Source organism: Mytilus trossulus, chromosome 1 (genome assembly GCF_036588685.1).
Source record: "Mytilus trossulus isolate FHL-02 chromosome 1, PNRI_Mtr1.1.1.hap1, whole genome shotgun sequence".
NCBI lineage: Eukaryota > Metazoa > Mollusca > Bivalvia > Mytilida > Mytilidae > Mytilus > Mytilus trossulus.
The window spans coordinates 5,189,209-5,331,341 of NC_086373.1; the positions used below are offsets into that span (position 1 = coordinate 5,189,209).

A 142,133-nucleotide genomic window follows, 5' to 3' on the forward strand; every position below is an offset into this window, starting at 1 on the left:
GGTCACCCATCCAAGTACTAACCGGGCTCGACGTTGCTTAACTTCGGTGATCGGACGAGAACCGGTGTTTTCAACGTGATATGGTCGTAGACACAGAAGTGTTAAAATTTTTGATATATAAAGTTAGGAAGTAGCAATTTTGAACAGATCAAGAATTTGTATAAAAAAGATTTTTTTCAGGTTTAAGATAGAAGCAAAACTAAATATTTACTGCACGATCCAGAGGGGAAGATAGTAAAACTTAGCAAGTTCACATGGACTTTATAATAGAAATAAATTGCAGAGAAGAAAGAGAGATTTAGAAAATGGGACAAGCTTTATATTTTATTTGTGACTAATACCATGCAACAATTTCAGATTCTTTTTGAAAAATTTTGGTAGCCCTTAAAAGGGCTGTTTAAGCTTTAAAAGCATCATGCTTCCTTCATTTACTTCTTCTTTGGTGTCTTTGCCTTCTTTGGTTTAGCTGCAGCCTTTGTCTTCTTGGGAGATTTTGTGGCTTTCTTTGCAGATTTGGCAGCAGGTTTTGCAGCAGGTTTCTTTGCAGCTGGCTTCTTTGCTTTTGGTTTAGCTGCTTTCTTTTCACCTGCTGGTTTCTTTGCTGCAGGTTTCTTTGCGGCAGTCTTTTTGGTAGGTGTCTTTGCCTTCTTTGGCTTGGCTGCTTTAGGTTTAACTACTTTCTTTGCTGGTTTCTTAGCTGGTTTAGCTACTTCCCCAATCTTAAAGCTTCCAGAAGCGCCGGTACCCTTCGACTGTTTCAAGCTATTGCTCTTCACTCCTGATTTCAGAGCTAACTTCAAGTGAGTGTTGACTGTTTTTGCATCGCTACCAACGCTGAAGTTTGCTAAGATATACTTGAGGATGGCTTGACGGCTGGAGCCTCCACGCTCTTTCAAAGCAGATATAGCCTTTCCGACCATCTCGCTGTATTTTGGATGAGTAGCTACTTTCTTTGGTTTAGCTGCAGCTTTCTTCTTTGGTGACTTAGCTGGGGTCTTTACTACTGGTGCTGGTGCGTCAGACATTTTGCGGCTTTGGTTGTTGAACGATGTGTGCGAATGAACGACAGATTACAATGATATGCAAAAATCACTGACAGTGTGTAATTATCAAACTAACGCGGACCTCGACGAGAGCACCCTTAAACTTTCATGACAATCTAATTCAAACAGATCGACAAGAAAATCTGTGTGCTTGTTCGACAAGTTTTAATCATTTGTTTCAAATAAATTGTACTTTTTGTTATATAAATGATACACGAAAATTTTCAGCAGGAATTTATCTTTCAGAATATGTCATAAGAATTAAACAAGATACCACGAGTGAAGAAATATTTACGATTAATGTACAACTTGTCAATTTCACTCGTGCGATTCTTCATCAGAAAACGTGTTGTATTATTTCACAAAAACTAGATTGTGCCGTAAAAATGATATGAATTTGTAGTAAAATCATTTCTTTATATGTTTTTGCTTTCAGATATACACAGAAATAAAGAGACTTCCCAGAAATTTAGATTTTGCCTTCGATATGAAAGCACACAAAGATGGCAAACTTCGAAACCGGGACTTCCTTGACCGAGATGAAAGACGTTTCAAATATTCGAAGTTTTTACTGGAACTTTACAAACTATAATTATTATTTATTGTTTATTATTTGTTTTTGCTATAATGAATTTTTGCTAATTAGAATCCTTTTAGAAAAAAATGTGAATCATATAAGCCCTGGTCAAAAAGAAAGAGGCGATTTCAAATGACGACAAATGGCGGATACCATATGATCACAGACGACCTTTCAAAGACCTAATTTAAAAAAAAAATATATATATAGCCACATGCATGTGGAAGGAGTGGAATTCTCAAGTGTATATAACTTGACGTGCATGTATTTCACTTAAAAATATTTCAACATGCAGATGGGTATTGAAAACCAAATAAATTTATGAATGATTTATTTTCTGTTTTCTTCATTCGATAGCTAAATACATTGAATATTACATCCAAATAAATTAGTAAAAAAAATATTGAACCATTATGTTTGGTAGGAATACAAAATTATACGTAAAAAAAATGTCTACAACACCCGGTATTCCCAGGCGGTCACCCATCCAAGTACTAACCGGGCTCGACGTTGCTTAACTTCGGTGATCGGACGAGAACCGGTGTTTTCAACGTGATATGGTCGTAGACACAGAAGTGTTAAATTTTTTGATATATAAGGTTGGGTAGTAGCATTTTTGACAAACATTTATATATAATAATTTTTTTGAGAAGCAAAACTTTACATTAATTATATGTTTGATAGAAATGCAAAATTATAAGAACACAAAAAAATGTCTACAACACCCGGTATTCCCAGGCGGTCACCCATCCAAGTACTAACCGGGCTCGACGTTGCTTAACTTCGGTGATCGGACGAGAACCGGTGTTTTCAACGTGATATGGTCGTAGACACAGAAGTGTTAAAATTTTTGATATATAAAGTTAGGAAGTAGCAATTTTGAACAGATCAAGAATTTGTATAAAAAAGATTTTTTTCAGGTTTAAGATAGAAGCAAAACTAAATATTTACTGCACGATCCAGAGGGGAAGATAGTAAAACTTAGCAAGTTCACATGGACTTTATAATAGAAATAAATTGCAGAGAAGAAAGAGAGATTTAGAAAATGGGACAAGCTTTATATTTTATTTGTGACTAATACCATGCAACAATTTCAGATTCTTTTTGAAAAATTTTGGTAGCCCTTAAAAGGGCTGTTTAAGCTTTAAAAGCATCATGCTTCCTTCATTTACTTCTTCTTTGGTGTCTTTGCCTTCTTTGGTTTAGCTGCAGCCTTTGTCTTCTTGGGAGATTTTGTGGCTTTCTTTGCAGATTTGGCAGCAGGTTTTGCAGCAGGTTTCTTTGCAGCTGGCTTCTTTGCTTTTGGTTTAGCTGCTTTCTTTTCACCTGCTGGTTTCTTTGCTGCAGGTTTCTTTGCGGCAGTCTTTTTGGTAGGTGTCTTTGCCTTCTTTGGCTTGGCTGCTTTAGGTTTAACTACTTTCTTTGCTGGTTTCTTAGCTGGTTTAGCTACTTCCCCAATCTTAAAGCTTCCAGAAGCGCCGGTACCCTTCGACTGTTTCAAGCTATTGCTCTTCACTCCTGATTTCAGAGCTAACTTCAAGTGAGTGTTGACTGTTTTTGCATCGCTACCAACGCTGAAGTTTGCTAAGATATACTTGAGGATGGCTTGACGGCTGGAGCCTCCACGCTCTTTCAAAGCAGATATAGCCTTTCCGACCATCTCGCTGTATTTTGGATGAGTAGCTACTTTCTTTGGTTTAGCTGCAGCTTTCTTCTTTGGTGACTTAGCTGGGGTCTTTACTACTGGTGCTGGTGCGTCAGACATTTTGCGGCTTTGGTTGTTGAACGATGTGTGCGAATGAACGACAGATTACAATGATATGCAAAAATCACTGACAGTGTGTAATTATCAAACTAACGCGGACCTCGACGAGAGCACCCTTAAACTTTCATGACAATCTAATTCAAACAGATCGACAAGAAAATCTGTGTGCTTGTTCGACAAGTTTTAATCATTTGTTTCAAATAAATTGTACTTTTTGTTATATAAATGATACACGAAAATTTTCAGCAGGAATTTATCTTTCAGAATATGTCATAAGAATTAAACAAGATACCACGAGTGAAGAAATATTTACGATTAATGTACAACTTGTCAATTTCACTCGTGCGATTCTTCATCAGAAAACGTGTTGTATTATTTCACAAAAACTAGATTGTGCCGTAAAAATGATATGAATTTGTAGTAAAATCATTTCTTTATATGTTTTTGCTTTCAGATATACACAGAAATAAAGAGACTTCCCAGAAATTTAGATTTTGCCTTCGATATGAAAGCACACAAAGATGGCAAACTTCGAAACCGGGACTTCCTTGACCGAGATGAAAGACGTTTCAAATATTCGAAGTTTTTACTGGAACTTTACAAACTATAATTATTATTTATTGTTTATTATTTGTTTTTGCTATAATGAATTTTTGCTAATTAGAATCCTTTTAGAAAAAAATGTGAATCATATAAGCCCTGGTCAAAAAGAAAGAGGCGATTTCAAATGACGACAAATGGCGGATACCATATGATCACAGACGACCTTTCAAAGACCTAATTTAAAAAAAAAATATATATATAGCCACATGCATGTGGAAGGAGTGGAATTCTCAAGTGTATATAACTTGACGTGCATGTATTTCACTTAAAAATATTTCAACATGCAGATGGGTATTGAAAACCAAATAAATTTATGAATGATTTATTTTCTGTTTTCTTCATTCGATAGCTAAATACATTGAATATTACATCCAAATAAATTAGTAAAAAAAATATTGAACCATTATGTTTGGTAGGAATACAAAATTATACGTAAAAAAAATGTCTACAACACCCGGTATTCCCAGGCGGTCACCCATCCAAGTACTAACCGGGCTCGACGTTGCTTAACTTCGGTGATCGGACGAGAACCGGTGTTTTCAACGTGATATGGTCGTAGACACAGAAGTGTTAAATTTTTTGATATATAAGGTTGGGTAGTAGCATTTTTGACAAACATTTATATATAATAATTTTTTTGAGAAGCAAAACTTTACATTAATTATATGTTTGATAGAAATGCAAAATTATAAGAACACAAAAAAATGTCTACAACACCCGGTATTCCCAGGCGGTCACCCATCCAAGTACTAACCGGGCTCGACGTTGCTTAACTTCGGTGATCGGACGAGAACCGGTGTTTTCAACGTGATATGGTCGTAGACACAGAAGTGTTAAAATTTTTGATATATAAAGTTAGGAAGTAGCAATTTTGAACAGATCAAGAATTTGTATAAAAAAGATTTTTTTCAGGTTTAAGATAGAAGCAAAACTAAATATTTACTGCACGATCCAGAGGGGAAGATAGTAAAACTTAGCAAGTTCACATGGACTTTATAATAGAAATAAATTGCAGAGAAGAAAGAGAGATTTAGAAAATGGGACAAGCTTTATATTTTATTTGTGACTAATACCATGCAACAATTTCAGATTCTTTTTGAAAAATTTTGGTAGCCCTTAAAAGGGCTGTTTAAGCTTTAAAAGCATCATGCTTCCTTCATTTACTTCTTCTTTGGTGTCTTTGCCTTCTTTGGTTTAGCTGCAGCCTTTGTCTTCTTGGGAGATTTTGTGGCTTTCTTTGCAGATTTGGCAGCAGGTTTTGCAGCAGGTTTCTTTGCAGCTGGCTTCTTTGCTTTTGGTTTAGCTGCTTTCTTTTCACCTGCTGGTTTCTTTGCTGCAGGTTTCTTTGCGGCAGTCTTTTTGGTAGGTGTCTTTGCCTTCTTTGGCTTGGCTGCTTTAGGTTTAACTACTTTCTTTGCTGGTTTCTTAGCTGGTTTAGCTACTTCCCCAATCTTAAAGCTTCCAGAAGCGCCGGTACCCTTCGACTGTTTCAAGCTATTGCTCTTCACTCCTGATTTCAGAGCTAACTTCAAGTGAGTGTTGACTGTTTTTGCATCGCTACCAACGCTGAAGTTTGCTAAGATATACTTGAGGATGGCTTGACGGCTGGAGCCTCCACGCTCTTTCAAAGCAGATATAGCCTTTCCGACCATCTCGCTGTATTTTGGATGAGTAGCTACTTTCTTTGGTTTAGCTGCAGCTTTCTTCTTTGGTGACTTAGCTGGGGTCTTTACTACTGGTGCTGGTGCGTCAGACATTTTGCGGCTTTGGTTGTTGAACGATGTGTGCGAATGAACGACAGATTACAATGATATGCAAAAATCACTGACAGTGTGTAATTATCAAACTAACGCGGACCTCGACGAGAGCACCCTTAAACTTTCATGACAATCTAATTCAAACAGATCGACAAGAAAATCTGTGTGCTTGTTCGACAAGTTTTAATCATTTGTTTCAAATAAATTGTACTTTTTGTTATATAAATGATACACGAAAATTTTCAGCAGGAATTTATCTTTCAGAATATGTCATAAGAATTAAACAAGATACCACGAGTGAAGAAATATTTACGATTAATGTACAACTTGTCAATTTCACTCGTGCGATTCTTCATCAGAAAACGTGTTGTATTATTTCACAAAAACTAGATTGTGCCGTAAAAATGATATGAATTTGTAGTAAAATCATTTCTTTATATGTTTTTGCTTTCAGATATACACAGAAATAAAGAGACTTCCCAGAAATTTAGATTTTGCCTTCGATATGAAAGCACACAAAGATGGCAAACTTCGAAACCGGGACTTCCTTGACCGAGATGAAAGACGTTTCAAATATTCGAAGTTTTTACTGGAACTTTACAAACTATAATTATTATTTATTGTTTATTATTTGTTTTTGCTATAATGAATTTTTGCTAATTAGAATCCTTTTAGAAAAAAATGTGAATCATATAAGCCCTGGTCAAAAAGAAAGAGGCGATTTCAAATGACGACAAATGGCGGATACCATATGATCACAGACGACCTTTCAAAGACCTAATTTAAAAAAAAAATATATATATAGCCACATGCATGTGGAAGGAGTGGAATTCTCAAGTGTATATAACTTGACGTGCATGTATTTCACTTAAAAATATTTCAACATGCAGATGGGTATTGAAAACCAAATAAATTTATGAATGATTTATTTTCTGTTTTCTTCATTCGATAGCTAAATACATTGAATATTACATCCAAATAAATTAGTAAAAAAAATATTGAACCATTATGTTTGGTAGGAATACAAAATTATACGTAAAAAAAATGTCTACAACACCCGGTATTCCCAGGCGGTCACCCATCCAAGTACTAACCGGGCTCGACGTTGCTTAACTTCGGTGATCGGACGAGAACCGGTGTTTTCAACGTGATATGGTCGTAGACACAGAAGTGTTAAATTTTTTGATATATAAGGTTGGGTAGTAGCATTTTTGACAAACATTTATATATAATAATTTTTTTGAGAAGCAAAACTTTACATTAATTATATGTTTGATAGAAATGCAAAATTATAAGAACACAAAAAAATGTCTACAACACCCGGTATTCCCAGGCGGTCACCCATCCAAGTACTAACCGGGCTCGACGTTGCTTAACTTCGGTGATCGGACGAGAACCGGTGTTTTCAACGTGATATGGTCGTAGACACAGAAGTGTTAAAATTTTTGATATATAAAGTTAGGAAGTAGCAATTTTGAACAGATCAAGAATTTGTATAAAAAAGATTTTTTTCAGGTTTAAGATAGAAGCAAAACTAAATATTTACTGCACGATCCAGAGGGGAAGATAGTAAAACTTAGCAAGTTCACATGGACTTTATAATAGAAATAAATTGCAGAGAAGAAAGAGAGATTTAGAAAATGGGACAAGCTTTATATTTTATTTGTGACTAATACCATGCAACAATTTCAGATTCTTTTTGAAAAATTTTGGTAGCCCTTAAAAGGGCTGTTTAAGCTTTAAAAGCATCATGCTTCCTTCATTTACTTCTTCTTTGGTGTCTTTGCCTTCTTTGGTTTAGCTGCAGCCTTTGTCTTCTTGGGAGATTTTGTGGCTTTCTTTGCAGATTTGGCAGCAGGTTTTGCAGCAGGTTTCTTTGCAGCTGGCTTCTTTGCTTTTGGTTTAGCTGCTTTCTTTTCACCTGCTGGTTTCTTTGCTGCAGGTTTCTTTGCGGCAGTCTTTTTGGTAGGTGTCTTTGCCTTCTTTGGCTTGGCTGCTTTAGGTTTAACTACTTTCTTTGCTGGTTTCTTAGCTGGTTTAGCTACTTCCCCAATCTTAAAGCTTCCAGAAGCGCCGGTACCCTTCGACTGTTTCAAGCTATTGCTCTTCACTCCTGATTTCAGAGCTAACTTCAAGTGAGTGTTGACTGTTTTTGCATCGCTACCAACGCTGAAGTTTGCTAAGATATACTTGAGGATGGCTTGACGGCTGGAGCCTCCACGCTCTTTCAAAGCAGATATAGCCTTTCCGACCATCTCGCTGTATTTTGGATGAGTAGCTACTTTCTTTGGTTTAGCTGCAGCTTTCTTCTTTGGTGACTTAGCTGGGGTCTTTACTACTGGTGCTGGTGCGTCAGACATTTTGCGGCTTTGGTTGTTGAACGATGTGTGCGAATGAACGACAGATTACAATGATATGCAAAAATCACTGACAGTGTGTAATTATCAAACTAACGCGGACCTCGACGAGAGCACCCTTAAACTTTCATGACAATCTAATTCAAACAGATCGACAAGAAAATCTGTGTGCTTGTTCGACAAGTTTTAATCATTTGTTTCAAATAAATTGTACTTTTTGTTATAAAAATCATCCAGTATTCAACCCAAATCATCCAGTATTCAACCCATATCATCCATTATTCAACCCATATTGCTGAAATCAAGAGCACACAAAAAGAATCATATTCCTGCATTCTTGCGCGAAAAAAGAATTGTTACAAAAGCTGAGACGATCATGGGTTTGATCTGAAATCACATCTCCATATTATTAAGTGTTGGTGCACGGCATCCTCGTTTCCTCTTAGATATAACAACTTGTTCAATAAACAATGCTTAGGAGTTAAATTTAAGTTTAGCCGTATCGTTCAGGATGCCGAACCGGAAATAATCCCAAAAGGTTAAATGAAAAAAGTCCGTTTCATATAATCTCAACCAATCAAGGCCAGTCACGCCTCAGTCAGTACAGTTAAACGGATGTGCTTAGTCAGCTTATAATTATCTACAAACAACAATATGTCATTGCATAAAAAAGCATAATGAATTAGTTATGGACATCATGAACCTAGAGATATTACCCAACGCTGCACCGTCCAAGTCTGCTCCAAAAGGATGTGGGAGTGTTTGATGTCCTGGCAACGTCTGAGGTCACTGTATTCATATTCCTTTATGTAGCCATTAAATCGTTTGCTATCCAACTGATTGTCTTCTTCTTCTTAGATATAATAGTTTAACTCAATAATGAGTACTCGGTACTTACATGCGTTACGTAGGTCAGTATTGGTAATGTCTATTTCCAATAAAAGATCAAAGATCAAAAAGAAAATACGGTGCAAGCTGTACAGTTCATCATCTAGGTACCAGTGTCTTGAAAACTTCAATAGTGGGATCTTTCACTGTCGATTCCAGGGTGAGGCTAATACTGTTCTTGGTCTGAAAGAATGAGAAGTTGTAGTAGTCTTTCTTGGGCTGAACAGGGTATATGCTCAGGTAAGTATCTGTTGGAATTGCTACTAGTCCATTTACAATTTTGTAAAATAGGCATAATCTTATGTTCACCCTCGTTGGTATGGAGGTATCCTGTTAAACTTATCATGCTTGTGACACTCGATTTGTTACTGTAGTCGTTGAAAATATAGCGAGCTACTCTTGTTTGTACCCGCTCTATTTGTCTATATTTTCTTGTGTATAGGGATCCCATATGGCTGCGCCGTATTCAACTCTTGGTCTTATAAGTGCGTTGGCAGCATTTTTTTTTGTTTTTTTGTGGAGCTTTTTATGTGTTTCTGCTGAGCATCCCTTGTGCTTGGTTTTCACCGACTATTCACTGTTGTTTAGGTGTAAGTTCCAACTTAGGTAATCTTTGATAGAAATTCCCAGTATTTCGTGTCTGACTGCTTCTAGCTGTTTCCCATGCATGTATTCGGTTTTTTTTATGGGGGTTTAGATCTTGTTAGGTGCATCACGTTATATTTGCTGACATTAAATTTCATTTTCCGTTTCTGTTCCCATTTCGTCAGTGTTAATTATCAGATCTTTTGGTAGTTCTAATCGGCCGGCAGATGGTACAATCAGCAAACATGCGGATTGTTGACTGTATATATTATCAGTGATGTCATTGATGAAGATGAGGAAAATGACAGGTCCAAGTACACTGCCTTGTGGTACTCCAGATGTTACTACCACTTTGTCCGAATACTTATTTTCCAGTTCAACTGTCTGTGTTCTGTTGTCTAAAAATGATGTCATTCATTTGTGATTTCCCCCTCTCAACTCAAAGTGTCTAAGTTTGTGTAGCAGGCGTGGATGGCTGACTTTATCAAATGCCTTTGCAAAGTCCAGGACTATCATATCTGCTTGTGTTTTTAAAAAAGTCCATTGTACATGTCAGATCATGTATCAGGCCTATGAGTTGTGTCTCGCACGATGTCTTACTTCTAAAGCCGTGATGGAATTCGGATAGTATGTTATTAGTTTCTAGATGTTTCATGACGTTGAATACTACGATGTGCTCCATTAGCTAGCAAACGATGCAGGTTAGTGAGAGAGGCCTGTAGTTTGCTGGTCCATGGCGTGGTCCTTTCTTGAAGATTGGACACACAAATGCGTGTTTCCAATCTATTGTCAAATTGATTAAAGTTTTACCGCGATTCGTCAAAATATCCTTATAGTGGTTCGCCAGATGTCTCTTGGTAATAATTATCGTTACCGATATTTTTTGGGGAAAAATAACGTGATTCGTAAAAAAAAATCGATTTTTGTATCGTCTAAAAGAAAGTACTCATTTTATTGTCGTGCAACAAAAATTACCGTTAACGTCATATGGCAAAAATGTTTAACCGTTATTCGTCATGTAGGTACTCCCATTAACACCCTCTTTAATATGTTTGCTTTGTCAACTGTGTCATTTGATGTTTGTCCTTCATGTTTCAATGGTTGGACTTCAGCTGTGTTCTTAATTACATTGACATTCCGAACTCAAATGGTAAATGGCGAGATAGAATTTTAATGCACAGTAAACCGAATGGAGACAAACACATGGTTGCACCAGGAAGAAGAGAGATGCCGAACCGAACCAATTGTTGAAGAGAGCACAGAGACTGTTTGTGGTCTGATTTTAAATATGGACTGTTATTACTTTGTTATGTGTTCTTGTATAGATTTTTACGTTCCACATGTTATATTTGTTGTTTTGTAAATGCATAAGTTTATTGCAGTATCTGCATACAGATACAGAGACATGTCTCTAGAGATAACAGATGCGGATTTAGGGGGGCAGCAGTGGCGGATCTAGAAATTTTCATAAGTGGGGGGGGGGGGGGGGGGGGGGGGCACTGACTGACCTAAGAGGGGGACCGCTTCAGTCACGCTTCAGTGATTCCCTATATAAGCAACCTAAATCCGCCTATGGGCAGGAAGTGGGGGCAGGGGGCCCGGCCCCCCCTTTTGGGAAAAAAATTGGTTGCTTATATAGGGAATCACTAAAGTGTGACTGGAGCGGGACCCCTCTTAGGTTAGTCAGTGGGCCCCCACTTATGAAAACTTCTGGATTCGCCACTGGACAATATAGGTCGGCCTAGCATGGTCTTACGACTAGGGGTGATTGAACAACCGGATATTGTATTGTACGTTTCTTTCCCCAATACTATAGGGCTCTCTACGAATATTACCCTGGACTACTTATTATTATAAACTAAAATATCTAATATATCACAGGTAATTGTTTCTTGCGTATGTAAAACAACTATAATAAATACATTCTTTCTGAGATGTTAGACAATTTTTTCATAAGGTCATGAAGGAAGTGACAGAGACAGACATGACAGAGTAACCGGAATAATATTGGCATTCAGTCGGTGAGTTGTTATATTTATCTCATTGTAAGTAGGAGAGATCGATAAATTTACGATTTCAGACAGGGACTGAATTAGTCATTTGCTTAATAGGGGAAATAGTCATAGGTGTGTCCTAGTGGTCTTTGGGGAGGGGATTGGCTGCCCTCCTCTGGTTGTGTGATTATAAAGTTGGTTAATTATATAGGGAACCACTGAAGCATGATTGTATTGACCCCCATTTTTGGCAGTCAGTGGGCCCCTTAAAAAAAATCTGGATCCGCCACTGATGGAAGTGTGTATGTGTGTGTTTTGTTGTTGAACTATTAGGGAAGTCCAAATAATTATGACACCTTGATAGGCTATAATACTTTTTTTCTTTAACACATTTGGACTACATTAATGTTAATGGTAGGAGTAGTGTCATGATACTTATATGAAATTTACTAATCCAACACAGCATATTCAGATCCAATGGAGGTCCCTGTGTGTTGGGTTTCAACTAGTCCAAATAATTATGACATCTTGAAAGGCTATTATATTGTTTTTCTTTAACGCCTTACAGGAAGGCGTCAAAGCAAAAATTTAAAATAGCCTTCCAAGACTCATAATTATTTGGATAAGGTTTCAACCAGTCACAAAATTGCTCATTTACCTGAGGTGGATAATACATTTACTGGTATTTAATATAGAAACTTTTTTACACATTCCAAATTATTAATCAGTTAGAAACCAACATACTGGTCTCATTGTAGCTTACTTGGCTTGAATGCTCGAGGTTATGATTTTGATCCTCAGCCTGGTTGTACACAAATCCTTGGACACAAGAAGTTAAAAGTTATATTTGCTGCATATCTGCTTAGCACACTGCATTAATGAATAAGAGGAAAGCTTGGTTTGCTAGTTATCTGGCAAATTTATCAGGATTCCACATACATTTTGTAGAACAAATGTTGAAGGATGTACAATTGCTTTACAAGTGAAAAAAAGTTCCAGGAGAATCAAAATTGCAGTGTACTTGTGATGTCTGATAGGTACAACAACAAAAAGTTGTTATTAAGGAAATAACTGAAATTACCATCACTGACTTTGAGTAAAATACATATTTTCCTTTTCTAATTGCATGATGATTCCTGTCTGGATATTGCGGACTTAACAAAACCTATTTTACAGACCAGTGTCTGTTTGTCATTTGGCCTTCAATTTACTCCAACTGGGTTGTTGTTGCTGGTACGGAGTATCAGGTCTTGCTGCTAGCATGGCTGTTTGTATTGTGTCTTTCGATTCTGTGTTGATGATCAGCTATGTGTGTGGTGGTGTGCGGAGTAGGTCTGGGTCGTTGATGTCAATCCCTTCATCGAATTGATCCTACAGCGCTTGCCTCTGTCATTTGTGGAGGTGTAGAATACCAGGCGATGGCAGGCCTTTTTTGGGTTGTAGGGACTGGTGACAATATCCTTATTGACTACAACCCCAACTGGTTCCCCTTTGTACTTTTTTGGTGTAAGTACTTGACCATTTACGGTGTCTCTTGCCTCGGCATTCGTGATGTGGTCTACGCTGGTGGTTTGTTGATTTTGAGTAGCAGGTACAACGGCTGTTTTGTTGGCTATCCACTGGGCGTAACAGTTAGTGTTGCGTCTCCTGGTATATGGTGGCTTGTTCTTGCTCTTTAGGGCCGGCTCAGATGTAGTTTCTGGTTCTTTGACCTTGATTTAAGTGAGCTGAACAGATACTTGGTCAGAACTGGCGGTGAATTTACATTCCTCACTTTTCCATCCAACTTAATTGTTACCAATAAGGCTCTCAGTTCATTAGGTAATTCCATAATGTCTGTCAATGATGTTTACGATTCTAAGTTCAACTCACAAATCTATTTGCATGTGTACATATATATGATATATATACAGTCAATTCAATAATATTTGCCAATCAGTAATTCTGGATACAATTGAGTTAATTTCTGAACATGCTGAAGCATATTTTGACAGATGAGTCATAAGAAACCTATTTAGGAAACTATAAAAGATACAAGACACTAAATATAAAACCAAGATAATTGACAACCTTATATCATACATATTTTAAGTTTTAAAACAAATGTGAAAATAAGAAAAATAGAAAAATTATACACATGTATCATGCATGTATAAGCAATTGGAATATAGTCAAAAACCTTCAGGTATATATTGAAAAAAACTGCAGAGGTAGTTCACACCAATTGGAAGCCCAACTACGTCATCATAACAAACATTTTTCATTAAAAAAAAAATTGTCATAAAGTGTTATTGATTACACAGTAAATTATTTTACCAGCAAATTATAAAATCCGTAGGAATATATATATATATACTGCATGGTGAATGTATTATCTGGTACATGTACTGGAAAAAGTAGGGGACGACGCATCTATAATATATGTATAATTCAGGCTTCAGACAGGGTATATAATGTGACATTCCTGGCTTGGGGTTTATGTCCTTTGCATAGGGATCAGGGAATATAAACTCTAAGCTATGAATGTCACATTATATACCCTGTACGAGACCTGAATAAGGTTTAATATTTGCATTTATTCATTTATACTGTAAATAAGAAAATATGCTTTTTAGAATGACTTCTGTATTCACAAATTTCTATTTAAAGTGTCTTCTAATCCTTTATATTACAGGAAAACAGTGCTACCTCCTGCTAGGTATTCTCATTTTTGAAATGAATTCAGGTGTCAGGAAATGAATTTAAAAGACCTATTGAGGAATTGAGACCATGTTTACAGTATCAGTATTATTCACCTGTTTAACATGTTTAATGCAGTTTATCTCATATGGTAGTGGATGTGGTACTGTCACTCACATGTTAATCAGTAAGTCAAAATAAATACCTCTAAATTACTAGTAATTAGTTATCAGTAGGTCAAATCAAAATAAATACCTTTAAATTACTAGTAATTAGTAATCACTACTGACAGTAGGTCAAGTCAAAATGAATAGCTCTTACTAAATAATCAGATAAATTGATAAAAATGAGTATGGGAATAGGGAATATGTCAAAGAGATAGCAACCCGATCCAAAAGCAGACAACAGCTTAAGGCCACCAATGGTTCTTCAACACAGTGACAATCTAATTAAAATTAAATCCTTTGATTGCTCCTGTTCTGATATGTCGCACATCAAGGCTTGATGCGCGACATATCAGAACAGGAGCAATAAAAAGGATTTAATTTTAATTAGATTGACACAGTGAGAAAAACCCTCACCTGTGTGTGGTCCTCAGCTGGCCCCTAAATAAAAGTGTGTACTAGTTCATTGAAAATGGACGCACACAAAACTCCAAAACATATTAATAAACTAAAATTAATAAACATACAAGACTAACAAAGGCCAGACTCCGCCAGAGGCTCCTGACTTGGGTGACAGGCCCAAAAACATGGCGGGATTGAACATTTTTTTTGAGATCTCAACCCTCCTTTTTATCTCCAGCCAATGAAGAATTTGAAACTCATAGTAATACACACAATACAACTTAGTATCAAAGTCAGAGTCCAATGTCAGAAAAGGTAAAAAAAGAAACTGAGCAAAAGGACAATGATAAATAAATTAAAACAGGACTACTAGCCGTTACTGACATGCCAACTCCAGACATCAATTAAACTGATTGAAAGATTATGTCATCATTATATGAAAATCAAGTACAATCCCTCCAGTGTTGGGTTTAGTATTATACCATCAAAAAGAAGAAATATAGAAAAAGAACATAACCTGTATCATGCTATACTGTATTACAATCTGGGAAAATGTCAGGATACAGTTGTACACGAGACAATTATACCACTGTTTTATGGGTTACTTAAATTTGAACAAATAGAGTTAAACACAATCATCTTTTAAAGTGAAGAGGGTTGTAAGGGGTCAGGTCTGGGACAAATGTTGCTAAATGGTTCTGTGCTATGAAAGTTTGTTCTAATTGAATATATAAGCCATACATGCTCCTTGGGAGCCTCTAGTTAATTTCTATTTTTTTTTAATTAAAATTGAAGTTGTGTTATTAATTATAGGTGGGAGAGCTAGAGAATTTTATGATGCCAATGATAAATATAATAATTATAGACAGGTAAGTAAGATATATAATAATTATAGACAGGTAAGTAAGAAATATAATAATTATAGACAGGTAAGTAAGAAATATAATAATTATAGGCAGGTAAGTAAGAAATATAATAATTATAGACAGGTAAGTAAGAAATATAATAATTATAGGCAGGTATAAAGTAAGAAATATAATAATTATAGACAGGTAAGTAAGAAATATAATTATAGGCAGGTAAGTAAGAAATATAATAATTATAGACAGGTAAGTAAGAAATATAATAATTATAGGCAGGTAAGTAAGAAATATAATAATTATAGACAGGTAAGTAAGAAATATAATAATAATTATAGGCAGGTATGTAAGAAATATAATAATTATAGGCAGGTAAGTAAGAAATATAATAATTATAGACAGGTAAGTAAGAAATATAATAATTATAGGCAGGTAAGTAAGAATATAATAATTATAGACAGGTAAGTAAGAAATATAATAATAAGTATAGGCAGGTATGTAAGAAATATAATAATTATAGGCAGGTAAGTAAGAAATATAATAATTATAGACAGGTAAGTAAGAAATATAATAATTATAGGCAGGTAAGTAAGAAATATAATAATTATAGGCAGGTAAGAACACTTATTGTTTATACATCATGTACATTGGGGAAAATAGATGATTTAATTTGTCCTATATTTTAACTGGAAGAAATACAACTATAGGAAATGAAACAATCTTCAGTTGTCATCTTTATAGCAAAAAAAACTGATTAAAAACACTCAACATCTCAATGTGGTAAAAACATACTTTAAAATTAAGAAGAAAAATTAAACCAGAAGTGAACTCTTATTATGGTGTAATTAATGAGACTTTCTGATTATTTTGTTTTCAGTTATTGGACAAACATAGAGATGCATTACAAGCAGGAAGTGGTTACCCAGATTCATTTTATGGTCCCACTTGTTTTGGGGGTATGTATGTAACTGGAGTATGTCCCACTTGTTCATTTCAAGATTTGTTTTTGCTACATTAAATGTATTTTTGATGATTTGTTTTTAACAATATTTTAATTTCAACATGCTAAACAGTTACTGCTAAAAAGGTTAACATGAACATTTTTTTCCCAATTCATAAATGCAGTAAGCAAATGAAAATACATGTAATAGTTATAAATATTTTTGTAGATAAATTCCACAATGTGTCAGAAGATACACACTGGACTCCCTTTCTGAATGCATCTGTGAATTACATAAGACGGACGTATCCACAACCATGGGAAATGGTAAGCTTTCAGTCATTATCACAATACAGGTAGCTGTGTTTTACATAAGACAGACGTATCCACAACCATGGAACATGGTAAGCTTTCAGTCATTATCACCATACAGGTAGCTGTGTTTTACATAAGACAGACGTATCCACAACCATGGGACATGGTAAGCTTTCAGTCATTATCACAATACAGGTAGCTGTGTTTTACATAAGACAGACGTATCCACAACCATGGAACATGGTAAGCTTTCAGTCATTATCACAATACAGGTAGCTGTGTTTTACATAAGACAGACGTATCCACAACCATGGGACATGGTAAGCTTTCAGTCATTATCACAATACAGGTAGCTGTGTTTTACATAATACAGACATATCCACAACCATGGGACATGGTAAGCTTTCAGTCATTATCACAATACAGGTAGCTGTGTTTTACATAAGACAGACGTATCCACAACCATGGGACATGGTAAGCTTTCAGTCATTATCACAATACAGGTAGCTGTGTTTTACATAAGACGGACGTATCCACAACCATGGGACATGGTAAGCTTTCTGTCATTATCACAATACAGGTAGCTGTGTTTTACATAAGACGGATGTATCCACAACCATGGGACATGGTAAGCTTTCAGTCATTATCACAATACAGGTACCTGTGTTTTACATAAGACAGACATATCCACAACCATGGGACATGGTAAGCTTTCAGTCATTATCACAATACAGGTAGCTGTGTTTTACATAAGACAGACGTATCCACAACCATGGGACATGGTAAGCTTTCAGTCATTATCACAATACAGGAAGCTGTGTTGTACATAAGACGGACGTATCCACAACCATGGGACATGGTAAGCTTTCAGTCATTATCACAATACAGGAAGCTGTGTTGTACATAAGACGGACGTATCCACAACCATGGGACATGGTAAGCTTTCAGTCATTATCACAATACAGGAAGCTGTGTTGTACATAAGACGGACGTATCCACAACCATGGGACATGGTAAGCTTTCAGTCATTATCACAATACAGGTAGCTGTGTTTTACATAAGACAGACGTATCCACAACCATGGGACATGGTAAGCTTTCAGTCATTATCACAATACAGGTAGCTGTGTTTTACATAAGACAGACGTATCCACAACCATGGGACATGGTAAGCTTTCAGTCATTATCACAATACAGGTAGCTGTGTTTTACATAAGACGGACGTATCCACAACCATGGGACATGGAAAGCTTTCAGTCATTATCACAATACAGGTAGCTGTGTTTACATAAGACAGACGTATCCACAACCATGGGACATGGTAAGCTTTCAGTCATTATCACAATACAGGTAGCTGTGTTTTACATAAGACGGACGTATCCACAACCATGGGACATGGTAAGCTTTCAGTCATTATCACAATACAGGTAGCTGTGTTTTACATAAGACAGACGTATCCACAACCATGGGACATGGTAAGCTTTCAGTCATTATCACAATACAGGTAGCTGTGTTTTACATAAGACAGACGTATCCACAACCATGGGACATGGTAAGCTTTCAGTCATTATCACAATACAGGTAGCTGTGTTTTACATAATACAGATGTATCCACAACCATGGGACATGGTAAGCTTTCAGTCATTATCACAATACAGGTAGCTGTGTTTTACATAAGACGGACGTATCCACAACCATGGGACATGGTAAGCTTTCAGTCATTATCACAATACAGGTAGCTGTGTTTTACATAAGACGGATGTATCCACAACCATGGGACATGGTAAGCTTTCAGTCATTATCACAATACAGGTAGCTGTGTTTTACATAAGACAGATGTATCCACAACCATGGAACATGGTAAGCTTTCAGTCATTATCACAATACAGGTAGCTGTGTTTTACATAAGACGGACGTATCCACAACCATGGGACATGGTAAGCTTTCAGTCATTATCACAATACAGGTAGCTGTGTTTTACATAAGACAGACGTATCCACAACCATGGGACATGGTAAGCTTTCAGTCATTATCACAATACAGGTAGCTGTGTTTTACATAAGACAGACGTATCCACAACCATGGGACATGGTAAGCTTTCAGTCATTATCACCATACAGGTAGCTGTGTTTTACATAAGACAGACGTATCCACAACCATGGGACATGGGTAGCTTTCAGTCATTATCACAATACAGGTAGCTGTGTTTTACATAAGACGGACGTATCCAAAACCATGGGACATGGTAAGCTTTCAGTCATTATCACAATACAGGTAGCTGTGTTTTACATAAGACGGACGTATCCAAAACCATGGGACATGGTAAGCTTTCAGTCATTATCACAATACAGGTAGCTGTGTTTTACATAAGACGGACGTATCCAAAACCATGGGACATGGTAAGCTTTCAGTCATTATCACAATACAGGTAGCTGTGTTTTACATAAGACAGATGTATCCACAACCATGGGACATGGTAAGCTTTCAGTCATTATCACAATACAGGTAGCTGTGTTTTACATAAGACAGACGTATCCACAACCATGGGACATGGTAAGCTTTCAGTCATTATCACAATACAGGTAGCTGTGTTTTACATAAGACAGACGTATCCACAACCATGGGACATGGTAAGCTTTCAGTCATTATCACCATACAGGTAGCTGTGTTTTACATAAGACAGACGTATCCACAACCATGGGACATGGTAAGCTTTCAGTCATTATCACAATACAGGTACCTGTGTTTTACATAAGACAGACGTATCCACAACCATGGGACATGGTAAGCTTTCAGTCATTATCACAATACAGGTAGCTGTGTTTTACATAAGACAGACGTATCCACAACCATGGGACATGGTAAGCTTTCAGTCATTATCACAATACAGGTAGCTGTGTTTTACATAAGACGGATGTATCCACAACCATGGGACATGGTAAGCTTTCAGTCATTATCACAATACAGGTAGCTGTGTTTTACATAAGACAGATGTATCCACAACCATGGGACATGGTAAGCTTTCAGTCATTATCACAATACAGGTAGCTGTGTTTTACATAAGACAGACGTATCCACAACCATGGGACATGGTAAGCTTTCAGTCATTATCACAATACAGGTAACTGTGTTTTACATAAGACAGATGTATCCACAACCATGGGACATGGTAAGCTTTCAGTCATTATCACAATACAGGTAACTGTGTTTTACATAAGACAGATGTATCCACAACCATGGGACATGGTAAGCTTTCAGTCATTATCACAATAGCTGTGAATAAATTACTCTTTTGGTTAAGAAGCATTCTGTGCAAACAGGCCCTTTGATTTAATGTTTTTTTTATCTTATTTATTTTGTGTATTCTGTTTGTGAGACCATTTGGTCAGTGTTGACAGGTTTTGTAAATAATACAATAAAATATAAGGGATCAATGTGGAAACAATTGTTGTCTATAATAACAAAATCAAAATAATAAATGCACGCAATGATATCTGAATTTACAGTATTATGTTTGAATATTTGTTTAGTAATTAGTTATATATAAGGGGAAATATACCTTTTTCAACTTTTTGCAGGGATATAGGGCAACAAATTTTCAAAGTTATAATGGAAGTAATTTGTAAATAATTTTTTTATTTTTTTTACAGGAAACAGAGAAATTGGTTGTATTTTTGTTTGGAATTGTATCTCATCAGACAGCAGATATTTTATGGCATAGTCTTGGTATAGCTCAGGGATTTCTAACCACAATGGGAGATGTAGGTATATTTATGTCAGCAGGTCATATTAGGCAAGAGTGCATTGAAAAAAAAGTTCCAGAAACATGAGTTGATAACTATTACATACTTAGAAGAGGAAGACTTTGGTTTTCTAGTTATTCATGTTTTTAATTTTTCCTATTTTTTAGGGCCCATGCAACGAAGATGTTTGGGGCCATATTGTTTTACCCTTGTCCATCATTCTTTCATGCCAAAAAAAAACATTATACACATTTCATTTAAACACCATCAGATATTGGGCTGATTTTTGTTATGTGAGAATTATTGAAGTCTTTCCAACACATTTAGTTTTAATGTTAATTTTTGTATTTCATCTTACATGTACATATCTTCAATCTTACATAATAATAACTTTTAGCTCATCAGGCCCATGGGGTCTGATGTGAGCTTATTCCATCACATGACCTTCTGACAACTTTATCAGGTTGCTGTCACTATATTGGTAATTTTAAGGAATTTTTTCAGTTTTTGGCTATTATCTTGAATATTATTGAAGATAAAGATAAACTGTAAACAGCAAAAATAAATGTTCAGAAATGTAGTTCTACAAAAAAGTTTAATATGACCCAAATTGTCAATTAACCCCTGAATGAGTTATTGTTTTTTTCACAATTTGTTTATCTAGTTTGCTTGCCTTACTAAACTAGAGTATTTAGTATAAATTTTGTATCTTATTTCCATTTATGTAAAAAAAAGACATGGCCACTATGGCTGTAATGGAACAAATAGGGGTAACATGTTTTATTTTGGTTTTGATGAAAATATTACAGATACAAAGAATGTTTAAAAAGCATTATTAGCCATTCATTAATATATATTGAAACAATAATGTGTCCATAGTACACAGATGCCCCACTCACACTAGCATTTCCTATGTATAGTGGACTGTAAAATTGGGGTAAAAACTCTAATTTGGGGTTAAAATTAGAAAGATCGTATAAAAGGGAACATATAATCTAAGTTTCAAGTTCATTGGACTTCTACTTCTTCAAAAACTGCCTTGACCAAAAACTTTAACTAAAAACTTTAACCTGAAACTTGTACTATTATTTTCTGTGTTCAATTCACCATGAAATTGGGGTCAAAACTATAATTTGGCATTAAAATTAGAAAGATCATATCATAAGGAACATGTGTACTAAGTTTCAAGTTGATTGGACTTCAACTTCATCAAAAACTACCTTGACTAAAAACTTTAACTGGAGCGAGACAGACAAACGAATGGACAAATGAATGGATGAATAAACGAATGAATGAACAGACAAACGAACGAATGGACACCCAGACCAGAAGACATAATGACCCTCAACTAATGTAGGTGGGGCATAAAAAAAAATGATCATTGATGAATGATATAAGCCAAAAATACTGGTAAGTGATTCATGTGGTTGAGACCTTTTTGTTTTGTTTGCAGTAATAGGATGTTTATAGTAGATTTGGTAGAATGCATTGATTGAATTATTATTGATTGGGGGTTTGTGGGGAGGGGAATTGTTTTGGCAGTGCAGTGACAATTCAGTCTTCTGCTGGATTTGATTGTTTATTTGATCAAAGTTAAACTTTTACTGCTAAAATTAACAGTTCCAACGATGTAAAAAAAAATACCTTCATTATCAAAGATTTGAAGCCAGTTTGCAGATGCTTCTCTCTTCGTTGCTAATAATGATTCTCATATATGATTCTTATATATATATATATATATATACAACGCGTCTAAACATCAACCCAACAATGTTAGATTTGTAAATTTGCTTTCGCAAATTTTTGGTTCTTCCCTCGCCGGGATTCGAACCCATGCTACTGTGATATCGTGACACCAAATCGCCTGCACTGCAGCCGTCCCGCTAGACCACACGACCACCCAAAAAAAGAGCTTTCTCTGGCCATGTGTTACCTTTCCACGTCAGTTTTAATCTAGCGGCGTACTATATATATATAAATGCCTAAAAAGTGTACATAACAACACCAATAACACAAAAAGGAACTATAAATGTAATTATTTATAAATATTTCGGATAACAGATATCCTTCGTCAGTCAGATTCTGATGTTAAATGAATCATCTTTAAGTCTTCTTTGATTAAACTTTTACTAAATCTTGAAATTTATACAATAAAAAAGGCAAACCGAACATCAGTTAAGACGCTTGCACCATTTCAAAAATATGTTGAATATGAAATAGGTTATATGACTAACTACATCAGAGAGTTCAAATAAATGTTTTAAATAAAAATAATAATGTGCGATATGAACTAGCACAATTCTAAAGCTTTAACAGTGTCGATACTTATGATGTTACAAGAAAAATTGCGTCAATAAGAATTCCAAATAAACAGCATTGAACGGTCTTATTTCTAAATAAACAGCACTGAACGGTCTAAATTTCTAAATATTTCAGATTTGACAACTGTAGTGTAGTTACATTAGAGTCTGCGATGTTTAAAACAAACGGCCGTTTAAAAATAATAACAAATTTTGACTAAAGTAAAATAGTTGGACGTGGCTTGGTACTTATACATCCCTCAAAAAATTAAGCAATTTAGATTGTTATATTCAACAGATATATTTTAGAGATGAGTTAGGTAAACAAATAAAAACGTAGACTGTAATAATAAGTAATATAACCCAGATGTGAAGCACTGCATGGTGTCGAATTACATCTTTTCATTTATCCCATTTGGTGCCAAAGTTGTTTATTTTCTTATCCAAAATTTTTCCCGAGAAAGTCTATCCTCCCTAGACCAAGCAGAGTTGTGGTCAATGATAGTAATGGTCAGTCGATTGAGATCTGCCTTAGTGTGGCCCGGGGATCTCAAATGTCGGCTAAGAAGGAGGTCTGGCTTGCATTGGTAGTCGCTACGATGACCGTTCATTCGTTTGTGAAACGGCTGTTCTGACTCGCCAACATACTCTTTACCACATTTACACTGTAGGAGATACACAACATTTGAAGTCTTGCAATTAACATTGCAAAATAAGGTGTATTCTGTACCAGTGGAGTGACTGTTAAAAGTCTGGGTATCCAGTCAGACATCGTTTGTTTCCACAACCCTTACAAGAGCCCTCTGACGAAGAGCCTGCTTGAGAGCATAACTCAGCTCTCACCAGCAAGTCTTTAAGGCTTTTGGGCCTGCAGAAAGCCAGTACAGGTGGCTCGGGAAAGATCTTGGATAGTTTAGTATGTTTTTCGATAACTTTCCAACTTTCGCGGATAAGGTGAGACAGGTTGTCATATTTTGGATGGTAATTCAACACAAAAGGCACCCTCCTGTTGACCTTTTTGACTTTATATTGTAAAAGTTCATCTCGGCTGATGTTGCTAGCACGAGAAAAACCTTTATCAATGTCTTTCCTTTTGTAGCCCCGATGTTTTAGGTGACCGCAAAGTTCTTGTAGTCGTTTTTTGGCAACATAGTTGGTGGAGCAAATCCTTTTTATTCGTATGGCCTGGCTGTAGGGAATGCTCTTGGTGCAATGTTTAGGGTGACAACTTGAAGGAGACAGATATTGATGTTTGTCTGTGGGCTTGCAATACAGATCTGTAAATATGTTTCCATCCCTCAATTGCGTTGTAGTGTCAAGAAATGTGATCTTAGAGTCAGAGATTTCATATGTGAATTTTATTGAGGGATGCATCGTTGGCATGTTGAATAAACAAATCTAGTTCTTGTTTAGTATTATCCCACTTCATGTCAATATCGTCAATAAATCATAACCAAGAGAGGGGTTGATAAAGAAAAGAATTCAGAATTCTCTGTTCTAATTTCCCCATAAAAATATTGGCATAAGACGGGGCCATCTTTGTTCCCATTGCTGTTCCATTAACTTGGAGAAAGTGCTCACCATTGAATGTGAAGTTATTGCATTTTAATACCAAAGTTATTATGTACACTTTTTAGGCGTTTATATGATTTATTTTATTGTGTACATGTATCGTTACTTGTAACGATCCAGCGCCCTCGTGGGAAAAATTGTTGACTATTATTCAGACGTTTTATATATATATATATATAAACGAGCAAAGTTGTATCTAGGCATTTAACTGGATGAGGGCTTCCAACTACCGTTTAAATTCATAGACTCTAATTGTAAACATGTTTGGTTGCAAGTTTGTGAAATATCATTTGCATAATTTTATGAAAAAAACCCATAGAGAAACAATTGTAAGGTTTAAAAACTATCTCTAGCGTTTGTTTTCTAGATTCCAACATTTTAATATTTCCCTTTTTATATTTATTGTGTACAAATATTCAGGCATAAATGACCAAAAAAAATAAATTAGTTTTTACCGGTAATTTATATATATGAGGGTTTGGATGGGGTTAAATGATTAGAGAATAATGCCTCTAAAAAATGAAGATTAGAGAATAATGGGCAAACAAAATAAAGATTAGAGAAATGTGTGGTCTAAAAATATAATGAATATTGAAGGATTAATAAAAGAAAACGCTAAAAATTAACTGTTAACAGAATTTTCCCTTTTTAAAATTTAAAGAAAATTATCATTGTAAAAATATGATAAAAGTGAAAACAAACTTGGTAAATCTTTTTTGGTTTCCTGATTACAGACTATAGGATTCAGTCAATGTGAACTGGTTTCCGATACTTCTACTAGGACTTTTAATTCAGTGGCAGACCCAGAGGGAGGCGTAAAGGGCGTACGCCCCCCCCCCCCCCTTTTGCTCAGACTTTTTTTTTTAATGATTAATCACACTAGACTTCGTGAACATGGTGAACTTTGCCATTTCCCGTGTACTACTATTTAATTTTTATACGACACTTCTTGCCTTACTAGTATAAAGATATTTTTCGCTGGAATTTACAGATTATCAAAGTCATGTGATTCGATATGGTGGAGATGATCTGCAGTGCGTTGAATAAAACGTCTCTCAGTCATTTTGAAATTCTGAGGATGACAATCATGACACCTTCAAAGCGACACAGGATTTAGCAAGAACATATTGACTTCTATTTCACTATTTCACCAAACAGAAAGTAATGCTCTATAGACTATTATACTCTCAGGAAAAAAAAAGTTCCACAGCAATAGTATCTAACTACGGAAACATGTTTAACCCCAAAGGCCCCAGCCTATTTTAAAATAATATAGCTGAATAATGATCTTCAGTCAGTATAAGCTCTATATAGGTTTAAAGTCGTAAGTACGAACCATTTGATTTGAGGGGACAGTCTTAGATATTTGAGAGAAAAAAAATAACTTTGATTTTTGCCTTAAACAAAAATTCTAGACGCAAAACAAAAATCTTGTCCACTTTTTTGCTATTAGAAACGAAAATTCCCAACAGAATTATTTAGCATTAAATGAACATAATGAATACAGCGGGCATATTTTTTTGTGGCAGGGGTTTTCATGTCTGACCGGAATGTCTGTTTCGCCGAACTGATATATATGGAATACTTTTTTCAAGACCAGACTGCAACCTGCCTGCTGGGTGTGGCCTTTTTGTCTTCATTTGTAGGCCGGCATTCATAAATTCATTGTCATTTCGGACTCATTCTTAGCCTTTGATTGATTTGGAACCCTTTACTTCACTTAATGTTGTTGGGTGAATATAAAGAGACTTTAGATAAATGTTATATGTTGAAATTGTTGTTATGTACATTCCATGGAATAAGAAAGATTTTAATTTGATTTAAATTATCTTTTTTTTCAGATAAATTTCCATGGAGATTACACGTCTGCTCACCATTTTGGCGACCTTGGTAACACATTTTTACTTTCATTTTCTCGCTTGACAGAGTCAAAAAGCAAAACATAGGTATGCTGTTGTCAGCGTCTGTGGCGTCATTGTATTAGTTTCTGATTAGGTCTAGTTTATGGTGAACTTCTAGTACATGTAACAGGCTATTATTTGACCTTGGAATTATTTTTAATTATGGAATTTGCATAATTTCTTGGGTTTAAAATTTTTAATAAATTCCATGTTTATTTGGTATTATAATCTTTTGAGCGGTTATTAACTTTTTCCATACAATGTATTTTGGTTAGATAGTGTTGTGCGCGGCACAGTACATTCTATAGAAAATATACTATTTTCTTTGTAATAGAAAGTGTTGTGCGCAGCACAGAACATTTCAGTAAAGAATAAACATGGAATTTATTAAATATTTCAATAACAAGAAATCAAGCAAATTCCATAATTAAAAATAATTCCAAGTTCAAATAATAGCCTGTTAAGTGGTAAGTCAAAGATATTTAGTATGCAGTTGTATGATTATTGGCACATCTTTTTTTTACCCTGCCCCCTCAGATATGGTTTATTGACTTTGAAACTTTTGCTCAGTTTTCATGTATTAGTTTATGATTAGATCAGTTTATGGGGAACCGCTAGTCTTAGCTTAATGATAACTGTTATGCAGTTGTATAATCATTGGCAAACCTCATTTTCATGAGATTATTTGGACCCACTCCTCAATTATGGTCTATTGACTTTGAAACTTTTGCTTAGTTTTCATGTATTAGTTTGTGATTAGGTCAGTTTATGGGGAACCAGTAGTGGAAGGTCAATGATACTTGGTATGCAGTTGTATTAACATTGGCACATCTCATTACCATGGAAATTTGTTTACCCTCCCCCTCAGTTATGGTTTAATGACTTTGAAATTTTGCTTAGTTTACATGTTTTAGTTTGTGTTTATGTTTGTTTAAAGAGAACTACTTATGATTAGTCAATGGTATTTATACAGTTGTATTAGCATTGGCACATCTCATTTCCATGGAGATTGTTTAGCCATGTACCTTCAGTCATAGTTCATTGACTTTGAATATTTGCTAAACTTACATGTTGCTATTTTTTATTTCAACATTTGCATTATCGAAATTACAAAAAAGTGAGACATATCTCTGTGATAACAGTTTATTTTATTTTTTTCAAAAAAAGTTGATTTTAGAAACATTTAGATGAAATGAGTAAATTTTCTTCTAAACTTAAATTTATGTGAATGTTTTTAGTTTTAAACTTTGAAAATAATAGAAATATTTTAAACAAATTAAATGGTTAATATTTTTTTGCAGATGGTTGTCAATAAACATTATCTTTTTTAAAAATAAATGTATTCTGTTATTGACATTTCATACTGTCTGACTGATGAAAATTAGATTTTTTAAGGATTTTTTGTTATTACATCAATGCTTATGAAGTTATGAAGCTGATTAAAAACATTTACAATTATTATAAACCTATCTAAGAAGGCTTAATGATTATTACTATAAATATGAATATTTAATTGTTACAGGTGGTGAATTTGTGAGTCTTATAGACTTAGATGCTGATTTAGTAGTTGACCTTAAGCAGAAATGGTAAGTAGCATATCTTACGTAGTTATTTAAAAAAAAACTTATTTTTATGCCCCACCTATGATCCACCTACCATAGTAGAGGGGCATTATGTTTTCTGGTCTGTGTGTCCTCCATCTGTACGTTCGTCTGTCCGTCCGTCCGTCCCACTTCAGGTTAAAGTTTTTGATCAAGGTAGTTTTTGATGAAGTTGAAGTCCAATCAACTTGAAACTTAGTACACATGTTCCTTATGATGTGATCTTTCTTATTTTAAAACAAAATTAGACTTTTGACCCCATTTTCATGGTCCACTGAACATAGAAATTAAAAGTGTGAGTTTCAGGTTAAAGTTTTTGGTCAAGGTAGTTTTTGATGAAGCTGAAGTCCAATCAACTTGAAACTAGTACACATGTTCTTTATGATATGATCTTTCTTATTTTAAATCAAAATTAGACTTTTGATCCCATTTTCATGGTCCACTGAACTTAGAAATTAAAAGTGTGAGTTTTAGGTTAAAGTTTTTGGTCAAGGTAGTTTTTGATAAAGCTGAAGTCCAATCAACTTGAAACTTAGTACACATTCTTATGATATGATCTTTCTTATTTTAAAACAAAATTACACTTTTGACCCCATTATCCACTGAACATAGAAATTAGTTATCTTTGAAAATTTATGATACTTTTAATTGTTAATCTAGTACAAATTAGGTTCATATTCATGTCACTTGAACACATCATCCTGAAATACATTTAATGTTAAACACCAATGCATCATCATTATTACTTCATGGTGTTTATTTTTATGACTTCAGTTTACATATCTAATTTGTCTACAAACATGAATACAAATATAAACCATATTGTATAAGCATGTAGGATAAAATTTATGTGATGATTGAAAATAGATAGAAAGACGTTTATTTTGTACTATCCGCTATTATTTACAGGTACATACCATCAAAAGATCTATTCAATATTTATAGAGAATTTTATGGAACAACAAAGATAACTCTGTCAGATATAGAAACTTGTTCTTCTTGGATTCTACTAGAAGGGTATTTATATCTATATCAACTATATTTTAATCTTCATTATGTTCTAGTCTATTCTATGTGTCAAAAAATGTTTGAAACATAATAAATAGTTGTGCAAAATATCTTTATTAGAAGTTTATGTTTCTATCTTTGAATCAGTGTAATTATATTGACAGATTGATCTTTCATAATACTAAGTGAACAATTTAAGCATTATGCCCTACAGTTGTTAATTTCTGTGTCATTTGGTCTCTTTTGGAGAGTTGTCTCAATGGCAATCATACCACATCTTCTTATGTTTAAATTATCTATTTGTGAACTGTTTAAAGTAGATGCATGTATTATTTTAATGTTGGTACAATTTGTGTACTCATACATATCAAGTGGAGGGTATCTCATACAAAAAACAATTATTTTTGGGGTAAAGACCCTATGGTACTGATTTGATATCTAAGTCTTCCAAGGTTTATCACTATTTTGAATTAATAGTTCAAACAAAAAAGTTCAGTGAAGTGATAATTTTTTAGATCCTATCTAGTCAAATGCCATGTAATTTATTATTCATATGTTAAAATTAGATATATTCAAGTTTCAATATGATGTGTTTTTGAATTTCCAATTCTTAATTGAAAATTACATATCTGTTACTTATTATGAACAAAGGAAGATAACTCTAACTTATATTTAAAATTCAATGTTTAAATTCACAAAATTGCAAAATGAAAGCAATTATTACAACTTCATGCAGACACATATGATTCTTGTATCTTTAAATATGCTTTATTGCCAGTAGCTTATATGCTAGAACTTCTAGTCTTGACAGTATTTTGTATTATCTGGCAAAGAGAGGAATACTTGGGCAGTAAGCTGAGACACTAAGCTGAACTCCTTTTGGCTCTCCTATGTATGTAATGACAGTGTAACAATAGATAGGTATTACATCTCAGGAATAAATACTACACAAAATATATATTATTGAACTTCCTTTAAATTCTATTAAATAGATATAGGAAGATGTGGTGTGAGTGCCAATGAGACAACTCTCCATCCAAATAACAATTTAAAAATTAAACCATTATAGGTTTAAAGTACGGCCTTCAACACGGCCTTGGCTCACACCGAACAACAAGCTATAAAGGGCCCCAAAATTACTAGTGTAAAACCATTCAAACAGGAAAACCAACGGTCTAATCTATATAAACATTAAAGTCTACATGTAACAGGGTATTACAATTGTATGCTATTATAGATTTTATAAATTATATATTTTAGTGTAGGAGAAGCACTTGCCAAATCTGAGGTATGTTATATTTTAAAGCTGTCTATGTAAGAAGTAAATAATATAAAATATAACATTTGACATAGTGGTAAGGAATTTTAAGATCATGTTATGATTTCAAAAATATACAACAGGATGAGGAAAACCTATGATAGTAGAGGGGCATTATGTTTTCTGGTCTGTGTGTCCAATTATCTGTCCTGTTTAGGTTAAATTTTTTGTCAAGGTAGTTTTTAATGTAATTGAAGTCCTATCAACATCAAACTTAGTACACATGTTCCAGTCAGAGCTCCAGATAAGAATTCACAAATTGGGGTTTTAACCCACCATTTTCTTATATAATTGGGTGATAAAGTTTTTTAATTGCATTATCAATTCCAATTCACCCCTCAGGTTTATATCAAATTGGGTTTTTCACCACCAAGGTACTTAATGTATTGGGTTTTTTCATCAACACAATATTGAATATTTAGGCAATATCAACCCCAGATTTTTTTCCATTTTAAATATGTTTCTTTCTTTTTTTAGCTGTTTTATTTGGTTTAAGGTTAGGGTTAGGGTTATTTGCTAGCTGTTTTATTTGGTTTATTCACTGAGGAGCAATTGTAGATTTAATTTGTGTCCCGTTTCAAACCTTCTGCCAGTTTTGTATTTTCTCACAAAAACAGATATGTGTATTCACTGGCACTCGTCTTATACCTTTTTATAATAAATTCTGAGACCAGTGCCTGTGTGTGTATTTATTTATTAACCGTAAAATGAAAAACAAATAGTATTTAAACTCTAATTATACTTGAATGTTTTTGTTCTATTCAATTTACATAAATCTGGGTTTAGTTGTTTTTTTATTAGAACTTTTGGTTTTTATCATGACATGTCATAATTGATTTGGCCTTTCACTTTTTCCAACTGATTTCCTTTTTGACGAAACCCCGTGTTTATTAGCAATGTTCTCGTTAAGATACAAACACACGCCCGTGCATTCGATGACGCTTGACGTTGGCTGAGTCTTGTTATAGAAAGCAATGCGAAACAAACATGACACACACTAATTGGATAAACACAGAGAAGATCGAAATGTTTTCAAAAACACGTGTACCTATTAAGCAACGGAAAACTCCAACACGGACCCATTTCAGCTAATAGATGCAGGGAAATATTTTTAGAACGAAAGGAAATTTCCAATTATAAATATTATAAGAATAGTTTACGCGACGACTGTAAACAGATAAGGGTAACTGAAACAGTAGCCAATAAAAGTGTTGAAAACTCATGGTTTTGGCATATAATTGGGTTTTCCTTTGAATTAATTGGGTTATTGAACCCTGCATAGGGCAATTGCATTGGTTTTTTTATTATTTGTATTGCGTGATATGCAAATACGCAGCTTATCTGGAGCTCTGAGTTCCTTATAATATAATCTTTCTAATTTTAATGTCAAATTAGATTTTTGACTCCGATTTCAAGGTCCATTCAGTTCATATCAAAATTAGACAACACCCTACTGGCCATCCAGTACCAATTCAACTGGCTTTGCTCTGAGGGAGGTACTGCTTCCAATTGCATTGGTAATAGAGTGAAGTGTATGATTGCCACAATTTTGGGAATTGTAAAATCTTGGTTTTATTCATAAAAAATTACTTTGCTAATTAAGTGTTGTTTTCTTTATAAATATGTTTTGTGGTTTATTTGGTTCATCTTGTTTCTGGTTTCTTCCTTTTTTCTCTTAAGTAAAATGCCTGGTTGTCCGAATTATTTTGACTTTGTGTACTTATTTATGGTATGTTAATCATCAATGATGGACTGTTGTCCAATTTGGAAATGAACTGACATTTTATGATCTACTATATTGCCACTAGAAACCTCCATGAGAACAACTACACAGATGTGTAAGAATAGCAGCTAACCACATCATTAATAATTTTATTGACTAACTTTCACTTTTAACTATACTAAATTCTTATTTTACTTTCACTTACACTTTCTATTTATATCTATAACATCGTCATAACAACCTCTTTTGTTCAGCGAACCACACAACCTGAATATTTGTACTTCACTGTTTGATTTCATGTGTAATATTGTCTTGAAGACGCCACCCTTGTTGGGGAAACATGTCAACCAGAATAAACTCATGCCATGCAGTATTTGATGGGTGTTGTTGTCTTTATTGTTTTATTCTACTTATATAGTGAAAGACAACTGTTAATACCTTTCTGTATCCACCCACTATTACCCAACAGCATGATTACCACTTCAGGTGTTGGTTCACCTTGTTCAAATTCGGAAATTATATAGTATGATTTCATTTTTCTAACTACATAATTTTACAAATGATTATTCACAAATTCATATGCTAGAAAATTGTGATGTGTCTAGAATTAGGCTTCTTTTTTTAAATTTCAGAAGTCTGCTTTATATATATACTAGTATATATATGTTTTTTTTGTAGGGTTCTTGTCCCAGACTTTGACACATTCCCCATTGCCATTCTCAATTTTATGAGAAATAAGATAAGATATGTCATATTTGTAAAAACATAATAATCAGATGCCTGATAAATGAACAGATTTTTATAGTTCGTTCTTATGTTGTACTGTTATACCACTGTACCAGGTTAGGGGAGGGTTGGGATTCCACTAACATGTTTAACTCCGCCATATTATTTATGTATGTGCCTGTCCCAAGTCAGGAGCCTGTAAATTCAGTGGTTGTTGTTTGTTTATGTGTTACATATTTGTTTTTCTTTCATTTTTTTACTTTAATAAGGCTGTTAGTTTTCTCGTTTGAATTGTTTTACATTGTCTTATGGGGCCTTTTATATCTGACTATGCAGTATGGGCTTTGCTCATTGTTGAAGGCCATACGGTCATTACGGTGACCTATAGTTGTTAATGTCTGTGTCATTTTGGTCTTTTGTCGATAGTTGTCTCATTGGCAATCATACCACATCTTCTTTTCCATATCTTTATGGGCAAATGTGTTATATTATATTTGTATTGTCTTAACCATTCAATTGTGATATTTAATTTATTGTAATACATCATTTGACACAATAATATGGTTAATTCAACTCACTTACAATACCTTCTAATTAAGAATAGGCTTTAATTTTAAAAAGACCATAACACAATAGTTTAAGTTATAGATACAATGGATAAGCATCTATTCATGAAAAGCAAACCATTTCCCCTTGGGGCTCATGATTTCTTTTTCAAGAATCGACGCTTATCCATTGTATATCATGTACCATATGTTGAGTTTGAAATGAAGTCTTTTGTTTACAGATATATTCAGGTGTTGTTGATAGAAGTCCATTTCTGGTAGAGGAAATGGAGAATTATTTTGTTGGTGGAGTAAATGATATGGTTGGATGGACACAGAGAAGTTGGAACAATGTTGTCACAATGCTTAACAAGGGAACTGAGTAATTATGTGTTATGTAAAAATAAGTCACCTTTAATTGCTTCTATCTTTTATATCCTGAAACCTTACAGTTTGTATGTTTAGGTTTTATGTTTAAATAAGTCTGTTATTTTTTAAATTGATTTTTCAGTTAGGTTGTAATGATGTATTCTAATACAGCATTATGATCATTTTGATTGGATAATGTCACCAATTTTCATGGCATCAAGGCATCAATTCACAATTGATGCTATGAAAATGTTTGTGAAAGCACAGACAATGAATCACAAATTTCAACTGTATGATATGACTTTGTTTCCTGTCATTTTCAATAAAAAATCAAGATAATTATATTGCATTTTAAGCTCCTACAGCAACATTTGTAGATTTGATGGAAGCAATTAACCATTTACTGGCTCACCATTTAACTTAATTTGCGACCATCAAATCACTATTTGTTGTTGTCGGAGCGAAAAAATACAATACAGTTATCTCCTAAACAGACTGATGGGATTTTTTTTCCATTTACATAATAGCTTGAGGGACCCCCTTGGAGCAACATAGGCTTCAAAATGTTCTGTAACCAAAAGTTGCCACTGATGACATTAAATCCTCAAACACAAAACCTTTCTGGATCAGGGATGGTGCCCTAAAATAATTAGTCCAAAAACTAAAACATATTGAGAAATTTGACAAAAACTGACGTTCCATTACTTCATCATTTTTAAAGTGAATTATGTAAAAAATGAATAATTATGTATTGTAGTATGTTGGCCTGACTAAAAAAACATTCCAAACCATTGGACAATTGTAACCATCATGAACTGACTCTTATGTATTGCTATACCAGTTTTAGACAGATACTACACAACAGTGTATTATAAGAGCAAATGTCTTACCTTTTCATTCAGATAGATGTTTCTCAATTTGAGATGAAAAAGACAATCAGAATTCAAAGCTGCATGAATTGAATAAATATTTATAGAATATGAATTCATGTCAATTTCAGTATTTGGTTTCAAAGATTTGAAGATATTATAAATAGCCATAACAATACATTATACAATTATGGCCCGTTGAAAAGGTGAATATCCAAAATTGTCAATACGAGAAGGTTATTTCATTGAGGGTGCATCCCGAAGTGAAATAACTTTTAAGTGTTGACAATTTTGGATATTCATCAATTCTAAGGGGCAACAATTGCTTTGTTATACTCAACTAACAGTGGAAGGTCATTTCAAACACTTGTCTATATTTTTAACGTTACATACAGACTGACGTTTGAATATACATTTGTGGTCGAATTTCTTGAATTTACAACAAAAGTAGAATCTTTTTGTAAAATATAGATTGCCCTGAAAAGGACCGTTTATAAGAGATATCATCGGCTGCTGGCACCTCAGGCTGGCACTCACAGCTCTATTCATGTCAAATGCTTTATTTCCACATCTCTTGATGGGCTGCCAGTGTAACGTGAACGTTGCCATTTTGTTTATTTACGTCTGTGAGGTCATTTTCTTGGGAGGAAACTCAAGTACAAATCAACAAACTCAAAAGGTTATTCACTGGTGGTGTACATTTTTAGGGTTATTCGTCCTTCCTTGCAATTCAAAGAAAATTAACTGAATTATTCCATGTCACTTGATAACGTTTGATCCAATAGAATTGTTTGAAATATATGTAAGGTATAATACTAACTAATGTTATAACAAAATTGGTAGACCTTTTATATATTCAAATATATTTCAGCGTTTGCAACCTGCCGTACAATCCATTATTTGTAACTTGTAACAAAAGTTCAACATTTTTAAAGTATAACCATGAAGAGAAAATCAGAAATGGTTATTATGTGAACCGTGGTAAACATGGAATTACACAGGAAGATTTTAACATCACTAAAACAGCCAGAGGGATAATAATTGAGTTAGGACAGAAACTGAAGGTACAAATCATGATAATCAAACAATGCTTAATATGAGTAAAAAAATCAATATATAGCTTCAAATGGTTATTATATTCAGTTAACTCTCGTTGTCCTGAACTAGGTTGACTCGAAATGTCAGATGAGTCAAATTTTTCATGTGGTCCCAAACTTTGATCCATATAAATGTATGTATTACGACTCCTGATTAGTCCAAAATGGATGACTGGCGTTTCAGTTGAGTCGAACTAAATTATGGTCCCAAGGTTAACAGAAGCATTCAAAATTCATTATTTATCTCAAACTAATACACATATGTCAAAACATGACCTTGGGGATTAAAATGGCTTGAAGAGTTAATCTGACAATACACCTGTAATTAAATTATTGGTCACTGACTATTGTATTGATTTATGACATGCTATTTCCACGAGTGTTTTCTAAAGAATATCTTTTATAAAATTTGTAAAAATAATTCGTGATACAATGTTAAAGTCATATGAAACAAGTGAGAGGTGAAAAATAATGTTTGTCCAATTCTTGAATCAATGCATGTATACATCATAAACTTAGTCCTCTGTGCACGATTTTATCATTATTTTCGCAAATATATCATATAATCGTCAATTTTTTTTCTCTCTGATTGTTATGATTTAACAAATATGGCTGCTTATTAAATGCCGTGTTTTGAAGCCGAGTTTTACCGATTGTCACCTTATAGTAAACAAATCACAAAAAGCATTGGTATTGAGCATGTGTTTAACATGTATAATCAGATATTTGTTTATTTCAATGACAGATCCATGCATATTGTGGTCAATGGATTTTTACGAGGAGGGTTACGCTCGGGTCACTATGCATAGGGAAAATATGTTGGCGAATTGCTTCCTGGAAGCAAACAATTAAAAATAAGTAAACTTCTTCTAAATGTGGACAAATTAACAAATTTTCCTCAGAAAAAAGTATATGTACATAAGTTGTATAATGAAAACTATCCATTTAGTTATAAAAAACGTATGCATAGTTTTTTTTGTCAAGCCTGCAACTTTTGTTGCAGAAAGCTCGACATAGGGATAGTGATCCGGCGGCGGCGTCGGTGTTAGCTCACTTCTTAAAAGCTTTATATTTTAGAAGGTAGAAGACCTGGATGCTTCATACTTTTTATATAGATGCCTCATGTTACGATCTTTCCGTCAGTCACATGTCCAATGTCCTTGACCTCATTTTCATGGTTCAGTGACTACTTGAAAAAAAGTTAAGATTTTTTGTAATGTTAAATTCTCTCTTATTATAAGTAATAGGATAACTATGTTTGGTATGTGCTTAGCTTGCAAGGTCCTCTTGCCCGTCAGACAGTTTTCACTTGACCTCGACCTCATTTCATTGATCAGTGAACAATGTTAAGTTTTGGTGGTCAGGTCCATATTCCAGGAACTATAAGCAATAGGTCTAGTATATTCGGTGTATGGAAGGACTGTGTTATCTGACTTTGACCTCATTTTCATGGTTCAGTGGTTATAGTTAAGTTTTTTTGGTTTTTTGTCTGTTTTTAGCTCACCTGGCTCGAAGGGCCAAGTGAGCTTTTCTCATCACTTTGCGTCCGGCGTCTGTCGTCGTCCGTCGTCGTCCGTCGTGGTCGTCCTGCGTCCGGCGTTAACTTTTACAAAAATCTTCTCCTCTGAAACTACTGGGCCAAATTAAACCAAACTTGGCCACAATCATCATTAATGTATCTAGTTTAAAATTTGTGTTTTTTTACCCGGCCAACCAACCAAGATGGCCGCCATGGCTATAAATAGAACATAGGGGTAAAATGCAGTTTTTGGCTTATAACTCAAAAACCAAAGCATTTAGAGCAAATCTGACATGGGGTAAAATTGTTTATCAGGTGAAGATCTATCTGCCATGAAATTTTCAGATGAATCAGACAACCCGTTGTTGGGTTGCTGCCCCTGAATTGGTAATTTTAAGGAAATTTTACTGTTTTTGGTCATTATCTTGAATATTATTATAGATGGAGATAAACTGTAAACAGCAATAATGTTCAGCAAAGTAAGATTTACAAATAAGTCAACATGACCAAATTGGTCAGTTGACCCCTTTAGGAGTTATTGCCCTTTATAGTCGATTTTTAACCTTTTTTCGTAAATTTCCATATCTTTTACAAAAATCTTCTCCTCTGAAACTACTGGGCCAAATTAAACCAAAATTAGCAACAATCAACATTGATGTATCTAGTTTAAAATTTGTGTTTTTTTACCCGGCCAACCAACCAAGATGGCCGCCATGGCTAAAAATAGAACATAGGGGTAAAATGCAGTTTTTGGCTTATATCTCAAAAACCAAAGCATTTAGAGCAAATCTGACAAGGGGCAAAATTGTTTATCTGGTCAAAATCTATCTGCCCTGAAATTTTAAGATGAATGGGTCAACTGGTTGTAAGGTTGCTGCCCCTAAATTGGTAATTTTAAGGAAATTTTGCTGTTTTGGGTTATTATCTTGAATATTATTATAGATAGAGATAAACTGTAAACAGCAATAATATACAGCAATTTAAGACTAAAAAATAGGTCAAAATGACCAAAATGGTCAATTGACCCCCTATGAAGTTATCGTCCTTTATAATCAATTTTTAACAATTTTCATAAAATTTGTGAATTTTTACTAACATTTTCCACTGAAACTACACGGACAAGTTCATTATAGATAGAGATGATTGTAAGCAGCAAGAATGTTTAGAAAAGTAAGATGTACAAACGCATCAAAATCACCTAAACACAATTTTGTCATGAACTGTCTGCTTCCTTTGTTTAATTCACATATACCAAGGTGAGCGACACAGGCTCTTTAGAGCCTCTAGTTTTATACTATATGCAATAGGTCTACTTTATTTGGTGTATGGAATGATTGTAAGGTGTTCATGTCTAGCTGACAGAAGTCATCTGACCTTGACCTCATTTTCATGGTTCAATGGTCAAAGTTGAGTTTTATACGCCCGTCGTCTTTTAGACGGGGCGTATTATGGTATACCGTTGTCCGTCTGTCTGTCCGTCCGTCGTCCACACTTCGGACAATAACTCAAAAACGCTTTCACCAATTTCCATGAAACTTAAGTGAATTGTTTATATCTATTGATGTAAGCTCCCTTTCGTTTTTTTTTAATTTCAGATTTGAAGTTTTGGATTTATGGGGCTTTATTCATAAAAAAAGGGGGGATTTTCAACACTTCGGACAATAACTCAAAAACGCTTTTCACCAATTTCCATGAAACTTTGGTGAATTGTTTATATCTATTGATGTAAGCTCTGTTTCAATTTTTATAAATTTCAGATTTTAAGTTTTGGATTTATGGGGCTTTATTCATAAAAAAAAGGGGGATTTTTAACACTTCGGACAATAACTCAAAAAGGCTTTCACCAATGTCCATGAAACTTTTGTGAATTGTTTATATCTATTGGTGTAAGCTCTGTTTCCATTTTTTATAAATTTCAGATTTTAAGTTTTGGATTTATGGGGCTTTATTCATAAAAAAGGGGGATTTTTAACACTTCGGACAATAACTCAAAAAGGCTTTCACCAATGTCCATGAAACTTTGGTGAATTGTTTATATCTATTGATGTAAGCTCCCTTTCAATTTTTATAAATTTCAGATTTTAAGTTTTGGATTTATGGGGCTTTATTCATAAAAAAAAGGGGGATTTTTAACACTTCGGACAATAACTCAAAAAGGCTTTCACCTATGTCCATGAATCTTTGGTGAATTGTTTATATCTATTGATGTAAGCTCCCTTTCAATTTTCATAAATTTCAGATTTTACATTTCTGTGTTATGAATTTTTATGCTTAGAAAAGGGGGGATTTTCCAATTTTGGGACATTAACTAACACTTTCACAAAATTTTATGCCACTTTGATAAATTGTTTATATCTATTGACCTTAATAGTGCCAACTTTTTTGTGCATTTTTATTTATTATTTGGGGGGGTGGTATTTGACAGGGTTCACACTATTTCTAGTTGATCATATAAATTCATTTAAAGCATAAAAGACAAGTTAAAAGTGCAACAGGCGTATCATGTGCTAAAGCGCAGCCCTTTATTGAGTTTTGGTCTAATTTTTTTTAAATAGTATATGCAATAGGTCAACTATATATGGTGTATGAAAATATTTTATGATCTATATTTCAGTCGCGTAGGTTTTATTTGACCTTGACCTCATTTTCATGGTTCATTGCTAAGCGTTAAGTATTTGTGTTATAGTCTGGTATATATTGGTATCAAGTCGTCATTGTTATCTTTGTTGTCATCGTCTTTGTCGTCATTGTCCGAAGACATTTGGTTTTTGCACTCTAACGGTAGTATAAGTAAACAGAAATCTATGAAATTTCAACATAAGGTCTATGACCACAAAAGAAAGGTTGGGATTGATTTTTGGAGTTTAGGTCCCAACAGTTTAGGAATTAGGGGCCAAAAACAGTTCCCAAATAAGCATTTTTATTGGTTTTTGCACAATAACTTTAGAAATCTATGAAATTTTAACACAAGATTTATGACTACAAAAGGAAGGTTTGGATTGATTATCGGAGTTTTGGTCCCAACGAATGAGGGGCCTAAAGGGTCCAAAATTGATCTTTGTTTGATTTTATCAAAAAATGAATTATTGGGGTTCTTTGATATGCCATATCTAACCGTGTATTCAGATTCTTAATTTTTGGTCCTGTTTTCAAATTGGTCTACATTAAGGTCCAAAGGGTCCAAAATTAAACTTAGCTTGATTTTAACAAAATTGAATTCTTGGGTTTCTTTGATATGCTCAATCTAAACATGTAAATTTGTACTTAGATTTTTGATTATGGGCCCAGTTTTCAAGTTGGTCCAAATCGGGGTCCAAAATTATTATATTAAGTATTTGTGCAATAGCAAGAAATTTTCAATTGCACAGTATTCCGCAATAGCAAGAAATTTTCAATTGCACAGTATTGTGCAATAGCAAGAAATTTTCAATTGCACAGTATTGTGCAATAGCAAGGTATCCCCAATTGCACAGTATTAAGCAATAGCAAGCAATATCTAATTGCACAATATTGCGCAATAGTAAGAAATCCCCAATTGCACAGTATTGCGCAATAGTATACACCTATTGACTGGGTGTGAGGGTAATAGCAAGTTTGTTGTCCCTGAGGTACCAACTATTCCTCAAGGCAAAGCCGAGAGCAATAGTTGGTATGCAAAGGGACAACAAACTTGCTATTACCCGCACAACCAGTCATTAGGTGTTTTATTATACTGAATAACACAGACATTTTAAAGTGTTTTATATATGTTCCAGACCATATGAGTATTTGGACCGTACACGTACGGTCAAACCGTATACCTATACTCGTACGGTCCAACCATACGCGTACGGTCGGACCGTATGAGTATACGCGTACAGTCCAGCTGAGGTTTTGGGATCATATGGGTTAAATTTAAACAAATATTTATTAAAATCATTATTTTTAGTTATAAATACAATTTTTTTTTATTACATGTATATGGATAAAATGATTAAGCGAACAATTGAAATTAAATATATGTGCTTATTTGTATATCTGTGAATCCTATTTTGGTTCTTACGGTGACACTGACTTCCACATATATTTTTTACAGTAACATGATTTGTTCATGCACGTTGCTTTGCATTTATTTTTTTTGTAAAGTTCCTTACTATTCTAAAACGATTGTCCTCCAACTCTAATTAGATATAGGAAGGTGTGGTTAGAGTGCCAATGAGACAACTCTCCATCCAAATAACAATTAAAAAAAAAATGTTTACTTCCAATAACTTCAATTTCAATTAGCATACTTGGCTTTAATTTATGAATTACTGACATGCTAAATACAGGAGATTAACAGATTAAATAAACGTGATTTTTTTAAATAGTTATAACATTATTTTTTTTTATTTCAATAACTATTGAACTTTTTACACTAATTTGAGGTATAAGTTATGTTGATCTGTTATATACATTTGTATCTGATAAACGTGACCAACTTCTTAATAATAGTTAGACTGTACGAGTACGGTCCGACCGTATGCCTATTTTGAAAATATACGCATACGGTCCAGACCAGACCGTATGCGTACATGCAAATACGCATACGGTCTGGAACAAATATATACCAAAAAAGTAATTATCTGAAAGTGTATAATAACTATATCGTCTGAAAGAAAAGAAAAATGTCACATAACTTTATATAAACATGATGAACTATTCTTTTTTTTATAATTCGTTTTGTATTTATAAATATTTCATTAAATTCAATCAAGACTAGACATACTTGTGTTAAACTTGCCGTGCTTATAATAAATTCTAAAGTACACCAACCGCACTTTTAATATACGGAGAGCGAACCCATATTATGAATAAGGTACTATATTTTAGATCTTTCAAAAATTCCTGTGAAATTTTTTTTCTCTTTTATAATTGCTTCTTGTAAGTGAAATTACAATCAATGCAAACAACAGATTCCACCGTTTACAATATTAGAGTGAGTTTAATGTTGAAAAGCATACGTAACCAAGCAGAGTAGTCAATGACATCATTATTGTCCAATGAAAAATAAACATGAAAAAGTACGGGAAAGTTGATTATGAAACTATTCACCGTGGCAATAGTCTTTGAAACTATTGACTGGCAAATGGTTCTGTGGAATGAAATAGCAGAACTATCTCATTACTTTTTATATAGAAAAAACATACTGAGGTATAATAACAAGAAATATCTAATTGCACAATATTGCGCAATAGCAAGAAATATTCAATTGTCCAATTTTCAAATTGGTCTTCATTAAGGTCCAAAGGGTCAAAACTCAAACTTTGTTTGATTTCAACAAAAATTGAATATATATGGGGGTTCTTCAATATGCTTAATCTAACCATGTATTTAGATTTTTATACGACCGCAAAATTTGAAAAAAATTTCGTCATATATTGCTATCACGTTGGCATCGTTGTCTGCGTCGTCGTCGTCCGAATACTTTTAGTTTTCGCACTCTAAGTTAAGGAAAAGTGAATAGAAATCTATGAAATTTTAACACAAGGTTAATGACCACAAAAGGAAGGTTGGGATTGATTTTGGGAGTTTTGATTCCAACATTTTAGGAATTAGGGGCCAAAAAGGGCCCAAATAAGCATTTTCTTGTTTTTCACACAGTAACTTAAGTAAAAGTAAATAGAAATCTATGAAATGTTGACACAAGGTTTATGACCACAAAAGTAAGGTTGGTATTGATTTTAGGAGTTTTGGTTCTAACAGTTTAGGATTTAGGGGCCAAAAAGGGGTCAAAATAAGCATTTTTCTTGGTTTTCGCACCATAACTTTAGTATCAGTGAATAGAAATCTATGAAATTTAAACACAAGGTTTATGACCACATAAGAAAGGTTGGTATTGATTTTGGGAGTTTTGGTTCTAACAGTTTAGGAATTAGGGGCCAAAAAGGGGTCCAAATAAGCATTTTTCTTGGTTTTAGCACCATAACTTTAGTATAAGGAAAAACAAATCTATGAAATTTAAACACAAGGTTTATGACCATAAAAGGAAGGTTGGTATAGATTTTGGGAGTTTTGGTCCTAACAATTTGGGAATAAGGGGCCAAAAGGGTCCAAAATTAAACTTTGTTTGATTTCATTAAAAATTGAATAATTGGGGTTCTTTGATATGCCGAATCTAACTGTGTATGTAGATTCTTAATTTTTGGTCCCATTTTCAAATTGGTCTACATTAAGGTCCAAAGGGTCCAAAATTAAACTTAGTTTGATTTTGACAAAAATTGAATCCTTGGGGTTCTTTGATATGCTGAATCTAAAAATGAACTTAGATTTTTGATTATTGGCCCAGTTTTCAAGTTGGTCCAAATCGAGGTCAAAAACCAAACTTTGTTTGATTTCATCAAAAATTGAATAAATGGGGTTCTTTGATATGCCAAATCTAACTGTGTATGTCGATTCTTAATGTTGGTCCTATTTTCAAATTGGTCTACATTAAAGTCCAAAGGGTCCAAAATAAAACTAAGTTTGATTTTAACAAAAATTTAATTGTTGGGGGTCTTTGATATGCTAAATCCAAACATGTTCTTAGATTTTTGATTATGGGCCCAGTTTTCAAGTTGGTCCAAATCAGGATCTAAAATAGCAAGTCTTTTCAATTGCACAGTATTGCACAATAGCAAGAAATATCTAATTGCACAATATTGTGAAATAGCAAAATATTTTTTAATTAGAGTTATCTTTCTTTGTCCAGAATAGTAAGCAAGAAATATCTAATTGCACAATATTGTGCAATAGCAAGAAATATTTTAATTGGAGTTATCTTTCTTTGTCCAGAATCAAATTAAATCTTTGTTATATACAATATACAATGTATATTCACTTTTTACTACCAACTGATAAATTAAAACAATCTTTACCATTCAGTGATAACAAGCACTTTTTTACATTTTTATATTTTATGATGTAATTAAATAACATTGTGCAATTGCAAGGGTTTTCAATTGCACAGTATTGCGCAATAGCAAGAAATATTTAATTGCACAATATTGGAGTTATATTTCTTTGTCCAGAATAGGTAGTTGAATCAACTTAAATCATTATTTTATACAATATACAATGTATATTCACTTTTACTGCCAACTGATAAATTAAAACAATCTTTACCATTCAGTGATAACAAGCACTTTTTTTTACATTAAAATATTTTATGATGTATTTAAATGAGTAACTGTTGTTGCAAACTCCATTAGAAATTTGAATTGAGATTAGTTTTGGAATAAAGAATAGGGGAGAAAAAAAAAAATGAGTGGGGGGGTGGGGGTGGTTGGGGGGTCAATTTTTCATAAACAAAAAGAATTTCTTCAAACATTTTTTTGAGAGGATAAATATTCAACAGCATAATGAATTGCTCAAAGGCAAAACAAAAATTTTAAGTTCATTAGACCACATTCATTCTGTGTCAGAAACCTATGATGTGTCAACTATTTAATCACAATCCAAATGTAGAGCTGAATCCAGCTTGAATGTTGTGTCCATACTTGCCCCAACCGTTCAGGGTTCAACCTCTGCTGTCGTATTAAGCTGCGCCCTGCAGAGCATCTGGTTAATATTTGGGCCTGGTTATCAAATTGGTCCACATTGAGGTCAAAAGGGTCTAAAATTGAACATTATTTGATTTCATCAAAAATTGAATTCTTGGGGTTCTATAATATGCTGAATCTAACCATGTATTTAGACTTCAGATATTGGACCATAATGGGTAAATGTCCAATTTAAAATTTTTAAGTTTTTAAGTTTAAGTTCTTAGACCAAATTAATTCTGTGTCAGAAACCTATGGTGTGTCAACTATTTAATCACAATCCAAATTCAGAGCTGTATCAAGCTTAAATATTGTGTCCATACTTGTCCCAACTGTTTAGGGTTAGACTTGTGCGGTCATAGTAAGCTGCGCCCTGTGGAGCATCTGGTTCTTAATTTATAAGCAATATGTCAATTATATTTGATGTATGGAAGAATTGTTAGCTGTACATGTCTGCCTGGCATGGTTCGTCTTACCTTGACCTCATTTTCATGGTTCATTGATCAATGATTAGTTTTCTTGGTAAACGTTGAGTTTATTTGACAGCTGTAATAAAAGCTTTATATTTAGGACTATCAACATAATATCAATGAATAGTAAAGAAGGCGAGACATTTCAGCGTGTGCACTCTTGTTTTTAAAAGTGTTACCATACCAAGGCTTTGGGAAAAACTTTGGATGACATTTTCATATTTTGTAATTAACAGAATGAAATACAGTGGAAATATAAAGAAATCAGCAAACTTAAAAGAAAGCTTTTTAGGGAAAGAAAAATTGAATCAGAAAAAAAGAAACCGAATATACCAACTAGAAAATTGCTGGTAAATGGATCTTATGCCAGATTTGGATGGTATGTACTGTATTAACTACATGTAGTAACAAATTGATGGTAAATGGATCTTATGCCAGATTTGGATGGTATGTACTGTATTAACTACATGTAGTAACAAATTGATGGTAAATGGATCTTATGCCAGATTTGGATGGTATGTACTGTATTAACTACATGTAGTAACAAATTGATGGTAAATGGATCTAATGCCAGATTTGGATGGTATGTACTGTATTAACTACATGTAGTAACAAATTGATGGTAAATGGATCTAATGCCAGATTTGGATGGTATGTACTGTATTAACTACATGTAGTAACAAATTGATGGTAAATGGATCTTATGCCAGATTTGGATGGTATGTACTGTATTAACTACATGTAGTAACAAATTGATGGTAAATGGATCTAATGCCAGATTTGGATGGTATGTACTGTATTAACTACATGTAGTAACAAATTGATGGTAAATGGATCTTATGCCAGATTTGGATGGTATGTACTGTATTAACTACATGTAGTAACAAATTGATGGTAAATGGATCTTATGCCAGATTTGGATGGTATGTACTGTATTAACTACATGTAGTAACAAATTGATGGTAAATGGATCTAATGCCAGATTTGGATGGTATGTACTGTATTAACTACATGTAGTAACAAATTGATGGTAAATGGATCTTATGCCAGATTTGGATGGTATGTACTGTATTAACTACATGTAGTAACAAATTGATGGTAAATGGATCTAATGCCAGATTTGGATGGTATGTACTGTATTAACTACATGTAGTAACAAATTGATGGTAAATGGATCTTATGCCAGATTTGGATGGTATGTACTGTATTAACTACATGTAGTAACAAATTGATGGTAAATGGATCTTATGCCAGATTTGGATGGTATGTACTGTATTAACTACATGTAGTAACAAATTGATGGTAAATGGATCTAATGCCAGATTTGGATGGTATGTACTGTATTAACTACATGTAGTAACAAATTGATGGTAAATGGATCTAATGCCAGATTTGGATGGTATGTACTGTATTAACTACATGTAGTAACAAATTGATGGTAAATGGATCTTATGCCAGATTTGGATGGTATGTACTGTATTAACTACATGTAGTAACAAATTGATGGTAAATGGATCTTATGCCAGATTTGGATGGTATGTACTGTATTAACTACATGTAGTAACAAATTGATGGTAAATGGATCTTATGCCAGATTTGGATGGTATGTACTGTATTAACTACATGTAGTAACAAATTGATGGTAAATGGATCTAATGCCAGATTTGGATGGTATGTACTGTATTAACTACATGTAGTAACAAATTGATGGTAAATGGATCTTATGCCAGATTTGGATGGTATGTACTGTATTAACTACATGTAAATGGATCTTATGCCAGATTTGGATGGTATGTACTGTATTAACTACATGTAGTAACAAATTGATGGTAAATGGATCTTATGCCAGATTTGGATGGTATGTACTGTATTAACTACATGTAGTAACAAATTGATGGTAAATGGATCTTATGCCAGATTTGGATGGTATGTACTGTATTAACTACATGTAGTAACAAATTGATGGTAAATGGATCTTATGCCAGATTTGGATGGTATGTACTGTATTAACTACATGTAGTAACAAATTGATGGTAAATGGATCTTATGCCAGATTTGGATGGTATGTACTGTATTAACTACATGTAGTAACAAATTGATGGTAAATGGATCTAATGCCAGATTTGGATGGTATGTACTGTATTAACTACATGTAGTAACAAATTGATGGTAAATGGATCTTATGCCAGATTTGGATGGTATGTACTGTATTAACTACATGTAGTAACAAATTGATGGTAAATGGATCTTATGCCAGATTTGGATGGTATGTACTGTATTAACTACATGTAGTAACAAATTGATGGTAAATGGATCTAATGCCAGATTTGGATGGTATGTACTGTATTAACTACATGTAGTAACAAATTGATGGTAAATGGATCTTATGCCAGATTTGGATGGTATGTACTGTATTAACTACATGTAGTAACAAATTGATGGTAAATGGATCTAATGCCAGATTTGGATGGTATGTACTGTATTAACTACATGTAGTAACAAATTGATGGTAAATGGATCTTATGCCAGATTTGGATGGTATGTACTGTATTAACTACATGTAGTAACAAATTGATGGTAAATGGATCTTATGCCAGATTTGGATGGTATGTACTGTATTAACTACATGTAGTAACAAATTGATGGTAAATGGATCTAATGCCAGATTTGGATGGTATGTACTGTATTAACTACATGTAGTAACAAATTGATGGTAAATGGATCTAATGCCAGATTTGGATGGTATGTACTGTATTAACTACATGTAGTAACAAATTGATGGTAAATGGATCTAATGCCAGATTTGGATGGTATGTACTGTATTAACTACATGTAGTAACAAATTGATGGTAAATGGATCTAATGCCAGATTTGGATGGTATGTACTGTATTAACTACATGTAGTAACAAATTGATGGTAAATGGATCTAATGCCAGATTTGGATGGTATGTACTGTATTAACTACATGTAGTAACAAATTGATGGTAAATGGATCTAATGCCAGATTTGGATGGTATGTACTGTATTAACTACATGTAGTAACAAATTGATGGTAAATGGATCTAATGCCAGATTTGGATGGTATGTACTGTATTAACTACATGTAGTAACAAATTGATGGTAAATGGATCTAATGCCAGATTTGGATGGTATGTACTGTATTAACTACATGTAGTAACAAATTGATGGTAAATGGATCTTATGCCAGATTTGGATGGTATGTACTGTATTAATTGATGGTAAATGGATCTTATGCCAGATTTGGATGGTATGTACTGTATTAACTACATGTAGTAACAAATTGATGGTAAATGGATCTAATGCCAGATTTGGATGGTATGTACTGTATTAACTACATGTAGTAACAAATTGATGGTAAATGGATCTAATGCCAGATTTGGATGGTATGTACTGTATTAACTACATGTAGTAACAAATTGATGGTAAATGGATCTTATGCCAGATTTGGATGGTATGTACTGTATTAACTACATGTAGTAACAAATTGATGGTAAATGGATCTTATGCCAGATTTGGATGGTATGTACTGTATTAACTACATGTAGTAACAAATTGATGGTAAATGGATCTTATGCCAGATTTGGATGGTATGTACTGTATTAACTACATGTAGTAACAAATTGATGGTAAATGGATCTAATGCCAGATTTGGATGGTATGTACTGTATTAACTACATGTAGTAACAAATTGATGGTAAATGGATCTTATGCCAGATTTGGATGGTATGTACTGTATTAACTACATGTAGTAACAAATTGATGGTAAATGGATCTAATGCCATATTTGGATGGTATGTACTGTATTAACTACATGTAGTAACAAATTGATGGTAAATGGATCTTATGCCAGATTTGGATGGTATGTACTGTATTAACTACATGTAGTAACAAATTGATGGTAAATGGATCTTATGCCAGATTTGGATGGTATGTACTGTATTAACTACATGTAGTAACAAATTGATGGTAAATGGATCTTATGCCAGATTTGGATGGTATGTACTGTATTAACTACATGTAGTAACAAATTGATGGTAAATGGATCTTATGCCAGATTTGGATGGTATGTACTGTATTAACTACATGTAGTAACAAATTGATGGTAAATGGATCTAATGCCAGATTTGGATGGTATGTACTGTATTAACTACATGTAGTAACAAATTGATGGTAAATGGATCTTATGCCAGATTTGGATGGTATGTACTGTATTAACTACATGTAGTAACAAATTGATGGTAAATGGATCTAATGCCAGATTTGGATGGTATGTACTGTATTAACTACATGTAGTAACAAATTGATGGTAAATGGATCTTATGCCAGATTTGGATGGTATGTACTGTATTAACTACATGTAGTAACAAATTGATGGTAAATGGATCTTATGCCAGATTTGGATGGTATGTACTGTATTAACTACATGTAGTAACAAATTGATGGTAAATGGATCTTATGCCAGATTTGGATGGTATGTACTGTATTAACTACATGTAGTAACAAATTGATGGTAAATGGATCTTATGCCAGATTTGGATGGTATGTACTGTATTAACTACATGTAGTAACAAATTGATGGTAAATGGATCTAATGCCAGATTTGGATGGTATGTACTGTATTAACTACATGTAGTAACAAATTGATGGTAAATGGATCTTATGCCAGATTTGGATGGTATGTACTGTATTAACTACATGTAGTAACAAATTGATGGTAAATGGATCTAATGCCAGATTTGGATGGTATGTACTGTATTAACTACATGTAGTAACAAATTGATGGTAAATGGATCTAATGCCAGATTTGGATGGTATGTACTGTATTAACTACATGTAGTAACAAATTGATGGTAAATGGATCTAATGCCAGATTTGGATGGTATGTACTGTATTAACTACATGTAGTAACAAATTGATGGTAAATGGATCTTATGCCAGATTTGGATGGTATGTACTGTATTAACTACATGTAGTAACAAATTGATGGTAAATGGATCTTATGCCAGATTTGGATGGTATGTACTGTATTAACTACATGTAGTAACAAATTGATGGTAAATGGATCTAATGCCAGATTTGGATGGTATGTACTGTATTAACTACATGTAGTAACAAATTGATGGTAAATGGATCTTATGCCAGATTTGGATGGTATGTACTGTATTAACTACATGTAGTAACAAATTGATGGTAAATGGATCTAATGCCAGATTTGGATGGTATGTACTGTATTAACTACATGTAGTAACAAATTGATGGTAAATGGATCTTATGCCAGATTTGGATGGTATGTACTGTATTAACTACATGTAGTAACAAATTGATGGTAAATGGATCTTATGCCAGATTTGGATGGTATGTACTGTATTAACTACATGTAGTAACAAATTGATGGTAAATGGATCTTATGCCAGATTTGGATGGTATGTACTGTATTAACTACATGTAGTAACAAATTGATGGTAAATGGATCTTATGCCAGATTTGGATGGTATGTACTGTATTAACTACATGTAGTAACAAATTGATGGTAAATGGATCTTATGCCAGATTTGGATGGTATGTACTGTATTAACTACATGTAGTAACAAATTGATGGTAAATGGATCTTATGCCAGATTTGGATGGTATGTACTGTATTAATTGATGGTAAATGGATCTTATGCCAGATTTGGATGGTATGTACAGTATTAATTGATGGTAAATGGATCTTATGCCAGATTTGGATGGTATGTACTGTATTAACTACATGTAGTAACAAATTGATGGTAAATGGATCTTATGCCAGATTTGGATGGTATGTACTGTATTAATTGATGGTAAATGGATCTTATGCCAGATTTGGATGGTATGTACTGTATTAATTGATGGTAAATGGATCTTATGCCAGATTTGGATGGTATGTACTGTATTAATTGATGGTAAATGGATCTTATGCCAGATTTGGATGGTATGTACTGTATTAACTACATGTAGTAACAAATTGATGGTAAATGGATCTTATGCCAGATTTGGATGATATGTACTGTCTTAACTACATGTAGTAACAAATTGATGGTAAATGGATCTAATGCCAGATTTGGATGGTATGTACTGTATTAACTACATGTAGTAACAAATTGATGGTAAATGGATCTTATGCCAGATTTGGATGGTATGTACTGTATTAACTACATGTTGTAACAAATTGATGGTAAATGGATCTTATGCCAGATTTGGATGGTATGTACTGTATTAACTACTTGTAGTAACAAATTGATGGTAAATGGATCTTATGCCAGATTTGGATGGTATGTACTGTATTAACTACATGTAGTAACAAATTGATGGTAAATGGATCTTATGCCAGATTTGGATGGTATGTACTGTATTAACTACATGTAGTAACAAATTGATGGTAAATGGATCTTATGCCAGATTTGGATGGTATGTACTGTATTAACTACATGTAGTAACAAATTGATGGTAAATGGATCTTATGCCAGATTTGGATGGTATGTACTGTATTAACAACATGTAGTAACAAATTGATGGTAAATGGATCTTATGCCAGATTTGGATGGTATGTACTGTATTAACTACATGTAGTAACAAATTGATGGTAAATGGATCTTAAGCCAGATTTGGATGGTATGTACTGTATTATCTAACATGTATTAACAAATGGATCTTATGCCAGATTTGGATGGTATGTACTTTATTAACTACATGTAGTAACAAAGAGATTAAAAATGTCATAGGAACAATGCATAATATAAGTCAAAGAGAGACATACCAAACTAGGGCAAAAAATAAAAAATAATAAACAACTCAAACAACAGTTTATAAATCTAGGAACAGAAAGCTAAAGACTGAGAAACTCCAAAAACAGGAGTGATCCCATAGAAGGGTAACCTGATCCTGTTCCACATGTGGCACCTGTTGTGTTGTTAATGAAAAGACATTCAGTGATAAGTCTTGTTCAGTAATGTCATCATCATTGAAAAGAGGATCTGACTGTGGCTACTATGATTTTAACATAATTGTGGTTATATGAGACGTATGATTGGTGCACTTAATAATACTCCCGTTCACTGTTATGACCTGTTTAGATGAAAATAAATAATATATGTATATACGAACTAAGTGGTCAGCCAACCCATTATTCCATCTGGAAACATTTCAAAGGGATGCTTTGAACTTAATTGGACTTAACTTTGACTATAAGTTAACATAAAACATCTAAGGTCACCCTATCATATCACCATTTTTGTCGAGCCTTCGACTTAAGTCGAAAAAGCGAGACTAAGCAATCCTACTTTCCGTCGTCGTCGGTGTCGTCGGCGGCGTCAACAAATATTCACTCTGTGGTTAAAGTTTTTGAAATTTATATAACTTTCATAAACTACACTGGATTTCTACCAAACTTGGACAGAAGCTTGTTTATGATTATAAGATAGTATCTGGAAGTAAATTTTGTAAAAATAAAATTCCATTTTTTTCCGTATTTTACTTTTAAATGGACTTAGTTTTTCTGCGGGGAAACATTACATTCACTCTGTGGTTAAAGTTTTTAGAATTTTAATAACTTTCTTAAACTATCCTGGGTTTGCACCAAACTTGGACAGAAGCTTGTTTATGATCATAAGATAGTATCAAGAAGTAATTTTTGTAAAAAAATAAATCCATTTTTTCCGTATTTTACTTTTAAATGGACTTAGTTTTTATGCGGGGAAACATTACATTCACTCTGTGGTTAAAGTTTTTAAAATTTTAATAACTTTCTTAAACTATCCTGGGTTTGTATCAAACTTGGACAGAAACTTATTTATGATCATAAGATAGTATCCAGAAGTAAATTTTGTAAAACGATAACTCCATTTTTTCTGTATTTTACTTTTATTTTAGATTTTCTTCCAGTTTATAACATTACATACAGTCTGCAGTTAAATTTTTTAAAACATTTATTAGATTCATTAACTATCCTAGATTTTTACCAAACTTGGACAGAAGCTTCTTACAATCATAAGATAATATCAAGAGGAATATTTTTATTGTTTTTTTCCTCATTTTTGTTGAGTCTGCGATTTACAGCAAAAGTAGGCGAGACACTGGGTTCCGCGGAACCCTTACAAATTTTTCATTATAAGAGAGCGCTTTTTATCAAAACATGTAAATGTGAAGAAAATCTTTTAATAAGTACATGTTTCTTTTGGTTTCAATCATCTTGTACAGATATCAGATAGTTTGAAGAATGATTTGATCAAGATATTTATATTATGATATGTGATTTGTTTACAGGTCAATTTCTTCAGGAGACATAGACAAAGATGGCTACACTGATGTTGTTATAGGGTCTCCTGGTTACAGTCATGTAAACAACTGGCAGACAGGAAGAATATATATTGTTCATGGCAGTGGTAATGTTCTCTTCTCTTATCTTAAAGGCTTTATAATATATTGCCATCACTTGGCCTCCAACTTCCAGTTAAGGAATAACTACTGTTATTGAAGAGTTGCCAGTGTCAATTGGTCATTTGATGGTTGCAAATGCTGTTTTGTTTTACTCGTAGCGGAGACTGTATAATGTAAATTTGTGACCGTCAAATCAAAATAGTGGCAACTTATCAACTGCAGTACTTTTATTTTGATTCTAATGCATTACAAAAAGAAATAAGGCATAGCTTGTAAAAATGTATTAATTTGAAATAAAATAAAATTCCTGAAAACTTTATGAATGATTTTGGCACAAAGACTCTATGGCTAAATGTGACGTCATACACATGAAAACTTACAAACTGGAGGTTATTATATTACCTCTACAATTCAAATTTGGATGAAATCACATCAAAACAGTGATTTTGAGGTAGGTGTTGTTTTGTTTTCATTTGTTGATCCAATCAATTTGCAATAGTGGGTCCCTCTTTAGTGACAACTGGTCAACTGTGGATTCAATGGTAACTTTTAGCCAATGAAAAAAGTTGTTTCATAAAAATTGCATTACAATAGGCATTATCTGTTATCCAGAGCAATTTTTTTATTTCTTATAGGGCTATTGGTCTAAAATAAAATTGAGAATGGAAATGGGGAATGTGTCAAAGAGACAACAACCCGACCAAAATAAAAAAACACAACAGCAGAAGATCACCAACAGGTCTTCAATGTAGCGAGAAATTCCCGCACCCGGAGGCGTCCTTCAGCTGGCCCCTAAACAAATATATACTAGTTCAGTGATAATGAACGCCATACTAATTTCCAAATTGTACACAAGAAACTAAAATTTAAATAATACAAGACTAACAAAGGCCAGAGGCTCCTGACTTGGGACAGGCGCAAAAATGCGGCGGGGTTAAACATGTTTGTGAGATCTCAACCCTCCCCCTATACCTCTAACCAGTGTAGAAAAGTAAAAGCATAACAATACGCACATTAAAATTCAGTTCAAGAGAAGTCCGAGTCTGATGTCAGAAGATGTAACCAAAGAAAATAAACAAAATGACAATAATACATAAATAACAACAGACTACTAGCAGTTAACTGACATGCCAGCTCCAGACTTCAATTAAACTGACTGAAAGATTATCATTTCATCATATGAACATCAGGCACAATCCTTCCCGTAAGGGGTTTAGTATCATACCATCATAACATATATGAGAAGAACATAACCCGTGTCATGCCAACAACTGTTTTTAGAATAAATGTGTTTAGTTCCGACGCAAAGACCTTATCAGTGACTCAATATTAACGCCAAAATATGCAATCTTTAATGACTTGACAACAGTCTCGTAATTATATCCCTTCTTAATAAGCTATTGCTCTAAAATGTCTATTTCGTACCAAATTTCAGCATGTTTGTCTATTATCCTAAAACTAGAAAAGATCAACAGGAACAGTAATGGCAAAATTGAATTGCAATACAAGATCTACAAATAAGTCATGTGACCCAAACTGTTTATTGCAGTTATTTCTTTGAAATGACTTTTTTTCAATCAAAAGTATTGTTTTTTCAGGATATTTGGAACTTTTAAACTTAATTACCCCTACCCCACGTAACCTTGTGATCACATGTATTAGTTTAATGCTTATCAGTTATGATTAGCAAGGACATATTTCATTTGATTTGATTAGAATAAGAAAAATATAAGACATTTCTTTAGAGTAAGTACTAATTCTTAACAGAGACGGCTGGCACAATAACCAAAGGCAAAGAATATAAAAGTCAGAGGTATTTAACTTCTTGAGAAATTTTTTGAAACCGAAAAATTTTATGACATTTTCTATTAACAGAGTCCAGAACAGATTTGTTTAATAATGAAGCTATCAATTTGGATGATCATAAGCTGGAACAGCTAAATGTCTCCTTTATAGAGGGTGCTGACAAGGTTAGTTATTTGTTAAGTTAAAGGAAGAAGTGAGTGATCTCAGGGGCTCTTAAAAAGATAAACAGACGCTGATTTTATTTAAAGGATTATTTTCATGTCCCATTTATGGGCAATCAACTTGAAACTTAGTACACATGTTCCCTATGCTATGATCTTTCTAATTTCCATGCAAAATTAGAGATTTCCCACCATTTTCACAGTCCACTGAACAGAGATAATGATAGTGCGGATGGGGCATCCTTGTACTGGGGACGCATTCTTGTTTTTACAGACAACATACCAACATAAGACATTATTTGTGTCAACTTTAATATTTCAAGCTAAATCTTTGAACATAAATTATCTTTTTTGTTATAGGTTGTTGAATTTGAGAGAAAGGTAAAACATTTATATATTAATCCTAAGTGTTTTCCAAGTTGAATTATACTTGTAGAAACAGTCAAGATTTGGCACCAGTGTAACTGTTCTAGATATTAATCTAGATGGAGTTCATGATATTGTTGTAAGCAGTCCATCTTATTGGAATGACAGTCCCCTGGATTATAATGTAAGTTTTTGCTAATCCAAAATTGTGGAGTATTTAGCTCACATGCCATTAGACCAAAAAGGCAATGTCAGCTCGGGTGTTGCTAAACAATGAAAACGGAACGGAATACGGAATACAGAATATGGAAACAGAAAATGGAAACAGAAAGAATAAAGCGCAAATATTTTTTTTATTTAGTATTCAAAGCTATCAATCAAATAATTTGGTTCAAAATTTAACTCTATAAGGTATGGGGAATATCTGGATTCAGAAATTTTTCATCAGTGAACAAAATATTTTCAGCATTTTGTGAATCAGAATACTTTTAATGGAGAAAAAAATATTACACACACACCCTTTTTTGGTTGAATGGTCATTCCCTGAACCCCTAATCCTGACTCAAAGCATAATCATTGCCAAACACATAATTCATTTTAAAATATTTTCCCGAATTGAATATCTTCCCGAATTGACTAGACGTACAACACAGAAATATTCACCACTGGTCAATCAACGTTTCATTCATAACTGCATTTAATTCACTAAAACACCCTTAAGGGGACAACCATTTGATATTCTGGGGGTTGGGGTTTGGGGGGGGGGGGGGGGGGGTTGGAGGATTTGTTTTTGATCGGTTATTTATTTTTGTAAACTAAGAGGACAGATTATTCATTTTCTGTACTATTGAAGCAAGATTTTTCATTTTCATTAAAGCAATGGACTGATTATTCATTCTCACCACTTTATTTTATGATATTTGTAAATGAACATTTTTTAAGGATTTGTTTAATATAAATAGTACATTTTTAGTCAAGCCATTATGTACCATTTAATCAAAACTAATCATCATCCTCTGCAGAAATGAATCATTTATATTCCCAACTGCATATACATGTACTGCAGACATACATGTACATATTTTGAAAGTGTGGCTTTAACAAGCCTCTTTTAAAAGTATTGGCCGACATGTTTCGCCGATCGGAGCGAGGAGAAAAAAAAATTGAAGGGTTTTGGAGCCACTGAAGGTACAAAAGGCTACAGAAAAAATGATGCAAGATCATGCTTCCTGGGTGTTCCGAAAGACCCTTTCATAATCTGAAAATGCAAGTTTTGTTTTAATAATTTTTTGATCTCCAAGCAAAAATTCAGTGTAAGACTTAAAAGTTTCTAGGGACAACATCAAAAGACCAAATTGAATGTGCATGATAAAGCAAAATTGGCAAAAAAAGCAAAATAAAAGTGAGGTAAGGTTTACTGAGATAATATACCTCAAGTTTTTCAGACATTTTAAGTATCTTTAAATAATGTTTATACTTATATTATTAAAAAAATTGGTGCCATTTCATACTTTTGATTAGACCTGCTGGGTTATTTATTTTCAATATATTGTAAGTTAGGTAATTTATTTTCAAACTACCCCGGAACAAATCATTTATTTTTTGTGATTATCAAGGCCGAGTTATTTATTTTCAAAATCCTCCTCCCCCCAGAATATCAAATAATCGTGCCTAAACATCACAATTCTTCTTCTTCGTTTGTCGCCTATGTGATGTATTGTGTAATTAGTGGAGGATTTAGATGGGGTGGTTTCCGGTAGTTTGAACCCCCTTCTTCGGATCAATGTTTGGAACTTCAGGCATTTTAAAAAATGCCTTCATCCGCCTCTGGTAGTTGAGACATCATTAGTATCTTTGAAATAGGTGCAAGTCATCAAAATTGCTTTTATCACCGCTAGAAAATTTGTCCAAGAAATTTTAATTCGATTCTGTGTAATAAACATTTATAAATGACATATAGTTTATAGTAATTGTGAACAAAACTTCACCGGTAACTAAACCAGGTGTAAAGATGTGAACAAATTTTATGTGAAACCAGTGTACATTTAACATTAAACTAATTGTAAACATGTTTACTGTACATGGCGTTCGGTGTGAACACGTCCTTACTCATTCAGTATGCTGTTTTACTATAGTAGAAAGCATAGAAAGACAGGTGAAAAAATACCAAAGGGTTATTCAAACTCAGAAGTCGAAAACAAACCGTCAACGCCATGACTAAAAAAGAAAAAAAAAGAAAAAAACTAAGACAAACAGAAAACAATTGTACACAAAACACAACATATAAACTAAAGGCTCAGCAACACAAACCCCATGAAAAACTTGGGTGAACTTAGTTGCTCAGGAAGGGTAAATAGATTCAGCTTCACATTTGACATCCGTTAACATAGACATGTATTATTATTCATTCACACAAAAGGAATACATGTATTGAAATTTGAAAGTTACTTTAGTCTTTAATGATTTTGGTGCTATGTCAAGACAACTGAAAAGTCATTCTTCTCTGTTCTTTTTTAATGACAGAAATGATACTTTATTCTACACTACGCATCTGATCGTTTGAATGTTTATACTGGCCAAACACCTGATTTTCCAAGATATCACTGATATCATATACTAAATAACACTTTAACCAGAAAAGCTCCTTGAGATACCTCAGAAGCAACGGCCTGTTGGACATGTTGATGTTTGACATACATACAGAATGTGGACCCCTAACCTTGGACAGTGGTATAACATAACAAAATAAGAACCAACAAAAAAAAACAGTTAAAAAGGCTTAACTCAGCAGATGGACACAAATACACGTGGGCGTGGCCGGTTACTTGTACATCCCACAAAGAGTCACTAGCTACAGATCTGAGAGTACTCACAGTTAACTGACAGTTAATTCAAAGCAACAAACAAAAAAAACAAAAAATCATGCATCTAAGACGTAAAGCATTGGTGCTATTATAATAATCTTGAGGGAAACGCATGATGTTGTAGCATACTATATGTTGCAGCATCTTGCAGAGAATGCATGTTTGAGATAATTAATAAGCAGAAATGCACAAATGTCTCCTGTTGTCCATTCATCAGGTAGCAAGCTAGTATTAATGATTGTTGAAAAATTGTGAATAATAATATGATTAGCTGCTAATGCACTTTGTATTTTAAGGTCTATTTTTGTTTTTACATTCTATGGCCTATTTCTTCTGGCTTTCCATTTTGGAAGTAACGGTTTGTATAGTGGTACAATTTCGTTGATGCCTTTTTAGTTGATATTATCTCTGAAACTTCTGGTCCAAATATTATTTGACATGTGTCTTTGAGGGAATCGCCTGCATCGTTATCATTATCCTTATCATTGGTGTATATAGTTTAAAAACAGTGTTGGGTAACCCTGTCTGTCAGCCGACAAGGTTAAAATTAAAACATAGGGATAAAATGCAAGTGCTGTCTATTAAAAAGCGTAATAAATATTGAAAACCTGATGTTAAAAACATGTCTAATCTGAAATGGGACTCGGACTTCTTTTAAAATGAGTTTTACTGTGTGTATTGCTTCACATGTGTCTCTTTATTCCATGTTGGCTATAGGTATAGGGGGGATTGGGATATCATCTCACAAAACATGTTTAACCCAGCGTCTGTCCAAAGTCAGGAACCTCTGGCCTTTGATAGTCTTTTATCTTTTTTTTTTAATTTAATCTCATTTATATATGTTGGAGTTTAGTGTGAAGCCCATTTTCACTGAACTAGTACTCAATTTTATTTTGAGGTCAGCTGATACCACTTCCGGGTGTGGGATTTTCTTGCTGCGTTGAAGACCCATTGGTGGCCTTCGAAAGTTGTCTGCTCTTTGGTCGGATTGTTGCCTCTTTGATATATTTCCTGTTTTCATCATCTCAATTTGTTTAGAATGCTGAGCTCTACCTTATGTCCATTCGCGTCAAATTACTTCTTATAGGAGTTATTGACCTTATATGACGAATTTTCTCACTTGCATGTTCGCCTGTTATTAAAAATATATATATGAATTGATAGAAACTTTTGATAGCAAATATTACCAGCAAGACAAGAATGATTGATTTTCATAGTTCTTTATTCCCCCCTTAAATTCCTTCTATATGAAAATTTCTTTCCGTTTCCGTTCCGTTTTCCGTTTCCGCCGTTTAGCAACACCCCTTTCAGCTCATGCTATATGTTTTTTTATCTAAGTATTATGTTATCTGTTGTTATCCAATATATTGTTAAAATGTCTTCTCATCTGGACCTACTGGTTAATTTTGACCTTTAGGTTTTAGCTATTTCCAGCATCACACATCAGTATATAGCACCTACCTACACTTGGCGTGGTAAAAAAACATGTACACTGCTAATATGATAGTAATTTTGGACACAGTTAAACTTATCAATTATATGTGCATCCTGTGCACAACGAGCTTTAAATGAATTCAGGGCGTAAGGGAAGCATCCATAAGCATTTATTGGATGTTGAAGAAGCGTTTGTCTTACCTGGATGGAATGCACACTATGAAGGAGAAACATCCCTTGAATGTATTTGAAACATGTCCTGGTTATACCTGGGACTATTAACCATGCTTTTTGAGTGTCTTAGATGTGTAATTGATAGTTATAGGGTGTTTGAACTACTTTTTGAGTGTCTTAGATGTGTAATTGATAGTTATGGGGTGTTTGAACTACTTTTTGAGTGTCTTAGATGTGTAATTGATAGTTATGGGGTGTTTGAACTACTTTTTGAGTATCTTAGATGTGTAATTGATAGTTATGGGGTGTTTGAACTACTTTTTGAGTGTCTTAGATGTGTAATTGATAGTTATGGGGTGTTTGAACTACTTTTTGAGTGTCTTAGATGTGTAATTGATAGTTATGGGGTGTTTGAACTACTTTTTGAGTGTCTTAGATGTGTAATTGATAGTTATGGGGTGTTTGAACTACTTTTTGAGTATCTTAGATGTGTAATTAATAGTTATGGGGTGTTTGAACTACTTTTTGAGTGTCTTAGATGTGTAATTGATAGTTATGGGGTGTTTGAACTACTTTTTGAGTGTCTTAGATGTGTAATTGATAGTTATGGGGTGTTTGAACTACTTTTTGAGTATCTTAGATGTGTAATTGATAGTTATGGGGTGTTTGAACTACTTTTTGAGTGTCTTAGATGTGTAATTGATAGTTATGGGGTGTTTGAACTACTTTTTGAGTGTCTTAGATGTGTAATTGATAGTTATGGGGTGTTTAAACCACTTTTTGATACACTTGGTCTTGTAAAAAAGACATATGCCACTATAAATGTCAGTGCAAGTTTCGTTGAATGTCAAAATATGTTTAGGTAAATTCTTGAGCTCGATGAAATTGTTATGCTGCATAAAAAATTTCTGAAGTTTAACAAGCATATATAAACCTCTGCATTTTGATGTACATCAAACTTGTGCAACATGTGTCTAACAATTTGCATAGCATTTCTCTTGCGTGCACCAGGGACTTAATTAATTTTCTCTGTACATCTAGTGAATGTCGGTCTTACGCCAATGTGTGATGCTGACATGATATACCCTTCAAGTTATGTTGACTTTATCTGGATTCATGTCTGCCAACATTTCTGAAATTTAAAATTTGACAAATGAATCAATAGAGAAAATATCTTATAAAATCTGTGCATTAATCTAGCAATAATAACAGCACCTATTAAAGAGAAGGAACAAGAAAATCCAGTTTTAGTCTGGCTTACTATTTCCGTAATAGACTCTATTAGCTAAGTTTAATTGGGTAGCCTTTTTATTTATGTTTGTCTTTTATACTTAGTTTCACTTAACATAAATAACATATTCAATAATATAAACATCAACTGTTTTTTATCTAATTTTCCAGCTACATATTTTTTTGTTATTGTTTTTGGCAGGGCTTGGTATCAGTTTATCTGGGCCAGTTGAACAAGAGACAGTACAGTAAACCAGATGTTGTTATTACTTGTAAGGTAAAGTTACATTGTTTTCTGTTATACTGTATTTACTAGTTATATTTTTGTATTACATTGAGATACTTGCAGGAACTTCTTAGGAAGAAAGATAAGAAGTTAGCAATTTCCTTTAACTCTACTTTCCGCTATATAGATGACGTTCTTTCACTAAACAATTCAAAATTTGGTGACTATGTGGAACGCATCTATCCCATCGAATTGGAGATCAAGGATACTACAGATAGAGTTATGTCGGCTTCATGACTTACATCTAGAAATTGACAATGAGGGTTGGTTAAAAACAAAACTTTACAACAAAAGAGATGATTTCAGTTTTCCGATTGTGAACTTTCCATTTCTAAGTAGCAACATTCCAGCAGCACCTGCATACGGGGTATATATCTCCCAATTGATATGGTATTCCTTTGCTTGCATTTCCTATCATGATTTTCTTGATAGAGGGTTACTGCTCACAAGGAAGCTATTAAACCAAGAGTTCCAAATGGTGAAGTTGAAATCATCCCTTCGTAAATTTTACGGACGCCATCACAAATTGGTTGACCGGTATGGAATAACCGTTTCACAAATGATATCTGCTATGTCCCTTACGTCGTAACTACAATCCCCTTCCCTTTCCTGAATGTGACCTACCGAATTAGACTATTTACTGGATTTGTTATCACATAAGCAACATGACGGGTGCCACATGTGGAGCAGGATCTGCTTACCCTTCCGGAGCACCTGAGATCACCCCTAGTTTTTGGTGGGGTTCGTGTTGTTTATTCGGGGTCAGACCCATAATCCGACAGTCCCATAATCCGACAGTCCTGTAGTCCGACAGTCCTATAATCCGACAGACCGATAGTCCGACAGTCCTTTAATCCGACAGCCCGATAGTCCGACTCACAGTCACTTGTCTCTTAAAAACATGTCTATAAAGACATGGAACGATTGTAATTTATTTTTTTACGCAAAAAAATCATGTGTCAATTCGATCAGTAAGACGTCTTCATACCTGTGAACTGACCCGTATCTTGCGGGTGTGACCTGAGAAAAATAAATAACCCGGGAATTCTGAAAATGACCCGATTCAGTCACTAGATTCAAAGCCTTCAGACTGATTTCATAAATGATTGCAATGCCGGTAAATTCGTAATTCTCCTTGGACAAGGAATTCAACTAGCTGTGTAACCTCAAATTACCTGACCCATTTCAGTGCATGGCTTTACTTGACAGCTTTGGTGTCAAATACACGCACTGTTGATTAACAGTCATTACATATGCTTTATGTCGTTAATAATTGTGTCTTTTACAGTTTTTTTAAAATAATAATTTGACTTTCCCCTTTCACAATATACTCCTTCGCCTTATTTTAAAAAGATTAAATCTAGAAAAAATTGAATGCAAAAACATATCAGAACAAGAATGTGTCCCAAGTACACGGATGCCCCCTCAGCACTATCCTTTTCTATGTTCAGTGGACCGTGATTATTATAATCTACATTAGAAAGTCAAGGTCGGTAAAAACTTCCACTTGTTGAACATTGGAAACGGACCGGCCGATTAGAACTTTAAATATAAGTAAGAGCATTTTACCGACCGTGCAAGGGTTAATGTATAGGCAGTCTAGATCGTCAAAACATCCGTCAGAGACATATATAATAGTGTCTCTCCTTCAATATTATTAATTACATGGTATGTTAGTGACCTAATACGAGATATATGGGGTGAGAGCAAAGATTCCGCGCTTCAAACAAAATGTACTTCGGTCAACGCTTTTACACCCCAATGAAGTTACAAAAATGTATTCAATTTATATAGGACGATATCCATACCTTTACAGCAGAAGATCGAGCCCCTCCCCCTCAGCAGAAGAGCTTCGTGTCGGACTATCGGACTGTCGGAATATCGGACCGTCGGACTATCGGACTGTCGGACTATCGGACCATCGGACTTTCGGAATTTAGGGTTGTCGGATTATAGCTACGCTCCCGTTTATTCTTTAGTTTTTTATGTTGTGTCATGTGTACTATTGTTTTTTTCTGTTTGTCTTTTTCATTTTTAGCCACGGCGTTGGGGGTTCGGTTTGTTTTAGATTTATGAGTTTGACTGTCCCTTTGGTATCTTTCGTCCCTCTTTTATGGAATCAAATATGATTTATTAAAAATTCCACTTCGAAAAAGTTAATGGTTATTTTTAAGAAAATACAAATTGTTTAAAGTCTTTATTCAACTTTTTTTGTTATAAGAAAGACAGGAAGGTCTGCAAAAAATGCAGATCTATTCATAATGTGATGCAGACTTCATTAAAATAAGCATTCGTTTTTTCCAAGGAGACTGTAATATATATAAGTAATTTTTAAATATTGAAAACAGCTGACATATACAGCTAAAATAGAACATATATCTACACAATAGAACATATATCTGCATAATTCAAAAACTTCATCAAGGCATGCAAAAGTTATCTTCTTTTGTGTTATACTTGATATTTCAAATATAAAGATTGTTTTGTTGCCAGTGTAGATTGAGTTATTCTATACTTTTATTTAGTCAAAGTCATCTTTTGTTAATTTATTTTACAAATAAAATATAACAGTATGCAAAGGAGTAAGTTCGATAAGGGCCATATTTGGCCCCAATTATAAAGTTGATAGTTTCAAGACAATAAATGTTTTAAGTTGCCATAAAGACATGTTAGAAAGTTAAACAGAACTGTTTTTGTCAAAGTTTAATTCTAACACGTTGATTTGTACATCCAAAAAAGGTCAAAATAAGGGATTTTGGTGAAATTTGACAAAATCAGCTAGATTTCAACCAAATGAAGGACCAGGAAACATAGAGCGCAGGCGTCGACAAGCTTAAGATTCAAATAAGACATGTGAAATGTCTTCACAAACATTATTTTAAAATATCTTTGTTGTTGACGTATGTGCTCTATGTTTCCTGTCCAATAATCTATGGAAATTTAGCCATTTTCATTGATTTTTTCCTGAAAAATCAATATGAGTACAACTTGTGACGTCATAATGAAACGCAAAAATGTAAAATTTTCAACAAAATGGGTTATATCCTAGCTAGTCAATGTATTAGCTGTAATTTATCGTGATATTGGTCGATAAATCTGAATTTGAAATTTACGCTAAAAAAGGGGGCCATTTTAGGACCTTATCGAACATACTCCTTCAAAAAAAAAATCATATATTTAACAATTTTGTCATATTTGTTATATAAGTCCTTAACCGTAATACAGAATTTAAAACATGCAGTTGAAGTTTTCAGATTGTAATGAAAATAATAGATTCTGGTACTGAGAATTAAAGCTATTTACCTTTAAAATTTTTCAGTGTATAAATAATTAGTATTTATTTAAAGGTAAAATATTGTAACCTAGGTTATAGTTTAAACAAAGCAGACGTAAATAATGATGGATTCCCTGACCTACTTATTGGTTCACCATATTATACAGCTGGATATGAACAGAGTGGAATTATTGCTGTACTGATGGCTTCCAAAAACATTAAAGGTGTCTTTTATCTAACTTTATTTTAGAATGCATGAAAAGTTTTTCCATTAACAATTTCGGGATAACTATTTATTTGCAAAAGTTATTTTATAATAAATATATATTTGTATTCTATCTAATTACTTTTTGAATACTTGGGTTGTATTTCCATAATCTTTCAGAGCCAATCATAAATTTTCAATTACCGTACTCGATTGCTTTTCTCGCTGAAAACAGTGACAGACTCAACAAGAATGTCAATCTCATTGAGATATTGTAACCAACAATAATCTAAAAGTATAACTTTTAACTAATCTGCAAACTTATTCTGGTAATTTTGTTTCTTTGTAGCCAAAAGTGTCTATGAATTTGAAAAGCTACAGACAAAACTGTTACCAGAAAAGCAGGTATGTATTTGTGTCTTCTCAGTTAATTTTAGAAGAAGGGACATAGTCACACCTTTTTCCTTATGATGATGTACATTGTCTCGTGATGTTTATATAATTTTTTCAATTTCAGAATAAGTTTATAAAGATACGTTACTGTTTATTTGTATATACCATGGTCATTTGAATACACCATTTGTTTAGGATTTGTTTTGGTTGTTGGAATCACCCAATTTATTGAATTGGCATGGCAGTTTTCATTAAATTTAAGAGAACATGCCAAAAAATACAAAATAAGGAAACATAGTTCAGGGAGCCTTTAAAGGTCTTAATCTTTTCATTGCCTTTTCTATAGTACATATCTGCTAGTCATTCAGCTTCCCCATTTCCATTCTCAATTTTATTCCATTCTCAATTTTACTTTATTTATTGCTAATATTCTTTGATAATTGACTTATCTTGTACTTTAGCAACCTTATGCATGGTTTGGACATAGCATCACATCCAAAGGAAATACAGTAATGGTCAGTTCACCCAATTACAGAAAGTTTTTCTTGTAAGTCTTAAAAATTACTTGTACATGTGTAATATTATTATATGGAGAATATCTTTAATAATGGAGAAGAGGTATGATAAATAATAAAACATTTAAAAAAGAGTTTAGTTTTACTATGATCAAGAGGTATGCTAAATAATAAAACATTTTTAAAATGAGTTTAGTTTTACTATGAATAAGAGGTATGATAAATAATAAAACATTTTAAAATGAGTTTAATTTTACTATGATCAAGAGGTATGATAAATAATAAAACATTTTAAAAAGAGTTAAGTTTTACTATGATCAAGAGATATGATAAATAATAAAACATTTTAAAAAGAGTTTAGTTTTACTATGATCAAGAGGTATGATAAATAATAAAACATTTTAAAAAGAGTTTAGTTTTACTATGATCAAGAGGTATGAGAAATAATAAAACATTTTAAAAAGAGTTTAGTTTTACTATGAATAAGAGTTATGAGAAATAATAAAACATTTTAAAAGAGTTAAAATGAACAACTTAACTAAATACTATTATACTTTGTGTTAGTTTTATTGAAAGATATAAAATGCATTATAAACAAGGAATTAATTGAATCTGGAATAATGTTAAATTCTGGAAAATTGATGAGAAATTTATGATGAAAACTAACCCAACTAAATGGTTAGTTAGTTCATACTGAAATGATAGTGACAGTAAAATAAACCTTAGCCATGCGTGCATGCATGGCTAACCCTATTTAGTTGGGTTAGTTTTCATCATGCATTTCTAAACAATTTTCCAGAATTCAAAATTATTCTAGATCCAAATAATTCCTTGTTTATAGGTGTTAGATATACCTGAATAAGACAGAAACCAAACAACACAAAAATCACAATACATCTTAGTTCACAGATTTAAGTTTAATAGGATCTGGTCATCAGAATGAAAGGAAAAAACATGAGGCAAATAAATTGAAAGATTTATTATGTTCCCAAGATTATACACTTATAAGTTAATAATTAATATAATAAGAACTTTATTATATGGTATTGAAACTGGTCTGATCAGTAAGGTTTATTATTCAAAACACCTTCAAGTAAAGAAGGTTTGTTATATTTTTAATTCTTCTATTTTAGATCAAATTGTTCTTACTCTCAGAATGATATACAAGTAATAGGACAATCTCACATCTTCAGTTTTGACAAGAAACAACCAAATTTAACCCTAACAGGAAGCTCCGTATACCAGTCAACAGGCTACAGTGTTGACATAGGATTCCCTTACGATAAAGAGAACTTAGTTCTTGCCTACAGTATACCTGGCAATGATGTTGATGGTAGATTTAACTATTTTACTGAAGATATTTACAGAGCAGGCAGTGTTATATTAGTTAATTACACAAGTAAAGATGGAAATATTTTAGCACAGTTTGATGGCAACAGAAAATATGCAAGATTTGGACAAGATGTTAAGGTTTGTAGTTATTATGATTAAAAAAAGAGAAATACCGTGAATTCATTAGTTATCATAGTATACCAATGTTCATGGATTCCTTGGGTATAAGTGTACCACAAATTTAAATGTTCAATTCAGTACGCTTTTTTGTAAAGGCTATAAATATATAGATATAGGAAGATGTGGTATGAGTGCCAATAAGACAACTCTCCATCCAAATAACAATTTATAAAAGTAAACTATAAAGGTCAAGGTACTGCCTTCAACACGGAGTCTTGGCTCACACCCAACAACAAGCTATAACGGGCCCCAAAATTACTAGTTTAAAACCTTTCAAACGGGAAAAAAAGAATATGCATACTTTGGCAGTACCAAGAAATTAATTATCCATGAAAAAGGAAATTTTTCCTCCATCTACAAAAATTGGTACCCATAAAATAAATGATGAATCCACAGTAGTTTAAATGCAGGTACACAGAATACAAAATATTTTTTTGGTGAATTTTTGGAAGTGTTGTTTTTTATCCAAGTTTATCAATCATAATTATACTAAACTTGTTCACATTAAGAAACAGTTTTATTTGTATTTATGTATTTGGAAGCAGATTTAGGTGCACACATACTACCAACTGTGCAAAGTTAATTAAATGATTTTCTAATCGCTTCTTTCAGTTTTGTGACTTGAACAGTGATGGTTTTGATGATTTGATAATAAGTGAGCCTAATCGAATAAAAGATAGATCTGAATGGCAGTACATCAGTAAGCTATCTCAATTATCTTCAAAAGTTTCAGTGAAGAAAAGATATTACTGTATATGAAAATAAGAATGCATATATAGAAAGGACAAATAACACTTTGTTTAAAGAAAAAGACAATAAATAGTACCAGTATATTATAAACTTGAGAGCAACATAAACTAAAGTGAAAAAATCATTTGCTTCTGTGGGGGCACCTGTTTTGTTTCTCATGACAAGAATAATCCCTTTCTATTTGATGACCAGTTATGAACAACGAAATGACTGAATTGTTGCTAAGATAAATGAAGTGCTGGCATATCTAAAGCTTTTGATGAAATAACAGTGATTATGAACTCTTGGTGTACTATTGGTCATCAAGAGTACAAAATTGTTTCAATAACAGTCAAGTTGACCATTAAACCAGAACTTATCAAGGTATTTTTGTACTAATCTTTTAGAAAATGGAAGAATATATGTGTTTTATGGAGGTAGCCAGATGCCATCAGGAAAAGCTACATTTTCCCCATCATGTGACTTAGAACAGCCCTGCCCATTCAACGTGGTAAGGAGACTTATTTGATAGGATGTGTTTAATATATATAACAGATGTTGATATAATATGTCAATGTTTATTTGAAAGATGAACCAAGCACATTTAATTGAATTGACATCACAAAAACTATTCTGAAGCTTTGTGTTAGATACAGGTATGGACTATATTTTTTAAGTACCAGAGTACAGAGTTATATATAATATGCCTTCAGCTTGTCTTTGATAACAACTGGCATAGTATTTAATGGAATGACACACTTTATATAATCAACAGACACACATTTGCATTTTACACTAAAATTAAATGCCAATATACTTAACTTAAACAAAAATATGTGCTTCACAAATGAAGATCTTTTGTTTCATTTCATCAGTCTGTTCAATAACAATATTATTTAAGATTTTATATAGGATTACATGGATATATTGGGGCCTTGGTGGCCGAGTGGTCCAAGTAGTTACTACTATAATCACTAGCCAGTCAACACTGGGGTTGTGAGTTCGAACCCCGCTCATGTGGGTGCATTGGACTCCAATCTTAGGTTGGTGGTTTTCACTGGGCACTCCTGCTTTCTCCACCAATAAAAACTGACTGCCAAGAAATAGCCTAAATGTGGTGCTAAAAAATGGCGTTAAAACACCAAAACTCAAATCAAATCATGGATATGTTTTAATATAGATTACTACACGTATACGTTTTATTTTTAGGATAACATGTATATATTTGATTTAACGTTTATTCATGTATGTATTTGATTAATGATAACTTGTATGTATTTTATCTATTTTAGGCAAACTTTACATCAGACTCTTTAAATGAGCAAAGTAATAATGGACATTTTGTTTATAATGTGTCTGACAAACATGGGGTATGTATTTTATGCCCTAACCACTATAGTAGAGGGGCGATATGTTTTTCTGGTCTTAAGGGTCCATTCTTCCGTTCGTATGTCTGTCTGATATAAGCAGTACTTGTCATGAATATTACATAAGTTAGGTATGGCACATGAATCTGTTATAACAAAAGGCTCAACTACAAATGTACAACCAAGAACAAAGAAAGATAACTCCAACTCAAATTTATAATTTGCCTAGCTATCAATCAAATTGAATTCACAAAATTGTAAATGAAGGCCAAGTTCGGATGGATATCTAGAGTAGATAGGATTGACATGGTCATATATAACACCTGTTATCATTGGATATAGCTTTTCTGTCATTAGAACTCAATGAGCCCTGGGTTGTGGCAGGGTTACTAGAGATCAACTCGATATCCCGGATGTTATGACGTCGATCCAATCAAATTTGAATGTTAACATATTTAGAGTAGGGGCCTTGTATTTCCGTTAAACTAGAGTCCTTTCTCTTCAAAATTATTTACCGTTCATATGGAACTTGAGTCAGTACTCGAGTCCCATCCGAACTTGGCTAATAGCAATCTTTCAGTGCTCACAAGCATTTTGATGTAATAAATATTATTACATGTTATTTTAATTCTAGAATTATAAATCATTTAGAATGCCTCTAGTAAATAGCATAAATACTTTACTTTACTTAAGGTTTATTTATTTTGATTTATCTGTAAGCTTTATTTTACGGATATATGTGCATCTATGCTTATTTATTTTCCAGGTATATTTATATTCAGCTGATGTAGCTTCTGATGCAGGATTTTATCATCATGGAGCAGGAAGACGATCTGGTGTGGTTTGGAGATATTATTTCAAACATTAATTGTATAGCAGTTATCCAGGGATGAAGATGACATAACAGCCCGTCATCATCAGAGTTAACACTAACATGTAAAAGATGTCACCTCTGATGATTAATTATCATTGAAATTGCTACTGTTAGATATTGCCAAACTTATCTCATAATAGAGGCACTATAGCTCAAGGTCATAAAACTTTACTCAGATTAACTCAGTACATTATTTGTACTTGAAACAAGTCCAGTATTCTGATCGGCTGAGTTAGATAATTGTATTTGAAATGTTTATATCTGCTAAGCCTGGACACAAATTTGACTCTATCTAAAGATCAAGCCTATCAATGTTACATCATGAGTTTGTAATGGGTGATGGAACAAATTCTTCATCAGTTGAGATTTTTTCAGGTAAAACAAGAGATACTCAGGACTTCTCTCACAAGAGTTGTCTCTCCTTGAGATTTATTTCATAGCTTAATTAATAGTATCTTTATGAAATAAAATCATGCAGCTCAGTATATAGGCATATATATTGATAAATGGATATTTTTTTAGATAATGGTACATTCTATTAAATATTCTTTATTTGACCAGTACTTCAAGCTTTTCCATTTAAGAAAGCAAATTGGTATATATTATTCGTGCAATTTAGAAAATATATATATTGATAAATGGATATTTTTTTAGATAATGGTACATTCTATTAAATATTCTTTATTTGACCAGTATGTCAAGCTTTTCCAATTAAGAAAGCAAATTGGTATATATTATTCGTGCAATTTAGAATATATAATATTCAAGGCATAATCTCCATCAATAGAGTGAGTGTTGTGTTCTCTCTATATATTACTTTTGACATTAACAATAATTTAACATTACCAACGTTGGACCATCACCTAATGACGTTCTTGACAACATTACACTTTCTGTTTACTGTCCAGTTTGTCAGAAAGCTCCTTGCTTTGTAATGTTTCTCAGGCTAGTTATAAAAGCAAGAGTAGCCTGAAGTGACACTTGAACTTGCACAGCCAACAAACTTTTGAATTCTGCAGGTACACCAGAGATATATTAACTTACTTTTGGTGATGATGAGTTACCTGATCCATCCATGGAGATTAACTGGAGAGCCCATACACCACCATGCAAACAATGTATTAATAAAAGAAAACGGGACACCATGGGCCACATGTAGGCAGCCATCTATGTTTGCAGATATATAAGCAAGCAACACTCTTGTACTTATAGACTTTGATAATTTTTTTTGCTATGTTATCTTAATATTAATAAATTTTATTTATTTTGATCTGTTTTTGGTTGTTACTAATACACACTCACTTTTATTACCTCTCCAAGATGTATTGAGTTCAGACTACTTTAATTATACACAATGTAAAACTTCTGTCTAGTCTTTTCTTTCACTGGACTAATTAACTCATTCTATAGAAAACCTAAATGCTGGATAACTCAACTCATTTGCTAGTATCTCACCTGCAGGTTAATCATTCCATTGGTTAAAAAAGCCTTAGTTAAGAGATAAAAATATAAGATAGGGTAATTTATCAGTATAGGTCAAAGTGCCTTATGAATAAATATTTTGTTTGTAAAGTTTTGTTTCAACTAATGTTAATCTATTTATTTGATATAAACATAGTTTGTTACCAATACAAAAAAAATGTTTCTGTCTTTATTAAATGTTGTTTACTTGTTGCCAAAAATGTCTTTAAGTAGAGTTAGGAATATAATTCCTTTTATGCAGTTTTGTCTAATGCGGATAATGCACAACATATAAGTGTGCAGACAGTGCACTCATGGGATACTTCAAAGTCATAGCTCTTTTATTGCTTGTAAGTGTTCTTTAATTACTTTGTCTATTTATGCAATCAGGTAGCCAATCTGGGTTTCTATACCCAGCCAAAAGAAAGGTCATTTGGTAAATTGCCCATAAAAAGAAAGGTTATTAAGGTAAATTGTCCATAAAAAGAAAGGTCATTAAGGTATTTGCCCATAAAAAGAAAGGTTATTAAGGTAAATTTTCCATAAAAAGAAAGGTCATTAAGGTATTTGCCCATAAAAAGAAAGGTTATTAAAGTAATTTGTCCATAAAAAGAAAGGTCATTAAGGTATTTGCCCATTAAAAGAAAGGTTATTAAGGTAAATTTTCCATAAAAAGAAAGGTCATTAAGGTATTTGCCCCTAAAAAGAAAGGTTATTTAGGTAAATTGTCTATAAAAAGAAAGGTCATTAAGGTATTTGCCCATAAAAAGAAAGGTCATTAAGGTATTTGCCCATAAAAAGAAAGGTTATTAAGGTATTTGCCCATAAAAAGAAAGGTCATTAAGGTATTTGGCCATAAAAAGAAAGGTAATTAAAGTTATTTGTCCATTAAAAGAAAGGTTTTAAATGTAAGGTACTGTTATACCACTGTCCCAGGTTAGGGAGAGGGTTGGGATCCCGCTAACATGTTTAACCCTGCCACATTATTGATGTATGTGCCTGTCCCAAGTCAGGAGCTTGTAGTTCAGTGGTTGTCGTTTGTTTATGTGTTACATATTTGTTTTTCGTTCATTTTTTTTACATAAATAAGGCTGTTAGTTTTCTCGTTTAAATTGTTTTACATTGTCTTATCAGGGTCTTTTATAGCTGACTATGCAGTATGGGCTTTGCTCATTTTTGAAGGCCGTACGGTGACCTATAGTTGTTAATGTTTGTGTCATTTTGGTCTTTTGTGGATAGTTGTCTCATTGGCAATCATACCACATCTTTTTTTATATTGACACTTATTGCTTATTGTTACTTTTTGTGGGTATTCCTAGAGAGTTCCTATAAAACCATGTTTGATGATGGAATGACAACATATTGTTTACAACCGTCGACACAAAACTACACATAAAACCATCGACATATATCTCTAGTAAAACACCAATAAATAATATTGTATAAAAAAAAATGTTTGTTTCAGGTTTATGGGAGATTTTTTTTTTGTTAGTGACCTTGAGAAAAAAAATCGTTTGTTTCACCCTCAGCTGCCACTATATGTAATGCTTAAATTGAAAGAAAGAATATGTGGTCGGAATAAAAATTCCATGTGACTTGGGACGCACATATTTAAAGCTAGAATGTGTTGGGGGGATAAACGTATGCTGGCGCTGTACCCCGGCTCCTAACCTGGGACGGCGGTGTAGCAGTTAGACATAAGAACAAATTAGACCTATAAAAATCATTCAAAATATGCTTAGGTTGTTATCTTCGAATTTTTATTGTAAACTACTACATGTATTTACAATAAGCACAAAGGAAACAATCCTGCGATAAGAAGGTCACAATCAGTAACACTCGGAATTCCAATTTACTTGGTGGTATACATAGTACTTTATCTTCATATTGCGTTGTGGCCTTGATTGTTGTTTATTTCCGTGTCCTTTGGTCTTTGGTAGGCAGTTGTTTCATAGGCAGTCATACGATATCTCCTAGTTTTTATTTCGTATGCACATGCAAAAAATGTCTTTATGAAGACTATGATCAGACTCAATTGGTGTAATCAATGAGTATGTATGACCAGAAGTCATTTACTAGAGGAGGTGCGTAAGCTGTACTATATAGCAGGGCAATAACACTGTCCCAAATATCAGTGGGAAGCGCTGTATGTGGTCTTCCAAATAATGGACCTCTGGTATTACATATAGAATGTTACAACAATAACAGTTCTGATAGAGGAGACAGATTAAACAATACTATAATGATTTTAAACTCGAAGAATCTGAAATAGCTTTAGGTTGCATTTCTGTAAATATTGTCAATGCAATATCCCATAGAAACTCCTTTTACGGCTAAAACTACCACTTTTACTATTAAGTTTTGAAGAAAACAAATTCCTAGAATTGAAAGTTCATATGCACCGACGCAGCGTCAGATATTGCTACCATTTAGTGTAACAGAAAAATAACGTTAAATTACAAAGGCGCACTATCAACTTTTTTCCTGTTTTCCTTGTCGGGTAAATACAAAGTATAACACACAAGTAAAAATGCCGAGGGATTCCAATCCAATATGATTTTATAGTTTATATAGGATATTAAATTTTACTCCTAGTAACTATGTGCTTTTGGGGGGATTGCTGCATTATATAAACAACCCGAGTATGATTTTATTCAAGCAGTGGGACAAGAGACAATTAAATGACTTATAGTTATGACACTGAAGTTTTCTTATTTTTTTTTATCGTCTTATATATGTGTATTTTTGTAATATGTACATCATTTCGTTTTGTTGAAAGTATGACATTTTAATACATTAATGCTGGGAACAGTATATCTAATATATATGTTCCTGATTAATGCAACTGTCATGTCGTCCCATATTACGCTTGTGGTGACGTCAAATAATGCTGGACAACCTTGCAAAACATTTTCATTAGTCCTTATTTTTTATAGATATCCCTGTAATCTTTAAAATACGATTCGATGTAACATCTTCAACTTTTAAAGTACTTTTCATTAGTATAGTAATCAAAGCCAAAATATAATCTTCACGAAATCAAATCTCTGTTTTTTGGCCGTAAAAGTTTTGTGAAGGCAAGAAAATTGAACTCAGACATTTCCGCAAGACATTGCAAACTTATTGTTTTGAATTGAACATGTAGCTCAATTTATTCATTAATTTGATTTTTTAGAACTTCCACTTAGTATAAAACGATAGTGCTTACAATTTTATAAATAAAATGTCATTTTTTTTAACTGAAATGTTTCAAGTTTCCAAACTAAATTATTCCTGGGACAGTCATTTATTCACATTCTTTTCAAAATATCTATTCAAATTTTATATGGAGACGGTCATGTTAACCAATACTGAAATATATCACGTCATACAACATCCATGCAAAATTTTGAAGAGTTGCGTGAACATTTCGCGAATTGTTCGAGTTTGTTGGGCGTATGACATTTGCGCCGATTTTGAAAATTTTCATTCTTTCATTTGCGCCGATTTCATTTTTTCATTTGCGCCGATTTTATATTTGCTCCTAATTAGATTTACAGGTAAGTTAAAACTTACACATGTACCGTGCATTGGTCAAATCTGGTTATAATTGTTTTTCATCCATTTTTAAGTTAATTTTGATATATATTGTTCTGAAACTTCGTTGTACCTTGATGGACATATTGTACACTGAAACGGACCGAGGAGTCAATTCTTTTATTATCGAGGGCCATATATATATATATATATCGGAAGGTCAGTGTTCTGAAACAAAACTTCATATCTTACTTACGTACCATAAAATCGTGTAAAGCCAGATTTACCACGGATTCTATTGTCAAAACACATATCGAGCATAACCATGTGGCAAATGTCCGAAAGACATGCAAAAGAGCTACGGATACGGTTAACAATGAAAAAAGTCTGGAGATGTATCTTGTAGGCCTTCTTCCACCTTCCAGTGGTGAGCAGGGGATAACAGTTATATACAAGTTGTGATTGACAATTCATTACATTTGTACAAGTGGCAAATGGAAGAGGTTTATTATGATAAATGGAAAATAACATGGCTTGGATGGAGAGTTTTCTCATTGACACTCATATCATATCTTCTTGTATCTATTCACCTGTAATTTACCTGTAATAAAATCGGCGCAAATGAAAACAAAAATCGGCGCAAATGAAAGAAGAAATCGGCGCAAATGATATGCAGATCGGCGCAAATGCAAAACGCCGAGTTTGTTACATGGGACAACGCTAAGTAAACGTTTTTGCTGATAATCTGTCTTCCGAAGCCTATGAATATTGTATTTTTATTCTTTCTCTATCATAATGTGAAAATTTAAGACGCAATCTTTATTTTCATATATAACTTGAAATTTCTATTTCAGTTGTCTCATTGGCAATCATACCACATCTTCTTTTTTATATTAGCGCTATTTTTCGTGAAAGCAATATCTTAAGTTTTCAAAGGTCAAAATATAGGGCTTTGCGGCATATTTTCAACGTTTATATGATCTTATATACCCTGAACTTCTCAAAGTTTAAACTAACACTAATTTTCTTAACTATCCCTACCTCGAAAGGTTACCACAGATTTCAATGTAAACAATATACACATGTATGTATATTTACCGGTAACATTCCCAAGTTATGTCTCTGTGAGATGGAACACAGAGAGCATAACTGGGAACCAGTATGTAAAAAAATTTCTATGAATATTCAAGGCTCACCAAAATAGGCGTGTTTTGAGAAACAGCTGTATATACAAACAAAAGTGCAACCTATAGTCTAATAAATGAGAATGATTTTTTCTGAATAATTTATCGGTTGTACACGAATCGGTTGATTTGTTGTGTTTACTTTGCCGTATCCAGTTGCTAGTATTACATTTTGATAATATTAGATGTTGAGTGTCATAAAAAAAAAATTAAACTGACATTTGTAATACTAGTAGTCGATGAACCAACGGCGGGTGTTTAAATTTCAGCCGTTTTTTTTAATTTTTATAAAGTTTCAACATGTGGTTATTGTATAATATTTATATATGTCTTTGTTAAAACCGACCAGAATATTCTTTATGATTTTCATAAAAACAGAATCATTATTTTACAAAATGAAATAGGCCAATAAAAAGAAAAAAAGTCACATAATGAAATAAGAAGTTAAAAGTAAAACTGACTAATTAATGTCCGTAAATTTCACAAATAATAAAAATTAACCTGGTCTAATTAAGCATTGAGTGATTAACAATAGGTAACGAAACACCTTAATTAATTGACATTCTGATTACTCCAAGCCAAAAGACAACTCGTCAACTTGTCATCGTAGAACTACCGTTAGTTAGATCAGTACCAATATGACATCATATACTAAATAATGTCCATGCCAAAGTTTTCATGAATCTGACAGATCAATCTTCGGAATGTCAGAACTTGAACTTTCAAAGCGGAGATGAGCTTATAAATATCCCAAGCTTTGTTTTCAAATCATTCCAACATCAAACGTCTAAAGAAACATATACATCATGGCATTGTTTACCAGTACACCGAAAAGTAAACTTTTGATAGAAGAGAAAGTTACTTTATTAACTCTAGATAGCGAAGACGAAGGTGAGTGTGTATTTTCTCAGATTCATTTATTTTTGAACGTTCAATTTTCTGTTGAAAGTTTTTTTCTCATATTTTTTCATCGTTTTGCTTTATAAAATAAAATGTTAACTGCATATGTATATTTAATTATATGTATGTTTTATTCTCGGAAGTAAATAAGTGCACATTGCCTAGCTTTAAAATATAATACTAACAAACAAAAAAGAGGTAGAAAATATTAACATAAAACGAAAGTCCAATTTGTTATCTCGACGCTATTCTTATTGGACTCTAAGCGGAAAAAAACATCAATTTTTCATATATTTTTATTTCATTTTGTTTTCAGACTTTTCCTCTGGGTATGATTCACCGGTGCACATCTCTGATAAAGACTCAAACAGAAACTGTCAAAGAAGATTACAAATAGAGCCATCATCTGACGATTCAGATTTTTCGTCTGATGAATCGACTCCGTTGGAGTATTCCTCGTCTGAAGATGACGATATTGATTCAGTAGAGTCGATGAAAGTAACCAGTACACAAACATTGATCGAAAACATCCGATACATTTTATCGATGCCAGAATTATGCGATGTTTTGTTCATCGTAGGACCACAAAGAGTTCCCCTGTATGGATTAAAGGCGATTCTGAGCACTCGAAGCAGGTGAGAAATCAAATACTAAACCAGTAACAACAACTTAATTAATTCATGTATTCTTGATGCAGTATAATAGAGGTACCGTTAAACTGCCAATTTACTATGGATTTCATTCATTTTGTGGTATTAGGGTCAAAGTTAAGGTTAAAGTCAAGCTAGATACTGTGCAATGCTAGTACAAATTAGTTCTTCCGATTCAAAATTAACACAAAAAAAGCAATAACGTAGTTCGCAATGAAATGATTCAAACAGCAATATGTATAACATGTTTTTTACCATATTGGTGGAAGTGTATAAAAAAAAGTTCAGAACCATTCCCATTTGTAGGGCTTAATTAATTTCAATCTTAATTGTTATTTGTTTTTGAGAGAATTGGAAAAATATCACTTAAAGCGAGTTTTTTTTATGATGATAATAAATAGGGATTTATGATACTAACCATGCACACAATCCGGTAAAAATAAGTGCCATTATAGCAAAAAGAAAACCGGAGATCATGTTTACTAATTTACAAATATTTTGATTTATAGGTCGTTTTTCGTTATGTTTTTGAAACACGCAAAAGAAGCATTGAAACAGACGAAGAAGAAAACAAAGAAAACAAAACACACCCAACCGGACCAGAACAATAGACTGACCATCATTATAGATAATTATGATGCGGATATATTCCATACATTTTTGTTGTTTGTCCACTGTGGATCAATAGTAATGGAACCATCTTCAGTTACAGGTAAGCATACGTAATGAAGAAGCAACTTGAGGGAACAAATTTCATGAAATTGATTCAATAGAATATGATTATTAAAAACAGTACGTGTTCGCATTTGTTCAAAATATATTGTTAAGAGAAAACGTAACGAAATGAATCGTATTAGCACTATCAACTGTATTTCATTATATCTTCAGCTTTACTATGTTAAGGCAGGTCTAGTATACTAAGACTGTCCCTGCTTAGAGATCAATTTTCATGATAGATTATTTTAAATGATATTAACGAGTGTTATTTATGTTTACTATAGGATTGTGGAAGTTAATGACACAATCACGTATGATGTACTGTGTATTACATAATTCTATTTGGAATCTCTAATTTCAGGGCTACTTTGTTTGGCTACAGAGTTTGATATTCCAGACCTGAGAAATGCGTGCTGGGATTTCATTGATCGGTGCCTGTCAGCACAAGCTAATACTTCCCTTTTAATGCAAGAAACATTCCAATATGGCGACCATAAAGCTGCACAGAAACTTAGACTAAAGGTAAATACTTTTCATATTGAAAGAACTTATTATTGAAAACAGAAACTGAGGCATATCCTCTACGTGTTTGGAGGTTCATAAACAAAGTCAAGTTCAATATTTTGTTTTATAGCATAGTAATTGAGTTTCAAACTATTGATAAAAACAAAAAAGTACACCAGTTTAAGAGTGTTATAGTATAGTTAAAAGTATAAAAGAGTTTTAAAAAAACTTTTTATTATGTAGTGTGATCGTCTTATTTCGACGTTTACTAAAACTTAAATTATTGAACAGATATTTTCACGTGTTTCTGTCTTGTTTTGTAGATTTTAAGAATGCCGTCAACCAAGACTATGTCAACATCTTCGACACTTTTGAAAGATTCAAATGATTCCCGTAACAGTGTACAAGGTTCCTGTAACAGTGTACAAGGTTCCCGTAACAGTGTACAAGATTCCCGTAACAGTGTAAAAGATTCTCGTAACAGTGTACAAGGTTCCCGTAACAGTGTAAAAGATTCCCGTAACAGTGTACAAGGTTCCCATAACAGTGTACAAGATTCCCATAACAGTGTTCAAGATTCCCGTATCAGCATAGAGACATTAGTTTGAATCAACATAATTATCAATAATAGTGCTTTACTTTATTTTATTTGAATTGTAAATAACTATATGACTACCAATTCATGTTTACAAAATGGTATGAATCAAATACTAATAGTGCTTATAAAAATAAATGTTTACCTCTGAAGACGTTTTTGTGTAGTTGATTCTTGCGTGAATTATTTCATGGAGTTTCCGTGTTGTCTCACTGTGGTACCCCTTTCATCCTCAACTGGGACAATTGTTAGTATAGTAGTAATAGTAGTATCGGTAGTATACTATAGAAAGAAAACAGGATATGCAATACAAGACCACTAGAATAAAGGGTTTTTATAGTCAGTTTTGGCAGATATTACACTTATGATATTGCCGTGTAGTAAAAGCAACAACAAAAAACAGAACGAAAAGTCAAAAACAAATCACGAAAAAAAAAAAAAAAAAACCAATATGGTATTATTGTCAATGAGATCACTATATATCCAGCAAACTCAAATTTACAAAGAAATGGACAATAATAGGTCATCACATGATTTCAACAACGACTTATATCATACACCTGGAAAAAAGTATTGCAACACCAAATTGAAATTCAAATTAAAAAAAACACTTTATTTTTTTGTGATATAATTTGGTAAAATTGAATTAGTTAAACATAACTTAAGTATCACCTGAGTTTAATCAATTAAAATCGACTCGATAAGTTATTATCTGCACATGCAGCTACTGTATCCGTAAACAGCAAAACAGGTGTTTTAATCCTCATTGTTTTCAAAACTTTAAATAACCAAGTTTTTGAAGTTATGTGATTGACACCTTGTAATGGGTCCTCAACTCTTAACTGCAGCAAGATGGTAGATCATCAGCATGAGCGAAGCAGGGATGTCGCTGTAACAATTGCATGTATTGTTGGTCATTACCATTCCACTATAAGTCGTTTTGAGAATAAAAATCAGGCAATAAACGATGTTAAAGACCTTCCGTGATAAAGAAGACCCCCTATACCATTTGCTAGGGAAATTTAGGCATAATGAAGGTTGGTCAGAAGGAAACCCATTGCATACAATACAATCCTAAAAAGAGAGTGGTGGGTATACAGGAGACTTTTAGCAAGAACTGTTTGAGATCGACTCATCGCTACTGGTTATCGTGCGATAACACCATTTCGGATACCTTTGCTTACGAACAGACACACAGTTTTCCGTATCCAATGTAGTGCAGAGCTCGCGGAAAGTTGAAAATTAGCATCGTGGAGGAAGATCCATTGTTCTTTAGAATTCGGTTCATCTTCCTTGGCCCGATCGTAGCCCGGATTTGAACCATATCGAGCATGTATGAGACATTATTGGGCGTAAAGTGCGCAAAAGGACACCACAGTTCAAACACATCATGAAATAAACAATGCCCTTCATCAGAAATGTTTGCTGCTACCTTAGAAACAAATTAGTCGATTTATGGCAGGAATCAGAAGACGTTATGATGCGGTTATCCGTTTGAATGGAGGCTGCGCACAAAGTACTAATTCTTTGGCGTATAACGATCACTCATGATGTGAACAGTCATCGGAAGATTAATTTTGAAATGTCTGACATTGTGATGTTCGGCTACAGTAATAGTTGTAAAATGCATTTTTTCGTACAAAAAACACTTCATTTTGTTATCAAAATTGTGGTTATATAAATCTTTTTTTTTAAACATTTTTTGTTCGTTTAAATACCAATGTTATCATAAACTATGTTTCTATAATATTATACAAATATTTTACTATATTTCATCAAAAAAAAAAGAGGTTGATTTTTCAAGTTTTAAAAAATCAAGGTGTTGCAATACTTTTTTCCATGTGTATATATATTGGTGTATAAAAACAATTAAAAATAAGGTGTACAAAAAAATGAAGAGTTTCTCATGGTGCTGGGTTAAAAACTGTACATTAAAAGTTGATAAAATAAAATAAAATAGCCACTTTCCACCATCCGCGCATAACCGACAACCTGCTTACTCATTCGAAATCACCATACTATACATGTATTCGCCTCTTTTAGAATGAATGGGATTGTCATTAGAGTATAAAAATAAATGTTGCTGCACTATTTCAGCTAAGTATAATCCTTAAAAGTAATAGCTAGGTGATTGGTCCTCATTTCATGTTTAAGATAACATTTGACACAGAGAATCACTTATAAAACCTGACTGGACAAACAGACAGTTGGAGCAAAAGTACAACATGGGAACATCGGCACTCATCGGATTACTTCTTTGTTTAGTCTACAATGTATCAGGAAAGATGGTTGTTATTCATAAAAGTAAGGCTTTTCTTCATTCAAAAAAAAATCTGATGTGAAAGACAAGACGAATGAAACATTAAGCTAAGAATAATAGGTTTAACTATTTTGTTGATACTAGTATATTGAAAGAGCCAGAATAAAATTGATTCATTCATCAAGCAATTCAAGAGACATACTTAAACATTTATGGGGTTTTTAATATTCATGCTACGAATATAGAAAAAAAAAGTTTGGATTGCCTGGACATTCAAAAAGTTTAGCCCCAGCTAGACTTTTATTATACTCGTTTGAAATCAGTAAAAAGTAGCAAATGTTGTACTAAATTTTGATTTGAAATTTTTCGTTATTGATAAACCTGATTTTCATTACACTATTTGTATGGAGACCAACATCCTGATTATTTTTCATTACGTGTGACTTTCTTCTCGTACGTTGTGATAATTTATTGGTGCATTTGTTGTCATATTTACTGCAAACATCTTAAATGTCAAGTTCTAGAACTAGGCTATCTGACTATCATGTTCTTTTCAAAGAAATTTGTCTCTCATAAATTTTCTTTTTTTTCTGATGATAACTTAGCAATAAATTAACTACGATTAAATACGGAATAGAAAGTCCATAATTATGTACCATGGAAGAAGTAGAAAACACAACAATAATGAAACCCAGTTTCATTGTTGTATTATTTAAAACCCCTGTACAAACACATTATTGATCTAAATTTCATTTCGCTCCTGTTGTCGTTCAGTGATTCTTATTACTTTGAGTTGAATCTTCTTTCTTTGCGAGTTACTGACGTAACTGTATTATTAGCCTGAACCAAACAAACATGTTTCCAAATCTAAGCGTTATATATATGGTTTAAATGCTAGATTTTTGCACTGATAAGTTTCTTGATTTACCCATTTCATTGCCCACGAATAAACTGTCATGGAAATATCTATATTTCAACAATGGTTGACCGTTTAACCACTTAAACGATTAAACTACACTACATTTTGACCGCACGATACGCGATAAGACTTTACGTAAAACTGCAAATAGGCTATCTTCAACGTTTATGTTTGTACTTTTACCATGACAAAAGAAAAAAATAATTTCAACCACATAGAAATGCAAGCAGTGTAAAAGAATTTCGAGCATAATGCCATTTTCCATTGCTTTTTAACAAAAGAATTTTGAGTAATGTGGTTTCGAGAAGGAAAGATCTATGCAAAAATCCTTATTTGATGCCTATACAAAAACAAAATCGTCAATCTAAAATGCATATTTAGCTGTCAAAATGTTGCGAAAAATGAAAGATCATCATATAATGCAATCAAACAGCATAATTTGTTTATAATTTTATATAACTTCTGACCTAGTTAAGGGACATATTTCATATTTAGAGAGATAAGTAAACACGTTCTAAGGTTAAAAACCAGTACGGTTTAAGCAATAGTTCTCCTGGTACAATCTTAATTGACTAGGATTGTCAGTTTTTCTATCTAAGGTCGGTGGTTTTCTCCGGGTACTCCGGTTTCCTACACCATTGAAAACTGACTGCCACAAATTGCCTAAATGCGATGCTTAAAAGTGGCGTTAAAACACCATAAAATCGAATCCTGGTACATTCCTAGTAAACTCCTAAAAATGGACATGAAATAAAAGTCTTGCGGTTGGCAAATTTTAATACCGGACCAAATTTACTGTTACAAATAGATGTCAGTCACTCTTTACTGTGTGTTGCATCAATGAGACAGCATAGGACTTGACGAACTAAACAATAAAGCACATGTTAGTGAAATAATTTCAATGCAACCACTTGGATCGATACCTGTATTACCAATTCGCCCCGTTATGTCATAATATTCTCAAATAAAGTAATCACAGAGAAAAATATAACCTCTTCTTCAACTACATGTAATGTGAAAACAACAGGGATATTTGTTATTTTTAGACGATTAACCAACTTTTGACGAGAGTTTTGACTCTAAAGGTCCGAGGTCGCTCCAAATTCCAGTGTAAGGTTTTGTAATAATATAAGTGTAGTTTAGGATATTTTAGACACCCTTAAAACCTAAAATTAAGGCTCTTAGACCAAAGATGGCGGTCACGGGGAAGTCCTCTAACACTTAATATAGAACATATAATCCGATTAAAAACGTCTAACGTATTTTTATACATTTGTACAATATAAACGTAATTGTATTGTAAATATACCTATGATTACTGTTTTTTTATTACAGGATCTAGCACATGCTATGGAGATCTTGGATGTTTCAGTACCAGTTCGCCATTTTTCAGTCTACAAAGACCGATCAACTTTCTCCCCCAGAGTCCAGCTAAGATAAACGCCAGATTCCTGTTATATACTCGTCAAAATCATGATAATGTACATTTCATTAACATGAATGATTACACGGATATAACAAATTCCGAATTTTCTGGAGGACGACCAACAAAAATTGTCTCCCATGGTTTCATTGAGAATGGTTTCGTAAAATGGATGAAAGTATGTAAATATCATGTTACGTGACTAATCAAGCATAAATAGGTACTGTCATAAACAATTGAAAAATAGGGGCGAAATATACCAGAGGGACAGTCAAACCCATAGATAGAAAAAAAATTGACAACGCCATGGCTAAAAAAATAAATAAAAAAAAAATTGCAAAAGAAAATATTTTTTTTTAATAAATTGTTGTTTTACTATTTTAAAAGCACGCATGATGTATGCGGTATACATCAAGTGTTATCATCCTTTGTATCGGTATTTTCATTTCGATAAAAGGACGAGATTATTCAATGAATGAACCTCCTTTACGATTTTGACTAGTATAAGGTGCTGTTCTTGAAAATGAGATGGATCAACAATTTTTCTGAGTGACCAATCGGCTAACTAATGTTGTACAGTATAACAATAAGGATTTTAATTTCACCTTTTATCACTGAACAGGACATGAAGGATGCTTTCCTGAATGTTGTACAGTATAACAAGTAAGGATTATAATTTAATATTTTATCAATGAACAGGACATGAAGGATGCTTTCCTGACAGAGGGAGATTACAACGTTATATTGGTAGACTGGGGAGGAGGATCAAAGCTGCCATACACACAAGCCACAGCCAACACCAGAGTTGTAGGAGCACTCATAGCTAAACTCATCAAACTTTTACAAGTAAATGCATTCAACACAGTTTTAAATCGCTAACAGTGTTACGTCCGGTTTGAAATTAAGTATAAAATGAAGTAGAAGTTGAATTATAACTCATTGGAGAATCAAAGTCATGCAGGTTGTGTTTATGTAGTAGTGATATTATCAGTGTTGTACCTATCATTTTTATTAGAGCAAGGCAATTAATTTTTTTTGGAAGGTTTTGGGGTCAGGACTTTGTTCAGAAAATATTAGGTTTTAATTGTGTTTATTTTTGATTTTTACTAGATATAGATAAATTTCGATGATTTTTTTTAAAGACAAAAAAAATGTCAAGTAACCCATGGAATGCATGGAAAATATAAAAACAAAAAATAGTCTTTTCAATTATAATTAAAATTCTCTAGGGAATTTAAAAACAATCAACGGTATTGCAGGGTTTTAACATTTAATTCTTTAAGAATCAATTATGACATATTTTACGATTAGGAACGTGGTAATGCCAAGCCACAAGATTTTCACATCATTGGGCATAGTCTTGGTGCACACATTGCCGGATATGCTGGTGAAAGAACACCGAATCTTGGACGTATCACTGGTATGTTCTAAAACAATACTAAAGACGCTGCCCGTAGCTTATTTCTATTTATTTATTGTCACTAAGTTACTTAAATGTTTCTTTTAAGTAAAAGAGGTACGGTTTGAGAACACAAAAAAAACCATTCAAATAAGCCATTTTCCAAGCAAAGCAGACGCCTAAACATTAACTCAAGATATGAATATAGAGAAGAACGACTTAAATAGTTTTGAAACAACCCGATTTAATTTAAGTTTCAACAATACATGCACTAAGTCTATTTTAGTACTAGAAGAGGCATTGAACTAGGACCCTGTGAGAACTGGTAAGATAAAAGTTATATAATTTTACGTTGGCCAAACGAAACAAGCACATGCACATATAATCTTAAAGTGGTACGTTTTACTTTAAAACAAAATGCGCATTTTAATTATCCATAAAAGATGATGTTGGATATATGACAATGATACGGCAACAAAAAAAAACGAACAAACAAAAAATATTTAGGTATTTTTTTCTCCGAGTTTTTTTTTTTTTGTATTTCAAAAGAACAGCTTTGCCTTTACCACAAATGAGGCGCATTATTAATTATAACTTCATTTTTCACTTTTCGTTGTGATTATTTAAATGTTGTCGACCATTATTTGATGTACTTAGGACTGGATCCAGCTGGACCTTACTTTGCGGGTACAGACAAACTAGTCAGATTAGATCCAACCGATGCCACCTTTGTTGATGCCATTCATTCTGACGGATCACCTCTAATCACATTAGGTATAAACACTTGTGTTTCAATGTACGTTTGGTTAGATTTACTCTATCACATTAGGTATAAACACTTGTGTTTCAATGTACGTTTGGTTAGATTTACTCTATCACATTAGGTATAAACACTTGTGTTTCAATGTACGTTTGGTTAGATTTACTCTATCACATTAGGTATAAACACTTGTGTTTCAATGTACGTTTGGTTAGATTCACTCTATCACATTAGGTATGAACACTTGTGTTTCAATGTACGTTTGGTTAGATTCACTCCCATGTGACATGTTGAATTAGTAAAAATTCAAGTCACAAAAATACCGAACGCTGAGGAAAATTCAAAACGGAAAGACCCTATTAAAATGGAAAAATCAAAAGCTCAAACAAATCAAACGAATGGATAACAACTGTCATATTCCTGATTTGGTACAGGCATGTTCTTATGAAGAAGATGTCGAATTAAACCTGGTTTATAGCTGGCTAAACCATTCACTTGTTTGACAGTCACATAAAATTCCATCATCTTGACAACGATGAATCATTGATTCTAGTGTTTGTCATGTTTATTGCTCAGTATGTTACATATTAAAAGAAGATCATTATAAAAAGTTATGTTTCATGCATGAGAAAGCGCGAATGTTTGGTCAGACGTTTGGCCGGAGAGTTAGTGGTCGCGTTATATGTTGATGGGTGTTCGTAAGTGATGGTTTATTTCAGTTAGCGAAACAATAAGAAACATCCATATGCAGGAAATAATGTATTCGACCTGGGTTATATAGGCTAACAAATAGCCACTCGAGGCATTCATAGATTAATTCCCAGTCAAGTTTCAGTCCTTACAGCTGAAGTTACGTACTGGATCAACTCGTTGTCGAGCCTGCAACTTTTGTTACAGAAAGCTCGACATAGGGATAGTGATCCGGCGGCGGCGGCGTTAGCTAACTTCTTAAAAGGTTTATATTTTAGAAGGTGAAAGACCTGGATACTTCATATTTTGTATATAGATGCCTCATCTTACGAAGTTTCCGTCAGTCACATGTCCAATGTCCTTGACCTCATTTTCATGGTTCAGTGACCACTTGAAAAAAAAGTTCAGAGTTTTTGTAATGTTGAATTCTCACTATTATAAGTAATAGGATAACTATATTTGGTATGTGCGTACCTTGCAAGGTCCTCATGCCCGTCAGACAGTGTTCACTTGACCTCGACCTCATTTCATAGATCAGTGAACAAGGTTAAGTTTTGGTGGTCAAGTACATATCTCAGATACCATAAGCAATAGGGCTAGTATATTTGGTGTATGGAAGGATTGTAAGGTGTACATGTCCAACTGGCAGGTGTCATCTGACCTTGACCTCATTTTCATGGTTCAGTGGTTATAGTTACGTTTTTGTGTTTTGGTCTGTTTTTCTCATACTTTATGCAATAGGTCTAATATATTTGTTGTATGGAATGATTGTAAGGTGAACATGTCTAGCGGGCAGATGTCATCTGACCTTGACCTCATTTTCATGGTTCAGTGGTCAAAGTTTAGTTTTAGAGTTTTGGTCTTTTTATCTCATATTATATGCCAACGGTCAACTATATTTGGTGTATGGAAATATATTATGATCTATATGTTAGTCCTGCAGGTTTTATTTGACCATGACCTCAATTTCACGGTTCATTGCACAGTGTTAAATTTGTGTTTTGGTCTATTTTTCTTAAACTATAAGTAATAGGTCAACACTATTTGTTGTAAGGAAGTTTTGTTGGCTGCACATGTCTGCCTGACATGGTTCATCTGACCTTGACCTCATTTTCATGGTTCATTGGCATTTGTTTAGCTATCTTGGTTAATGTCAAGTTTATGTGAAAGTTGTAATAAAGCTTTATATTTAGGACTATCAACATAATATCAATGATTAGTAAAGAAGGCAGGACATTTCAGTGTGTGCACTCTTGTTTTTATTTTATTTTCTAAAGGATTTGGAATGATGCAAGCAGTGGGACATGCTGACTATTATCCCAACGGTGGAAATAACCAGCCTGGATGTGACAAGGACCCGATCAGTAGTGTCCTCGTGGAAGGAAGTCTCTACGACGGTTTGTAATGTTTGTCATAATGTATTATCAGTAAAGTTTACAACATATTTGTTATAGAAGGTACATTTTATAGTCCTTGACCGAAATGTAAAGATATAAGAACAACGATAACTTGTTCCGATGAATGCTTGTAAGTACATTAGATTTTTATAAATGTACAGCAAGTAAAAAGATATCATTTTTTTCTGGCCAATCCGCTTTATAGAAGCAGTCAAATTAGTTATTATAGGCAGCACTCATATAGCACCAAGCTTTTGTGTAGGCTTTTCGCCTGTTTCAAATCAAGAGCCTCTGGCATTTGTTAGTCTTGGATGATTTTTAATTTTAGTTTCTTGTGTATAATTTGGAGTTCAGTTTGACTTCCATTATCACTGAAGTAGTACGCTGTATACATATTTGTGAAGGGACCAGCAGAAGGATGCCTTCGGGTGCGAGAGTTTCTCGCTGCATTGAAGACCTATTGGTGTCATTCGGCTGTTGTCTGTTCTATGGTCGGGTTGTTGTCTCTTTTACACATTCACCATTTTTATTTACGTTTTCGTTTTCGTTTTAACGTAGGTGATTAGTTGAATAATTTAAGAATTTAATGTTCGATTTCAGGTGGAAAGCAGTATGTTGCCTGTAATCATTTGAGGTCATACAGCTACTTTACCGAATCAATCAATTCTCGTTGTCCTTTCACTGGTTACCGATGTAAAGATTTTGACTCCTTTCAGGTAACAGATAAATGTATTAATGTATAGTTATCTTTTCTTTCACTGACGTAATTAAAGTTTTGAAAGTACATGTTTAGACCTGTATTTACTATTGGTTATGGAATAATCTCTATCTAGTACACTCGATACTTCAATCTTCGGGTACTTTCGATACTACAAGCTTCAGGTAAAATCGATACTTTAAGCTTCATGTTAATTAGGGCCCCGCCTTTAGGCGGGTCGCCCTATAGTGATCAGTCTGTCCGTCCGTCCGTCCGTCCGTCCGTCCCACTTTAACTTTGTGTCCGCTCCATATCTAGATTACCGTTATGATTTCATACTTTATACTTTACATGTTTATTAACCACCAGAGGGCATGTCATGATGTATGTACAACTTCCTAGGTCAAAGGTCAAGGTAAAAAAACTTTGGTTTCAGTTGACAACCCTGTGTCCTGTGGTGAAGATCGTGTCCGCTCTATATCTTGAGAACCGTTATGATTTCAAAGTTTATACTTGACATCCATTTTAAGCAACACCAGAGGGTGTGTCAAGATGTATGTACAACTTCCTAGGTCAAAGGTCAAGGTCAAAAACTTTGGTTTCAGTTGACAATCCTGTGTCCTGTGGTGAAGATCGTGTCCGCTCATATCTAGATTACCGTTATGATTTCAAAGTTTATACTTGACATCCAATTTAACCACCACCAGAGGGCGTGTCATGATGTATAAACAACTTCCTAGGTCAAAGGTCAAGGTAAAAAAAACTGGTTTCAGTTGACAACCCCGTGTCCTGTGGTGAAGATCGTGTCCGTTCTGTATCTTGAGAACTGTTATGATTTCAAATATTATACTTGACATCCATGTTAACCAACACCAGAGGGTGTGTCATGATGTATGCACAACTTCCTAGGTCAAAGGTCTGTCTGTCTGTTGGTCTGTCCATCGCTCACAAATTTGATCCACACTTTATTTTGAGAGGACAGCTGTTATTATTTCATACTTTATACCTGACAAACATTTTCAACTTAACATATATATTAACCAACACCAGAGAATGTGTCATAATGTATGCATCCTAGGTCAAAGGTCAGTCCGTCGGTCTGTCCATCCGTTCGTTGTTCTTAACAAATTCTGTCAGCTCTACCTCTCGAGAACCGTTAATATTTCATACTTTATACTTGGTGGGTCATAATATATTGAAGGCATAATTCTAAAAATATGTGACAAATATCAATTGGGCAACACCTTTAAACATATTGTTCAAACATCAATCCATATATCCAGAAGTCACCTTAGAGTAGTCAACAATGAGTTCACATCCTGCAGTCATATCACTATTATAATATGAAAGTAAGTTGAGAATTTTTATCAGTTTTAACTTAAAATCTTAGAATAAAATCACACATGAGACTATGTAATAACTTCAAAATATGCTTCATATCAGATTATCCATACAACTTATTTACCCCACATTATTGACAGCGGGGCCCACAGAGATGGCTCCCATCTCAATGGTATCTAGTTGATACTGAAACCATCAGAAGGCTAATAAATAAACACATTCGAGTATGTTATCAGAGTGAAACCTATCAGAGCATCCAGAATCTTCAAAAGGACATGTCGCTATTATATATTGACACTTAATTAAAGGATATAATTGTCACTTTCTGTATTCTTTTATATATATATATGTGTGAGTTTGTGTGTGTTCATTAACCATAATATTTAATTATTTTGAAGAAAGGACTATGCTCAGATTGCAGCAATAATAATTGCGGTCAAATGGGTCTTCATGCCGATCTACACAAGCCTCGAGCCGGTACCGTTAATACTAAATACTATCTCGACACATCGGATAACAGACCATTCTGTAGTAAGTTGTCAAAATTAACACTTAGTTATATCTTGACACTTTGGCTCACAGACAATTCTGTTGTAAGAGAGAGGCAAAACATAGCAGAGGGATATTCAAACCCATATGTCTACAAAACTGACAAGGCCATAGCTAGAAAAGAAAAAGAAGAACAGATAAACAAAAGTTAAAAAAAAACCCATAAAAAACTGAAAACTGAGCAGCACGAACCCCATCAAAACCGCGGGGATAATCGTAGGTGCTCCAGAAGGGTAAGCAGAACCAGCTCCACACGTGTGACCCGTTATGTTGCATGTTAAAACGAACCCGGTAATAAGTATAATTCAATGTGTCACATTCCAAAAAAGGGGACGATATTGTAGCTGTGGTAAGTTGTCAAATTATTCCGACACGTCGGCTAACAGGCCAATTTGTAGTAAGTTGTCAGAAATAACACCATGTATTAAGTTGGTCACAATTTTGACAACGATTCGTCTGTAGTTACATTTGCCATCAAGATATCTGCCACTAGATAATGTGTAAAGGTTTCTCTAGGTTTTTGTTTGTGACCCTGATTTTTTTTTTGCTAAAAAAAGGGACGAAAGATACCAAAGGGACAGTCAAACTCATAAATCTAAAACAAACTGACAAAGCCATGGCTAAAAATGAAAAAGACAAACAGAAAAACAATCGTGCACATGACACAACACAGAAAATCTATTGAACAGCGGTAAACTACTGTTGCCTTTATTTAGGATACCACTACAAAATACAAGTAACCATTGGCAGTACGTCTAAACTATGGCGAGGTAAACTTTATGCTTCTATGCACGGAACAAATGGAGAGCTCCCAGATACACTTCTTACCAGCAGGTAAGTCCGTACGGGTAGCTCTATATTACCCCAGGAATATATTACCTTAGCTGTATTTGGCAAAACTTTTAGGAATTTGGTCCTCAATGCTCTTCAACTTCGTACTTTATTTGGTTTTTCTCAATCGATTTATAACTTTTGAACATGGGTCTACTACTGTTGCCTCTATTTATTCTGCACCTTATGTTCTAAAGACTTAACTTACTTAATAGAAATTCTACTTCATGTTTGAAGACTCCAATCGGTAAATAAAACCATCAGTCGTTGGAAGTTCAACAACACCAAGACCATTTTGTTATCAGTAAATTAAATTAAACTAAACCTATATGCACATGCAGACACGCTTAACCATGAATACTTTTACTGTTCATGACGTTTTAGCAATAAATCAATTTGATATTGGATGTGTACTGATTGATATTTTAGTCTTGGATGATTATATTTTTTATAATTAGGAGTTATTGGCTTTAACTATCTGTTTATACCTGTGAGTACTCTCAGATGTGTAATAAGTGTCAATTTGTTGTGATGATGAATAAGTTCCCGTCCACATATTCTCTTTGTTTTTGTTATATATATTTCTATTTGTATGCATCTGATAAATTAAGCCTTTTTAACTGATTTTAAACCGTAGTTTGTTCTTATGTTTTACTGTTACAGCACTGTTCCAGTTTAGCGACGGGTTTGCACTTTCAAGAAAATTTCACCCGGCCACACCATGTATGTGCCTGTCTAAAGTCAGTAGTCTGTTATTCAGTTGTTGTCGTTTGGTGCTGTTCATTCTTATTTCCCGATTTTAGGCCGTTTGCTTTCTCTTTTGAATTATTTTACATTTTGTCATTTCTTGGTTTTTTATAGGGGGTATGTGCTTTGCTTATTGTTGGAAGCCGTACGATGACCAATATTTCCTAATTTTTTTATTTGGTCTCCAGCGGATATTTATTTCATTGTCATTGTGCCGCAATCATATCACACCTTTTATATATATATATATATATATTCCACAGTACAGTTCTGTTTAATAAGTATGCTAAACTGTCACTTAAAGCCTTCTTATACGATGTAAGGGTTATTTTGCTAGTGTCTTATCTGTTTTGAATCATGATCGTATTTCGTAATCATTCGTCTTTATATATAACGTACCTCTATTTAAACATAAGAATAAATAGATAAATCATTTTACTTTTTCAGCACACAGTATTTCGCAGCAGGAGAGAGCTATACGTTCATGACAACCGCACCACACGACGTTGGAGATGTAGATGATGTAGTTGTTCACTGGCACCATGAGTCATCCTTATTAAACCCTTTCCAATGGAACCCTTTCGGACTTCGTAGTCCTACACTGTTAATATCTAAAGTACATATAGCCCATGCATCAAAACAGTAAGTTTAGTTAAAAAAAAGTACAAATAGATAATTGACTTCACTTTTCCCAATCATTTCAGTACCAAATTAGTTCAGATTTTCTATGACCAAACACTGTCGCTTCTTTATTTTGCAGTCAATATATGATTTGAACAAAAAAGTGCGAAGCTTCATTTTTGTTTACATTTCTCGATTATTTGTTAATTTCTTAAGGTATATTACTTTTAGTTTAGAACTGAATTCATTTTGTCAGATTTTCTATTCGACCTAGACTACAATGTTGTATGCATTTATTCCTTATTTGTAGTTTTATTTTGGTGTAAAGGTGTCGACAAAAGCACGTTTATTTTAAAGCGCAGAAGTAAACGGTGAACGCGTTTACACATAAAAAAACTATAACACTTTAAATAAAGCTTTGATAAGCTTTCAACTCTCGTAAAACTTCACTTCTAAGAAGGAAACAACGATTCAAAGGAAATTTTCTTTGATTTTGTAATTTTTTATTTGTACGCATGATTTGAGCGGCGTCATAGAGTCTGAGAGAACTTGTTTAATGGACGTTGCACTTACATTAAATATATCAAATATCGCTTTGAAACACCACCTGATTGTTGTCGGCTAATCAAAATGATGGAATCCTGTTTCAAAAATCTTTGTAATTTGATTATAAACTGATTAATGTTCTACAAAGATTATACACAAATTGTTATACATATTCTTATGTTCTTCGTGCAACAACTCTATTTAACAGGTCCACTTTTTGTACACAAGGAAAGGAAGGATCTCTTGCATCTGATACGACTGCACGGTTATATAGGAAATGTTGACGACATGTTTATAGTTAAGTGCCAGTCTGCCTAAGAATTAGGCAGTGATGAAAACATGACCAAAAAAACCCCACCCCATTTGACATTGATTTCAGTTCATAATATGTAGTGATGCACACAAATAACATTCATTTACGTTTCCTGTTCTGGTAATAGAAGATACAATTTGGTTGAAATGCACTATAAATTAGCAAATCATTTCAACCACATTTCTAACTGAGTTATTTGTTATTACCAGACACACACAAACGAAAGACTAATAATTTTTAAATCAGGATGATAGTTAGTATTAAATAGCATGATTAGCTCAGTGGGTTTTTTCTGATCATGTTTTGATTTTTACCTAAATTGCCTGATCCTTACAAAGACTGGCACTTAATTGTATAGATTAATAAACTTACATACATCATGCCTTTTCTTGAGATCTCTTTTTGATCCATTTGTTACATCAATATGTATATGTACTAGACAAAAACAAATCATTTTCCCGCAAAGTTTAACTCTAAATGGCTGTTGTGGAAGGCATTTCTTTATTATTCCAACCTGTGTCAACTATTTCCGTTTAGAATTGCCTGTTAGTATTGATAAAACATATTATGACATTTAAAATGAGAAATTGTAGGATGTTCAGGATTAATTCGTTTCCATAATTCAATTATTTATAAGTAATAACGTGTTCACAATTTTCATTCATTCACTAAACGTCAGTAAAGCGTAGAATAATGTCAAAGTCGGGATTCTTTTTGTTGGATCCAGCGTGACTCACATTGATGCATTTTTATTACAAGTCTTATTATAGTGTAGGTGTTTTTGTGTCTTAGATATGAGCTTAGTTGAATATTTAACACCAGAAAGGAAGTTTTAAAATTAAAAGCTTTACAACCATCTATGACTTATATAAGCTTCAAATGATTGCACAGGTTTTTAATGACTCATCTGCAAAACAAAGTCAAATGTTTTATGTCGATTAGTTTCCTAAAACTAGCTGGGGACATAAACTAGATTAGGCGCATTAAACAAAAATGTAGATATCAGCAATAATGGGATTCTCATAGCCATTCAATTCTGCCCCTTACCGTCACCAAGGCGAACATAAAATCAGAGTTTTCAGAGTCCAAGAGTGCAGTATGTCTATATAATGACTGTTTATGTCACAAAAGTGCATCTGATATAACATCTCAGCACTTGCAAAGTAAATTCACTTGAAGGAAAATTCAAAACGGAAAGTCCCTAATCAAATGGCAAAAATAAAAGCTAAAACACACCAAACGAATGGATAACAACTGTCATATTCCTGACTTGGTACAGGCATTTTCTTATGTATAAAATGATGGATTAAACCACCTGGTTTTATAGCTTGCTAAACATCTCACTTGCATTACAGTCGCATCAAATTCCATTATATTTTCAACGATGTGTAAAAAACAGACCTAACAGGTACAAATGCCAACATTGTGTTCTAATCTTAACCGTTATAAAACGAACAAATATGTAACAAAGAGGCACAAAAAACATATTCGAACTTAATCTATGTATTACTGGTAAATTATTAAACCAGGGATATAGTTACCATAAGCTACTTAAAACCTTTACTAAATTTTTTCTTAGATATACAGATTTGGTTTTGAAGTTTGATTGTTCCTGTAGAATACTCATTTCAAACGGGATAGCACATCCTCATTTTTACGGAAATGGTGTTAATCGTTTTCGGAAATTTAGAAATGATCCTTGTAAATTTATCTCTCCTTTAAATAAATTTATTCTAAAAGTTTACCAATTCAACACTGTAATAAGATCACTGAATATTGTTTTTATTGGTATAAATATTGATTTTATTATCAGTAAATTAAAAGCAAACTAAACATTACTGGTACGTTATATACATATAACATTCATGGATCTACAATCTGTCGATACCTGTATTTTGGCATTACACAATGTCATGCTTTTGTCTGCCTGTTTATGAGTCTTTACACTAAATCCATTGGATGCTGGATGTGTACGGATTGATAATTTAGTCTTAGATGAATGATTTTTTTATTAGTTGTAAGTGGCTTTGAACTAGCTGTCATATAACTGCGAGTGCTCGCAGATCGGTACTTAGTGTCTTTTTGTTGTTGGGATGTACAAGAACCCGGCCACGTTCACTTGTATGTTTGTACATCTAATGAGTTAAGCCTTTTTCAACTGATTTCTATAGTTCGTTCTTATTTTGTACTGATATACCACTCTCCCAGGTTAGGGGGATGGTTGGGATCCCGCTAAGATGTTTAACCCGCCATATTATGTATGTATGTGCCTGTTCCAAATCAAGGGCCTGTAATTCAGTGGTTGTCGTTTGTGTAGGTGATACATATTTGTTTTTCCTTCATTTTTTTTTTATATAAATAAGGCCATTAGTTTTCTCGTTTGAATTGTTTTACATTGTCATTTCGGGGTCTTTTATAGCTGAATATGCGGTTTAGGCTTTGCTCATAGTTGAAGGCCATACGGTGACTTATAGTTGTTAATTTCTGTGTCATTTTGGTCTCTTGTGGACAGTTGTCTCATTGGCAATTATACCACATCTTCATTTTGATATATAGACAAAGTACATTTGCAAAAAAGAAAGACAAGTATAATATATATAAAAAAAATTGTAAGGGTTCCGCGGAACACAGTGTCTCGCCTACTTTTGCTGAAAAGCAAAGGCTCAACAAAATGAGGAAAAGTCAATAAAATATTCCTCTTGATACTATCTTTTGATTGTATGAAGCTTCTGTCCAAGTTAAGTAAAAATCAAGGATAGTTGATTAATCTAAAAAAAATGTTTAAAAACTTTAACTGCAGACTGTATGTTATGTGAACTGGAAGAAAAACTAAGTCCATTTATAAGTATAATACAGATACAGGTACAAAATATTAACAAAATTTCCTTCTAAATACTAGCTTATGATCATAAACAAGCTTCTGTCTAAGTTTGGTACAAATTAAAATTACCATAAGAAAGTTATTAATTTTTTTTAAATTTAACCACAAAGTGTATGCAGAAAATCTAAGTCCATTTAAAAGTAAAATACTGAAAAAATGGATTTAATTTTTACAAAATTTACTTCTGTATATTATTTTTTTATCATAAAGAAGCTTCTGTCCAAGTTTGGTACAAACCAAGGATAGTTTAAGAAAGTTATCAAAATTTTAAAAACTTGAACCACAGAGTAAATGTAATGTTTCCCCGCAGAAAAACTAAGTCCATTTATAACAGTTGTATAAGTAAACAACGGAAAAAATGGAATTTTATTTTTACAAAATTTTCTTCTGGATACTATCTTATGATCATAAACAAGCTTCAGTCCACGTTTGGAAGTAATCCAGTATAGTTTAAGAAAGTTATTAAAATTTCAAAAACTTTAACCACAGAGTGAATATTTGTGGACGCCGTCGACGACGACGACGGAATGTAGGATCGCTAAGTCTCGCTTTTTCGACAGAAGTCGAAGGCTCGACAATAAATGACTGGATAGATAATTCTATCATTTATAAATAAAATTCACATAAGATTGCAAATGCATTTTTCTCAAATTAAAGTGATTTACCGCTCTCCTTTCAATATCAAATATTTAAACATTTTTACAGTATTTTCCTCACGAACATAGATATGCCAACCTAGAGGATATCTACATCATTGGACAAAGTCTTGGTTCACAAGTTGCTGGAAATTTTGTTGAAATAACACCGAATCTTGGATGCATTTACTAGTATGTTAGGCGCGGAATCATGATCATAAATATCGATTTTAGTAATGATTAAACGGTTTTAGGATTACTTTAATTAAGATATGCTTAATTGTAATTTATAATATACAAAACTCATTTTAAAATATACTTAAATCAATCTTTATGACAGCGAGTCTAATTAATAAAATTTGTAAGGGTTCCGCGGAACCCAGTGTCTCGCCTACTTTTGCTGTAAATCGCAGACTCAACAAAATTTGAGGAAAAAAATCAATAAAAATATTCCTCTTGATACTATCTTTTGATTGTAAGAAGCTTCTGTCCATGTTTGGTAAAAATCTAGGATAGTTAATGAATCTAATAAATGTTTTGGAAACTTTAACTGCAGACTGTATGTAATGTTAACTGAAAGAAAAACTAAGTCCATTTAAAAGTAAAATACGGAAAAAATGGATTATTTTTTTTACAAAATTTACTTCTGGATACTATCTTATGATCATCAATAAGCTTCTGTCCAAGTTTGGTAAAAACCCAGGATAGTTGAAGAAAGTTATTAAAATTTTAAAAATTTTAACCACAGAGTGAATGTAATGTTTCCCCGCAGAAAAAACTAAGTCCATTTAAAAATAAAATACGGAAAAAATGGATTTATTTTTTTACAAAATTTACTTCTGGATACTATCTTATGATCATAAATAAGCTTCTGCCTAAGTTTGGTACAAACCCAGGATAGTTTGAGAAAGTTATTAAAATTTTTAAAACTTAAACCACAGACTGAATATAATGTTTCCCCGCAGAAAAAACTAAGTCCATTTATAAGTAAAATACGGAAAAAATGGAATTTTATTTTCACAAAATTTACTTCTGGATACTATCTTATAATCATAAACAAGCTTCTGTCCAAGTTTGGTAGAAATCCAGTACAGTTTAAGAAAGTTATTAAAATTTCAAAAACTTTAACCACAGAGTGAATATTTGTGGACGCCGCCGACGGAAAGTAGGATCGCTTAGTCTCGCTTTTTCGACTAAAGTCGAAGGCTCGACAAAAATGGCCATATTAAAGTACCAAAGGAATTACACTGAAATCGTTTGAGAAGGAAACAGTAAAATAAGCAGTTTTCCAAACAAATCATTAACTATTGTGGTATTATAGTGCTCTGGAGATAACGAAAGTCAACTCATGTGTTCTTTGACACTTACCGATTTTATTTGAAATTTCAACAGAACACGAGGTCTATTCTGGTAGATTAGACATTGACCTCCTGAGAACATGACAACATTGAAATAGCTTTACCTGAGCCAAACAAAACAACCACCTTGACATAATATCTGAGTTGTTCGTTTCCCAATAAAACAAAATGCGCATTTTATTAATTTATTTGTATAAAAGAAATTGTTGGTTATACACCAGCGATGCAGCATACTAGCAAAATGATTACACATAACATATATAGTGACATATCTATTCTCCTCTTTTTTCTCTTTTTTTTTAGGTATAAATTAGTTACAGCTATGTCTTTGGTCAATGCATTTAATACAAATGAGGCGCATTATTAATTAATTCTGATTAACAAGTTTATTATCACATATTGATGAATTAAATAAAGGCAACAGTAGTATACCGGTGTTCAAATGTCATAAATCTATTGAGATTAAACAAATCCGGGTTACAAACTAAAACCGAGGGAAACACATCAACTATAAGAGGAAAACAAATGACCATCAGGAACACGAGTCTCGGAACACTGAAGTGAACCAAAAAAAACCAACTAACATACATAAAACTGCCATATTCATGACTCAGTAAAAGATGTTTAATTTTTGTTTTGATCTTACAATTTATATCTATCTATTTGAGAGACATAGTAAATATAAAGATACATTAACAACAGGTTATACATCTGGGGAAAATCTTAAATTGCTTAAACTGACTTTCCAACCAAACATTATGCCATCATGACATGTAATTGAAGATAACCACATTTTTGTTCCCACATATATACTTATATACATGTTTTTATTTTTAAACCAATTTAAATTGATCCTCCTATATTATGATGCATTTTGAAGTTGGAACTCTGTAATTTGAATGATGTCTGTGAGCGTCATGCTCATACTAAAATGTAAAACACAACAATTCAGGTTTACTTATTTTTATTATGATACAATAAACATATCAGTACTTGATATTGCATGGTTAATGTAAACTTGTAGATAGGAAAAATGTAAAAATATATATTATGAAAAAGTAGGACAATGATAGTCAATTACAAATAAGAAGTCTCTTTCTATTGAACATACACAATGGTTAAAAAATTCAAACCAATTCCAATATATGGGTTAAATGATTTTAAGAATGCCATTTGTATCTAACTTGCTTATCAGATATAAGAACCTCAAAATTATGTCCTTGCTAATGGCCATGTTAATTTTTGATGGGACGAATGGAAGGTTTTTATCACGAGAAATAACTTCTACTTTTTCACGATTTATAAAAGTGAATGAGGTAAATAATTTTAAAATCAAACCCATATGACTAACATAACTGTGTGGTTACAAAAAATATTATATTTGGTGTTGACTATATGTTCTATTTATTGTAAGCTTTGCTGTCTTAGTTGGTCGATGGGGTCATCCAATACATGTATGTAGATGCCTTGGTTATGAGTAACACAATAGTTGGTCTTAAACTGTAAATAAAATTTTAGAAAAGAAAACCTTTATGGTTTATGAACAATGACTGCTTAATTTTTTTCCATGAGAACTGATTCAAATTATGATATAAACATAGGACAAGTCCTTTAAATTTACTTTTTATTTTCTTCAATTTCTCAAATTTATAGTGAAAGGTTGAGGGTGTCTAACATAACTCTGGATATAAGTATACAGTAATAGTACCATGTCAATACCGGTTAGATAAAGTAGGTGCACAAACAAATAGAATTTTAAGTGTTTTTAATCTGTATTTATCATGGTCATTTCTATTAATTGATAAAGGCCACAGTAATATACCGCTGTTCAATAGTCATAAATAGATCAAGAGAAAAACAAATCAAACCAAGGATGTTAGATATACAATAATTGATTTTAATGTCATGGAGAATGAATAAATAGTTTCAGCAATGAGCATGATGAGATGACAAAAGTTTATTTGGACCTTATAAGTAACTGAGCTAGGAAAATATTCTAATTAAAAATTATTAACAAAAATTAACTGATGTAACAAATTATATAGAATAAATGTCACCATAGCTCTGAAATGGTCCCAACATAACTATTGGCTCTTCAATGCAACTAATAAAATGGCACTCAATAATTACACAAAAAGCTAAAAATTACCACACAGAATGATCAATGAATCATCACTAGTTAAAGCACAGAAATATTTTTAAAATAGCTAAGAGTCTGAGCATCTTAAATATACTATATATCTGGAACAAATTTGGCATCATTATGCAGTCATATTTCAGTTCAACCTCTTGTTACCCTGAGAAAACATTGTCAGCCAAGGTGGGAAATTTGTTCTATCACCATATTAGCTCTGTGTTACTAAATCTATTATACTGAATATTCTATCACTATTGTCTTTCAAATTTTTAATCCAAAGTAATAAATAATATATACATTGTTATGGTCATTAGAAAAGCAACAAAGATGAAACAAGATGTATATTTTAATGTTGATAGTCTATCAGAAATGCCTGAGAGTGAACCAGCAAATTGTCTTTACAATTATTGATGAAAGTTCTCATTGTCATAAAAATAATAATTATAGTTTGTTTGCATTGGATAATGGTAACATTTAATAAAGTATCTTTGGGCTGAGTTATACATAGATTATCTTATCTTCTTCATATTTACCAATCAAAATCTGACATTTTAAAGTGAATTATAATAATTGATATTAGCCAACAAGACTAACATTTTAAGCAAATAAGAGCACTTTTGTGACTAAGCATATAAATAATCAAAAACAGTAAACTGCAGCATAAAAAAGATATACTGGCAGCAGTATATTTCAACATAGTTAAACATTTATATTAATAACAAAAATAGAAACAAAAAAAATAAAGATATAAAGAAACAATTGCCTGATGAATATGATACATCTTATTACTGGGCATATTGTTTTTGAGCTTGTAACTCTGCTATTTGCAAAAACTGTCTTCTGATTGTAAAATGTATTTCTTCACCTTCGATGAAAATATATAAATTATAAATAAAATGGAATATGAAATATATATGTTATAAAAATATGAAAACATCTAAAATAAAATTGAAAACTATAACTGCCACAACCTCACAATCTAATGGAGAAAACTAAAACTGCCACAGGAACTAATGAAAGATAACTTACATAACAACTAAAGATAATAGAGAAAACATCCACGCAATCTAATGGAAGACATTTTAACACAGTGATACAATATGGAACAATGGATCAATTCTTTTACAAGAGAGACACTCTAAATAAAATATTATGGTCTCAAATGGGACTCTTAATTAGACTATACAGCATCTATCTGTCTTATGATATCCTAATAATCCTTTTACATTTAATATGAGTAAATAAATATAAAATTGCACTTTACGCAAAATGAGAGCTGAGATCAAAACAAATGTTGATTTTACCTGTTGAAAACTATTAACCCATCATAATTAAACATACAAAGAATGATTGTGACCATGTAGATAGTCCTGCTATTGACTTAATCATACATTTGTTTTTAGAATATGACGATTCAATCATCAAAATGATGTCCATGATTTTTTTTATTGGTTTAACACTATATTTTTAATGGTTTAACACTACTTTTTATTGGTTTAACACTATTATTTATTGGTTTAACACTAAAGTTTTAAAATTTCATTTTCAAAAACAACAATAGACCTTACAATCACTGTATCATCTCTAAATTACTTCGAACGGGAAAGTTTAATTCCAATAGGCATGATTATTAATAATATCTTATTGCTACTCTTCAAATTTACCTACACTTTTATATTAATAAAATCTAGTGCTACTCTATGCATCAATAATAAGTCTTGAGCTAAATCAGATATAAGCAGTATTATACTTGCAGAAGTTTATACTATATTTTAAGTATATACGTTGTTATACAATTAGACTAATTGTACTCCTTCTTAAATTTGATAATATCCTAACATTTTAGAATAGAATGATATTTGAAATATGTAACTATGGAAATCTATAAATATTTTGTGTAACTTGCACCTCTTGTTATGCTAACATCCATGTTGTGACAAAATGTATCATCGAATGGAATACAGTTAAAATATTGTATCCATGATCCTTCAGTAATTGGTACAACATAAAACCCAATCATAAGTAAAACAAACATCAGCACAAATAAAGCCAAAGATACAACAATAATACGTAATTTGGTCAGTCCTTTCTCTTCTATTTGTATATCCTTGATCAGCACTAATGATAACAAAGCCCCTGATACAAATCCAAATAAATGAGCCCAGTTATCTAACCATGGCAATAAACCTAATACAAATAGGACAAGTAGCACCAAGCTATAAATAGCTAAGTTAGATTTGAGTCCAGCATTTAAGTATGATTTGTCATTCTGCCAGTTGTTTAGTATATTATAAATGATGTCCACATATACACAGGCCAAGATACCAAAATGGGCACCAGCTGGTCCAGTCTGAAAGTATATAATCAAATTACATAAAAATAAACAAATTTGGTCAAACAACCATATCCTGATGATCTATTGTGAATTGTTTTGGTATCTGAAGGTTTGAGCTCAAAAAGACAAGGCATGGAACATATGACTATTAAAACATTTATATTATAACACTTTTCAAAGTTTACTTCTTTCATATTGTATAACATTTTGTAAACCATATCTCTAGTCTAATTTGTTTTCAAGATGTTAGCATCTGGAATACATTGTTTGTTGTACTATGGATAAGTCTTTAGAAGTAACTTATAGAATGGATGCTTTGTAAATCATTTGATTTTTAAACTGTTCAAAATATCTTTAACCAGAACACATATACATGCTCAATTGTGACTTGCTCCTAAATTACTGCAGTCTATCTCAACAACTGTTTTGACTCTTTATACTTAAACAGTACAAGGAAGCAAAATATTGCAAATACCAACAACTTTTAACATCAAACTTAAATAAATACACAACAAGAACACAAACTTTAGTTAATGAGTGTTTTACAATTATATTCCATATGTTGGTAGTTTTTTGGTTATTCTGACATGTCTTTGTGTTTTTTATAAATACAACTATTATCTAGAGTATGGCTATAGAACTGACAGCTCCTTGTGAACCAACCTTGTTAAAGTCATTTAATAAAATATGTGGTTACGAAAATAGAATTCATATAACATCTGAAATCAAAAATCAAAAATCAACAAGAATGTATCCATAGTACACTATTTTCTATGTTCAGTGGACTGTGAAATTGGCATACAAACTCTAATTTTGCATTCAAATTAAAAGATCATATCATAGGGAACATGGGTCCATAGTTACAAGTTGATTGGACTGCAATTTCAATCAAAAACTACCATGACCAAACACTTTAACCTGAAACAGGACATATGGACGAAAAAATGGACGAACGAACAAAAGCACAGACCAGAAAACATAATGCACATCTACTCTAGTAGGTGGGGCATAAAATTTTTCTGGATATGCTTTAGTTGGGTTGTGTGTATAAACTAACCTCAACATGATAGGGTAATAGGGTACAGCTAGCTAAAGTACCAATAGTACCACTACCGACATAAATAAACATAATCCTTAGGGATCCATACAGTTGTTCCACTCTGGCCATAACAATCATTTGGAAGAAGAAACTAATCAACATGTGAAGAAATCTGAAATGATAAAAATAAATTTTCTTTTCAATATTTAAATAATCTCCCCTTATGCTTCTCAAAATATGTAAAACCTCGTGATCTCAAATTATTAACAGAGAAATCTACAATGCACATATGTTTAAAAAGCAGTATCCTTATCAGCCATAAATAGAGAGACACAGCTCCATTCTTTTCTAGTATGCAAGCCCTATGCATTTTAATCTCATAAAGAGAAACAAATAATGTGTTTTTAATTGCAAAAACAAATCAATCTAACTATTTTACTAATGATTGATGGAATATTGAACAATTTTTCTCAAATATTTTTTTGTATTTGAATAGCAAAGAGATCATTGCTGCTACTTTTCTTGTATGTATAATATCATGGAATACCTTGTTATTTAATAATGCACAGTCACTTATCAAGTGCTACTTGGTAAAGTATCAGAAGCATTGTTAAATTTAAAGTTTATATTAATACATACCCAGCATGAAGTAGATTAGATGCCCAAACTCTAGAAAACTGATCTGGTCGGTCAGCATATACAAACGGTATCATACCACACACCTCTTCAAAACAATTCACCTGCAAAAATTAAATTCTCAAGTGAAAAAATAGAAATATAGAATTTTTACTATTCAAGTTCAAACACATCGCTAATTTCCACATCATTTGGTCTCTAGACGACAGTTTTTTCATTGGCAATCATACCACATTATCTTAAGTCTTATATTTCATTCTTTCAAAATCAGTGAAGCATACAATGTAGGTCAAAGTCAGCCTATACTTCTGGGATGATGCTTTTCTCCCATAGATGCATCTTTATTCCAAGACTTATTATATGGTAAATCACTTCGAGTCTACGATTTGAGCGCGGATGCCAATTTAATGTGAGACATAAAGACTCAGAACCATAAATTATGACTTATTTAAGCTGCAAATTATTGCACAACATTAGTTTCATAAAGATTCATTTTAAATTAAATTGATGTATGTCTTTTAGTTTCCTAGAATTAGCTGTGTTTTATATGGTACCTTGGATTCATTTATTTTTGTGGGAACCAAAGTTTTGTGGATTGGGGATCCCAACATTTTTGTGGATGGCAGATTCCTTTTTTTCCAGTTTGCAAACAAGCCTATAAAAAATTCTTATTTTGTTGAACATTTGAATCTGTCTCCTCGAGTAATATCAAATCCGCAGTATAAGTTATTATATCATCAAACTTTTTTTATAATTTTTTGTTCAATACCTGAGAACACAGGAAAGCTTCATCATGGTAGTATCCTCGCAGGAAGTCACAATGTTCTCGTGTTGTTATCATACACTCTCCTTGTATACCATGACAACATGGCCTCCCTAACATATCACATGTCATATGTCTGTCAGTTTGATTAATGATTCCAGAACGATTGTATCCTGGTTTTCTTGTGTCTAAACATAACTGAAATAGACAAGTTAATTCAATTCCAAAAGCAATAAGACCAAATTTAATTAACAAATCTATTATTCACAGAAAATAGTTGAACATAAGTTAGTCGTAAATACTATCTCATTTAAAAAATAACTTTTTTTTGCAAAGAATTTGAATGTTTACAAAAATCTAAAATAGGATTAAAGAAATATAGGAAAAATTCTCCTAAAATGAAAGGACTTTGAATAGAATTAAAGAAATATAGGGAACTTTCTCCTAAAATGAAAACATATGTATTTCTATATATAAAAATTCAAAAGAATTACCAATGTAAAGTGTATGCGTAATTTGTCAAGAGGTCAACTTACTGGCCATTCTGTCATATCATTCTTATTCCATTCAAATGGAGGAATGGAAGATGGCTTTTTACAGTATCTGTAACATAAACACAGTCATATGTTAAGAAACACACATTCAAAGATAATTGTTACAGTGTAGCCAATGTTCCATGCCTAAATTATAATTTTTTTTAATGGACATAACTCATTTCAAATAATATATCGAATACAATTGATATATGATACAAGTTTTGATGGTAAATGTTGGTGCAAAAATGCTTTTAAAGTTGATTTGTCATATTCACTTTTCCAAGGGACATAACTCCCAACAATATTCAATTGGTTTAAAATACAGCAAATGCTTTACATGTTAATTCGAACCCTTTTCAACATTACTTATTAACTGGTCTCACAATCTTGTATTCAAATATCATAATTTCCAAATAAAATAATATATTGATAGCTTTTAAAGATCAAACATCCTTAAAGTGAAAATTTAACTTGACGGACTGCAGATATAAGGCAATCAATACCATAGCTGACTAGAAAATTACAAGAGACAACAAACACAGTACACTGATTTATAAACTTCAGATAATTATACTACTTTATAATAGTCAACACAAGTCCTGTTCTCTTTACTAGATTTGACAACTAATAAATTTAGATTATATTCTAAGCAGAGTAAAATATAATTCAAGAGTATATTTTAAGCAAAGTGAAGAATAATTGTACCATTAACTTACTTTGGATCTTGACCACACACAGCACCTGATGTAAATCCTAAGCTGGATGGTTTGGTTTTATTCCACTTCACAAAGGTTGATATTAAATTCTGTAATATTTGAACCATAACTAAATTACCTTACAATGAGGAATATTGAATAAAGATACAAAACAGCAAGAGGGAATATTTGTGATCTTACAGTTTTGTTAATATAACAAGCTGTTGGTGTTCTTTTTTGCTCATTGTTAAAGTCAAAACAGTAACCTATAGTTGCTTATGTTTGTCACTTGGTCCCTTGAGGACAGTTGTCACATTGGCAATCATGCCACATCTTCTTATTTTATACTCTATGCATAGATTAAATCTTTCTAAGGTGGAAAATTTCAACTATAGAGTAAATGAGATTCTAAGGTTTGAAACATCTTGATTTTTACGCTAAAATGAGAATCTCAAGTTGAACATGTCGTGTAAGAATCTGGAGTTTAAATATGATCTCATACTTACACTACATTGAGATTCTACTGTTTGAACACATCCAGCCCCATCGTCCCTCACACAACATCCTGAAGTTTTTTCCTCTTCCCTATCTGCTTTCAGTACTTTGACAAGATTTGGGTCTTTCCTCATACATGGAGAGTACTTGGCACCAAGATGAATTAAGTCATCCTAAAAGGAAACAATGTATTTTTATAACACTCCCAGATTGTTGACACTTTTCAAATTACAAGTATCAGAAAATAATATTTCCTTCCTTAGGCAAGGTTGACCCAAGATATATTTGGCTGTTAATATTAAGGTCCTTTTTGGTCATACAGCCCTTTAACTGTTTTGGTTCCTATTCATCCTTGTCTTTCAATATTCAGCTTGGAAGGTTCCTGATGAAGATAATCCAGAAAAGCACTTTAGACACATGAAATTCAGAGTGTTGTTTCCCTAATTTTTCAAATTCCAAATATATATTTCCTAAAGAGACTCTGTTGAATAATAAATAATACATATCTATGTTGTCTCAAAATAATATAAGATTTACCTGTCTTGGTCCTAGCCATATGTTTCCAAACTCTGACTTTCTAACCAGTTCAATGGATAAAGATGGTTTCAAAACCTGTAAATTGAAGACAATACTATTTCATTTGTATTTATACTGCAAATTTGACAAGTCAAAATGTATAGAATGTGTTATTTTATGTGATATACAGTCACTGACGGTCAGTCTGACCCTACACTGCCATCCTTACCACTATGATTTGTAATTACTTCTATGAGACAGTCACAGACAAAAATTCTCAAAATTTATCCTACAAAAATAACACACAACTTTTCATTCTTGTTATTTTTTTGACAATTAAAAAATGGTGAAAAGACCCCTTCAACACCTAATAAGAAAACTCAACATACATTTCACAATGAACTATCATCATGATCATGGTTTTGATTTTATTTTGATGATCTTATAGAGACAATCATCACAAAATGTTCCTTAATCTTACCAGTTGTTCATCTTCCACTTTACTATAGTGAGGTCTAGCAAAGCCATAAACTGCCACAGCCGCTATCATTATAACTACTTGTACAAAGGTGATGAAGTAAGAAAAATATGGTCTGAAACATACAATATTATATAACTGAACATTTTATCAAAATGAAAATAAACAATTTCAAATATTTTACATGATCATGGAAGTAACATACCACCTGCTGTTACTTAATAATAAAAGGAATTTCACATCCAGCTTTTACAGTAGTATTCTTTATAAAGTCATTACAAACAGAACAATAAAGATAGTTGGAAAACCAAAAATGTAGCAACTGTTTCATATATAAAGATGACATAACACTAGAACTGTGACAGTGTCCCCATCAATTTCAAAAGAGATCTCATTTTTGTGGTAATAAGCATGGTGTACAAGTGTCAAACATTTGGTTGAGTCAAAGTAAAGTTAGAGAATGGTAACTAATTTTGGACATGATACTGAGTACAGACTGACAAGGGTAAACCTTCATGCCCCCTTCACAACGAGGGCATAAACAAACCTCTGTCATTTGTCAAGAGTTGTCTCATTGGCAATTTTACAACATTATCTTATTATCATTTTAACATCATGTTTAAATTCTAAAACAATAAGACAATTGTCAGTATAACTTTGACTTTTTGAAGCTATCAAAAAGTGTTGAATTCAGTTAAAAAATATCTGTTTTAAAAAACTTCTTCATTTCAGTTTAAGCTGAATTTTTATTTTCAAAGAAATAATAATACAAACCGTTTATCCAAACTTCCTTCTTTTTTTGTTTGTTTACATATTTTACAACAAAAGAAATCCTTGGCACTGTCACATAATTGGTCAAAAACTGCCTCTCTTTTCTTCTTCTTTAGAACAGAGTTTGGTGGAACTTCACGACTTATAAAAACAGGGATTCTATTCATTCCAGGTCTACCTGATATTCTTTCTGGAATCCTAGTCCTGATCACATGCAAGGGAATATCTGGACCAACATCAACTCTGAAATTGAAACAGTTAAAACTATGCATCTTACTTCAAGAAAAAGTTTTAGTAACAAAATTTTATAACAATCCTGAAATCCTTTCAACTTAATAGCATATGATAACAAGAATGTGTCCATAGTACATGGATACCCCAATCACACTATCATTTGCTATGTTCAATGGATCATAAAATTGGGGTAAAAACTCTAATATTTGGCATTAAAATTAGAAAGATCATATAATAGGGAACATGTGTACTAAGTTTCAAGTTGATTGGACTTCAATTTCATTAAAAACTACCTTGACCAAAGACTTGAATCGAAATGGGACGGACGAACAGACACACAGACCAGAACAAATAATGCCCATAAATGGGGCATACAAATATAACTAAATATATATTGATGTAAAATGATCCTAATTGTAGATTTTTTACTTGTAGAATTTGAATGTATCATCTAGATCAAGAATTGTGTTGCCTTCAAAGAACAAAAAACCCTCTTTTTTTCTAGAATAGTTCATATAAATGATCATCTCAAAAAACATGCATTCTGGATGAATAGAGAGAGGATTTAATTATACCATGTTTTGCCTTATAAGCAACTTTTTATTTATTTAAAAGTAAAGACTTTTATATGTAAATCTGAAAAATTAAACCATGCTAATAGATTTTGTTTTAATATTGTTCAGTATATAAAACAAGTTTGTATATAGAAGTACAGTGAGAGCATATCCAGTTTTGCATATTTCAGAGTTTGTTTACAAGCAGAATATCATCCTTAGAGAAATACATAATAAAAGTTATACAAACATGTTAATATTTGTTAACTCAGAGACAGCAAATGTAAACATAATACTGGTACATGTAATTAAAGTTAATCATCAGCTGTATGAATAAAGTAAATAAAAAGATTTTATGATAGCTTCATTCAAAGGAAATGTATTTTTAATATAACATCTATTTTATGTACATATCAATGCAAAGCTTATAAAATATTGGAACAAATGCAGCTCTAATAACATGCTTGGAGACAAATCCTTTTCAAGACAACTATAATATATCTCATGCTATTCGATTCATAATGTCAGAACTATTTATATCTAGATTCTTTGCAACAGAAAATTCAAATAATATATGCATTTACCTGGGTGGCAATATGGTTTCTTGAACCCTGAAATTTTGGGACACTCAATTGATTATTAGAATGAAAAAATAAAGCCTGTGAAACATATTTGATGACATTGACTAACCAGAATCTTTGAAACAAAAATGTCTGTCTATAAGAACAACAGACAGTCAACCAAAAACTTTGTAACATAAAACATCTGTATACAAGTTATGATGTATGCAGGTCTTCTACCTTTGGAAATCTTTAAACAAATAGTAAGCCTGGTTGCTGCCTCCAGATGTATTCAGTCACATGCCAGACAAATTTCACATTATAGTTTCAAAATGTCTAACGCCCTTATATTAATGACAACAACACTGCTTTTTCAAAAAGTATCACTGTTTAGGGATTTAAAAGGTCACATTAAAAAAAATGATGTGGCAGACTTTGATTTCTACCAAAACAACAGATGAACTGAAGTAACAATTTAGAAAAGTTTTGTCTGAAGATTTATCTGTCTCCTGTCTTTAAAGGAGTAGGTTCAGTAAGACCTCTTTTTGGCCCCAAAATATAGCAGTTTTAAAAAAATGCTAAAATGTAAACTTTTACTTATTTATTGGTTAGCAGAATGGTTCTGCTACATAAATATGGGCTGTTTTTTACAATACAATGCACTTACATTGGGTACTAGCACCATTAAGTCATGCTAAGTTACTAAAATCTTCACAATTCCAGCATTTTAGTTAAATTTTAGACGGTTTCTGGGTAAAACGAAAGTGGCCGCATTCGTGTTTATCCAAGATATTGAAATGGAAATTGTATTTGATGATAATACATAACATATATAAAGATTGAGGATGAACACGGATGCGGCCACTTTCGTTTTTGACAAAAACCATCTGAAAAGTGACATTTTTTCGCGTATTTGGTAGATTTTTCATATTTGAGCATGAATCGGGTCATTTTTAATGACTTAATAAGTTAAAATCTTGCACATAAATTAAATGAATCATATGAAATAGACACTTAAGTATTTAAAAAGTGGTCAAAATCTTTCGTCAGATGAAACTGAAATTTGAGGCCAAAATCGGTCCTTACCGGACCTACTCCTTTTATATTTTTATTTTCATTAACCTTTTTATAATTACTTTGTATATTAATTACCAGACAAATCAGATTTCACATGTCACATATGACTCAAAAGTATAGACTTTTTTAAAGCCTCAATGTACAAATGATATAAAACATGAATCCCAGAACTAAAACTGGATATTCTTGATCACACAAAAGTGTTCTGTACAACACTAAAAGCTTGATATAAACTATAAGCAACAAAAGAACATCTATCAAAAATAACAATGATGTTAAATGATATAAACTGTGTTACTATTTCATATATTAGTTGACCAATGAAATGAATGTGCATTACTACAAAAATTAACATTACAGGCTAATTGTGTCATTTAGTAAGAGGAGATGCTTTGATTTGATTTTTTTTAAACATTACTTTCAGCAGTATTGTGCTATTTCCGGAGAGAACAAACAACATTGCAATAGGGACTATGACAATCCTTGTCAATTAACTTATTTGTTTGATTTCATGTAAACTTTGTGAAACATTATTATGTATATATTTATATAATTGATTGAATGGTGATTGTTTAACACCACATCAACACAATAATGTTATATTGGGGAAAAATGTTTTTAGATAAAGTCTAATATTTCTATATAAGCTTTAGATCAGTAATATACATATATGTACAGCTTGTGTGATCTCAAGGCCGTAACTACCCTTGAGGCAAGTGAGGCAATTGCCTCACAAAATTTTCCACACTGATTATTTTTTTATGCATATATTGGCACTCACACCACATCTTCCTATATATCTATATAATAGTCATTTGTTGTTCTGTCTCAAATTTGATTCTATATCTTGTCATCATTCCTTTTAAACTATTCTTCCTGGATATAACTCATCATCTAAATGTGTGATGTTTCTCGATTACATTAACCTAGTAACAATAATCATCATGGATCTCTAGTTAAAAACAGGCTCGTGCAGAAAAGGGAAAAGCGACACTGAAGGTAAAGAAGGAATAATTCTAGTACACTAGTTTTTTTGGTGAACATAGTCTGAGCATTGCATATAAATTCATTAGTACAAAAATGACAAGGAGACTGACGAATCAAGTACTGGGCATCGCAAGGGGGCAGTCCTGTCTGCGAATTCATTTCACGAACTTTTATCTTTCTCTTTACAGATAAATGAAATATAAATAATATGAAACATGCATGGATTAGTTTTTATCCATGTTTCTTTAACCTTAAAAATTGAAAGAATATCCCATATTCCAATTTGATATTATTGAGGAATGGTAAAACTATTAACACAAGATTTTGTCTTTACTTATTCGGGACTTCGGAATTTCGTTTCTTTATATTCGGGGTTTCGGAATCGGACACCCCAACCCCTAACCCCTAAATTTATAGATTCTAGAACTAAAATATCACCAACTAATTCCAGAAATAATTGGAAATTACGGACACCGGTATTACGGACCTACATGTAAACGCCAAAAACTCCATTCCAATTTCCCCTGTATCCATATCAAATATACTTACTCTATAGATAGAATCATATACCTGTATCTTATCTCATTCTATCCCTAGTTTGTCTACTCTTTGTCAGCATAAAAACAACGAGTTTAATATTTTGTAACTGCGACTGTATGATGGTGCTTACGGGAAAGCTTAATTCCCTTTTGCAAACAAAACTGTTACTACCGATGCTGCTACCGAATTGCTGATGGAGAAGGAATTTGAAGAAGACATTGATCATTGTGTTGATAATAATGTGCTACCTTTAAAAACACAGACTGCCCTGAAACGACTGACAACTTGGAAAAGAGCATGCATGAGTGGCGAGAGATTGTGCGGTCTTGCCATGCTCCATGTTCATCTCTCGTGATAAGGATATCAGCAGACCACATTATGATTCTTAAACGATTTGACTGAACCAGCAATAGAAAAATTTAGCAAACTGTCCTGAATCGATGTTTGTTCTATGTTCTGTCCTCAAACTTAAATCAGTGATATTTGGATGATTATCTTACATATAAATCTAAATAAAGTTGTTAAAAATTTGGTGTTAGTTAAAGTCTTAGAATATGAAAATTTATATAAAAAGTGTCCAAATTTAAAACATTATCAAACTCTCTAAAAATGCCTAGAATGCAGGAATTTGCACTATTCATTTCATACCCTCCAAAAAAAAATTTGCCTCACTTCGCTCGGCTCAATTATCTTGCCTCACTAAAATAAGATGCCTAGTTACGGCCTTGGATCTACTTCCATCAAGATGTGTATCTGATTTTAAAATAACAAAAGTAACTCATGTGTTATATTTGAGAGTACTACAATACATCCTCCTATCTTCACTGAACACAAAATGTACATCCTGTACATGCATATAGTTGTGCACTATTTCTATTCAAATGCAAGTCAAGATTTTGCCAAATTTAGCCTAAAATTGATGCCGATGAAATAGAGTTTGATTTTTTGGTCCAAAAACAATTGTTTCTTTTGACAGACTATATTCTATTTCATAGTCAAACACGACCTCCATTTTTACATATGAGCTTACATCAATAGATATAAACAATTCACCAAAGTTTCATGGACATTGGTGAAAGCCTTTTTGAGTTATTGTCCGAAGTGTTGAAAATCCCCACTTTTTTATGTATAAAGCCCCATAAATCCAAAACTTAAAATCTGAAATTAAAAAAAAACCAAAGGGAGCTTACGTCAATAGATATAAACAATTCACTTAAGTTTCATGGATCTTGGTGAAGGTGTTTTTGAGTTATTGTCCGAAGTGTGGACGACGGACGGACAGACAGACGGACAACGGTATACCATAATACGTCCCATCCCGGGCATATAAAAACTACAGGATGCCAGAGTAAAACAACCATTTGTACAACAACTCAGATACAGGACCATCAGGGCCTAAATTAAAATATTGTTTGTTTCCCCAATCCCAACCCTGCCAAGCAAGGTGTGGGTAGGTTGGTAGGGATATAATTTTATTTTTCCAAAAAGCTTGAAAATTATCGGACGCCCCGGCAAGCCTGAAAATCCAAAATGAATAAAATAATATTTGACTTAGTTTTGACAATAATATTTTCTGAGTAGCACCAATTTTGCAGGGTCGGTCGGGATTGGGGAAACAAACAATATTTTATTTTAGGCCCAGTAGTTCTCTACTGTACAGACACCTGATCCTATTTTAAGACTGCATGCAGACAGAGATAAAAATGAACCAGCAAAAGACTAGGCAAACCAAATAATTATATACAGTACTGTGTTACTTGAGTATTTGCTGTAAGAAGTAGTAATATACAAATACATTGTCCATCTATAGTTGAGCATCAAAGAGATTACAGAGTGCTCTTTTAAAAATAACCCAATTCTTCTAAAAAAAGATGTCGTTTGATTGCCCATGAGACAATTTTTCACAAGAATAATCTGAATATTGATTTGGGTATGCGTAAAGCAGAGCACAATAAAACTCCACAATGTGTACATGATCTATTGCTTTGAAAATTGGCATTGAATGAAAAATTGAATGAAAACTCAGAAAGCAAAAATAAAGTATAAAGAAAACTAAAGAAATTACTTAAAGTTTGTAAACAGAAATATATATTTGTTTTCTAGATTAATAACTCATGTTTTTGTTCATGGGTAAGTGGTTAGTCAGAACAGTTTTAAAAGGGGAGACTACTCCATGCTCCTACAAGTGGCTGTTTTATTATATCAGTGATAAGTCCACAAACCCAAGTTAAAGCAAAATGACAACATAAACTTCCATTTAACATGATGCAATATGGCTTACCTAATTTTTCTAGTATCAAGTCTGTAACATAAAGAGTCTTTGTCAAAACTTCTTAAGACTGTGATGGTCAAATTATACACATGCAATACAGTTACAAAGTATATGTACCATTATTGAATTATTAAATCTTAAGGGAATAATTTTCATACTCTTTAATTTTCCAATCAGAATTTAACTCAGGTTTTAAGCACTTCAAATTAAAATTACCAAAAATCCTTAGCAACACAGTTTTTTTACATCTAGAAAAACAAAAGGTAAAAAATAATACTATCTATCCCCTTTAATATAAGAAGGGATTTATAATACGGCAATTCATGAAAATATGCAAAAATGATGACAAGTGATGACAAGTGATGACAAGTGATGACAAGTGATGACAAGTATACAAATGATTTTAGTGGTTTGCTGATTTCCTGATATTTAAATTTGCTGATAAATAAATTCACCGTCATCAAACATCATTTACATGTTCTCTTTTTGTTTATATATAATTTCCATTTCATTAAAATTAAAGTTGTCTTTCCTTTCATTCATAACCCGTTATTGATAAAGAAAAGGAATTCACATCCTGCATGCATTGTCCTCAATCTTTCTACCAGTATTTTAAAAAAATATTCAGAAAATAAATCTTAAAAACAACTAGATACCATTGAGATGGGAGCCATCTCTGTGGGCCCCGCTGTCAATAAAGTGGGGTAAATAAGTTGTATGGATAATCTGATTTGAAGCATTATTTGAAGTTATTACATAGTCTCATATGTGATTTTATTCTAAGATTTTAAGTTAAAACTGATAAATATTCTCAACTTACTTTCATAGTATAATAGTGATATGACTGCATGATATGAACTCATTGTTGATTACTCTAAGGTGACTTCTGGATATATGGATTGATGTTTGAACAATATGTTTAAAGGTGCTGCCCAATTGATATTTGTCACATATTTTTAGAATTATGCCTTCAATATATTATGACCCACCAAGTATAAAGTATGAAATATTAACGGTTCTCAAGAGGTAGAGCGGACACAATTTGTTAAGAACAACAAACGGATGGACAGACCGACGGACTGACCTTTGACCTAGGATGCATGCATTATGACACATTCTCTGGTGTTGGTTAATATATATGTTAAGTTGAAAATGTTTGTCAGGTATTAAGTATGAAATAATAACAGCTGTCCTATCAAAATATAGTGTGGATCAAATTTGCTAGCGATGGACAGACCAACAGACAGACAGACCTTTGACATAGGAAGTTGTACATACATCATGACACACCCTCTGGTGTTGGTTAAAATGGATGTCAAGTATAATATTTGAAATCATAACGGTTCTCAAGATATAGAGCAGACACGATCTTCACCACAGGACACGGGGTTGTCAACTGAAACCAAAGATTTTTTACCTTGACCTTTGACCTAGGAAGTTGTACATACATCATGACATGCCCTCTGGTGGTGGTTAAAATGGATGTCAAGTATAAACTTTGAAATCATAACGGTTATCTAGATATGGAGCGGACACGATCTTCACCACAGGACACAGGGTTGTCAACCGAAACCAAAGTTTTTGACCTTGACCTTTGACCTAGGAAGTTGTACATACATCATGACACACCCTCTGGTGTTGGTTAATAAACATGTTAAGTATTAAGTATAAAATCATAACGGTTATCTAGATATGGAGCGGACACGATCTTCACCACAGGACACAGGGTTGTCAACTGAAACCAAAGTGTTTGACTTTGACCTTTGACCTAGGAAGTTGTACATACATCATGACACGCCCTCTGGTCGCGGAAAATAAACATGTAAAGTATAAAGTATGAAATCATAATGGTTCTTTAGATACGGAGCAGACACAAAGTTAAAGTGTTAAAGATGGACGGACGGACGGACAGACTGATCACTATAGGGCGACCTGCCTAAAGGCGGGGCCCTAATAATCGGTAAGTTGTCTCAACCCCCTTCAACTCCAACAAATTATCATCAATCAGTTCACTTCTCAGTTTCATTTTATAAATCTTTGATAAGGAACTGAAGTCAAAATTTGAAAGGTTTGCAATATAAAAGGGTGAGCTAGAAACATAACTGCAGAGAGTTAACAAAAATTTTCTGAAATGTATATGATCCAGCAGTATTTATCATCATAAGAGACAATTATGTAACAACCCTAACTTAAACAAAACATCTGGTCCATCAGTCTTTAAGCTTTCCAACTTGGATGACAACCTATAAACTGGATGCATTGTAGTGCTAAGGAAAACCCCACTTTTATTTCAAAATTTAGGAAAATTGGAAACAGGTGTCTGACAAATATATGCTCTCCCACCTAACAACACATAACTGTCAAGTTGTTGACTTAAAGTCATCTGCTTACAAATATCTGCTGCAAGAAAGTTAGCACCTCATTTCTTGTAGAGCAGGCAAGACAAACAGTGTCACCAAGGCCGCAAGTTAAAACCTGGAGACAAGTGTAACAAAATGTTACAGATGTTTAATGATTTTTATAATAAAACATGCACCATTCCTATAACAGCTAGCTGATTATAAACAAAAAATTACAATTTACAAACATAAATATATATCACTCCTTTTTATATATTGTGTAACATATTGTATGTTGGTATGTTTTATATAATTCGTTTTCATTCTTTATAATTCTATTTATAAAACCATGACAGCAGCAATCAATATTTACCAACAACTTCTTGTTAATTAATCTAAAGAATAAATCATAAAATACAACACTACTAAGATTGTCTTTGTTGCATCAAAATAATTCAATGTTTTTTAATTTATTGTTCCATTAGTTGTCTTGAAGAAAATTTAATCAATGTAGATTTTGCAGGTCAAATGTAGATTTGAATTCAATCAGCTCTTTAATTAATTGTGGGACTACTGACAGTATTGTCATTAGTTTTGGTCAATATACATCCTAGACAAGACACATTTTGTTACTATGGGCAGATACCGAGTCAATATATTATACTACTAAGATTGATTGATTGGTCTTCTCATCCAGGGTGCACTAAGAGAACCACTGAACTTTCCTTATCAGTGATATTGTTGACTTTTTTCAAAACTACTTCTTCCCTTTTTTATTTGGGAAAATATGCGTTATTTTCATCAAATTGGGAAATTTAGAATATATCATGAATTTGACTGAAACTTCAATTTACTGACCCCTTTCAAGAGTCAAACCCTGCTTTGAAATAAGACCCATCTTTGTCAGTAATAATACATAAATAGACCCTCAAATCTTCTAGAGCTCTCAGTGTTCACATGATACTAGAGCTCTCAGTGTTCACAAGCTAGTGATAAACTAAACCACTCTTGCAATTCATGTCCCTTTACGATAAAGTCTAGAGTCAGAAAAACTGGATAAGTAAATAAATTCAACTGGGTTCAAGTTTTAAGAAACTTGTCAATCTCACAAATTAAAAAGATTACAGATTGTTGAAAAACTACATATCATATTAAGATCCATTACAACATGTCCAAGGCCATAAAACAAACGAGCAAAGAGTCCATCATTTATTGTCTTTCATGACTGCACAAAATAAAGCAATTTTTATCCATAGATAATATATTTATGCATGAATAAATTGAAACATGAGATCAATTAAAAGAATTTAATATATAATTCAAACACGAACAATAAACCAAAATTATATGTTTGACATATTCTATAATATTTAAAACAAAAACAGATCTAAACTAGAGGCTCCAAAGAGCCTGTGTCGCTCACCTTGGTCTATGTGAATATTAAACAAAGGAGATTGATGGATTTATGACAAAATTGTGTTTTGGTGATGGGGATGTGTTTGTAGATTTTATTTTTCTAAACATTCTTGCTGCTTAAAATTATCTCTATCTTTAATGAACTTGGCCCAATAGCTTCAGTGGAAATGTAAGTGAAAATTTACAAATTTTACAAAAATTGTTAAAAATTGACTAAAAAGGGCTAATAACTCCGTAGGGGGTCAATTGACCATTTTGGTCATGTTGACTTATTTGTAGATCTTACTTTGTCGAACATTTTTGCTGTTTACAGTTTATCTCTATCTATAATAATATACAAGATAATAACCCAAAACAGCAAAATTTCCTTAAAATTATCAATTCAAGGGCAGCAACCTAGCAACAGGTTGTCAGAATCATCTGAAAATTTCAGGGCTGATAAATCTTGACCTGATAAACAAGTTAACCCCCATGTCAGATTTGCTCTAAATGCTTTGGTTATTGAGTTATAAGCCAAAAACTGCATTTTACCCCTATGTTCTATTTATGCCGAGGCGGCCATCTTGGTTGGTATGCCAGGTCACCGGACACAATTTTTAAACTATATACCCAAATGATGATTGTGGCTAAGTTTGGTTAAATTTGGCCCAGTAGTTTCAGAGGAGAAGATTTTTCTAGAAGATTACTAAGATTAACGAAAAATGGTTAAAAATTGACTATAAAGGGCAATTACTCCTAAAGGGGTCAACTGACCATTTCGGTCATGTTGACTTATTTGTAAATCTTACCTTGCTGAACATAATTGCAGTTAACAGTTTATCTCTATCTATAATAATATTCAAGATAAAAAATAACCAAAAACAGCAAAATTTCTTCAAATTTCAAATTATGGGGCAGCAACCCAACAAGGGGTTGTCAGATTCGTCTGAAAATTTCAGGGCAGATAGATCTTGACCAGAGAAATAATTATAACCCATGTCAGATTTGCTCTAATTGCTTTGGTTTTTGAGTTATAAGCCAAAAACTGCATTTTACCCCTATGTTCTATTTTTAGCCGTGGCGGCCATCTTGGTTGGTTGACAGGATCACGCCACACATTTTTTAAACTAGATACCCCAATGATGATTGTGGCCAAGTTTGGTTCAATTTGGCCCAGTAGTTTCAGAGGAGAAGATTTTTGTAAAAGATAACTAAGATTTACGAAAAATGGTTTAAAATTGACTATAAAGGGCAATAACTCCTAAACGGGTCAACTGACCATTTCGGTCATGTTGACTTATTTGTAAATCCTACTTTACTAAACATTATTGCTGTTTACAGTTTATCTCTATCTATAATAATATTCAAGATAATAACCAAAAACTGCAAAATTTCCACAAAATTACCAATTCAGGGGCAGCAACCCAACAACGGGTTGACCGATTCATCTGAAAATTTCAGGGCAGATAGATCTTGACCTGTTTAACATTTTTACCCCATGTCAGATTTCCTCTAAATGCTTTGGTTTTTGAGTTATAAGCCAAAAACTGCAGTTTACCCCTATGTTCTATTTTTAGCCATGGCGGCCATCTTGGTTGGATGACCGGGTCACGCCACACATTTTTTAAACTAGATACCCCAATGATGATTGTGGCCAAGTTTGGGACAATTTGGCCCAGTAGTTTCAGAGGAGAAGATTTTTGTAAAAGATAACTAAGATTTACGAAAAATGGTTAAAAATTGACTATAAAGGGCAATAACTCCTAAACGGGTCAACTGACCATTTCGGTCATGTTGACTTATTTGTAAATCCTACTTTACTAAACATTATTGCTGTTTACAGTTTATCTCTATCTATAATAATATTCAAGATAATAACCAAAAACTGCAAAATTTCCACAAAATTACAAATTCAGGGGCAGCAACCCAACAACGGGTTGACCGATTCATCTGAAAATTTCATGGCAGATAGATCTTGACCTGATAAACATTTTTACCCCATGTCAGATTTCCTCTAAATGCTTTGGTTTTTGAGTTATAAGCCAAAAACTGCATTTTACCCCTATGTTCTATTTTTAGCCGTGGCGGCCATCTTGGTTGGTTGACCGGGTCACGCCACACATTTTTTAAACTAGATACCCCAATGATGATTGTGGCCAAGTTTGGTTCAATTTGGCCCAGTAGTTTCAGAGGAGAAGATTTTTGTAAAAGTTAACAACGACGACGGACGACGGACGACGGACGCAAAGTGATGGGAAAAGCTCACTTGGCCCTTCGGGCCAGGTGAGCTAAAAAACCAAATATTGCCTATTAGATTTTATTACACTTCCGCCAATAGTGTGAACTAATAGACAAATATATAGGCAATATCTGAATAAAAGGAAAAGGCAAACAATTAACAAGTATCATATGCAAAAGGTGTAAAGAGCCTAAGCAAAAGTTTTAAAAAACCTATAAGAAAAACAAGTTCAAACTAGAGGCTCTAAAGAGCCTGTGTCGCTCACCTTTGTCTATGTGAATATTAAACAAAGGAAGCAGATGGATTCATGACAAAATTGTGTTTTGGTGATGGTGATGTGTTTGTACATCTTACTCTACTTAACAGTCTTGCTGCTTACAATTATCTCTATCTATAATGAACTTGGCCCAGTAGTTTCAGTGGAATATGTTAATAAAAATTTACAAATTTTATGAAAATTGTTAAAAATCGACTATAAAGGACAATAACTCCTTAGGGGGTCAATTGACCATTTCGGTCATGTTGACTTATTTGAAAATCTTACTTTGCTGAACATTATTGCTGTTTACAGTTTATCTTTATCTATAATAATATTCAATATAACCAAAAAGAGCAAAATTTCCTTAAAATTACCAATTCAGAGGCAGCAACCCAACAACAGGTTGTCCGATATGTCTGAAAATTACAGGGCAGATAGATCTTGATCTGATAAACAATTTTACCCCATTTCAGATTTGCTCTAAATGCTTTGGTTTTCGAGTTATAAGCCAAAAACTGCATTTTACCCCTATGTTCTATTTTTAGCTATGGTGGCCATCTTGGTTGGTTGACCAGGTCACGCCACACATTTTTTTAACTAGATACACCAAAGATGATTGTTGCCAAGTTAAGAATAATTTGGCCAAGTAGTTTCAGAGGAGAAGATTTTTGTAAAAGATAAACTAAGATTTACGAAAAATGGTTAAAAATTGACTATAAAGGGCAATAACTCCTGAAAGAGGCAACTAACCATTTCGGTCATGTTGACTTATTTGTAAATCTTACTTTGCTGAACATTATTGCTGTTTACAGTTTATCTCTATCTAAAAATAATATTCAAGATACATTGTAATAACCAAAAACATCAAAATTTCCTTAAAATTACAAATTCAGGGGCAGCAACCCAACAACGGGTTGTTCGATTCGTCTAAAAATTTCAGGGGAAGATAGATCTTGACCTTATAATCAATCTCACCCCGTGTCAGATTTGCTCTAAATGCTTTGGTTTTTGAGTTATAAGCCAAAAACTGCATTTTACCCCTATGTTCTATTTTTAGCCGTGGCGGCCATCTTGGATGGTTGACTGGGTCACGCCACACATTTTTTAAACTAGATACCCCAATGATGATTGTGGCTAAGTTTGGTTTAATTTTGCCCAGTAGTTTCAGAGGAAAAGATTTTTCTAAAAGCTAACGACGCCGGACAACGACAGACGACGACGCATGATGCCGGATGCCAAGTGATGGGAAAAGCTCACTTGGCCCTTTGGGCCAGGTGAGCTAAAAAGTTATACTGTTGTCAAGCCCTTAGAATCTATTATGTTAATAAAATTCTGCTGAGAGTACAAAATGTAAGTCTTCTTCATATTTATTCCAATCAACAAGCTGTTTTTGTCTGAAAGAAGTTGCTTCAATTAATCTTCTTGAATATTTTCCCAATAGGATCCTTTTAAAAGCAGCTCCTTGGTGCATCCATAAGTGATTTGAGATCAATATTGAAATAGGCTGAGCTGATTTAAAAATCATTCTCATAAATTATTGTTTCACATTGTTTATAGTGAATTCATTATTAAACATTGGTATTGACATTAAAAATGGACTCTATTTTCTCCTAAAGAAGCTTCATGTCTATCTTTTTAGTTTTAATTAGACAATATATAAGGCTTTGTTCTCATGTATAGATTACACTGAAAGGGTTTTATACAAATGAGAGACTCCCATTGTTATGTATGTGGACATGTGAGGTGTAAGATGGCTGATTTTTTTACAGACTGGACAGTTATTAATGCAATAATTGAATGAGTAAGTATGCAAACATATTCTATAACATCATAGCTCCCAATACCCTGTGTTAGGGACAACATCAAAAAATCAATGAAGGATAAAAAAACTTAATTCAAATAGTTTGGGGGTGGGGGTCAAATTGATGCAAGTTTTGAATAAATTGACATCAATTTTACATATATCCTCAATCAATGAGGTCAATAGATTTTTCCCAAATTAAGTTAAGGTAGGGGCCTCAGTGAAAAAACTATTTGAGTTAAGTTTTTAATCCTTCATTGAACTTTTTATTGTCCATTAAACAAAATCTAAAGAATGTATAAAAAACATATCACAAGAATAAACATGTATTATAACAATAAATATGGCTACCAACAGTGAAATATACTTTAAAAGTTTGTCATTTGTGCCATTTTCAGTTAACAGATAATTCCACAGAACATGTTATCTGTGCTAGAAATATAATGTAAACAGCCTTACTCATCATGTTCTTCTTCTTCCTCTCTGTGACGTGACATGGGCATATCTACTTCATCAAAGTTCTTCTCTCCTCTCCCTTTCTCACCTACTTCTCTCGGACGTTCCATAGCCATGTCCATGTGACTTTCTCCTTTACCATTCCTTTCATCAGGGACTTCATCATCTTTCCTGAGTTCATCATAAAACAAATCTTCTTTTAACTGCCAAAATAAAGTTGAATAAATAAAATCAATTTTTAGGATTAATTACCTTTTATCATGTGTATTAACGTTAAATTGACCATAATGTAATGCATATGATTTTTTATTTAAATTTCATGTCAACTTGTTTTTTCATATTAAAAGAAAATTCCTAGCTGAAGTGATAAATATTGAAAGTGTTGTCATACAAACAGTGAAGACCAGGTGATCCACAGGGCGCAACTTTATACGACCGCAGAAGTCAGACCCTGAACAGTTGGGTCAAGTATGGACACAACATTCAAGCTTGATACAGCTCTGAATTAAGATTGTGATCAAATTTTTGACCTAATATGATTTCTGACACAAAACAAAAGTCAAGATCTTACAAACAAGGGTCCGGAAACGGTCATATTTGCCAGTCATGTCCTAAACTGAAACTATAATGTCCTAAACTTTTAATTGGGATTTAGGTCAAATTTTATTTTTCAACAGTAATAATTTCGGACATTTCGTTGAGATTGACTTTCAAAATCGCCATTTTGAACATATTTTTGTTTTGTTATCGACTTCCTGTAATTAAACTGCCATTCCAATAAAGTGTTATAATCCTGAGGGCCCTCCTAATAACTATATTAATGCCTCGGGGAGCTATTGGCTAATGATTGCTAATCTCTTTACCTGTGTTTTTAATTCACACCTGGCAATTAATCACAAGCTCCAACTCTCGGCTCCAACTATTATTATAAAGAAATAAAAATTCCATACCAACTGGCTTCATTATTTAATTACCAAACAGGTCAGACAATTGTCAATTATGATTTAAAATTAAATTAAAAATTGGTTTAATTTACGTAGAAAAAAATATTTTTTTACTTCTCACACACGTGCTTTGTTTACTATGTAATACGCATGCTTGAAATTCTCTTCCACAGATTTAGGCAATTAATCGTAAATTTAAAATAATTTCATCCTAAATAAAGCTAGTGCAACTATTTTAATTAATATTCTTGCACAACTAAAGGTAAAATATTTAAAAGCCGATGTTTTCCTGTGATTTGGGTAAACAAAACTAATCCCCGAATTGAGTCCAGAATTGTTCGTTTTAGTATTGTCGCATTACAAAATGTACTTCCGGTTTGAATTTTGACTTCAGAATCGAAAGAAACATAAGTGATAACTGAGAATATTATCGTTTTGAGTCATTAAAATCATTTTATTTTTAAACTGTTGCCTTCCCTTAATTTCTCTTGATCGATTTTTGGAAAATGGTAGGACAAATCATGAAGCAAATGAGATGCAACAGTGAAACAAGTTTGTTGATGCTACGAACATGACGATCGAGTTTGAGCATACTCATAATGAGTCTCATGCAGTAATGTGATTTTGACAATCATTTTTTGAAAAGGGGCATCAACTTTTAAGTTGTATGAAAATGACCGAAATTAGGTGAAAAAATATCCTGATCCTTGCTTACAAATCTATTGCACAATATTGTGCATTTAAAGATGTCTTTTTTTTTAACTTTTCAAAAATTTAAATCTACAAAAAATTTAGAAATTAGAAAAAAATAATTGAAGACAACTAGTCCAACTAGTGCAATAAGTCCAAGACCTGACATTTCTTTATACATAATAATCAAGTAGTGTAAGGGAGGTAAATCTGAACATACCCAGCATTGTATGTTAAATGTTTTAGAATTACCTCCCTTACACTGCTTTTAAATTGGCTTAATTGTTCATTGACCAGAAATACCTATTTTTTTTCCTTTTTTGTCCCTAATTCCGAAACATTTTAAGCCATAACCCCCAAAGGTCAATGCTAACCATCCCGTCACAGTATGGAAACTTGTGGTTCAATTTCATAGAGATGCACACACTTAAACATAAGTTATTGTTTGAAAACTATAAAAATTATTATTTTTAGGCCCCCTTTTTGGCCCCTTATTCCTAAACTATTGGGACCGTAAGCCCCAAAATCAATCCAAAGCTTCCTTTTGTGGTTATAAACAGTGTGTTAAAATCTTATTGATTCCTTTTTGACTAATTCAAAAGTTATTACCCTGAAACAATCCGTCTTCGGACGACGCTGACAACGACGATGCAGATACCAATATCAATCAAATTTATTTTTAAGTTCTGCGGTCGTTTAATAAGAAATAAGTACAAAAATTTTAGAAGAAAAGACAATCAAACTGACAAGGTCATTGCACTTTACCTGTGTGTGACTGACAAGGTCACTGCAGTTTACCTGTGTGTGACTGACAAGGTCATTGCAGTTTACCTGTGTGTGACTGACAAGGTCATTGCAGTATACCTGTGTGTGACTGACAAGGTCATTGCAGTATACCTGTGTGTGACTGACAAGGTCACTGCAGTTTACCTGTGTTTGAATGACAAGGTCATTGCAGTATACCTGTGTGTGACTGACAAGGTCATTGCAGTATACCTGTGTGTGACTGACAAGGTCATTGCAGTATACCTGTGTGTGACTGACAAGGTCATTGCAGTATACCTGTGTGTGACTGACAAGGTCATTGCAGTATACCTGTGTGTGACTGACAAGGTCATTGCAGTATACCTGTGTGTGACTGACAAGGTCACTGTAGTTTACCTGTGTGTGACTGACAAGGACATTGCAGTATACCTGTTTGTGACTGACAAGGTCATTGCAGTTTACCTGTGTGTGACTGACAAGGTCATTGCAGTTTACCTGTGTGTGACTGACAAGGTTATTGTAGTATACCTGTGTGTGACTAGCAAGGTCATTGCAGTATACCTGTGTGTGACTAACAAGGTCATTGCAGTATACCTAAGTGTGACTGACAAGGCCATTGCAGTTTACCTGTGTGTGACTGACAAGGTCATTGCAGTTTACCTGTGTGTGAGTGGAGTATTACCTTAGTTACATCAGCAGGTGATGGCTCTGGATACTTCTCTTTGTTATTAAGATCAGCTGGTGCAAAACTTCTCATTTTCTCTTCTACGTTTTGCTTTCCACTTTTATCTTTTGCTCCCTAAAAATAATATATATAGAGCAAATCAAATTATTTGGTTAAAGCAATCCTGAACATTTTATAGAACTGTAATCAGCCATTAAAGTTATTGAAATTGAAGAGGGAATCCTCATTTTTAGCTCACCTGGCCCGAAGGGCCAAGTGAGCTTTTCTCATCACTTGGCGTCCGTCGTCTGTCGTCCGTCGTCGTCCGTCGTCGTCGTCGTCCGTCGTCGTTAACTTTTACAAAAATCTTCTCCTCTGAAACTACTGGGCCAAATTAAATCAAACTTGGCCATAATCTTCATTGGGGTATCTAGTTTAAAAAAAGTGTGGCGTGACCCGCCAAACCAACCAAGATGGCTGCCATGGCTAAAAATAGAACATAGGGGTAAAATGCAGTTTTTGGCTTATAACTCAAAAACCAAAGCATTTAGAGCAAATCTGACATGGGGTAAAATTGTTAATCAGGTTAAGATCTATCTGCCCTGAAATTTTCAGATGAATCGGACAACCTGTTGTTGGGTTGCTGCCCCTGAATTCGTAATTTTAAGGAAATTTTGCTGTTTTTGGTTATTATCTTGAATATTATTATAGATAGAGATAAACTGTAAACAGCAATAATGTTCAGCAAAGTAAGATTTACAAATAAGTCAACATGACCAAAATGGTCAGTTGACCCCTTTAGGAGTTATTGCCCTTTAAAGTCAATTTTTAACCATTTTTGTAAATTTTAGTGATCTTTTACAAAAATCTTCTCCTCTGAAACTGCGGGGCCAAATTAATCCAAACTTGGCCACAATCATCTTTGAGGTATGTAGTTTAAAAAATGTGTGGCGTGACCCGCCAAACCAACCAAGAAGGCCGCCATGGCTAAAAATAGAACATATGGGGTAAAACACAGTTTTTGGCTTATAACTCAAAAACCAAAGCATTTAGAGCAAATTTGACAGTTGTTAAAATGTTTATCTGGTCAAAATCTATCTGCCCTGAAATTTTCAGATGAATCAGAGAACCTGTTGTGGGGTTGCTGTCCCTGAATTGGTAATTTTAAGGAAATTTTGCTGTTTTTGGTTGTTATCTTGAATACTATAATAGATAGAGATAAACTGTAAACAGCAAAAATGTTCAGCAAAGTAAGATCTACAAACAAGTCAACTTGACCAAAATGGTCAATTGACCCTCCAAGGAGTTATAGCCCTTTTCAGTCAATTTTTAAAAAAAAATCCTAAAATTTGTAAATTTTCACTTACATTTCCTCTGAAGCTATTGGACCAAGTTCATTATAGATAGAGATAATTGTAAGCAGCAAGAATGTTAAGAAAAGAAAGATCTGCAAACACATCCCGATCACCAAAACACAATTTTGTCATAAATCCATCAGTCTCCATTGTTAAATATTCACATAGACCAAGGTGAGCGACACAGGCTCTTTGGAGCCTCTAGTTTTCAAAACTTATAATTTACCTAATCCATATTATAAATATGCTATATCTGTTTAATTTCACCAAAAAGATTTGGATTGAAACTCTCTGTACAGGTGAAGATAATTTGTTATTAGTTGAAAGCTGTAATTCATTAACATGTTTATGCATAATTTTTAGGATAAGAGGATATTATCACTATTTTGTGCATTTTGCCTTTGATACTTTTTTGTGATAATTTTTCATATCATGCTGCTAGCTTGAGATGGAAAATTATTGCTAGAAACTAAGCAGGCATGTGAGGATGTTAATGAAATTGACATGAAATCGACAACATTGTCATAGGTAAAATAGCGATATTGCTCATCTCTACTTAATTGCTTTTCTCATTTTCGCCTACCAGCTCAAGCAAGAAAATCAATCTCGTTGAGATGATCAAAGATAATCTATAATTATCATAAAACCACAGAAATTATACATGTACTAATATGTGTTAGCTCGTTTTTTATGTAACTTCATATCCGAAAAAATTTGGTGGGAATATGCTAGAGAGGGTAAACTAGAGGCTCTAAAGAGCCTGTGTCGCTCACCTTGGTCTATGTTAATATTAAACATTGTACACAAATGAATTCATGACAAAATTGTGTTTTGGTGATGGTGATGTTTTTGAAGATCTTACTTTAATAAACATTTTTGCTGCTTACAATTATCTCTATCTAAAACAGTAGTTTCTGTGGAAAATGTTAGTAAAAATCTACAAATTTTGTGAAAATTGTTAAAAAATGACTATGAAGGGCAATAACTCCTCAGGGGGTCATTTGACTATTTTGGTCATGTTGACTTATTTTTAGTTCTTACTTTACTGTACATTATTGCTGTTTACAGTTTATCTCTATCTATAATAATATTCAAGATAATAACAAAAAAACAGCAAAATTTCCTCAAAATTACCAATTTAGGGGCAGCAACCTAACAACCGATGATCCAATTCATCTGAAAATTCTAGGGCAGATAGATCTTGACCTGATCAACAATTTTATTTTTGTCAGATTTGCTGTTAATGCTTTGTTTTTTGGGTTATAAGCCAAAAACTGCATTTTTCCCCATGTTCTATTTTTAGCCATGGCCGCCAATTTGGTTGGTTGGCCGAGTTACCGGACACAATTTTTATACTAGATACCCCAAAGATGATTGTGGCCAAGTTTCAATTAATTTGGCCCAGTAGTTTCAGAGGAGAAGATTTTTCTAAAAGATAACTAAGATTTACGAAAAATGGTTAAAAATTGACTATAAAGGGCAATAACTCCTACAGTGGTCAACTGACCATTTTGGTCATGTTGACTTATTTGTAGATCTTACTTTGCTGAACATTATTGCTGTTTACAGTATTTCTCTATCTATAAAAATATTCAAGATAATAACCAAAAACAGCAAAATTTCCTTAAAATTACCGATTCAGGGGCAGCAACCTAACAATGGAATGTCAGATTCATCTGAAAATTTTAGAGCAGATAGATCTTAACCTGATAAACAATTTCACCCTTTGTCAGATTTGCTCTAAATGCTTTGGTTTTTGAGTTATAACCCAAAAACTGCATTTTACCCCTATGTTCTATTTTTAGCCATGGCGGCCATCTTGGTTGGTTGGCAGGGTCACCAGACACATTTTTCAAACTAGATACCTCAATGATGATTGTGGCCAAGTTTGGTTAAATTTGGCCCAGTAGTTTCAGAGGAGAAGATTTTTGTAAAAGTTAACGCCGGACGCAGGACGACGAACGATGACGACGGACGACGACAGACGACGGACGCCAAGTGATGAGAAAAGCTCACTTGGCCCTTCGGGCCAGGTGAGCTAAAAAGGAATATCCAAAATGGCAAATACCATGGTGTTTGAGGCAAACTCACCAGCAGTGGTGAAAAACGGGTAAATTCCTTGAAAATGACGAAAAAATATTAGAATATGGGAAAAATACACTGGTAATCAACCAATCACAATCTGGCTTTCTTGTATAAGGTTTAAATATATTAAAAATCCATTTACTTAGAAATATAGATACAAATGACTCATTACAATTTTTTTATTTTTTTTCATACATGTAGCATTGCATACCATTTACTGGAATGCCCTTGTTTTTAATTGTTCGAAAAAAGTGATGAAGTCAGCGTTGAACAAGCTTATGAACAGATATATCATGAGCGAAATACCCCTCCATAACATGATATATCTATTTAATTTACACCAAATAGATTTGGATTGAAACTCTGTACAGGTGAAGATATGTTTTTTGTACTTGAAACTGTTATTCATTAACATGTTCATGCATAATTTTTTAGGATAAGAGGATATTATTATCATAGAACCGCAGGAAATATACATGTACTTATATGCTTTAGCCAACTTTTTTGAGTAACATCATATCCGAAAAAAAATTGCGGGAAGATGCAATATAATCTACAAGACGTTATGGGTTTTTTGTTCCTTTTGGTGTTTCAGACTGCTACATGCATTCAATTTTTTTTAACTGCAAAATACATATTTTGGACATATGCTCAGCTCCATATTATTTCTTTAATAGTACATGTATGTTTGAGTCAAAGTGGTTAAATCTTTTTAGCAGCAATTTGTAACCTTACCACAGCTTTTCCAACAATCTGAAATAAAGACTCCCTCTTCCTTGGTTTACACTCTTTTCTGCCAACACAGCTTTTTCTTCCAAAATCCACTTCATCTCCCTGGAATTTCAGATCTGTTCTATAGCATTTCTCTCTTCTTTGTCTGTATCTTTCTTTTGTGCCCTCGTCAATTTCACCAACACCCAAGAAACGTGCAACACTGAAAACACATGGAACAAAAAACAATTATTGGAAGACAGAGCAATACACCAATCATTTATGGGGTTGTCTCCTGTGACTGGACAGGAAAATTAAATTATGTGTTGAGATAAGAAATATGATGTTGATACACATCTGGCCTCCTAATCTGAGACAATGATTTTAAATCAAGACAGTGCATCAGACTTATAACTAGTTGTAATTTACTTAACTTAACTCATCAGCTCTGAAACAATTAATTTAATGTGACAAATCAAGGTACTCATGGACAAAGAGGACTTACCTTTGCATCTTTGGCGTCTTTATATTATCAAAGGCTTTGCTACAATTTTAACCTGAAATATAATAAAACCTATAAATTTATCTCTATATACAGGCCTCTACAATAAAAAAAATTTCAACTAGTCCAACTTGTCCAGTAGGACAAGTACAAGTACAATGTACATACCAAAACTTACTTGTCCAAATGAAAAGGTTACTTGTCCAAAAAAAATCTTAATAATGAACTTTTTACATTTTTAATTGATTAAAGGAACAAAATGAATTAAAACATTGAAAAGAACAAAATTTGATATTTAACTTTTGAAATACTTTTCAAAAACATGAGTACAACTGAAGCTAGTCATGTCCACAGGACTTAGTTTTTAGTTTTCCTCAATGCCAAAGTCTCATCAGACTATGAATGCATAAGGCACCATCTGATAGGCCTGTCATTGAACTCTTATTGGATTTGTATCCTGTTTTTTTTTTGTTGAAACAAGTTTATTCAAATACAATCAATAAAAAAAGAAGATAAGATATGATTGCCAATAAGACAACTCTCTGCAAGAGACCAAAGGACACAGAAAGTTAACAACTTTAGGTCATATTGCAAGTACAATGTATTGGTGTTTTTTTTCCTACTTATTAACAAATAGGATTTTGCGAATTTATGGTAAATAAATTCTTCCATTTTATTTAAATCAAAGAGCTGAAAGCTCTGAAGAAAAATGACACCACTGTCTCTAATATTGGGATAGTTTTTATGCAAGTCTTGATTTTCACATACCGTAATTAGTTTAACAATGCAACATGTATCGTAAGCATATAATTGATATTCGTATATGTGTGTGTGTGTGAAGTGAAGGTGACAACTGGCTGGTTTTTTAAGACAAATGAATAGGTCAAGACTAGCTGAATTGTACAAATAAATACCGTAGAAAGGCTTGTATATTTCTCACTGGTACATAGTCTGAATCTGAGTCCGTTCGCTTCCATTCACGTTTGCGCCCACTCATTTTCACCCCTTTCATTTTCACACCCTACATGTTCGCACCCAATCTTAATTGGTTTTGTGTTTTAATTACTATGTAAGCAAGTGTTTTCTTATAAGTATAATTGTTGTCATTGTCTCAAAATAAAGTGAGACAGCAATTTTTTTTTTGTGTTGAATAAATCTTAATTATGTTTTGGATAAGGTATTGCTAAAAATAATAATAATCCTTTCTAAATAAAGTGGTATTTTGTCAACATTTTATTTTGTGTTGAATAACTCTTAATCATGTTTTGGTTAGTGTATTGCTATAACTTGTTTTATTGACTTGTTTCAAAATGAAGTGAGATTCTGACTATGTTTGTTTCTGCGTGTTGAATAAATTTTATCATGTTTTGGTTATATTAGTGGATTGCTATATTTTGGTTTCTATGTTTTATTGTTTCGTTGTTTCAGATCAATGGGACCAAGCTGTTAAAAACAATTATCTTTTGTGTTTTTTCCTTTAAAATCTTCAATGTTTTACTCATACCAAGCTATAAATACATTCAGTATTTACACCAAAGCAATTTAAAACAACAACCATAATTTTCCAATTATTCAACTTGAATTTGAATTAAAATTGGGCGTGAATGAGTAGAGTGTGAATGTGCGAACGTGTAGGGTGCGAAAAGGTATTGGGCACAAACAGACCTGATGCCACACAGTCTGAACCCCCTTCTCCCACAAAATATTAAGTAAATAATCTTTTTGTTACTGCTATCAAAGGTCTAATGAAACTCAGATAGTTTCAAACATTTGTCAAAGAATTCTAGTCAAACTGGCACCTTGTTAAATTGGCACCTGAACGTCGTAGGAAGGCGTCCCAGAAAAATAATAAAATAGCCTTGCCAGACGTCATAATTATTTGGACTAATACATGAGATATTGTGTATTTTTCTGCATTATTTTAACCAGTTGAGCATTTTACAGGATTGTTGGTTTAATGCTGTTTAAACTTTACTGAAAAACAAACACCTTAAATTTGCTAATTATTTGGCATGAAAGTTTGATTTATTGAAAGGGACTCATAGTTTTCCATTTTATTTTAATAATTGACTTGTTTTTACAATTACACAAATTGTCTAATTGTTAAAACAACAGCTTTGGTAAGGGCTTCGTTGTTTACCTTTATACACTACATATTCATTTTTGTTTCGTACCAAAATACACAACAACATATTCACTATGTACTTGGTAACAGTAATTAATTAATTGAATAGAAAATATTATATCAAATATTATTGGCATCTAGTCAAATCGGCACCAGTTGAGCATTTTACAGGATTGTTGGTTTAATGCTGTTTAAACTTTACTGAAAAACAAACACCTTAAATTTGCTAATTATTTGGCATGAAAGTTTGATTTATTGAAAGGGACTCATAGTTTTCCATTTTATTTTAATAATTGACTTGTTTTTACAATTACACAAATTGTCTAATTGTTAAAACAACAGCTTTGGTAAGGGCTTCGTTGTTTACCTTTATACACTACATATTCACTTTCGTTTCGTGGTTTACCAAAATACACAACAACATATTCACTATGTACTTGGTAACAGTAATTAATTAATTGAATAGAAAATATTATATCAAATATTATTGGATGCCGAATTGACGTCGAATAGGTGCCGATTTGACTAGATGCCAATTTAACCAGGTGCTGACTTGACTTGTACGTTTCAATTCCTCTGCGATCGTTTGCGGTATTTTCTTGAGAAAACCTATTTTCCATCATCAAAGAGAAGAAGAAACTGCTTTAAAATGATTCTGGAACGCTTCATGATTGTTAAAATAAGTTTAATTCACTCAAAAACAATTTTAAAACTTGCGATAAACAGGAAGTTTCCAAAGCACGTGTAAAAGAAGAAATTAACCGGTGAGAGTGGAAATCCGTATATGACAGATATCCCTATAGTACGACTTTGAAAGTAAAACAGTTCAATCCTTTTGTAAAACAATCTTTAATATACCTATCACATTAATGTTTGAATGGTCTTAAGCTTATTCAAACCATATAAGTCGGTATGAAACACCAAAACGGAATGAACAATAGCCCATTACGTTTTGTAGTTTACAAATTCTTAAACTGGTTCCCGTCAAACTACAACACTTTGTTCGAGTGTAGTGGAATACAAGCAAAAACCAGTGTAAACTGGGTCCTGGCTGGTTTAATACTACACAATGATGCATAATGATAACACAAGCAGATTCCAGTTTGTTTGGAAAATAGGAAATACGAAACCAAGCGCGGTAGGCAGAGCAATGTAATGAAGTTCAGGTCGGCAGTTATGGAACAATGACTGCGTCATTTTCCAAAAATATGTTTGTTAAAAAATTTACCGGTATGATCCGGTTTGGAATTTATTATACATGTTATAAGGAACAGAATAAGGTAGAAAGAGGAGGTACTGATTTGTTTGGGTCCTGCCTTGCTGTCTATTAATCATGTCCACTAAATATGTCTCCTACGGTTGCAAAACTGTCTATTAATCATGTCCACTAAATATGTCTCCTATGGTGCAAAACTGTATATTAATCATGTCCACTAAATATGTCCCCTACGGTGCCAAACTGTCTATTAAACTTGGAACTAAATCCTTTTGTCAATGGTGACGAACTTTCTTGTACATTTACCTAATCTACAAAGGGTATCACTGATTCGGATCAGTAAGACTGGTTTCCATTTAAAGTATACTTTTTACCTGTTAAAAAGTACCTGACAAGGAAGCAGTATAAAATGATTGATTGCTAGTAAACATGTTGAAGAAAAAGTTTTGCATTTGAATAAACAGAAAACAGACACATGTCAAATTAATACTTGTTTTCTTGTTTGTTGTTTATAATTTCTTTGTTCATCAAAGTTGGATTAAATTTATTTTCTGCATCTGGAATAGATTTACGTACATGTACTTGTCCCATTGGACAAGCTTGATATAGCTTTAACTTGTCCGACCTTTTTTTCCTCTGGCACTGGACAATCGGACAAGCCTTATTGTCGAGGCCTGATATAGAATGTTTAAAAACATCTAATATTCTTATTATGATTGCACAAACAGCATGAATGCAAAAAAATCCATCAAACCTTTCTGAAACCCAAAATGCATTTATGTTTGATGGGGGTCTCATTGGGGGATTCCGATCCCGGATCCCACTTACTCTTTTGTCAGATTCCCGAATTTCACTTACACAATGTATGTAAGCAATTCTCATATTTTTGTCATTTCCCCAGTCCCGCTAGACCTCATTTCACGTTTTCACAATACAACAAGTTGACTTTCACATGTCACGCTTACAAAAATCGACAATCCAGCGTCATGCTTAGACCCCAATGAGATTCACTTTGATCATGACAAATGCATGTTGATATACATGTATCTACCGGATGCCAAGCCTTAAAACTTTTCAAACTGTACAGGTTAGTACATATTAAGAGTAGCTTCTGATGTGTAATTACAGCCATTGTATGTCCATTTATTATGATGATCCTTGGTCTTTCGTAACACATAAGACATTTTATTTCACTAAAGCCCCCGCATGGGGTATGTTTCGTTATTCATGTAACTAAAATTATATTGAGTTGTTTCCCTTTAATAACACTGAGCAATCAAAATTATTTCTCAAGTCAAGCTTTCAAGTGTTACTATTCATCCTAGAAAGATGACAATATAATCAATACACAATCCAAGTCATTTCTTACCATAACAGTGAAATATTTTTTTAGCTTTAATATATCATGAATTTAACTGAAATTTATGAACCGAAACTAACCAACTTAGCTAATTTTATTATGAGGTTCACATACATTTGCGTAAGATTTTGACAAATCCTAGAAATTTAACAAGGAATTCGGCATATGCAATACTTTTCTCCAATTATTCTGTCCACCATGCAACAACACGAACACCTAATTTTAAACGTTTACTGCAAATATGAATCTGTTCGTCAACTTTCGGTTTACCATTTTTGGCAACTTTGCTTTCAGAGGTGCGCTTCTTTCAAACATATGCAGTACTCTCATTTTGGAGCATCATGAAACCATGCACTTACATTATCTGTTAACATTTTAACAATGATTTTACTTATGAAAAATCAATAAAAATGATTAAAGAAAATAAAGAAACATAAATTTGATATAACTAATAGAAAATTTCAAGCAAAGAAAGTGTCGATGGATTATATTTCGAAACAAACACACCCTCTGAGTTCGATATGAACTAGAACCAAAACTACCAGTTGTAAACAGCAACAACTAACCATAACACATTATTTTTATGGTTATGCTTTGTGCGATAGAAGTGGTTCTGGATACAGTGTATGGGATATAAAAATAAACAGCAATATAAATAATCAGTTATCCCCTTCAAAAAGATGAAAAATCTAGAGGATTCCGGATTTCATCACCTCCTGACAAATGTAAATGCCAGGATGTCCGGATCTGAGAATTCCAAGGCATTCAAATTAAACCCAATAACATTGATCACTTAAGGGTACTATTAATTTTTAAAATTCGTCATATTTGATCATATTTGTTTTATAAAAAAAAGCAATTATATATAAAAGTTACAAATAGTTCGTTATCTTCCACCAAGTAAGTCAGTGCTGGGAACAGTATATCTATGTTCCTGGTCAGTGGTATATATTTTAGTTTATTGATACTGCTCGAGGATAGCCAGGATACTGGTAATAAACTTTGTAGATATCAAATATGAACACGCTAACCTAATGTTTATGAATTCGAATATTTAATATTCCAATCAAGGGCCCCGGCTTGATGATTTATTCATATTTTATTTCAAAAAACCATGTACATGACATACACACATACCTACAGTGATAACATATTACAAAAGGATTCGGAAACAAGGTTTCCCTTATATTTATCCGCCTCCCTGTAGAAAAAAGATAATGGTAAAAAACTGCAAATAGAAAAGTTGATTTTTTTTTCGTCAGATCTTTCCCATATATATATGTACCGGCGGCGGAGTGTTTTTACAGGACTTAGTCAAGACTGTCTCACCCAATTACGGTCATGTACGAAGGACGCTATAAGCCAAAACGCTTCGAATCTACCAAAAGTTGTTGCACATGTTTAAACACGAGTACATTTTCCTGTTGTTTGAGTTTATTGCAGTTTCTAGAACTATAATGTATGGGAGGGGATTTTTTTTATCGTACGTTTTCGGACAAGGGAGTAATTATTACACTCGAGGAGAAAATGCTTACTGCTCTCGATTCTACCACAGGTACAGTTTTTACTTTCTACAAGATTTCTCTTAAATAAATGTTCGTTCAGATTATTACAATCCATCCGGAGTCTGGCATGAAGTATTTGTCCTTTCCTGTCTCCATAAAAATAATAATTTGGCATTTTTCTTACATTTTGATTAAGGTAACGTTAAGTGTAAATTTAGATGGAATTACATGTAGTCTGATATCGTCCGGAATAGCATTCCAGGATCGAATACCTGAGGAGAGAAAAGATTTCTGGTAAAATGCAGTTCTACACTTTATATGTTGCGTGTCATTCGTTCGTCGTGTTTCATAATTATGAATATTGAACAATTGTTGAGGGATAATGTCGTTTAAAAAACCAGGGGTCTTATTGTGGAACATTTCATGAAATTTATAATTTTGTGTTTTTTACGTCTTTCTGATAGTAACTCCCATCCTGTTTCGTCGTATAATTTATGTATGGAGTCAGGACGATAACTTAGTACCACCAGTAACTATATATCCTAGCCGTTTAAAGTTGCATGTTTTCTAGTTTATCCGATGACTTAAATAGTCTTGAATGTTGTCCCAAATGATATCTGAGGGGGAGGATAGGGGTACCCTTCTCCCTTCTCCCACCCTCTTCTCCTTTCTCCTACTTCTCTTCTCCTTTCTCCTACCCTCTTCTCCTTATTTTATTTTTTGTAATATACCGGAAAAAAGAGATATTTTATTTTTTCATATTTTATTTTTTTCTCCAACTTTTTCTCCTTTCTCCCAGCCTTCCTCTCCTTTCTCCTACCCCCTTTCTCCTTTCTCCTACCCCTTTCTCCCTATCTCCCTTACCCTGTCCTCCCCCTCAAATCTGTATATTCAAATAAAGGTAGGATAAAACTTAAATATTTAGTTGGTAAATACTTTCTTTTCAATTTGAACTTCAAGGCACGAAATAAATTTAATCTAGGTGTTATCTTTTCAATTATTTTATTGACATGAGAATGCCATGAACCATCCTCATGAAAAATTAAACCAAGGTGTTTATGGCTTTCTACTTCTGAAATCATATCATCATTCATATAAAGAGGTAGATGATGGGGTTTAACTGATTTCTTGGAAACTGTCATAGCTTTAGTCTTTTTTGCATTAGAGTTTACTAGCCATTGGACTGACCAATTGTCTCTATATCAGAATTAAGTTTGCTCGCTGCTGCATATTCATCTTCAACTACTATTAAAGGGAAGTATCGTCAGCATATAGTTTAACATTACAGTCTATGTCGTTTACAATGTCATTTATATATACTAAAAAAAGTAAGGGGCCTAATATTGATCCTCGAGGGACACCAGCATTTACACCAAAAGTATCAGAGGATTGACCTGAAATAAAAAAAAATTGTTTTCGATTTGATAAATAGCTCATAAACCACTTTAATATGTTTCCTCTTATACCAATATTTTTAAGTTTGTAAATAAGACCTTCATGCCAGACTCGATCGAAAGCACGACTTATATCAAAAAAGACAACACGAATCTTTTTTCCTGCGTCGAGAGCTTTGCCAAATAAATCTGTTATGTGTAACAGTTGGTTAATTGTAGAATCTCCAGGCACGAAACCTGACTGGGCACTTGTTATTATTTTGTGTTTTGTTAAAAAATTAAAGAAGTGCTTAAAACACAGCGTTCCATACTCTTACCAATGATCGATAAAAGTGATATCGGTCTATAGTTTGACACCAGTTCTCGATCACCACCTTTGAAAACTTGTATATCGCTTGCTAATTTTCAGGTTTCTGGATACACCGCTTCACGTATAGATTTATTGAAAAGCTGAGCCAGGGGCCTACTTAACTCTCGAGCAGCATACTTCAGAAACCTACCGCTAATTTCATCAGGGCCCGTCGCTTTAGTTACATCTAACAAAGATAAGTGATCAAACACTTCCTCATCGGTAATAATTATATTGTTTAAAATTGGTATATCATCAGACATGGGGGTATTAGGAAAAGACGCTTTAGAATCATTCACAGAAGCTTGCTTACAAAAAAAGAGATTACATGCGTTTGATTTTTCATTATCGTCTTCTATATGTTCATTATTTACTAACAAAGGGGGGTAATTTGACGCTTTTGAAGGCTGTCCAGATAAATTTCTTAAAAGCTTCCACCAATTCTTAACATTGTTTTGTGGATTCTCTAATATATTTATTTGTTTGTTGAAAAAGTAAAGTTTAGCTGTTTTTTATGAAATGCATAAGTTTTTATGAAATTTATGCATTGATTCCTAACATACCGAAATTGTCGCCAAGAATCAGCAGTGTTTTTCTTTTTGCCATTTTATGAAGTCTTTTTCGGCGCCGAATTAGTTTTTTATATGACCAGTTAGCCATGGCGGGTCTTGGTATCTAAACTTGACAAATTTAAAGGTATATGTTTTGCAGCTATTTTTAATATATATAGTTTCTGTAATTTTTGTCCGGCGGCAACATTTACGTCATTATTATTGATAGTATCATCCCAATTAACTTCACTTATATCAAATTTATATTTAGTTAGGTATGCGTGGTCATAGTCCCAAATCTTCCTATTAAAACTTTATTTGGTGTTTTTTTTTAATGTTTATTATGCCACTCACAGGACAGTGATATCTTACATTATATTAGCTTCCAAAATATTATCACCGACTTCAGTATATAAAAGTATGTCACTGAGGGTCATTTACCAAAATTAAATCCAGTAATGTCGGCTGATCAATTGCTTGATTCAGGCCGTTTTGCAAAATAATATTTGTAAGTTTTGTGTTTCGATAATTCAACAAATTTTCGTTGAAATCGCCCGTTACTACTATTTTATCAATACCCGAATTGAAAGCATTTTCTATGGACAAATTCATATTATCCCAGTATTGCGCATTAGAATCAGGGGGTCTGTAAAATACTCCAAACAGACATTTCGTGACATTTTTGTGTGTTAATTTCTGTCCAGAGACACTCAAGATTTTGTATTTCAAGATCATGACGTCGTTTACTTGGTATATTATATTTTACATAAACTAAGACCCCACCACCGATTCTGTCTCCATCCCGATCCCTTCGATATGGAGTTTTAAAATTATCTAATTTTAATTGGCTATCAGCTATATCGGACTTAAGCCATGTTTCGGTAAGTAAGATTATGTCCCTGTCCCCCAGCTCAGCTTCGACTATACTTTAGTAGATTTTTTTAGAGAGCAGACTTTGTATATTTAAGAATGATCTTTATAACGATAAAAATCTAACATATCAGTTGAAGACGTTGAACTATCGTTATGAAGGCAGTTATCTTGTGGGTCGGACGTTATCCCCGGATGTTGTTCGA

General features: G+C 33.1%; 4 protein-coding genes and 6 non-coding genes across 17 annotated transcripts; 3 read left to right on the forward strand and 7 right to left on the reverse strand.

The window, feature by feature from the left end:
* Nucleotides 1-2,070: 2,070 nt before the first annotated feature.
* On the reverse strand, nucleotides 2,071-2,189 carry LOC134701209 (5S ribosomal RNA). The gene has a single exon (XR_010104065.1). It is a non-coding gene; the product is annotated as a 5S ribosomal RNA (ribosomal RNA).
* A 144-nt stretch (nucleotides 2,190-2,333) lies between these two features.
* LOC134701216 (5S ribosomal RNA) lies at nucleotides 2,334-2,452 on the reverse strand. The gene has a single exon (XR_010104069.1). It is a non-coding gene; the product is annotated as a 5S ribosomal RNA (ribosomal RNA).
* A 1,978-nt stretch (nucleotides 2,453-4,430) lies between these two features.
* Nucleotides 4,431-4,549, reverse strand: LOC134701223 (5S ribosomal RNA). Its single transcript, XR_010104070.1, has one exon. It is a non-coding gene; the product is annotated as a 5S ribosomal RNA (ribosomal RNA).
* Nucleotides 4,550-4,693: 144 nt separating this feature from the next.
* LOC134701230 (5S ribosomal RNA) lies at nucleotides 4,694-4,812 on the reverse strand. The gene has a single exon (XR_010104071.1). It is a non-coding gene; the product is annotated as a 5S ribosomal RNA (ribosomal RNA).
* A 1,978-nt stretch (nucleotides 4,813-6,790) lies between these two features.
* Nucleotides 6,791-6,909, reverse strand: LOC134701236 (5S ribosomal RNA). The gene has a single exon (XR_010104072.1). It is a non-coding gene; the product is annotated as a 5S ribosomal RNA (ribosomal RNA).
* A 144-nt stretch (nucleotides 6,910-7,053) lies between these two features.
* Nucleotides 7,054-7,172, reverse strand: LOC134701251 (5S ribosomal RNA). Its single transcript, XR_010104074.1, has one exon. It is a non-coding gene; the product is annotated as a 5S ribosomal RNA (ribosomal RNA).
* A 4,213-nt stretch (nucleotides 7,173-11,385) lies between these two features.
* LOC134712811 (phosphatidylinositol-glycan-specific phospholipase D-like) lies at nucleotides 11,386-71,454 on the forward strand. 2 transcript variants are annotated; one of them, XM_063574728.1, is made up of 25 exons: nucleotides 11,386-11,456; nucleotides 14,244-14,435; nucleotides 15,628-15,683; nucleotides 16,552-16,630; nucleotides 16,844-16,941; nucleotides 20,579-20,689; nucleotides 26,385-26,433; nucleotides 27,967-28,030; nucleotides 28,955-29,062; nucleotides 30,314-30,341; nucleotides 33,608-33,747; nucleotides 35,475-35,667; nucleotides 45,464-45,606; nucleotides 53,530-53,648; nucleotides 55,519-55,613; nucleotides 56,047-56,160; nucleotides 61,881-61,955; nucleotides 65,312-65,462; nucleotides 65,793-65,848; nucleotides 66,298-66,383; nucleotides 67,485-67,821; nucleotides 68,476-68,563; nucleotides 69,000-69,103; nucleotides 69,885-69,962; nucleotides 70,726-71,454. In XM_063574728.1, exons 2-25 carry the CDS (start codon nucleotides 14,339-14,341, stop codon nucleotides 70,825-70,827), a joined length of 2,571 nt encoding a protein of 856 aa, XP_063430798.1. In that variant the 5' UTR covers nucleotides 11,386-11,456; nucleotides 14,244-14,338; the 3' UTR covers nucleotides 70,828-71,454. The 2 variants fall into 2 exon arrangements, with proteins under 2 accessions (XP_063430798.1, XP_063430790.1); XM_063574720.1 differs by having other exon boundaries at nucleotides 11,392-11,596.
* Nucleotides 71,455-77,620: 6,166 nt separating this feature from the next.
* On the forward strand, nucleotides 77,621-80,471 carry LOC134706407 (kelch-like protein 1). Its single transcript, XM_063565326.1, has 5 exons — nucleotides 77,621-77,885; nucleotides 78,211-78,529; nucleotides 79,054-79,256; nucleotides 79,623-79,783; nucleotides 80,089-80,471. Exons 1-5 carry the CDS (start codon nucleotides 77,801-77,803, stop codon nucleotides 80,371-80,373), a joined length of 1,053 nt encoding a protein of 350 aa, XP_063421396.1. The 5' UTR covers nucleotides 77,621-77,800; the 3' UTR covers nucleotides 80,374-80,471.
* A 2,066-nt stretch (nucleotides 80,472-82,537) lies between these two features.
* On the forward strand, nucleotides 82,538-95,014 carry LOC134712820 (pancreatic triacylglycerol lipase-like). The gene is made up of 11 exons (XM_063574742.1): nucleotides 82,538-82,664; nucleotides 84,875-85,140; nucleotides 85,662-85,808; nucleotides 86,274-86,382; nucleotides 87,019-87,135; nucleotides 89,089-89,208; nucleotides 89,809-89,924; nucleotides 91,645-91,777; nucleotides 92,512-92,629; nucleotides 93,821-94,015; nucleotides 94,749-95,014. The coding sequence occupies exons 1-11, from the start codon at nucleotides 82,586-82,588 to the stop codon at nucleotides 94,822-94,824; spliced, it is 1,476 nt and encodes a 491-aa protein (XP_063430812.1). The 5' UTR covers nucleotides 82,538-82,585; the 3' UTR covers nucleotides 94,825-95,014.
* An 8,718-nt stretch (nucleotides 95,015-103,732) lies between these two features.
* LOC134712825 (inactive rhomboid protein 2-like) lies at nucleotides 103,733-137,578 on the reverse strand. 7 transcript variants are annotated; one of them, XM_063574767.1, is made up of 17 exons: nucleotides 137,339-137,578; nucleotides 132,561-132,612; nucleotides 132,080-132,278; nucleotides 127,923-128,039; nucleotides 124,845-125,044; nucleotides 116,362-116,382; nucleotides 111,501-111,527; nucleotides 110,132-110,371; nucleotides 109,361-109,472; nucleotides 108,901-108,975; nucleotides 108,375-108,536; nucleotides 107,890-107,978; nucleotides 107,174-107,240; nucleotides 106,644-106,835; nucleotides 105,878-105,978; nucleotides 105,257-105,410; nucleotides 103,733-104,214 (listed from the first exon to the last, which is right to left on the reverse strand). In XM_063574767.1, exons 2-17 carry the CDS (start codon nucleotides 132,566-132,568, stop codon nucleotides 103,747-103,749), a joined length of 2,232 nt encoding a protein of 743 aa, XP_063430837.1. In that variant the 5' UTR covers nucleotides 132,569-132,612; nucleotides 137,339-137,578; the 3' UTR covers nucleotides 103,733-103,746. The 7 variants fall into 7 exon arrangements, with proteins under 7 accessions (XP_063430837.1, XP_063430827.1, XP_063430847.1 ...); XM_063574757.1 differs by having other exon boundaries at nucleotides 137,373-137,577; XM_063574777.1 differs by having other exon boundaries at nucleotides 137,493-137,572.
* Between the last annotated feature and the right edge of the window lie 4,555 nt (nucleotides 137,579-142,133).

Bases quoted from the DNA above. Each gene is read 5' to 3' on its own strand.
- LOC134712825 (XM_063574767.1), bottom strand. The intron at 111,528-116,361 runs GTAAGCCATATT...CCAAAATTTCAG, and splicing joins CTTGATACTAGAAAAATTAG to GGTTCAAGAAACCATATTGC. The intron at 110,372-111,500 runs GTAAATGCATAT...TTTCAATTTCAG, and splicing joins GAAACCATATTGCCACCCAG to AGTTGATGTTGGTCCAGATA.
- LOC134712811 (XM_063574728.1), top strand. From the start codon at position 14,339: ATGTTTACAGTATCAGTATTATTCACCTGTTTAACATGTTTAATGCAG. The intron at 65,463-65,792 runs GTGTCTTTTATC...GTTTCTTTGTAG, and splicing joins GGCTTCCAAAAACATTAAAG to CCAAAAGTGTCTATGAATTT. The intron at 66,384-67,484 runs GTAAGTCTTAAA...CTTCTATTTTAG, and splicing joins AATTACAGAAAGTTTTTCTT to ATCAAATTGTTCTTACTCTC.
- LOC134712820 (XM_063574742.1), top strand. From the start codon at position 82,586: ATGGGAACATCGGCACTCATCGGATTACTTCTTTGTTTAGTCTACAAT. The intron at 86,383-87,018 runs GTATGTTCTAAA...TGATGTACTTAG, and splicing joins GAATCTTGGACGTATCACTG to GACTGGATCCAGCTGGACCT. The intron at 94,016-94,748 runs GTAAGTTTAGTT...TCTATTTAACAG, and splicing joins ATAGCCCATGCATCAAAACA to GTCCACTTTTTGTACACAAG.
- LOC134706407 (XM_063565326.1), top strand. From the start codon at position 77,801: ATGGCATTGTTTACCAGTACACCGAAAAGTAAACTTTTGATAGAAGAG. The intron at 79,257-79,622 runs GTAAGCATACGT...CTCTAATTTCAG, and splicing joins GGAACCATCTTCAGTTACAG to GGCTACTTTGTTTGGCTACA. The intron at 79,784-80,088 runs GTAAATACTTTT...CTTGTTTTGTAG, and splicing joins CACAGAAACTTAGACTAAAG to ATTTTAAGAATGCCGTCAAC.